The sequence below is a fragment of the Dermacentor andersoni genome, chromosome 10 (genome assembly GCF_023375885.2).
Source record: "Dermacentor andersoni chromosome 10, qqDerAnde1_hic_scaffold, whole genome shotgun sequence".
In the NCBI taxonomy this organism is placed as follows: Eukaryota; Metazoa; Arthropoda; class Arachnida; order Ixodida; family Ixodidae; genus Dermacentor; species Dermacentor andersoni.
The window spans coordinates 39,446,486-39,590,664 of record NC_092823.1 but is presented as its reverse complement, the minus strand read 5'-3'; the positions used below and the strand labels follow the sequence as shown (position 1 = coordinate 39,590,664).

At 46.6% G+C, this 144,179-nt stretch overlaps 3 protein-coding genes and 1 long non-coding RNA gene across 6 annotated transcripts; 3 read left to right on the top strand and 1 right to left on the bottom strand.

The window, feature by feature from the left end:
• The first annotated feature begins 97 nt into the window (after nucleotides 1-97).
• On the top strand, nucleotides 98-1,969 carry LOC126519044 (solute carrier family 22 member 7-like). The gene has a single exon (XM_050168655.1). The coding sequence runs from the start codon at nucleotides 98-100 to the stop codon at nucleotides 1,967-1,969; it is 1,872 nt and encodes a 623-aa protein (XP_050024612.1).
• Nucleotides 1,970-40,617: 38,648 nt separating this feature from the next.
• LOC126519269 (uncharacterized) lies at nucleotides 40,618-97,337 on the bottom strand. Of its 3 annotated transcripts, none has more exons than XM_050168888.3 (21): nucleotides 96,289-97,337; nucleotides 93,914-94,027; nucleotides 80,310-80,378; nucleotides 76,248-76,341; nucleotides 74,852-74,931; nucleotides 71,884-71,987; nucleotides 70,561-70,869; nucleotides 69,479-69,785; nucleotides 68,106-68,178; nucleotides 67,311-67,506; nucleotides 66,357-66,507; nucleotides 65,605-65,970; nucleotides 64,529-64,777; nucleotides 62,573-62,625; nucleotides 60,751-60,993; nucleotides 60,287-60,365; nucleotides 57,327-57,350; nucleotides 51,661-54,622; nucleotides 50,484-50,630; nucleotides 50,026-50,163; nucleotides 40,618-46,639 (listed from the first exon to the last, which is right to left on the bottom strand). In XM_050168888.3, the coding sequence occupies exons 1-21, from the start codon at nucleotides 96,289-96,291 to the stop codon at nucleotides 46,536-46,538; spliced, it is 5,865 nt and encodes a 1,954-aa protein (XP_050024845.1). In that variant the 5' UTR covers nucleotides 96,292-97,337; the 3' UTR covers nucleotides 40,618-46,535. The 3 variants fall into 3 exon arrangements, with proteins under 3 accessions (XP_050024845.1, XP_054921285.1, XP_054921286.1); XM_055065310.2 differs by having other exon boundaries at nucleotides 65,605-65,967; XM_055065311.2 differs by lacking the exons at nucleotides 93,914-94,027; nucleotides 96,289-97,337 and adding an exon at nucleotides 90,233-90,422.
• A 123-nt stretch (nucleotides 97,338-97,460) lies between these two features.
• LOC129381965 (uncharacterized) lies at nucleotides 97,461-100,307 on the top strand. The gene is made up of 3 exons (XR_008610036.2): nucleotides 97,461-97,966; nucleotides 98,779-98,889; nucleotides 99,101-100,307. It is a non-coding gene; the product is annotated as an uncharacterized lncRNA (long non-coding RNA).
• A 2,119-nt stretch (nucleotides 100,308-102,426) lies between these two features.
• On the top strand, nucleotides 102,427-105,672 carry LOC126519303 (DNA repair protein RAD51 homolog 4-like). Its single transcript, XM_050168928.3, has one exon. It carries the CDS (start codon nucleotides 102,502-102,504, stop codon nucleotides 103,483-103,485), a length of 984 nt encoding a protein of 327 aa, XP_050024885.1. The 5' UTR covers nucleotides 102,427-102,501; the 3' UTR covers nucleotides 103,486-105,672.
• The last annotated feature ends 38,507 nt before the right edge of the window (nucleotides 105,673-144,179 follow it).

Genomic DNA, 144,179 nt, shown 5'->3' with positions numbered 1-144,179 from the left:
TTTCTGTCAGTCCGTACAGACAGCTCTCATCTGAAGTCTTCAGGTATAGTTCGTTCAAGCCTTCTGGACCCCAAGTGCCGCACCTTACAACCAGGCCATGGACCTCTTGTTCCCGAAACGACTGGCCGGCGCTGATCTACGAACAAGTGAATCGTTTGACTGCGAAGAAGGCTTCGGCCACGGGCCTTTCCAGAAGAGGACGCTCCTTCTGCTACTTCTGGGAGTCTTTTCGCTTAATAGCCAAACCGCCGTTGTGCCCCTCGTCACCGGTGACGTCGACCATTGGTGCAAGCCGCTCGCCGGCTTCAACATCTCTGCAGCCAATTGGAAGAATATTGCGATACCGACAGAGGCCGACGGACGCTTCAGCCGCTGCCGCGTCTACGAACGCTGCAAGCTCCCCGTTCAACCCAGCAGTTCCAGTGAAGATGGGAAGATTGGCGCTGGACCTGCCGAGGCCGGCTGGTGGTACAGCAGATGCTTCCTAGGCCAGCGTGAGCTCGACGACACCAACGACACACTCGATGCGCCCTGTGAAGAGTGGGACTACGACGTTCGGACGGCCGAGACCAGTGCGGTGAGTTATTGGAACATGGTGTGCCACCGACGTTTGCTGCCGGCAGCCCTTGTCACCCTGCAGAATACCGGTTCTGTCGTTTCGCTTACCCTGCTCGGAGCGTTCGTGGACTACGTCGGCAGGAGAGCCATGCTCGTGGGCTCCGCTGTGGCGACGGTGACCTGCACGCTGTGCACATTGGTGGCGACAAGTTACGCGAGTTACGCTGCGGCACGTTTCTTTAACGGGGGCAGCGCCGCCGCATACACGATTTTCACATTCCTAATCCCATTCGAGGTGATGACACACACGCACAGGCCACAACAGGTCCTGTTCCTGGCGGTTGTCAGTGCGGCGATAGGCGAGATTTGGAAGGCCATCGTCAAATCTGTGGTCGTCGACTGGCGTCTGAAGCAGGTCATCTTCCTCGCTCCGACGGCTTTCCTGCTCCCTGCTTTGTCTGTAGCACGAGAGTCACCCCGCTGGCTTGTCGCAAAAGGAAGGCTGAACGCGGCGGAAGCAGTCATGATGCAGGCTGCCAAGACAAACAACTTCCCGCTTGCTACCACCGCCTGCCTCGTGCGAAAACTCAGGGAACAGGTCGAGAAATGCACGGGTCAGGAAGGCACAGACAGAGACGACTTGATCGACTGTCACTCCCTCCGACGTCGAGCGTTGGCCATGTTCTTTGTCTGCTTCTGCATATCGTTCGTCTATCACGTCAGCGCTTTCACGACGGCACGTTCGGGGGAGTTCTGGATCCCGGGCCTCACGGTGGTCATCACGCTGTTGACGTACGCGGCCATGCACTTCTTGATGACCGGCGTCGCCCTTATTACGGTCCTTACTAGTTGCTTCGTGCTGACAGGCATCATCCAATGCGCGCTGAGTATCGCCGCCGCCGCCGGACTCGGTACCGTCAGCAAGGTCTTGCTCGCGCTATCCAAAGGCACCTCAACTGTGATTTTCGTCCACTGTCACACATACGTGCTCGAGCTGTTCCCGTCGGCCGTGCGGGGAGGCGCTATCTGCTGGGCGTTCGCCAGTGGACGCGTCGCGGCCACGTGCGCGTCCTTGACTTTCATACTGAAGCCGAACGCACACGAAGACGTGCTCTTTGCCGTGACAGGACTGCTCCTCTTCGTCTGTCTGCGTGTCATCCGTGCCCTGCCACGCACAACGGTGGTGGAGGAAGCGAAGATCGTGACTAGGCTAGCTTCGGACTCCACCAGGATTACCGTGGACCACATGAAGCGGACCCTGGTGCGGCAAACTCAAGATAACGCGCTCAAGACTACAAGCGCGGACAGCTCCAAGTCCTCCGGCAGGAAGAGCCGGAAAAGCCGTACCAGGATCATTCCGGGCAGTTCTAAGACATCCCGTGGCTTTTGCACCGACCACATGGAAAAGTGACAAGCAGCACGAAGATTGAGCGCACTCCTTTGGTGGTGTCGAGTTCTCGAACTGTACGAAGCTGCTTCTAATATGCTCGTATCAGGTTCAAATCAACTGTATTAAGCTAGCCTTGCTCTGAAACTAAGCTTCTGGAAACTAGCAGATATTCTCTATTTTTGTATTTTTGATGGACCGGTATGTTTATTACGTATCTTACTCGTTTAATGGCCTGCAATATATAGTTTTGTATTCATAGCCAACGCGCCCACGCTCTCAAAGATGCCGTGTAGACTTCTCCATAATATAAAGCCATGTAGTCTTTTTAAAGAGACCGTCTCTTTCTTTCTCTCTCTCCGTGAGACCAGCACTACAGTTTGTCACTGAATTACAGACGCAGTTGGAAAGTTGCGAGGCAGCACTTAGAGCAGGATCTACCAATTTCTAACACGTGTCTGCAGCATAAACCGCCTTCTTCCCTACGCCTCACCTGTCGTAGTGTAGACTGCTTCGTACTCCGTACTCCAGACTCCCCCTGCCCCCCTGTTCTACAGTCCTTGCTGAGTGCGATTAGCATACTGTTCGTATCTAACTTCTTTCACATACCTGTGAACCAAAAAGTTGACTACTAGCTTGAACCACTGGGTATATGCCAGAATAGAAAACTTGCTGATGGCTGCTGCCTCGCTTAGTAGACAACTTGGGTCACTGGGGATACAATAGTGGCATGCGCGCATGCTTGGCCAATCTTCCAGAATTAGTGCGTCAAGACGACACAAGGAACGTGTAGCATTATACCCTTACAGTAAAGCGATAGCATCCCATCAAAGTCGAGCGCGTCCGCTTAATGGTTGGCCATTCCAACGAAGTTGTAATGACTATTCATTAAGGCAATTCATTCAACGGCTATGTCGCATGTGGCGATGCCGTGCCTTCCACCAGTGCTGGTGGCGGACCGAGTCACTTCTTAAAATGTATCTGTGTGTAGATATGTATCTATACAGAAAAAGTATGCGAAGAAATAGATATAGAACAATTAAAGACAGCTCGTCAATCTACTCAACAAACACTATGCATTTTTGCTAATCACAACTTTCGCTATCGCATTACTTCCATCGTCATAATCAAGATAATCCGTCATAACGGATGAAGATATAGCGATTCAGATGCGTGAATAAAATATATTATCGAAACATATTTATCGTGAATAAAATCAATCAATCAATATTCATCATAGCTTATAAAACATTTAACCAATTACACACCCATCAAAAGATAGACTGCTAGTCGCACTAACGTCGCTACCCTCAGTCCAGTGTTCATCTTGTGATGTTTCTCAGACACTTCTAAACATATTGTAGAAACATTATCGTTCCTCTTTAGGGGGAAAGTGAAGGCTATACTGGCAGGTGGGAGGGAAGGGGGATGGTGTACCCTTAGGATATGGTGCTGGTCTGGGACGCCCTTAATTGCGCGAGGGGCACTCAGGCCAAGGTTGTCCACGAATGCAGCACAGACTGAACTAACGAGTGCATCAGACGCCGCCCTCAACAACAGAGTGACGTCCTCTCTCGTCAACCTGAATTTCGCGCTGTCAGAGCGGTAATCGTTCTCGGTGACGCGGCGGTAGTGTTGTCAGGTTCATCTGAGGACCCGAACACTGGGTGCTTGGAGCTCCTCTCGGGCCAGCCTTTCGAGGTTAAAGGCGCACCGGAGTAACGAAAGGCATAGCAGTAAATAGCGGTGCTATTGGAGTGATCGTGTGATGTCACATTGTAAAAAACGCTGATAAATGTCCTGTACGATCTCCATAAACGCGATTGGTACCAAGTAATCCCCGCAAAAGGTTTTGTACCTGCTCTTTTTCATATGTAGAGGAGTAAACATTTTGCTAGCGTATTATGGTTCGTGCCGGTGTTACAACGGGACATTACGAGCGCTGCCGTTTTTAGGTACGTCTACCGGTATTGCCGTATAATACGTCTACACTTACATATCTCCGCGAGGCCGAAACTCTTCCATTTACGGCAGTCAGTAAATGCACGCCATAAACGCGCGTGCTCCGTTTGCGTTACTTCAAAACTTAAGGCGGACATACTGCGCGCTGTTACCTATTTACTAAAGACCCAGTCTCGTTAGCCGAAGCGAAAGAACGTAGTCCGTTCGGAAATGGTGATCCCGGCACCAAGAACTTGGAAGCTGCTGCTGGCATTTGCTTTGCCTTTTCTCCGCGAGTGACGCCGAAAGAAGAAAAAAAAAACGGCAACGAAGTCGTTGGTACATTTCGTTCCCCCGCTATGAGCTTGCGAGCACGAGACATAGCGACGTCAAAACGCTACAGTGCAAACCGAACGCGTTCGCCAACCGAAAACACACCCGACGGGAAAGCTCGCAAGAAAAAAAAAAGAGTTAAATGCTGGCAAGCTGGCGATTACGACACAGCAGTCAGCGGCGCAATTGAACCGTGCAGGCAGCACGGTCACGCCCAATTTCACGCGTCGCGTGGAGCTATCGGGGGGAGGGGGGGGGGGGCTGCCTAGAAAACGGAGGATGCGACGTACTGGATAAACGGACAACTGAAAATGGCCGACGATGTGTAGCTTTCTCAGAAGAAGGTGCGCCATTATTCCTCTGGTGAAATTTGCGCGATTCTGTAAGTAAAAGACCAGAATATTCAGCGCTTGCATAGGTAGCCGGCAGCCATCTTTTGCCGGAGACAGCGAGAACTGGCCCGAATGAACGGCCGTGCACGATGGCGCTGAACCTGTTCCTCTGGCATGCATAGTGTCAGTGGGCCTATTCGATTTGCCTTCCCCGACCGCATGTGACTGTCTCAGAAGCTGCATATGCGCAAACTTTCATTAGCCTCGTTCACATGAAACCGATGCGAGCGGGTCGAGTCAGGGAGTCGAGTTGACCCATCCCGACCCGACCGATTTGCATGCATTTTGCCAAGCGGGTAGAACGAGTCAACCCACACAGGCGTGTTGAGTGCAGACGGCTCAACGCTCACTCGGCCCGAAACGCTAGCGCTTTCGCGAACCCGATGACCACTTTTTGGTCCAAGTAGCCGACTCGCCGGACTTTATCGGGTTCATACAAACGTCGCCATTGGCTGAAAGCTGAGCCCCCCGGAGTCCTGGGCAGTACGGAACGAGAGATGGAAGAGACCCTATGGTTGAGCGTTGGCTGCATGTCTGCCTTAAGATGAAGCTTTAGCTCGGGTCATCATCCTCATCATCGGCCTGGATAAGCCCACCGCAGGGCAAACTCCCATACTTCTCTAACTACCCCGGTCATGTACAAATTGTGGCCATGTCGTCCCTGCAAACTTCTAAATCTCATCCACCCACCTAACTTTCTGCCGCCCCCTGCTACGCTTCCCTTCCCTTGGAATCCAGTCCGTAACCCTTAATGACCATCGGTTATCTTCCCTCCTCATTACATGTCCTGCCCATGCCCATTTCTTTTGCTTGATTTCAACTAAGATGTCATTAATTCGCGTTTTTTCCCTCACCCATGCTGCTCTTTTCTTATTCCTTAACGTTACACCCTCGTTACACCCTCGTTAGCTCGTTGCGTCGTTCTCAATTTAGGTAGAACCCTTTTTGTAAGCCTCCAGGTTTCTGCCCCGTACGTGAGTACTGGTAAGACACAGCTGTTATACACTTTCTTTAGCTCGGGTGCTCCAATCTGAATACATGTAGAAGGATAATTAGTTTCTCTCGGCAACCACTGCACCAAATTTGACGAGGTTCAAGATACAAAAATTGTGCATGATTGAAAACAAGACCTTGAAAATTGCATGAGTACACGTTATTCAATTCTGCTGAGTTCTCGATACAGCGTTACCTTTATCTTGTAAACATAGTAGCGCATGGCAGTGTTTCTAAAAGTTACTTTACTTCAGGACCTCCTCCTGTTATAGACTGTTATAAATAAAAAAAAATATATTTTGGGGGGAGAGGGAGTTTAAGTCACCCCCATAGTGAGGAAACTACGCATTAATTTTGACCACCTGGTGTTCTTGTACATGTACCCAATGCACGGCACACGGGCATTTTTGCATTTCACCCCCATCGAAATGCAGCTGCCACAGCCGGGATTTGATCCCACAACCTCGGACTTATCAGTGCAATGCCATAGCTGCTAGGTGGCACCATGGCGAGCAAAAGAAAAATGAATGTCTACTATTCGATTCATCAACCAAGGTTAATGTGCTGATTTAATTTATTAATGTACTAATTTTCACTGGTTTCATTTATCAAATGGGTGCAAAGAGTTATTTGAATTACTATTTGCTGCTGAAGTATGAATGCCCCTTTCTTCGCCAGTGAAGCATTGTGCAAATTATATACACTCTTGACTAATTGCAAATCAAGGTTCTAGAGTGAAAAGCCAACGAAAACACAATTTTCGTAGTGGTACTATTTTTGTGAGATTTTGCACACAATCACACCTTGTGTGGCATTTCCAAGCACTGGATATAGCATGCAGTAGCTTTGTTCGCGGCATACCGGAGCATCATTCTCTGACCAGTAAACATTTATTTAAAGAACCCTGTACAATGAGTGATGGTGGACGACATATTAACCATCATATAATTATGTGCTGCCCCAGGCATCTCTAGCAGGTCATTTACAATGTTCTCTTTGCCAGCCGAGCACTATGTGCAATGTATGTACACAGATGAAGTTCAGTTGTTCTGACTCGGATAAATATACACGGATGAACCTGACTTGTTCTCATACAAGTGTTAAAAACTAACTCACAGCCAAGGATAGTTTCCACATTTTTTGCAGAGCTTCTGCCGCTTGCACAGCACTCAGCATCTCCCAAACATCTGCTTCTTCACTATTCAGAGTTGCTGCGTGACAGGATCCTTCATACCTTGGTAGCCATCCAGATGACGCTGTAGCCCATGATGTGAACATGCATTACCTGCACGTTATCAGCAGGATGCAATACCAGTTCTTCCCTGTGCTGTGTAGGGGTCATGTGCAGGTATATGTACATCTGATTGAACTGCCTCATACAGCCTTCAAGAGCTCGCCACATATATTCCTCAAGAAGGTGAGGATCGCGGAAAGCTCACGCACAACTTTTGCAGAGCACACAGCACTCCCTGTCTGACAGGGCTTGTCCTCGCAGTGCTGTTTGGATCCCTCATCGTGTGCCAGTACACGTTTCGATAGCCATTCAGATGACACCAAAAATGTGCTGCGAGTATGCATTACCTGACACATTATTATCAGATGGACATCCCACAGGCTCTCTGTGCCACTCAGGCACTATGACTATGACCATGACTACTGCTCCCTTTACTCTGTCTCATGCAGCGTATGGGAGCTCGCTCGGCCCTTGAGAGCTAACTGAGGGCTGTGGGGAGCTTGTACTTTTCGCAAAACTTCTGCACCGCGCACAGCACCCCGCGTCTGAGGGGCTTGTGCTTGGAGCGCCTTTCAGGGCCATCGTTGCATGCCAAGACCTTCTTGATGGCCATCCTAAACAGCGTGGCGTTAAGTCTTTCCCGCCGCGCTGCCTTGCGGATGGCAGCGAACAGTTCCTCGGCATGGTCCTGGCTCAGGCAACCTGTCAATAGCCGGTCTAGTGGTGGTGGTGATGAGCTCTCAGCCTCCTCACCCAAGAGCAGCCTAGAGCACAGGGACAGCAGACTTTCAATGGTGACCAGGAAGGCCAGGTAAGGCGTTTTCCGGTTGGTGCTCGTGATTGGGTTGCCGTGGATGTTGGTTAGGTTAGAGATGTAAGTCTTGCAGCTTTCAAGGAACGGCTTCCAGACATCGATGTTTTCCCTTTGCAGAGGGGCCCCGTATCCCTGCAAGCAGAGGATGGAAGGATGAGAATCAGTTCACGAATCCGCAGCTATTGTGAAAGCTTTTCTCGGTTTCGACCTATATGATTGTTGTTACGATTACTACAGCCAATGCTCATCATTCATATTCGTGCCAGAGTCATGGCACTATTCACAGACTGGAGATAACCTGTGTCATATGACACACTGCACCCCTGCATATAATGATACTACTCATTATGATCACCAGTTACAACAATTGGTATTGCCCACTTCACTGTGTACAGCAAGCACAGAACACTGGTCCAGGTATAAGTTAAACATTTTTAATGAGATCTTTTAACTTTTTCTCTTTGGTTACTAGTCAGCTGTACTGCACAATGTTTGTGTATATACAGAGTACAGTTTGACAGTGACTATAATGTTCATCATGATAATAGGTATACTGATGTATTTTTGTTTGTATATTGAAAATGTATTACATAAACACTGATACTAGAGGATGCCGTTAATAACAATCACATTTTCAACTTGCTTATCACTGTTATAAATGGACTTTAGTGAGTTCTCATGATGTCACTCTGGGTACATGTTTTGAAATGTTCATCTTCCGCGAAACTATTGCCTTGGCCACGCCTCCACCAACGGCGCAGCCTGATTGGCTGTTTTAGCAAAACTGGAAAATAAAACATGCCATCTAGCAGTTCCGGCTTTTTAACGTCATGGTGTCGATGGGTGCTCTCGACATATATTGAATAAACGAACATATCCTTTGGTGTCTCTTGGTGTTCGGTTGGTGGTGGAGTGTACTAGAGATAAGATAGGTGGTAGTTTATAGTAGCCTTCTCGGTGGCGTCTGACACACATTGTTTTGTGGCGATATTTATTGATTCATTTAAAATAAATCATTTCAGTCTTCCTTTTGCTATTTATTTTACCTAAAGCAGCCGTACCTAACTGCAGTCAGCGCGCAGAACCCGTACTGTGGCCACTACGCTCGAAAACAACACACCCGAACCGCTCTGCACTCGCATGGTACGCTATCTCATGCGATGTGAAGCGTTCGACAGTGCGTGTTGGTAGTGCACGCTGACGTCATGAGTAAGCAGTCGCTTGATCTATTGAATGTGACTATTGCGGCAGCGAAACTATCGCGTAAGGCGAACATTTCAGAATGCAGTCCCTGTTCTCCCTTTCTCTAATAAAAGTTTATTGCACCACACAGCGACGTGTGCTCTCAGAAAAAAAGACAGCCCTGTCCAATCGCTCTGCATTGTGGTCAAGAGGCACAATAGCCAGCATAAGCAATTATCCCCTCTTTGTCTTTTCTTGTCTTTGCCTTTTCTTTCTTGACAGAGGTGTATGCTGCCCATCTTAGATGTCTTACATGCCAACCACAGGGACTTGAAGATCACCACCTTCTTTAATGTAGCCAAATCCTTTCTTTTAGGGAGGACACAACATTTCATAGCCAATTATAGTATGTGACAAAGACAAGAAAGACAAATAATCACTGCAGTGCTCAAACGCCATTATGGTGGTTGAGTTCCTCCAGGAAGTGGAGGCCATGATGAGTGAGAACTTAATCATAAGAACCTAAAATTTAGAACCGAAAATTAAAACCTTCAAAAAAAAGCTAATTATGACCATTGTGGGGCAGCTTCAAGTGGCAGAGTCAACAACCAAGCTTTCTGTGCACAATGTCACTAGGTGACTTCGCTAATAATAGATTTGCTTAATCCTACAGATCCCGTACTACCCAAGAGTGGCTGGCTGTGAACTTCTGCGGCCACATCACCCTTAATGTGGAAGCCTAGTTCCACTATAAACCTGCTGCGCTGCCATGCATAGGGAGGCGTAACTGAAATGGAGACTAACAAACAGCCATCTTATGCTAAAGACTTGCCATGGGCTGCTATTGTAGAACCACCACCCAAAACAGGCATGCACTATCCGATTCGAGCATGCAGCCATTATCGAAGCCAAATTTAGTTGTCAATAGAGGCTAAATATGGTGCACCCTGTGTATGAGCTTATTAAGAAGCCTAGCAAATGGTACTTAATGTAGACACAACACACAGGGCTCATCAATGGTGATGAGACAAGGGTAAGTCACCATCACCACAGCCACATCACAAACAGCTCTGATGGCCTGCAGGTGCACTTCTTAGACTGCTGTGACTGGACACGATGCATGGGTGAGTGTACTTGTTTACTATTTACAAGTATGCTGCGAACTTAAGGGCACCAACCTGGTGGTAATCAAATACAGTAATGGTAGAAGCAAACACAAGTTCTTTTTTTTTGTTTTTCAAAAACAAAGCAATACCCATCTGTAATAAAAGTACACGAACACATTATGATAACAACGTAGAACACACACAAAACTGTATTTGGCGCGCCGACACAGCTTGCTCAAATGCTGTGATTGCATCAGATAAGAAAGACACTGGAAGGCAAAGCATTCCAGTCTTGAATTGTACATGGAAAGAATGAATACTTAAACATGTTTGTGCAAGATGAATAGGGCGATAAGTTGTAAGAATAAAGGCGATGGGATGCATGTGCTGAAAATGGCTGAACATAATCAAGGTGTCTACCAAGTTCATGTTTCCAAATTCTCTGAGTGACACAGAACTTGTTTTCTTTCAACACAGGTTGACACCAAATCGCCCAAAGCTGTCACTCTCTAGTAAGCATGTTAATAAATTAAAAAAATTACTTAATCCAGTTTGAATAGTAAGGAGTAGCGTCTATTTTAATCAAAAAGAAAACAGAAGGGCGGGGTTATTAAAATGCACAATGAATAAAATATCTTCCAAAAATATGGTAACAACCGATTGCAAATCGAGCCGAATTGTCTGAAATACAAATAAAAAGCGGACGCATACAGAAGCAAATATTTTCGAATATGAGCTATTTCTATTAACTGATAGCAAGCTCATTGGTACGAGGTCTGAACTTTGTCAGAAGTGAGATTCAACAGTTGGTAACTCAACCTCAACTGTCCCTGACATACTATCAGTCCACGCACAACGCCTCAGTGTTGCATTTCATTGCTTTAAAGAGTTTATTTTGGTTTGGATGAGAGACACCTGCATCTCGGCATCAGCCAAAACTGTTTTTTGAGCTCAAGCTCCTTCAAAGAAGCAGTGGCATGCTTCCTTTCCCATTCATTCCTCAATGTGCGGGTCGTTTCTGTTCTCATCCTCCTTCCACCGCTCATTCGCCCCACGGACCATTTGAAGCATTCTCTTGGTCAGTTGTACAGTCAACGTCTGATATTTCGGACTCCCTAGGGGCCACGAAAACATTCGAAAAATCGGACAGTTCTAAAAATGAATGCATGTATTTTACTGCCCTTAAGGGCTCAAATCCCCACAGGCCCATCTGAAAAAGCTCTGATGGCCTGCCAGTACACGTAATAGGCATATCGGTGCTCGTATTGTGACAGATGGGGGTGCACGCGTGTATAATTAAGGAATACATACCGTGCCCCGTCACAATTGCCCCTTCCCACGCTTGTTAGGCTTCACCACACTACTTGCGCGTAAGCTTCACCGCGTGGCATTGCTGTAGGAAAGCGAAGCTGACTTTCGGGAACCGGTATTACACAACTTGCCGTGCTTTCCGAGCTTCGGAGCCAATTGTGAGGACCACAAAGGCGGAGTCAGTGTCACTGCTCACAGCGCCGAACTCTCTAAATGAAAAACACGGCACAGAATGGCAAGAAGCTTAATAATGAACGTCGAAGCCGCTAGGTGTTGCGTTGCCGCGGTGGTGGCTACGGCTGCCAGCGAATCTGCATGCGAGAGCGCCGGTTCTAGGCGGCAAGGTAATCAAAATGACTGCAGTGGTGGCGGCTTTGATTAATGCTGTTTCGGACTTGCGGTCACGGCAAAATGTCCGGAAAATCGAACGGCGAAGGGTTCTCGAGTCCGACGTTCTTGTAAACTGACTCTATGGGGTACGTGGTGGTGCCGCGAAGCTGTCCGAATAATCGGCCGTCCGGAAAGTCGGTCGTTGACTGTACACTGGCAACACCTCCGGCAGACGACACGGCGTCAAAGAGGATTCGTTACGATTCCTCTCTATTACTCGAGCCAGCATTACCGCGACCTTAGTTCCTTTTCTACAAAATTACTGCTCATTTTCCCTGACAGAAGTACAAATTCCCTAAGTTTTCCCTGAGTATTTCCAGACTATTCAAAATCCCTGAGAACCCCTGGTTTTCTCTGTTGGCAGACACCCTGAACAAAGTTCTGCGTTTAACGACACAATGACCCTACCACACCCATTGGGTACAATTAAAAAACATACTAGGTCCCGTGACAGAGCACTATACCAAGCAGCAGTTCGCCATTTCTATTGTTCGTAAGTTTCACTGCTCCACCATTAGTTTTTCCCACTATCAATATGCTTCACCGGAAAGCCCTGTGTAGCCTTCACCGCGTTACACAACTATATTGCGGTGAAGCTACTACCATCATGGATGGCATATAAAACCCTTAACACGGAATAATGAATCCACACACCTGGGTGGCTGCGGTCGACCTGAGCATCTCAGTGAGCTGGTGGAAGGTCTTGATGAAGCGGATGGTCGCCTCGCAGCCGCGGAACTGTGGCATTTGCAGTGCACGGCCGCAGAACTCGATGCCGTTGGCGAAGTTCATTCCCAGCACGGGCTCTGACAGGCTGACACGCATGAGCAGCGCATCCCAGTCTACATTCGTGAACCGGTGGCCCGTCGGGTAGATGAATGCCTGCGCGCGGTGCAGCTCCATCACATAGTTCCACCGAATCTCGGACGCTGTGCTGTCGCAAATACGGTGAAGGAGCGCTAGTGACGTCTTCACCAGTGCCTGCATCTGACGCGCATCAAAGACAACGTGCACCCTCGTTTCGGGGCACTCCGGGTGCGGGAACCACGGCCGCATGCTCTCGGGGCTCGGATTGGCGCCCAGCTCGCGCAGGAGGCCCGCGTTGAATGTGGGGCCCCCGAACGTTACAGCCACAACATCTGCACGTGCGTCATGCAGCTTGGAGATGCAGAGGCGCAGCAGGCCCGCCATGTCTCGGTCTGAAAGGTCATCGATGAAGAAGTAGGCGCACGGCGCTTTCCAGTCCAGCTCGAGCGAGACAACTACGAAGACGAGGACATTGCGGGCAGCTGGCAGGCTGTCATCCTCGACGGCCGTGCCGAAGTCGATGTAGCCGCGCACACTGCGGCCGTCGTGCGAGATCTCCTTGCGAATCGACATGTCGTCCACGACCAGAGTGCACATAACTCGGCCGCTCACGCTCGCAGTCGCCTTGTCCCGGATGTTCTCGTACACGGCGCCAGGGAAGCCAGGCCCGCAGGTCGTGTTGCTCATCCAGGCCCGGGCCACCGGCACAGCCGGTATGGCCACGTCGTACAGCTTCTGGACGTCCTCGTAGGCCTCCAGCGAGAAGCAGAGCAGCGTCAGCGCAAGACTGCGCAGCGCACGCGGGTACCCGATGGTCTTCACCACCGCCGCCTTGGTACTGGACGCTCGGTAGTCCCTGAGGATGCGCTCCATTTCTTCTTGAGACGTGGATGAGCACACCTTTTCCAGAAGGTTGGTCAGGAGAGGCGTCAGCTTCCCCGACTCGATGAGGCCATTGACGATGTCCTGGAGAGAGTCGATCGGTTTCCGCATGACGAGGCTGCTGGGAGACGGCGGCCTCTTAACTTTAACGTCAGGCATGACTTGAAAGGACTCATGAGGCCGCTTTTTCTTTCTGACGTACGATCGACAGGGTGCTTCCTCGGGCTCATCTGGATCTGAATTATCCAGGAACAGCTTGGGCCTGTCAAGGTAGGACCTCTGGGGAACACCCTAAAAAATGAGAAATGTTCATGTGACACAGGCTGGAGTGGTGCAACTGTGATCAACGCTTTTCTCCTTGTCTAAATGACTACTACACTTGTCATATTACCTTGTTTCAATGCAATTGCATTTTATCAACTTCTTGCACAGCCATGCAGAAAGCAAAGGTTTTTTCAGTCCCATGTGGAGACTCAAAGAATACTGTTAACGATGAAAGTGTTACAAGGTGGTGAAGTCGCTCGAGAAGCAAGTTGCATAATTGTTGAGTTTGCCTGACAGCATAGCCGGAAACGTGCAATGCCACAGCAAACTCTGAATCAAAGTTAAAGTGCAACATATCTAAGTGTAGGCCAGGGCTGGTGGTCCAAACAGATAACTTGCACTGACGCCACCACAGAGCCATGTTGGTTGCATTTTTAGCACGGTAAAAATTGGAACCTTAATCCAACCTGCTTGTGCCATCATTTTACAGCCTGCAACGTGAAACCAAGGATTGGTGTTCCCATTAACAGGATGTGGTAGTCGAAAGGCCTTTGCCCTTCTGAAAAACCAGGACCCAGGTAATGCACAGTTGGCTCGTTTGCCAGAAAGGTCTTGCTAGTTTGCTGCTGCAGTTATGCTCTTCATTAAAGCTTGCAGTTGAGAAAAAGTCTTGGCAGTGACAACAGCTTTGTGCATACTTTACACTTAAGAAAGGACACACAAGTCAAGCTTGCATAAGCAAGGCCTACGAAGTGCGTCTCAAGCATCTCCTCACCAGAAGGACCACTATTAGAATTTTCATAGTTTTCGGCAAACAGCATAGGGGTCAGTCCTTATATTATTGCATTATATTATGCAGCGCACGCTGCAAAAGGCCTGTATATTATTGCTAACGATGCTTTCGGCACACAGAGGTTCTATTAAAATTTCAGGCGAGGCCACCAATAGTGCTCATAAATTCAAATGCAAATAATTCCAGAAATACTACAATGCATTATTCCATTTCCAGTTTCACCTGCATTAATAACAGTGGGTTACTTCAGACTCTAAAACGTACACTTGGGACTGCTCCAGGCTCATAAATGGGATACCGAGCGATTACATGTCACACTTCCTTGTAGTAATTACATGAAAAGGCATTCATCAGTGTTTGCACTTCAATTTATGGGTGCTCTACTTGTACAAAATGGCAAATATTGTGGGTTGATATGGATGCAAGGTTAGGAAAGCATGAAGGGACAAAGATGAAAGAACGTGGGACAAGGGCTTATAAGTTATCAATTGAAAGGGATTTTTTAGAGACTGACATACATACATATTATAATCTTTCGTCTATGCCACTAGCAAGCTAGTCTTCTTGCTATATATATATAGGGGGTTTCTTCAAAGTTCAGTATGCAGGACCCGACGTTTTCGTTTTTGGCTGGTGGACCAGCCTTCGTCAGAGTACAGTAACATGTAGTAATACGTAGTAAGGTATGTAATACGTAGTAATACGCATAGTAACGTCAGAGTACTCTGACGAAGGCTAGTCTACCAGCCGAAAACATTTAGTAAGTCTTCCAAAATGTTCGTCTCTTTCCTGCATGCATATATATATATATATATATTAGTCGTTAAACCTTTGATGGTCAATGCCATATATTTACAATACTCCTCGTATGTTTGAAAAAATGTGCCTATTCTTTAACTCTTTGTTGCTCAGCAAGTGCTGCTACCCTGTGTGGGCACAAGAAATATTTTTATTTGCTTTGTAGCCTCTTATTTTTAATTTTACAGCTTCTTTACACTGATGTTTCAGTGACCGCTCGCACAAGGCACGAGGCAGTTAATTTTGTTTTCATCTTGCTGGCTGTTTCCATTCGTTGTGCTCCTAAAAAACTGATGTCTATCTGGTTTCTAATCTCTCGAAGGGTCACCACTATATGCTCGCCTGTCTGTCGCTTGCAGGGATGTGATTACATCTGTTCACACGTGGGTGCTGGTATATACAAACGATGGCGCTGTACAGCAAACAATGCTGCCATGCCTGCATTTCTTTTCTCAATACTTGGCTTGCAAAAGCTGACTGCCCATTGTGGGCGACAGAATGGAGGATTACTGAATGTTTGTGACTCGTTTGGTTTTTCTGATGGGCGCACAACCATCGAGTTTCCTTGCGTTTGCTCGCATACATGGTTCGATGATGTGAAGACGCAGAGCAACGTGCTGATTGCTTTGCAGTTTCCCCAATGCAGACTATTACCCAAGTGCCGAATCAGAACATATATATATTTCACTGCATGTACTTTTTAACGTTATTGATAGCACTTATGGAAGCCCATCTGTATTCATGAATAAATAATGCATGTTTACATATGCAAAATATTATTGTCACTTTATGGTCACTCTAAAAACATTTAACTACATTTTTTTCCGAAATAGGTCAGTCTGAAGATTTTCAATCTGCAATAAAAACGTTCGACCCTGAGTGGTCACAATTGGCGAAAAAAAAAAGACCTTCAAGGGGTTAATGAATGAACAAGTAGATTATTTATTGACAGGGTGGCTCGTATAAGTAGGGAAGGCGATGGCAGGAGCATGAAGAACATAAATAAATAAGAATATTTTAAAAAATAATAGTGTATAAAGGTGGGAGTTACAAAATATGATGAAGTGGTGGGAGGGGAGAACCGGCAATGCAGTACCAAATCATGCATATTATTTCATTCTGTACTGTGAACTCGTAGAGTGCTACAAGACATTCGCAGGTTTCTACTTGCGGAGTTGTCCACTTGTCCAGCATCGGTGTCGTGCCTGCATACTTTTGGCGGCTGCTATGAAATGCAGGACGTTCCCACGGTAAAAGCCGAATTTCAGGCCTCGCTGTTTGTCTCACACGAGGGGCCGCCAAGTACAACCTCGGGGGATTGGATCATTGTTACCATTTTCTCGCTCGCTGTTTTTTCTTTTTTTGTCTGTGTGCCCGCCAATGTGCAATAACGTCCAGCATAAGGGCAAAGCCAGTGTGGGTTTTTGTATTAGCACTTGGCAGCCCCTTGGCAAGCCTGAAGGTAGAGCATGGCCATTACTGGGGATGCTGTCCTTCATGTACTTGCGCAGCTCGTGTCGCTTGGTGTGGAAGATGGAAGCTGTGGGTTCCATCTCTGGTGGTGAAGAAGGAGGTGCCGCATACGTAGGGAGGCTGCAGGTGGTCAATAGTGTCTCGCATGCTGCCCGGTGAGCCCTTTTGTTACCAGGGATCTAATTTACTCGTTTTGGATTCTTTTGATGATGGGCGCCTCGTTCACGAAGATCGACTTGTTCCCGTGTGTGAATCGCCAGCTGACCGTCAGTAAAAATATCCAATCGAGGAGACGGTGGTGGTCTGTCATGAGTGAGCCGGCAAGCTTCTAAGGATGGAGAAGGATGGGAGAGGGAGAAGGATGTCGGCAAGCTTCGTGTAAAGCAAGCAAGGCTGCTGGACATAGGATTTTCTGGTGCAAGCCACTGAAAAGTATGTGGCAAGATGCTTGTGGCGATCTCGCCTCAGTGTTTCTTCTAGATTTCTCAAGCTGACAGGCTGCTACGACAGCCTTCTTGCAATTTTTAAGAGGCCACTTTTGGGGCCACCAAAGCAATGCCTCGGTGGTGCTCACATATTGCTTGGCACTCGTGACCCCTCTGTGTAGTTGTTATAGCAGTACCATATTTTAATGCCAACAGCCACGGCTGGCTACATGCGATCGGAGCACCCAGGAAGCAGTTAAACGAATGAACAGAATCAGCAGCTGGGTGGAGGAAGGTGGTGGGGAGGGGCACTGACCTCCCACATCAGCCCTGTCATCCCCCTATTTTGATTTTTTAATGCAACCTGGTTATAACAATTATCGGTTATAATGAAATTTTCATGGCAATTGAATATTGTTATAAGTGGGTTCTACTGTATAACTATTTGGATGCATCCCTTCAGGCGTATAAATTTTAAATGTGCCATCTTCTAGAAATGTCTTGCACTAAATAAAACCCTTTCAGTTCATAGTAAGTGCTGTCCTGTGCTCCTCTGTCCTCTTTGCCCTGTTGCATTTTCTAGACCATGCACTTGTGTGTCAACTAGCATGCACTAAATTAATTAGATTAGCTACACTATTATGATTAAAACCAAACTAGAATACGCAGCCATTGTGTGGGACCTGCATACTGACGACAGTATTAACGAAATTGAATGAATACAGAGAAAAGCCCCGTGATTGATTTGCTTTAAATGCTTATCCCATGCCATTAACCCAAAGAAATCTGACACCATTGAGTCGCTATCATTATGCAAAAAATATCTCACCTACTGAACTTGTAGTAATGTGTCAGGCACCTCCTGACACATGACCATGAACTTTCCATTCCAGTCAGATGTCGGGAAGCACCTTACATGCGTGTGCTTACATTTGCTGGTTATTTGGTTTAGTAGCACCAGCTTTCGGGAACTTTTTAACTAATAGGTGCACTTCGCAATTTCTCCAGATGAGAGCCCCATTACTTTTGTTCCTTCCTCCATGCTTGAACAAATTTTTGCGCAATTTGTGACATGAAGCACCGACTGGACGGTGGTGTTTTCTGCACGTGTGCTTTATGGACGAAATTAATTTAAGTGCAGTGAATCAGAAGATCATTTTAGTGACGTGGATGAATATAGTTCACCTTCGGATAGTCAGCAAACGTTCTTGCATGAGAGCACATGAAAAAAAAAAAGCAACAATGAGAACTCTACAAACTTGCAGCGCAAATCCTGGCCTCCACCCAGGAGAGTGCTTCAAACACTACCACACAGTGCTCAAGTACTGCTAAGAGCCTCAAGACTAACAGCATTTTTGGAAGTAAATTACCCAACATGCATTTCTTTATTGAGCACTTTTCTTACGTAGCGTCAAATGCATGAAATGACTCCCGAGTGGAACAACCACAATACATATAGTACATAGTTAAGAGCAAACTTAAGACAACACTACACAAGAAACAGGGGTAATTGGCAGATTGCTAGGAGAGGCATTCGTCCTGCAGTGGATGTAAAAATATGATGACGATGATGATGATGATGATGATGATGATGCAAGAAACCCTTTGGTCAACAACAATACTTGGATTACACAAGCCATCATCCTAGACAATGTAAATGGGGTACATTTAAGGGAAAAGCCACTACACCGCATATGCATAGAAGAAAATTTCAAGGAAACATTGAAAGGACTGTACATAGGAACATTGAAAGGAGCATTGAAAGGCAGTAGGTCCTGACCGATTTTATTATTCTATGCTTGGACACCTGTCCCAAGTATCCGTAGACGCACTCTGTAAATTTTTCAACAAAGTGTATGAATCTAGAATTATGCTAAAAAGTTGAAAAACCCAATAGTCTTGCCTTTTTTAAAAACACGTAAATCCCCCACATCCCCAAGCAGCTTTCGACCTATTGCCCTGAGAAACTGTTTGCCGAAATCATACGAAAGTGTTGTAAATGCAAGAGTAACACTCATGCTTGATATACGGAACTTCATTGATTTTCATCAGTGTGGGTATAAAAAAGGGTGTTTAACGACGGACCACCTCATCTGACTTGAACCCGAAATATGTGAAGCATTCTTATACAAACAGCATTGCCTGGCAGTGCTCATCAATCTAGAAAAAGCGTGTGACACAACTTGAAAATTTGGAATCTTATGTGATCTCACTGCGTTAGGAATCCGTGGCAAAATGCTAAACTGTCTTGCTGATGTTATGTCCAACAGAACATTCCAAATACGTCTAGGCACTGTGCTCTTGCGCATATTTATCCAGGAAAATGGCTTGCCACAACGTTGCGTACTTAGCACAATACCCTTTATAGTAAAAATGAACTCTATTAACAAAGTCATTCCCCCCTCTGTTATGCACTCCACATACGTGATCATCTGCAAATACCGTGCCGCGCCTCTAACTTACCAACATGAGAAAGGCAGCTCCAGATAACAATAAATAAACTAATGGAGTCGGCTGAGTAAAATGGCTTCCGTTTCTCTACTCAAAAAACTGTTACAGTGCTATTCTCACAAAAACAAGGTTTGTACTTAGACCTGGTTTTAAAATTGAATGATGTCGCGCTGCCGGTAAAACAAGAATTTCTTGCGAGTAACCTTGACAAAAAACTAAACTTCCTAGCCCACATTAAAACACTAAAGATTAAGGCAAATAAAGCAGTGAATATTGTTACGGGGATGTGGCGAGTATATAAAAACTATATTTACAATATATATACAGGATGAGTCAGAATAGCTAAAATGGCTGACCACCACCAACACGCAGCAGCCAGTGTCTCCGATCTTCTTCTTCCTCTCTCTTCTCTCATCTTCCGTAACAGGACCCCCGGGTGGCGAAGCGCCATCTCGGCGCATAGCAGGCGAAGAATTGCGAGCTAAGTATGGCTTCAGCCACGAAAGGTGCACGACGTTGACAGGCGTCTGACTTGAGGATGCATCAAAGTGTAACGGCGACATCACGCAATTGACATTGTTAACTTGGCGTAGGACTTCATAAGGCCCTGTGTGGCGAGAGAGAAGCTTCTGAGAGGCCAACCCGACGATATGGTGACCAGAGAAGCACCGAAGCACCTAGTGGGAACTTAACATCAAGATGGCAACGGTCGTAACGCTCTTTTTGTAAATGCTGTGAGGCTAATAAACGAGATTGGGCACTTGACGTGCCATGCGAGCCTGATCGATGACTTCACGAGCGTACTCAGTTGCAATACGTGGCACAGAAGGGAGGATAGTGTCAAACGGCAGGGTGAGGTCGCGACCATACAAGAGATAAAAGGGTGAATATCCTGCAGTGTCATGGTGGGACGAGTTATACGCGAACATCACATAAGCCAGCGTGGCGTCCCAGTCGCAGTGATCGTTGGAGACGTACATCGACAGCAGCACTGTGATTGTTCGGTTGAGACCTTCCTTAAGACCGTTCATTTGTGGGTGGTAGGCGGTGGACAGCTTGCGCTCAGTCGCACAAGAGCGGAGGAGGTTGTTGACAACTTGAGACAAGAACGAGTGGCCACGGTCCGTAAGTAACTGTCGAGGTGCATCGTGCCGGAGATTCATGTCGTGAAGGAGAAAATCGGTGACGTCAGTTGTGCAACTAGTCGGCAACGCCTTTGTTATCGCGTAGCGTGTCGTGCAATCAGTAGCGACGGCGATTCACTTGTTCCCTCTAGTCGTCGTCAGAAAAGGGCCAAGCAGGTCAAGGCCTATGCAAAAGAACGGTTCAGAAGGAACTTTAATGGGATGGAGTTGTCCGACAGGTGCCAAGGAAGGTTTTCTCCGGCGCTGACACAATTCGCAAGTTGCTATATAACAACTCACAGAGCGGTAGAGACCCGGCCAGAAGAACCAGCGTTGTACGTGGTCCTATGTATGCAAAACTCCAAGGTGTCCTGCCGTCAGTGCATCGTGAAGCTGTTCGAGAATGACGGGTCGCAGATGACGAGGAAGGACAAGCAGAAACTCAGGGCCGTCAGGGTAGATATTGCAGTGGTAAAGGATGCCGTCGTGCAGCACGAACATGCGGCACGTGCCGCCAGATTGCACTCCGGCAATGATGGACTGTGAGGATGCGTTGCATTGTTGTTCAGCGCGCTTGTCGGTCATGTCAGTCAAAGCCATCACGCAGGTCACCGGATCATGCGCAAAAGGATCGGGAGGATCCACGGGGTGACGCGAGAAGCAGTCAGCATGCTTGTGGAGGCATCCAGTCTTGTAATGGACATTAAATGAAAATTCCTGGAGCCGCAAAGCCCAGCAACCAAGCCGTCCAGTCGAGTCCCGTAGGGAAGACAGCCAGCAGAGTGCGTGGTGGTCTGTGACGACCAAAAACGTGCGGCCGTACAAATATGGCCGGAACTTGACGACAGCACAAACTAAAGCCAAGCACTCCCGCTCGGTGATGGAGTAATTTCTATCGGCAGGTGAGGGCAGGTGACAGCAGGCGGCTGGCGTAAGCTATCACACACTCGGCACCATTCTGGTGTTAGGCGAGAACAGCGCCGATGCCATAGCCACTTGTGTGAGTGTGGACTTCGGTCGGTGCAAACAGATCAAAGTGGGCAAGTATGGGAGGAGTGGTCAGAAACCCGATGAGAGCGGCGAATGCGTGAGTCTGCTCCGGGCCCCATGAGAATGGCGTGTTCTTCTTTAGAAGATCTGTAAAAGGCTGAGCAACGTCGGCGTAGTTTTTGACGAAACGGCAAAAGTAAGGACACAGGCCGACAAAGCAGTGCACGTCAGCGGCAGAACGTCGCACAGGGAAACTGCATAGAGGGCGAACTTTTTCCGGATCTGGTTGGACACCGGATGCGTCAACAAAGTGTCCCAACACGGTGATCTGACGGCGCCCGAATTGACACTTCATGGAGTTCAGTTGAAGGGCGGCTTTTCGGAAGACCGCGAGAATTGCAGCGAGTCGGGTAAGGTGGTTGCCGAACGTGAGAGAAAAAACAATACCGTTGTCAAGGCAACAAAGACAGGCGCTCCATTTGTAGCCCTGCAGAAGAGAGTCCATCATACATTCAAACATCGTAGGAGCATTGCATAGGCGAAGGGGCATGACTATGAAGTGATATCAGCCATCCGGCGTGATGAAGGCCTTCTTCTCGCGGTCCGTTTCATCAACTGAAATCTGCCAGTAGCTGGATGAAAGATTGATGGACGAGAAGTAGTTAGCTCCGTGCAGGCAGTCCAAGGCGTCATCAATGTGTGGTAGTGGGTAGACGTCTTTTCGTGTGATCTTGTTTAAGTGGCGATAATCGACGCAGGAACGCCAGGTACCATGTTTCTTTTTCCCAAGGACAAACAGGCGAAGCCCAAGGGCTGGCTGATGGCTCGATGACCCCTTTGCGGAGCATTTTGTCCACTTCTGATTGGATGACTCGACGTTCAGCATGCGATACACGATAGGGACGTCGACGAATAGTATTCGTATCTCCAGTGTTTCTACGGTGGTGAACAACAGATGTTTGGCCTAATGGCCTGTCGCCGAAATCAAAGATGTCACTGTACGATTCAAGCAGGAGTCATATGTCCATGACCTGTACAGAGGTGAGGTCAGGTGCAATCATTTTCATAAAGTCATCCGTTAAAGAACCAGGGCTGTCAGCTGCAATTGGCGCTAATAAGCCACTCTCGGCATTCAGACTCTCAATGTCAAATTCCCAAACACTAGAAATGTTGGCTAAGAACATGCCGACCGAAAGCACTTGAGGGCACAGGCTGAAATTAAGGAGCAGCAGAACGATGTCGTTATTAGTAACCGTGACCAACGTATGCAGAACAGCAACATTCCAGTTCAAAAGCACGTCAATGATGGGTGAAGCACATATTCATCGTGAGGAACCTGTGGCTGGGCGGTCAAAGTGAAATAAGTAACTGCCTCGGGTAACAGAGGCACATCTTGAAGCGAGCACAAGCGCGGTGGGGCAGTACTCGGAGCATCGGCGAGTTGAGGCAGTTCTAACTGAAGAACGCCAGTCACGTAGTAGATGAGAGCAGAATGAGTGGATAAAAAGTCCAGCCCAAGGATAATGTCGTGAGGGCAGTGGTTGATCACAGCAAAGAGAACAGAAGTAGGGCGGCCGGCTATAATTAAACGCGCAGTACACATTTCAAAAACAACCAGCATGCCCCCATCCGCCACATGAAGCACTCGGGCAGCTGCTGGGGTGAGGACCTTCTTTAAACGTCTACGTAGGCTAGCACTCATAACAGATACGCAGGCTCCAGTGTCGACGAGTGCTTAGACAGGTACGCCGTCTATTTTGACGTCAATTACACTTCTCCTTGTGGGCACAGAGAGAGGATTTGCTGCAGTAGTCGGCAATGCAGCAGCACCTCCGAGGGGCTGCATTTCCTAGTTTTCCGAAAGGGTGCGGACAAAAGCTACAGGGGACAAAAGGCGACATGGCTGCGGCAAACGGGAAGATGGGTGACGTGTTTGCGGTGAACGAGACTGTTGTCTGTGCGGCGATAGTGAGTGGCTGTACAACGTGTCCCGAGCAGAGTTGGTGGTGCTGTTAGACTCGGCCGTAGACGAAACATTGTGGTTATTTCCATCAAAACAGCTCAGGTTGGTCGGCGTGCAAGGTGTTGAGGGCCATGAGTTGCGACAGTATTGGGCGACATGACCAATACGGCGACAGGTGAAACATATCTGCTGGTCGTCCACAGTTCTCCACTCAGTCGGGTTGCGATAACGTGGAGAGAAGATTCGGGGTGCAGCGAAAATAGTAGAAGGGCGTTCGTTAGCTCTGGGATTGGCGAAAGCACACACAGACTGTAAACCAATGTTTTCAAGTTCCTGACGAATGCTGGCTTGTACGAGGGGAACTGAAAATGTGGTAACATCAGGGCTACACAAACAGAAAGCTGCGGGTGCCATCTCATCCAGTTCACGTCTAACGATTCGCACCACGTCCTCTGATGGCGATGCATGCTGCTGTGCAGGTTGATCTGCACACGTCAACGTTGAGGCAGTATTGGGAAGTCTGGCGAATGGTTGCAAGACATGTCGGCTTTTGGCCTGCTCGAATTGTCGGCCCTCTTTAATGATTTGCATCAACTGTAGAGCAGCTCTTGCACATGAGCAGATTAAATGCGTCGTCAGCAATGCCCTTAAGCACATGCCCGACCTTCTCAGCTTCTGTCATTTTGTGATCGGCTTTACGACAAAGTGCCAGCACATTCTGGATGTACGAGACATAGGACTCTATGGAGGATTGGGCACAGGAGGCCAGTTCCTGCTTTGTGGCAATTTTACGGCCGGCTGGTTTGCTAAACTATGTCAATTTGTACAAAATGTCATCTGGGTAACGCGGTTATAGCGCATTTCAACCTTACACTAATATCCCAAAAATGGAGCAAATATCCAGCAAAGGCATTTATATAATACAGTAATACCTCGTTAAACCGTTCCTTGCTTACACAGTATATTCGATTTAAAAGTAGTAAAGTCAATTCCCCGACTCAGCGGCCATTGAACATAATGTATTTTGTATCCGCATAAACCGTAACAGCTTATTGCGTACGCATCGGTTAAAACGTAGCATTTCCACTTTTCGTCGCGCAAACACGGCGGTGCGTCGTATCCACCGGGCGGTCCGGCAGAACAACAAGCCTCAGAGATCGCCACAACGGCCTCCAAGCGCCCTGTGCGTTTGCACGTGAAGCCGCATCAACATCAACATCATTTCGACGCTGTGCCAGAGAGCGTTGTGGCGTCGTGCAAGCAACGACTCGCGTCATGCCGAAGCTCGGATAAAAAAGATGCCAGGTGCTCAGCATAGAAGAAAAAAATTGGAGGACGCTTGAGCTTAGCCTTCAAGAGTGAAACGCGACAGCGTTCCCGTCGACCCGCCAAGGGGTGTAAGACAATGCGCTATGGCGCAGCGATCACTAACGAGGCGCCCCGCATCGAACTTTGAACCCACCAATCACGTGGTGAGCGTCGAGCAACGCAGCGTTCGGCGCAGCAACGAAACGTGCGCCTGAGCAAGCAGAACGAACCAAAGAACTCGGTGTCTCGGAGGGGGAAACGATCTACGCCAGCCAAACGTCGTGATCGGCACGGGCAGAGAGATATATAGATAGTGATCTAAAGAAAGGAAGGACGCTTGATTCTGCAACCCGTGAGAGAGCACGGCGAAGCGTCGTCAGGGGAGAGGGAGTCGGGGCCGCGACGCGCCTCGCACTGGTCCCCACACAGCCCCAATGCGCATGTGGCGCATTGGGCCACCTGTCGGGGCAGCACCGTACATTGAGAGGAGCGGATCTTCTGTGTTTGCCGCAAGATGGCTCTGCGTGTGCGGAAAGCGCAGAAGAAATGTAGCGGAAACGTACTTCGTTACTCGTGTAACTGCAACTTCTGTAAGTTAGATGCTCATAATTACTGATATACACCGCAATATAACTTTCTACGGCACGTTTCTAAGACAACACCGCATTCACTACAGGCGCTTTTGTACCGCCTTGAAGCATCAAACTTGTGGCTGAGTGGTAGCGTCTCCGCCTCACACTCCGGAGACCCTGGTTCGATTCCCACACAGCCCATGTTGCAAGTTCTTTTTATTTATGAGTTGCCTGCCAGGATTTTTCGCTCACGGCCAAAGCCGCGGACGCCGACACCGGCTTTCTGCGACACGAGCTCCTTAACGCTGTCACGTTAAAATTAGACATCGTCCGTGCTATCGAACGTGACACGAAGTCTGCGCTGGCCCGCGACATGGATCTGCTGTTGACTACGGTGTGTGGCATTTGGAATGCGAAGTTGCTCGGCAGCGTTGCTGCGACCGCGAAGAGATGTCGGCTACGAGGTTCAACTTTTCGCCATCGTTGCCTCTGTTGTTGCCGAAGTGTCGACTAGCGACAGTGATGAGGACGACACGGAAAGCGACAGCACAGGCGATTCAGGCCCGACAGTGGCAGAAACTGCGCGTTACGTCAGCCTCGTGAATGCAATCGTCGCAACGAGAACAGGGGCGCGATAACGTAACTATTCCAAACGAGAAGTTTTCCGCACTCCGGCACCCGGCAATGAAAAAGGCTCCCCGGGACTTATGCAGCACTAGTGAGCGCGTGCACGGAGAATACGTAACGCCAACGAGGAATCTGCCGTGCGAGTGTTAGCCGAGAGGAGGGCTGGCTGAAAAGCTGGCATGCAGCTTGAGTAAGTTTGAGGCTGATGTCGTCGTGCTAGGCCGCCGCGGCATCAAACGAAAATAACACTTATGTCGCGCGAAGTGAATAAATACTGCATGTTTTTTTCCCCTTTCATCGCACTCTCTCCGAGTTCCGTTTTCGACAGGTAAGTGGGCGATCTCATGCTATTTCGGTTAAACAGTACTACCGTTTAGTACGTAGTTTTTCCGAGCTCCGGCCGGCTACGGTTTAACGAGGTTTCACTGTATCTTTTCAACGTAATAAAAGAGAACTTTTGATGGTACCATCAACATTATTTTCACGTAAACTAGAGCAACCTCAACCTCTATTGGAGGTCTCGAATGTCCAACTGATACATCTAATGTACCTCTAGGCAACGTTCGTGGTTTATGGGGCTCCTGAGCTTGGGCAATATTCTTAGAAAATACGATCCCATTCTTACTAGCAACACAAGACTAAAATAAAATTCAGTGGAGACTTAGTGCTACGTGTGAGAGAAATGCGTTAGCATTACATCGCACCTTTTTGAGGTCCCGGATCTATGATTCAAACCACATTCACCACATTTCAAAGTGCTGTTCAGGAGCTAACTCGACATGCGTCCTGCCTCTTCGAAGAGCGAAGTGTAACAATATTGCCATGCATATAAATCTATTACATGATGTATTTACAAGGCATACATAAACAGCAGCTGAGAATCCGGAGAGGCTGTTGCCATTTCGTCGTCTTCACTGTCGATAGGGTCGTAAGTGTGAGCAAACCCAAGGTGTCTGGCAGTTTGAGTGCCTTGAAGCTCCTGAAGCACGGCTGAGCGGAGGTGGTGAGGAACGACAAGGAGAAGCGGAGGACCATCAGAATGAAAACGGCATCGGTACAATATCCCGTCATTCAGGACGAACCACTGTAACGATGGATCAGTAGGAGCAGATTCAATTCGGTCAATGAGGAGGGAGTTTATGTCCATCAGCTGTGCAGCACAGCATCACAGTTGCGCGCTGCTTCTCGTAGCCCATAGAGCGCACCTTCACCTCCTTGGAAGCCTTTTCATTCAAGGTGTATGCCACTGGCATATCAAAATACACAGCCGTCTGGCTGGCGTTGCCGATCTTCCCAAGGTTGTAGCCTGCCGCTTCTCTTTTTTGCAGCACGTAGTGCTGAAAAGCTATCAGCTTTTCCTCAAAATCGCTTGGCAGCTTCTGGCTGATTAAAGTACGACGTCGGAGGCTGAAGCCAAAGCTCTTCATGAATTTCTGAAGCCAGCCCCGGCTGGCTTTGAAATCCTTTGGCGTTAGGTCTCGCTCCCTCGAAAGTTCCCTAGCTTTCACTGGAGCACCTCTGTTGTCACTGGAAGGGCAGCTGCTCTCTGCGTCCTAACAAAGTCGGCCAAAACTGTCTCCACTTCATGGTGACAGCCTTTCTTTGGTCCACTAAATGCTATCCTCGTTGCGGCGCAAGCAAAAAGCTGCTGTCGTTGTCGCCTCGAACAACGGGCGTATTTTTCGTCGACCCCGAAGTCCCGCCCGGCTTGAAGGTTCGACAATGCCTCTGCGGCTATCACAACTTTTCGCTTTAAAGTGGCACTGCAGTGGCATCTCCTGCTTCGTGCCATCGCGATAACACCATGCCGCACGCCGATACGGCCGACACGACACAGGTTAAAATGGCGACCTCGCTTGTGTACGGTTGGCTACTGGCACGGCTAGTAGCGGCTGCGATACTGACTTTTCTAGATGGTGCTAGCTATGCACCTTATTTAGCAGTTACAATGAATAACTGGCGCGTTTTTTAAAATCCTGGAATTTAAGCCGACCCTAGAGTTCAGAATATGATTATTTGAAAAAAGCTATCGGCCTAGATTCGAATAAATACGGTAAATTAACAGAACTGAAAATGAATGAAAAAACAACTTGCCACAGGTGGGGAATGATCTCACGTCTTCGCATTAGGCGTGCAATGCTCTAACCAAATGAGCTATTCGGCGCCATTTTCCCATCCACTTTCGAGCGTATTTATGCGGTGCTACTAGAACTAACCCTGGGAGCGTTAGCTAGCGCCACCACTCACAAACCTTGGCGGCGGATGTGGGACATTCTTTCTGCCGCAGGCGTCACTAGTATGTGATCTTCCTGGGTGAAGGCGACTGGTCAATAAACCCACACATGCTACCTGAAGACATCAATGTTGCCGGATTCGAGATATATGTTATACCTCTACCCGGTAAAAGGCTTCCCAAACTTCACACACATACACTTTATTCCACTTTGACACTCCTAATGCTCATGCATTAAAAGAAGGCAATTACCTCAAAATGTACGTCAGGGAGCAGGTAGTGCACCGTGGTCTTTCGACTGCCTCGCGGAAGCCTTGGTACTCGTTCTCTTGCAGTTCCATTTGTGGAAGACTCCTGTTAATTGAGAAAAAGAACAGTATGGCACTCACTTAAAGAAGTACGGGCACGTATCTTTCTGATGTGGAAACCGTACCCACGCTTCTTGCACGATAAGGGATACCACTTAGCGAGGCTTAAAGTTGGAAAACACTTTAAGGTGATACTAAAGATAAAAAATGAATTCGCCTGTAGTAAACTATCATTCTACTGTTCCAAGAATGGCACTCTCACCATGGGGAAGAGGCTTGGCGAGTGAGAAAAGACACAAGAAGGAAAGACACGTGATTATGCCGCCGGGACATTCCTGCACCGACTCACGATGACCCCCAGATACTCTGTTCAAAAGGAGCGAGAAACTGAACGTGGCAGGTTTCAGGAGCTTTTACTGAGGCAATGTATCTAAATATATGAAAAAACTTCCAAAACCGTGACACCACACTGACGCACCCAACTGGATTTTTGTTGCGATATTCAAAAAAAAAATTTGACCTTCATTTTCTTTTCTAATAAAGAACCTATTATTGTGAAATTAAGGATATTAGAATGTTCAAAAACACTTCATCAGCCTCAAGCATTTTGTGTTGCCCTTTAATGCCCTTTAAGGTATCATTTGATGCTAAAGCTAGTCTCTCAAACACTGACGTTATCCTGACATTGGGAACACTGGTGGATCCGGGAAGGAAAGGGGCTGGGGGATTTACTAGGGTTTAGAGGGTTCGTACCTTCATTTAATGGAAAGAACTGACAAGTCTGGAGTGTCATGATTACTGCTTCTTAAAACAAATTAAGAAATATGCATTAAACAGAGGGAATAGCTTGTTGAAGAGAAAGGGAAATAACCAAAGACATTTGAGAAGCCCCTACTTAGGATCTATAGCTGAAGCCTAAATTCGGCAAACAGAAGCAAACACACACCCATAAATATAGCATAAACTTTGCAAATTACACCCACAAATAAATGACGTGCACATCTAATGACTAAAATCAACCCAATCAACAGAACACTGAGCGTGCCAGTAAGTGCAATCCGAAAGCAAAGGGTGGGAGTACTGTACTCCATTAACCATTTCTTGGTACCATTATGTCAAGCTGAGCCAACTCCGATTGCATGAAAAGCTCATAAATGTTCTCATTAGGCAACAAATGAACCAATTCGGATGACGTTTTCTGCTTTTAAGAAAAAAATATACGAAGACACTATGCACTTCTTACGAGATGTAATGCAAACGCGTTAATGTTCAATTTACCGCCACTAAGCAATCCTTCGACTTTTGCGCTGCGGGTAATGTACCGTAGCGGTACGCGCTGCCTGAGCCAGCAAGCAGCAGCAGCCTGTGGTGCCAACGCTGCATGCCACCTAGGTCCAGCGCGACGAGAGACCAAGGAAGCAGCAGTGGCCACCAAGGCGGGCAGGCACGCATAGCAGCTAAGCCCAGTGGCAGGGAGAGAGAGAGAGAGATACAGATTGCGCACCAGCTTCCGAGAGCGAGGGTGATGTGGCGTTGCAGCAATGCCCTCCCCCCTCACCCAACACTTGGTGCGCTACCGCAGCGGCAGGTGTTCCCTTTCGCCTGCTCTGCTCTGTTGAGGTGTGCCTGTGACGTGGTGTCACAGTCAATTTAGGTGCCATTTCGCTTCTTCATATGCAACCGGCTTTTGAGCGCTAAAAGCAGGATTTCAATTGTGGGCTGTGGGGATTCATTGTCAATTGCAAAAGAGCAAACAGCCCCAGTGAGACCGTGCAGCAGGGAGACAAAGAAAGGACAGTGTAGCGCCGGCTGAGCCCAGCCACCCACGTCTTCAGTGATGCGACTTCCCCACAGGGCTTAGAATGTTTTTGTCCAAATCGCCGAAAATCAGTAAATTAAAGACAAGCTTTAAAGCATCCCCCGTAACTCAGCACCAAAAACAGATATAATTCTATAAATGGTATTACAGTGTTGAGAGTGGACAAGCATATGTAGTTTACAGCTCGTGTGAAATCATTATTGTTTACCCGAAATCACATGCATAGTATGTGCTCAGACCATGCAATATCTTGAATATGATGATGTATGGGGTTTTACGCCGCCAGGGCCAAGTATGGCCAAAGAGTGCAAGGCTAGTGTTAAAGGGGCCCTGAACCACCCCTCTTGCTTGGTGAAATAACATAGTCCGTGGGTAGCATATGCTGCTGTGAACAGCTCAGCCATGTGTTGCTGTCGTACTTGGTGCCTTGAGCGCGCAAGCAGATCGCCAAGTCACCTTTCTGTCAAATGCTTTCTTTTCAACAGAAGGCCCTGTCCTCACTCTCTCCTGGACGTTTTATTTCATCATTCCCTTAGATGGCTGTGAATGGCCAATAGCTGACATCAAGCTGCAGTCTGTTACATGGCGTAGATACCACGGCCACCGCAGGGTGCCGCCACGAGTACACTGGCTAAGTGCACTGTGGCTCGCTGGGGGCAACCGCATTTGGCTTATGTTTTGTGCGTCGTAGTCACCAAAGGTGGAAGTTGTGGCATCTGTAACCACCGTAGGTATCAATTTCTCCGATTCAAGGCAACTGGGGCAAAAATATTATGTCCTTTCCCAGAATTTTCAAGAACCAAGTGATTCCCTGAAAATCTCAGGTCTTCTCCGATGGTAGACACCCTTGTTTTAGGCCTACCAAGCAGCCTCCCACTGTAAGAGACAGATATAGCTTAATATCCCTATTAAGCGTCCCACCAAAGTGATAAAGGGAAAATAAAAATGACTGGCCTCTCCATCGTCTCTTGGTCCTGGCACATCGACCGTCGGCGTGGCCTGCCACCGCAGCACCTTCTCCCCATTCTTGTCGCTGAACCAGCGCAAGTCGAAGTGGTCGTTGCAGACACGGTCCTCTATGGTTGGGATCCAGTCCTCCCGCTGCAGCTGGATGAGCCATTTCTTCAGGATCACTGGCCGCGAGATAGGGAACCTACGACATCGGGCGAGGTGACACCAGGTGGAAAGGGGGAAAAGTTTATTAAATTCGCAACCACTAAGTGCACCTGCAACACCTGTATTAAAGTAACAATGGGTGCCAAGGGAAGAGAAGTGCAGTCAACAATGGCAGAGAAATTATATGTGGTGTGATGAAATGAGGAAGGTTTGCAGGCCTAGGCGGGAATCAGCCGACACATTACAGGGGGCAATCAAAGATTGCTGAAAGGGGCCTTCATACTGCATTGGTTACAAGTTAGACTGCTACAGCTGATGAAGTGCATTCTAGGTGCTAGACTGGGAAGGACTGAATGTAAGGTTCAACGAGAAATGCTTTGAAGATCTAGGGTTAGCCAATTGTGTTCTGTTCGGCAATGTTAGAGGTGGCTTACAAAGAATAACTGAAAAATGTGAACAAGCAGAATGTTAAGGGTAGGTCTGAAGAAAAACATGTAGAAAAATCAAGCCTAACATCCTGCCAAGGAAACAAGATCTTGCATGTAAGCGTCTTGAAGCATACTATGAGGTGTACATACATAGCAAGTTGTCAGAGTAGTAGGGAGGTTTGAATAGTGACATTTCCTATTTGAACTGAATAGGAATATTAAAGAAAAGCAACCCGAATATTGGATTGAATGTTTTATTTCTATAGGCCCCTTCGCTGTTTACAAACATAGGCCCTGGATGGCTTCCGGTTTTGATCCCTGACAAGCCCGCTAAATGTTGGGAGCAAGAAAGGTATTGGCGGCAATGTCAAGTAGCAGGAGCTAGTGAAAATGCAAGCCCGCAGATTTTCAACACTTTCCCTCTGTACATAACGACAATTTTATAAGTCAAGGTTGCCGTAAATTATACGAAAAATTTTATGTATCAGTCCTGAGGCGTAATGCGCATGTCTTTTATTGCAAAACTTAAAAACAGACTTTCTGCACAGTGAAACGACTTAACGCACTTTGTGTTCCGATGCAGTAGACTGATAAGGTGCATGACCTGAAGTTTCTTGGGGCTGCACACTCGCGGCTGTTATCGCACAAGATAAACCGTCTATACACAGTGAAATATAAAGTTTGCGTGGAATCTTCTTGGTAAAGAAAGGGGCTTATTGAGATTTATACATGGCTTACTTACAGGCATACTTACAGGCATACTTAAATGCATGTACTAATGCCGTTCCCAAACAACTGGACGTTCGGTCGAGTGAGGAGCTTGTAAACGAGAAGCAACAGTTTTCAGTTATCTGAAGCGACATTAATATGAGGTAATGAAGAAGCAAGGGAGAAGCACATCACTGGATTCACTTCGAGTATTCAGCTCGTTCAAGGAGAGAAGTGAAGTAACGCATCACATCAAATTCTTATGGAGGGATGGAAACATGGTGCGGATGGTCGAGTAGTGATTGAGCTGCTTTCTCTAAGTTGAGGCAACAAATTCACATATAGTCTACCTAGAAGAGAGGAATTCACGCTGAATTGCTGAAAAGATAATCTACCCTGTGCGTTAATTCGCTCAGGAACTGGCGTCTCTGCAAACTGCACTTTCCCTGCAGCAGGATCATTCAGAACAGTCCTCGCTTCCATCGTTATCTCATCCTTTGAGACTCCAATTAGTGCTGTTACGCCTAAGACATTTGAAAGAAAGGAATATTCAACAATTTCATATAATGGATTCTCGACCTGAATATGAATCATAGTAATGACCATTGGATTTGCATTCGAAATTTCAAATATGCTCACAACCCTGCACAAGAGGTACAAATGAGCTGAGGTGCATATGGTCAGCACTATCAAGTCACAAACTACAGCTTAGCCGATGCTAGGGTTGTTGCTCGGGCTAGCTTTGTAAATTATAAGTCTTAAACAGCGCAAAAGGACAGGATTCAAAGCAACCACACGAGAACACTGATGTGTGCTTGCTTCTCGTCCTGTCCTGTGTGCTGTCTAAGACAGTTAACTGATGCCCTCATTAGACAATGATATGCACTTCTGGGTGCCAGAAACAGCTGTGAAATTACAGGTGCTTTTCTAAGCACACCGAATTTTATCACCTATTGCTTCCAGCACCATAGCCTCCTCTATTTTTCTGTGCCTGCTCAAAGGCTGCTGAAGCGCCGTCTGAAGGCAACGCCCCTTTGCCGAATTTTTCCGCGGGGCGGCGCTGCCAGCCCTGGGGAAGGCACGTGCGGGTGTGCGGGCTGCGGCGATCAGTCGGCGCATTGTTTGCGTTGTGTTTATGCAGCGTTTCGCGTGTGCCAAGAGCTATGGCATACTGCTGTGTACCGGGATGCAAATCAGACGCGAAGCGGAAAGTGCCAGGAATTTCATTCCATGAAATTCCTAGTGACGACTTAAGAGTGAAGTGGCTGCAAGTGATATCCAGAAAGGACTGGGTGCCGAATACCACATCACGCTATTCGGTCGTTTGCAGCAAACATTTCCTCCCTGACGACTACAAGGAAGGATGCAAGACTAGGAAGCTTAAAAGAGGTGCGGCACCGAGTGGAGTTTATGGATATGATGCACAGTTGGTTCCTGCTGATGGATGTGAGCAATTGTGCACAACACATTCATCAAAAACTGCCAGATAGCAGGCAGTATGACAGTGCTGAAGATGCATGTCTAAACTGGCTAATGACGTCGTTGTTAAGTTACCTTGAAAACATGCGACGTCATTGCCAAGCAAAACAGTTCCTTAGCAAGGAAACTTATCAAGGTCTTGTTATGACAACAACATCAAATGTGGAGTGCGTCAAGCACCTCCTTGCTGTTGAAGGCTTCAAATTCGTTGTGACAAGAAAATTCTCATCGGACCCAATTGAATCGTTCTTTGGATGGTTAAGGCGATCTGCTGGGAGCAACGATCAGACAGATGCTCGAGCAGTCCTCTCTGGTGTGGAGAAGGTCTTGAAGACTGGCTTAGTTTCAGCTTCTCTAAACAGCAATATTGTTGACACTTCAAACCATTCACTTGGACCACTGAGTAGCGAGCCTGCAGTGACCCAGCATGTGGATTTATTTCCACAAGAGATAAGAAGGCTTCTTGGTGATCTCCTCAAGAACCCAAAAAGCTTGCTGCCTACACCAGACACTGCGGCACTCTCCATGTTAGGAGGCTACTTGGCCCGTGTTGTGCAAGAGAAGTTGGACTGCAGCTCCTGCAGTGCTCTTCTCACACGGCCTTGCTCATCTGCGCCCAGCGACAGCCTGATACGACATCAGGACAGGGGAGGGCTTTTTTATCCATCTGCCGAGTTCGTCTATGTGATTTACACACTGCGAAAGTACATTGAAGTGATACTAGACAAAAGGAGGTTTCTGGCAAAGCCCTTTCAAGCTGCAGTCTCAACTGCCGTGGATGTCCTTGCAGAACACGGGGCATTAAAATGTGCACGTGCACGCAGTGACCACCACAAAGAACTTTTGAAACTTGTTTGTGCAAAGTTCTTCAGACCAGTATTCACGAACTATGCCTTGTCTGTGACAGACAGGAGGGACATAGTCAAGCCACTTACATCCAAGCCGCTTTCTAGGAAGTTGCTGAAGCTGTGACATGTGTTTACCCTTATGACTTTTCTTGCTTGTGACAGCTAAGTTCTTGCATGTCGACTAGATGTGCCTTGCCTTTTGGTTCCGTTGCATCATTACCAGGCAAAAGTCGGTAGTAAACACACAGATAAGGAACGCTTTCAGAGTAGCCTGCAAAAAACATCTTCGAACATGAGATGGTGTTCACAGGCAGACTCTTGTGCCATTGAGAAATACTCTCATATAATGTTTGTTAATGAGGTAACCTAAGGTTTCTAATGTTAGTGTGTTTTTATAGGGAACTAGCGAAATGAATAGCATCGCCGGTGATGAAGTCGACAAACTAAATGTTCACCTTGGAATCGCTGCTCACAATTTTCTTGGTAATCCAACTCCCCATTTACGTATACAAATTCCGTCGCGATCCTTCATGTCCCAACTGCCCTGCCCTTTATGCCAACCTATTCTGCCCTCTTGCTCTGTAATGGGGTTTCTTTCCCACCTCCTCCCGTACTGGCTGGACTGGCTTGGAGCTGAAAGTGAACGGCGCCTGCTCGTGCAGAAGGCCATCGACATCCTAGGCGCCTAATGTTTCGTGCCTGAATAAAGTCTTATACTACTACTACTCATTTACGTACGCTTGCATATGTATGAAAACAATATATAGGTAGCCAACATCGTGGCCATTTTCCCAAATTATGCATGTTCTGAGAAAAATGGAAGCTGCGCTGTAACAAAGCGCAACGTTCTCTACGCTACGTATTACTGCTGCGTCGTCTGCTCAACCCAGGGCTGCGGGCGCCACCTGGGAGCGGCTTCGCGTACTTGCGCGAACGGCGCTTGGCAACGGCCCCAGCTGCCATTGACCAGGCACAGAAAAATAAAGGAGGCTATGCCAGCACCCTCTGTCTCGTATCAGCACCCCAGGTGCAAGTGGATACCACTTATCCGTGACATTTCATGATGTCATACTTGGACGCCGTAAATGTGTCCAATTTTCCTAGAGAAATAACTTACGCTACATCTTCGAACTTACACTTCAACTATTTGTAAAAGAGTGTTGCTGTTGGCCATTATGCGCATCTTTTGCCTCGAGGAGGGTGGCAGCGAATTATTTCGAGAATCCCTGTGCAGCTTTGGATGCCTACATTCATTGTGGGTGATCTTAATTGCAAAAGGACAGTGCAGCCTCTACAACCACGATTTTCTCTGCAACTACATAATTTGTTGGCCTAAAACAAATGTGGTTTCTAGATGGGTAATTAGACATTTTATATTGCCTCACTGTTTGCTTTTAATATTTGAGCTGAGGAGTAAGAACGACTACAGCCGCTGACAACCTGAAAGTGCTATGGCCAGTTCAACTAAAGAGAATCTGTATAATTGAGCAAGCCGCTCACGCCGAATTACAAACTGCAGCTACATGCGCAAATTGCCGTTCTTCAAGGATTGCCCGATGGCCGTACAATACGCCCATATGCAAAGTTTTATTTGGGAAGTCACGAATGTATCGAAACCCAGTTGAAGCATGACACCACAACGCTTTCTGCGAATGACGACCAGCGTTCCCACAGTGAAACAAAGTTAGTTTGGTTTTGTCTGAAACGTGAACGGTATGGCGCATCAAATTTAAACCAAGCTTGCCGTAAAGAGGCGCGACCACGTGCTGGAAAGTGCTATCCTATCATGGGCTTTAATAATGCTCAAAAATAAAACGCTGCTGAGGTATCGGTGCTCTAAACGCGACAGAAGCGAAACCCACATACAAGATAAACCATACCGATTTGGTGGACCAGGCAGCGTTGTGATCGTGTATTTTGGCCGCTTCTTAAAAGTTGCCTGGAAGTCGAAAAGCTCGGCGACGTAACCTACCTAACGTCTCTCGGGAAAACGTATACGGTGGAACAGTCGCAACGCTACGCTATTTGTAGGGGCGCTCTCACGCGACAACTACCGTTTGCGCCACTCACCGATGAAACACCATGCCACAGCCTTCTACGTCTACGTTGTTGCATGTCGGTACGCTGCACTTGACGCCGTCCTCCAACATGGTTTCGAAAGAGAAAATGCGCGCTCGGCGCCGAAAAACTCATCGCGCATCAGCAGCAGCCGCTCCCAGATTGACAGACGCCATGTTCCGTCGGCGGTCGAGAAAGGCAAGCAGCCGTTTCGTACGCTGAGAATGCGCCGAGTTGCTCACATTTGCTACCACGAACAGAGTTGTAGCTGTACGTTTAGCGCGAAGCGTGAAATTTCCAGCAAGAAGCTAGTTGTCGTGTTGCGCCATAGATATTTATTTTGTCACAGTCAACCGATGTCTCGTATGGTAACACCAGAGTCCCAACTCCGGTAACACATAGACGAAAGTTTTTAAAAACTCTTGGAGGAAGCCATACGTAGTGGGACATTCCGCATTACTTTTGAGCACTCGGGATACCTTAACGCGCACCCAAAACACGGCACACTAGCGTTTAACGGCACACTAACGGGTAATCGGAGAGACCCACTGCAACGGGTCAGCCTGACATTTCCTTAGGGGCGTTTACGTGAATCCGTCAGAAACGGATCGAGTCCGCGCTGGTCGTGCTTAGATTTGCCTGTCGTGCTTATGTAAACGCAAGCCGGTCGAGTTGAGCAAGCGTAGCTGAGCTAACGTTATCTAGGTGCGCTTGGCAAAGCCAGCGCGACCCATTTGGAGCGCACATATAAATGCGAACGGGTCATCCATCCGCGATTTACTGGACGAATTATCTTTATCCAACCTCGACGGCGACGCAGACGGTCGTAATAATCCCGATCCGTCAAGTACGACGTTAGGTCGAAAATTTTGATGTTATGAGCGTTTGCACCTTTAGGTAAAAGGCGCGAAAACGACGACACAGACACCGAAAAAGTAAGGTACTAGTTAATCTAAACGGCGTCGAGTCGGGCTACCTGATCCCGTCTTCGGATTCGGCCCGCTTACGTCGGAATATACACGTGATCCCTATTACAAAGCTACAGAAAACTCACAGCAACGGCAGCGCTGGGTCGCGAAACGCACCCCCTTCAGTGCTTGGGTGCCAGAGCATTAGCGGCTAGGCAAAGCCACGTGATGCAACGGTACTTACCAGCTGTTAGCGCATAGTTCACGCGTGAACTGTTGTGGCTGTGTAAGCCTTTGAACATCTTTCGATGCAAACTATCCTCCTTCAGGCGCTGCATGCACAACTGTGCACGACAAGCTAATGCCTCAAAACCAGAATCACGTACCAGTGAAAATAGGCGTTTAAAAGATCTTGCATGCCCTTAGGGATTTCCTGATTGGACCCATGCTAAAAATACTAACATGTGCAATGTGCACTTGAGAAAAGGGTAGGAACACAAAAAGTTAGCTGGTCTGTAGTTAATATGCATGTACAGCAACTCTAATATTAAGCTGGTCCACGGTCACTTGGAGATACGACTTGCAGTGGGCACTGATTCGCTGCATGCTTGCACAAAACCGCTGGAATCGTACAACGTACTTTAAGTAATGCTAAATTTAGTGTTCATTCGAGAATACATCCGCATGTCACAGAGTGTAGTCGTGCAGCGAGTTTTCTCGTTTTAGATGATAATGTGTCCGTGTAGCTTCCTTGATGTCGACGGAAGAGGAACTTTGCTTTTTGGATGCCACATGAGTGCAGTCAGCATGTTCAACTGGCGCATTTGTGAGAAAGATGACAAGGGTTTAAATAAATCAGTTGAAAGTATAAGCTACGTAGTGCGTACTTTCAACTGGACGAAAGGAAAAGATGAAAGAAAGGACAATTGAATGTCGTGTAACTGTCCTTTCTTACAGCCTTGTCTCTTAGGCACATTTAAGTACATGGAAGCGATCTTGTGGGCGACAGCGAAAAGCGACGCGATGGACATGGCTGTCACGTTTGGTCGTCACCTACAAGTAGAACCCCATGTGAGCGAAGCCTCCCTGGTGTTGCCGGTATGATGGCTGCAAGTACGCGCTGAAACTGCCGTGAGGCGTGATTTATTAATTTATAACTGAAGTGTTCTACTGTAAAGAGCAACATGAAATATTTTTCAAGGTCTTGCAGTAGGTTCCTATCCTTGCACGTATCAAAATTTAGTAATTTGCTCTTTCCATGCAACATTTGGTAGTACTTGCCCAAAGTAAAAACCAGCTCCAGCTTTGCGCTATTGGCTATAATCGCTCATAGCACCTCTGGGCGACGAGCAACAAATTCTAGATTTCCAGAACCTCCCCATCAGTTCGCGTGACAGCCTGTTTCGGCGCTCGGCGCTGTCGCAAAAGAAATTGCTCTCCTCCGCTCCCATAGGATGGACACAGAAATTCACCGAATGCAAATAACGCAAGTCAACAAGGTTTTGTAGGATATAGGATAAAAAAAAGCATCACAGCTTCTGCAAAGCATGACCCTGAACACTATTTCTTGCACTTGTTTACCTTTAATCATTAGCAAAAAGTGCTGAGCACAAAGTAAACAATGGATCGCCCAACCATCTTTGTTTTTGTTGATGTATAGTATGGTTATGTATAGTATGTAGTATAGCTAATGTATACTGCCTATAACGAGTATAGTTCAACCTCAATATAAGGAACATTAATATAATGAAATTCCCGATACAGCGAAATATTTACATTTTCATAACTTCTTGTCCATAGAACACCATGTATCTAGAACCTCAATATAACCAAGTGTGTTCACACACAATTACAATTTGATATTTACATTTTGATATTCAGGTCAGTAAATTGCCGATTTTACCGAATTCAGTATGTTTTGATTCCGTTATAATTACGCAAGCAGCTCTGTGACATTTCATATTTGTACGAATGATTTCGCTTGTTTAGACGGAATGTTTATGCCTGAAGGGAGACTGTTGTTAGTGTGAATCACTTGTAAAAGCTACCAGAAAGAAAACAAGAGCTTTGGGCAGCCAGATAACAAAACCCCAGATTTCTCTCCAGGATTCTTGCCAGAGAAATAAAAAATTCTGCAAGGAACTTCTATTAAAAAATAACACCCCATTTTCGCCCCACTGAACTTAAGAAAATACAAGACCCGAAAAAGAAAACCTTAGTATACTGCACATGAAATAGTCACTTATGTCTCCACACCTGTAGTATTTAGAGTTCAGGTGTGGAGACATTTGTTGACCCAACCAAGGTTGCAGAAAACTTCAAATTCCTAATCTGTTCTGCTGCTGTGTGCTTTCAATAACGCTGAAAATGTTAGAAATGTGTTACAACAAAATCGACAGGCAAAATTAATTGCCTGAAGGGGATACAAATGAAGCTAAACGTTTCAGTACTGCTCCAACAGATTTTTGCAACACTAGTTTGTGTAAATTCACACGCTTCCATATGCGTGCAATGTGCTTTTAGCACGCACTGCACCCTCCTTTGAATATACTTCTTGAACAAAGTATTCAAACGAAATAAGATTGAGCCACAAATACGAGTAGGATAAACATTTATTTTACCGGCTTATACTATGCGGGTGGATATCATTCTTTCATGGGTAGACAAACACACAGCATGGCTACAGTAATAATTACATCTAAAAACTCATGCGAATGTGCCATCATAATGTGGGGAACTGTACAAGCACTTTCTCACGCTGGAACATAAGCGTGGACTTTCTTACACAATGCACACAAAGATTCGGCAGGAAAACATAAATAAAAGAAATGGTGACGTTGCCTGTACCAATGCGACTGCAGTGTCGATACAAATTTGCTGACAGCGATAAAAAAAGATGCAGACACGCAGTTGTCATGCACGCGTAGCGTAGAGTCACTTTGCGTTGACCACGGCATGCACGCTTTGCAGCATCGGCGACATTGCAGTGACGTTTCTTTTCCACGCAGACCGCGCAAGGGGGAACGCAAATCACCACTGTCCTTTTGCAGCACTCCCAACGTCATTGCACCATGTCTTTTTACATCAACGTTATGTACAGGAACAAAAAAAAAAACGAAGGAGACACACCAGAGTCTTAAATACACGTCTCTCTGTCCTCGACGTTTCTGAGCTGTCCGGCACGCACCACCGAGAATTCCGGACAAGCGACAAACAGGTGTCCGTCGATCACCGCACGAGCAACGGTGTCCCACACCGACATCCGGTTGTGGCGGTTACTCCTGGTAGACATCTCTTGCAACCGCAAGTATAAACGTTCGGGGAAAGCAGACGCTCCTCGGTAGATGAGTACGCAAATGCGTGCGCGCACACACAGACAGAAAGCATGGCCTCCAACGAAAACAACATGCACTTGTCTCCCTTCGGATGTTTAGATGCGCTTTGGCCGATCTTTGGGCGTAGCACGCGGCAGAGGCTTCATAGGGTTTGACGGAATTGCAAAATCCTCTGCGTTCACAGGCTTTACATACGCCTGTGAGGAACATAACAGCTTTCATACATCCTTGAAGAAAAGGGTCTCCTCGAATGAACAAATAACTTAACATGAAACCATCAGTATAACAAGAAAGAAGGGGGCGAAAGGAAATTGTTACCACTACGATAGATATGAACGTCTTACATAATAATCACGATTATGGTTTCAAAACAAACAGAAGCGAGAAGGGGAACCTCGTCAACTGTAAATGTAACAATGACCAAGGCTATATGTACAGCCACAGAGATGTCGCTATAATGCGACACAGTGTAAAACATGTAAAAAGGTCATAAATAAATAATAAAAAAAAAAGAGTCCACTAAAAACTTGTAGCCTTCTCCCTCCATTTGTTGCATCATCATCGACTCGATCCAGTTATTGCCTATTTCTTTCTTCTTTTTTTAAATGTTACGGAGTCCTGTACTGCTCAGGCTGGCCAATGCATGATCCTTCAACGAAGACATGGACAGGCCTGATCCACTTGGTCCCGCTACCGCAGGATGGACTACTGGCATAGTTAGGTCATTTGCGTCATGGAGCGAGAATAAACTTTGCTCCAACAAGCTCAGCTTCAGTATGCATTTGGCATTGCCATCCGTTGAACGGTTGACCCCTCGCAGGTGCCTCGATGCAAAAAGTCAAGGACGAGACAAGAAATGCTTCTGGGAGACACACCAAACAAGTTTCTCCTGCTACTTGACTTAAAAGAAAAGTCTTAATCCCGTTTCAATTATGCTTGCCAATTGAGGTGAAGTGACAAGGTTGCCTGGCTCAACGGTTTTGGAGCAACACAAGTTGACAGCATATGGCAAGCTATGCAGTTCGTAGGTTGTCTTTGAAGCAAACAATCTATTATTTAATATTTCCTGCAGGGCGACCTTCGAGGGCATTAATATGAACTTGACTGAAAAACGGCATTACTTGAGCGTATGGAAGAAGTCTGTAAGCATGAAACACTTGCCGCAGTTGTAAAAACATTTCTTTCGTGTCGTGACAACTTAACATACATGACAAAGCTATGAAACGTGTGCCTACAGAAATGAACTGAAGTTACATAGTGTCCCGCAACCAGGGACACTGGCCATCAGTGCCTGGTGCGTACGGAATACGCAACAGAAGGTGAGTGTTGGGGAAAGACGTCGCTAGCATAACCATTGTTATGGTAACAAATGCCGAAATGCGAAAGGAAGCCATGGCACGTTGAACGAGAGTCAGTGTTAACAATTTCTCGAAACCCTAAATACCACTCATGCTAAACAGGATGCACCAGAAGTGACGTGGTAAGGAAAAGAGCATGTAATTTAAGCTAGACATTCAAACTGTGTAACCTGGCATTGCTGAAGCACGAAAGCTTGCCAATTAGCTAGCTGCACAATGCTCACAACTGACCGTAGTTAGTCACTGATGCCGACATACAAGTTAGGCCTAGATTCAGAAGAATGGAGTCGCCCTGAACCCCTCAGCAACACTGTCTCATTTCAAGTACACAGGACAATTCCTTGACTTGGAATATTGCAAATCTCTCTAAACGTACACGCAGCATTAAAGAAAAGCAAAGTTGCATCCCAATCTGGATGTGTCAGCACATGGCATTGCCTGTGACAATAAATGCCATCCAAACTGCAACACAGATCGCAGAGCAATCAGCTGAAAGCGGAAGACGACGATGGCAGCTCAAGATAACGTCTTTCCATGACATATATAGCAGAGCGCAATTTTAGCGAATGGCAGTAAAGTGCATCCTTTGTTGGGAATCAACATGACAGATTTGCATTTGGACAAGAGCAGCACAGTGGAGCGTCACAGGTTGCCAGGCTTCGTGGTTGAAAACGTGAAAGTGCGTTACAGCTTACGCTTTAAGAAAATGTCTGACCAATAAGAAACTCAACAACACTGTAATGTTTCTTCTCCTCCGTCGAAAAAAGTGGTTCGAAAGTTGCTGGCGACTCTGCAGAATCTCCAGACCATCATGCCTTTTCTCACTTATAACCAATGACGAGATAGCAAGAGGGTGCTCTATATTAGAAAAAGAAAGAATAGTGTACAACCTCAAGGCAAGTTTCACATGTGACATTATGCAATAAAGAAAAAAAAAAAATCGGGACTGCACTTTTGCGAGTATCCAAATAGTTTTTCTAACACGTTATTAAAAGCCACAAATCACAGCTGTGCTTTACCTATGCAGTATTTCCTTCACGATTCTCAATATCATCTATATAGGCATCAAAAAGCACATTTTTCTTCGTTTTTTTACAGTTAATGCCTGAACGTGGTCACCAATACAGGTTCACATGAACGCAGGTATAGACACATGAACACAAGTTCGATATGTGACACACATATTGTGTTGACCGAACGAAAAAAATAAAAAGGTAAACGTGGCTGACAAAACTGGTGATCTGTCAGCACTCTCTTTGATCAGAACTTCCGCATGTCGAAAAATAGATACTTTTCCACAAAGAAACAAGATTAAATATCATATCTGCACAAACCAAGTGAACACAATTTGAGGGAGAACTTTTTCTTGGCCCAGAGAGCAGAAAAATGAATAATAAAAAAACAGTATAAGTTAGGAGCTTGTGAATATAAAAGAAATTGTGAATGATGAATCGAATATTGTCCTATTGGATTTGGCCTTCAAATCGAATAACCAGCATCCGTAAATGCTAATATTTTCTGAATAATCTTCTAATACTTCAAGTTGTCAACAACACCAGAACACACAAATTGGAGCAGAAATACTTTAAATTGCATCACTGTGGCCACATAGACATAAAACATAAGGAGTTGCATAGCGGAGAGCGTTACGTTGCTCGGGGAGCCAGATCTTACTGGCTAAGAAGTGATCATACGCAGTCTCTAAAAGCCCTCCATAATGTGAACGAGCTGGTTATTTCTCTTTTCCTAATGCTCCCATTTATGGGTCTTAATAAACAATGCTTCATAATGCACAATGTAATCAGAAAGGCTCATCAAAATTACGAATATTAGGACGTCAACCTCGCTCTATGTCGCAGCTGAATATATCTGTTCGTTATTTGGAAACTACGGTATTTCAATGGCATTTCATATTCAATTAGATTTGCTTGCGACACTATTCAATTCATATTCAATTCAGTCTGAAAAAGTACAATTCGCACGCACCTAGCACAAATATAACGCAAAGCACAATCACAGGCTTCGAGCGTACGATTGTCGCACCCCCTTGCCCCCTCTCCGTACACCACTCCCGCAATGTGCGTATTCTCCTGACACTGGCAGCAGACCGACTTCACTGCACGGCCCAGCCTGGTGGTACAGAACATTGCGCAATGAAGGATGAAACAAATTAATTTGAGGCAAAAAGAAACAAGAACATTGTTTTCAGAGCATCACTCTCGGCACAACACCAGGCACTTTTTTGTCAAGCTGATAATTTCGCAAAAGATATCATAATAATAACGTTCTATTTTTGTTGGTAGAGTACCAAGTGACATAGATGAAAATGGTACGTTACACGCACGGTGTTGCCACGGCGGTCTATGGCACCTGACACCTTGAAGAGTGTAGCAAGTAAGCACAAATTGTGGCCCTTCTTGGAATTCGCAAACCTTCAAATCACATCGCAAGCAGGCAAGGCACAATCTCTGCACAATCGGATATTTGTGACCGTCTCTGACCAAGACATCAACGCACCAGTCACAACCTGTACCTGTCATCATGCTGACATAAAAGCCTGAACTGCAACAACATATGGGTCGCTTTTCTGCACTGCGTACCGAGTGAGGGCACGGAACTTGGCAACAACTCTGGATGGCAGAGCCAAGACGAGCCAAGACAAAAATCAAGAAGCAGTAGCAGAAAGTTGCGCAGGCGTCTCAATAATATCATGTTACCAGGTGTGAAAGGCAATCGGAAATGTAGCCGTTTGTTGATCCTTCTTGGTCCCGAGTGACTCACGAGTAACAACTTTCCCGGCAGCCTTGATACGGTCGCTCTTGCTCGATTTGCACTGAAGAAAAACATTTGCCACAGCCAAGTTCAGTAGAATCACTAGCGAGTACCCCTGGAATATGCACACCTCTCAGGGTCCAAATTGCGACGTGGCACCATTTTGCACAGTTTGCTTCGATGAAGTTCACGGTCACAAGAGAACGGCAGTGCGATCCCGAACATTGCAAGTCATGCTCTGCACACGCAACCACAGCTAAATGCTCTCCGCGATTCTGATACAACACAAATGGGCCACCATGCGCCCATAATCTGATACTGTCAAATCTCATAGGCGCATTCCTTACCAAAATACCTTCGTTACATCCGAAATTTGCTAAAAACGCATATCTGTAAAACGCTGATATTGGCAAGAAAATTCTAATTTATTTCATAACATCTGTGCTCTTTGTGTCAAGGTCTGACTGTAATTAGATTGTGGTAGATCATATAGTTTATAGGCTTACAAGATTAAATACATTTCTTTTCGCAACAAACAAAATCAACAGCACACTTCACAACCTGCAAGAAAAACTAGCTCCTTTTCGACTGTGAGCAGCCCCGTCTCAACCGAGAGCGCAAGATCTAGGATCTCCGTCCCAGGTGTTGAGCCTGTGGCGGATACAGTATGGTGCCGGGCACTCCTGATGTTGCGATTGCTAGGTACACAAATTCAGAGCTCTGCACGCAACCGGAGCGCTTAAGACAAATGGGGGACAATGCAAACAGCTTCGAAAACAACTATACATACAAGCACAGGACACACCGGGAGCGGTCGCGAGACATGTGGGCAGACCGAAGAAGAAGCAGAGAGGGTTTGTTGACGATGGCTGATGACGAGGGGCGGCACACTGTCGCCCCTCACAAATGGCGCTGGCGAAGGTGGCAGTGGGTATCGCGATGAGCACTGCCGGGACTCCGTCCTCCGCACTGGATGGCAGTTGCGGAGGACGGAGGAGGAGAATGTGAAGAAGCGATGGGGGAAACGATGAGTGCCGGGTCGTGCTGTTACGAACAGTGCACTTCGACGGGCCGCGGCGAGGTCGGGGGAGAAGAACAGGCCCCTGGCTGGGAGACGATGACAGCGGAGATACTCGGCAGCACAGGCGCGCCTGCAAGAAGGCGCACACCCATCAAGCGCTTCCTGCTTCCTGCCTGCCTCAAGTTCATGACGCAATCAGTGATACAGTCAACACCCGTAACAAAGTTGCCCAGCATGAGCGCCAGGCTTTGGGCAGGAGAGGGCAATAAAATGTAACAACGGAAATATCAACAAATGACATAATAAATAGTTCCAGTACAGCAGTTACACAGCAGTAAAAGCAAACACTCCTCATTAACAAAGAGCCTACTTATCACTTATAACATAAAACTAGACAAAAAAGAAACATTTAATATGCACATGAACATCCGTTTGAGAAAATTACTCGGGCCTGCGCCCGAATAGGTAGTGACGCACTTGACATGAAACAAACACGAAAAGGCTTCTCTTATATGCAATACCGTATTTACTCGCATAATAGGCGCACTCGCATAATAGGCGCACCCCCAGTTTGGTCGCGGAAAATTTGATTTTTTTATTTCCCACATAATAGGCGCACCCCGAACTTGGCACTGTGGTCAGTACCGCATTTACACTATTGCAAGCCGACGCCCTCCTGCCCCCTCCATCTCGGGTGAAAAAAAGAAACGCAAGCACATTTCACAACCCAAGCTTATCAACGCATTTGCTGGACTACTAGTCTCATTAGTGTTGCTGCCGTCGCAGCTGCTGAGGGCCCACAGCACATAGAACATCGCGAAAACTAGCTCTTCCATTAACTACCGACACCCCCCTCCCCGAACCGCCGCGTAGCCAGCGAGCACGAGGACTTAACGCGTCCGTAAAAAGAAAAAAAGACGCATCAACGAGCGAAAAATAATTCTTCCATCAACTATCGATAACACCCCCCTCCTCTCCAAACCGCCGCGCGGATATAAGCTTTTCGCTACCTTCGCTTAGGCAGCTCGGAAAGCTGGGCGACTCTCGGAGGCCGGGCGACTCGACACAAGCGACAGTGCCATCGCCATCAATGCTCTACACATGCCGACACAGGCAAAGAAAAGACAAATCGCCGCATCTCGCCATTTTGCAAACGGCGTGCAGTTCGTGTGGTCGCGTGTTCCGCTATGGGCAAGTACGGCAGCTACACGGCTGCATTCAAACTGAAAGCTGTGCAGTATGCACTCGAGCATGGGAACCGTGCTGCAAGCAGGCATTTCAGTGTCGGAGAGACAAGCATTCGCTACTGGCGAGGTCAGCAAGAAAAACTTCAGGCCACAAAGAAGTCGCGACGGGCCTTCCGCGGTGCAAAGTCGGGGAAGTATCCGCAAGTGGAAGATCAACTAGTTCAACACATACGGGGCCTTCGACAGGACGGTTGTGCAGTGTCTCTCGACATAGTACAGACGGAGGCACGCAGAATTGCCCGAGCGCAGGGCATCGAAGCGAAAGACTTCAAAGCAAGCTCCGGATGGACAACGCGCTTCATGCGACGCCACGGACTTACCTTGAGGAGGCGCACAACGTTGTGCCAGCGCTTGCCCTCAGCATACGAGGACAAGGTACTCGATTTCCACCGTTTCGTCATACGGCTCCGGCAGGAAAAAAACTTCATTTTGTCACAAATAGGTAATGCAGATCAGACTCCTCTCTGTTTCGACATGCCAAGAAATACAACAGTAGAGGAAAAAGGTGCACGGAGTGTGCTTATCCGAACATCTGGCGCTGAAAAACAAAGGTGTACTGTCATGTTGGCAGTGACTGCGGATGGACGCAAACTGCCGCCTTATGTTATTTTTAAGAGAAAGACGCTCCCAAAGGGAAATTTCCCTCGAGACATACACGTGAGGGTCCAAGAGAAAGGTTGGATGTCCGCGGAATTGATGGTGGACTGGGTCAAGACAGTCTGGGGCCGGCGGCCGGGCGGCCTGTTGTATCCGGCCATGCTCGTTTTAGACAGTTTTCGCGGGCACCTTGTAGAACGTGTCCGAGAGAAGTTGTCAGAGGTGCGTACGGATATTGCCGTGATTCCGGGAGGCCTCACTTCCGTGCTGCAACCTTTGGACGTTTCCCTAAATAAACCTTTTAAGGACAACGTTCGAGGGCTTTACACCAATTGGATGGCTGGAGGACAGCGTCAACTAACCCCCGGTGGCAAAATTAAGAGGCCGCCTATGGAAATGCTATGCGAATGGATCGTGGAAGCTTGGCGGGAGATCTCGGATGACGTCGTCAGGAAAAGTTTCAAGAAGACTGGGATCTCCAATGCACTGGATGCAAGCGAAGACGACATGCTGTGGAGCTCAGACAAGGAAGACGAGTCTCCACCCGGCGGTGATGAGGATGTTCTCTCGGACTCGGACTCTGAATAGTCTTAATAAATTTTACGTGTGTGTTCAGTCAACGTCTCTCGCCTGTTCATTAAAAGGTAAGTAGGTAGCTTTTATTTTCCCTTTTATGCTGGATTTATTGGTGAACTATGTGAGAGTAGCCATATTCCTGACATATGTTAAAATTTAAAGCGCGGGAATGCGAGTTGAAAAAATTTCGTAAATTTTACCCCGCGTAATAGGCGCACCCCGAACTTCGCGCCGGATTTTCTGAAAAAATAGTGCGCCTATTATGCGAGTAAATACGGTATTCGTTATACAGTTAAACCTCAATATAACGAATTCAATAAGAAATTGGCAATTTAATTTCTTATATCCGAGGTCGAGCTTTTTTGCAATTAAGTACAGTCTATGATGGATGTTTTTTTTTAACATATTTTTTTAACTCTGCGGTGTAGTGCAGTGCACGACTTATTAGGTGCATTCGCAAGTAGCCGCAAGTAATTCAACCATTTGACCATCTGTGCCTGCAGCAGTTTCCATTTATTGCTTCAGTATTCCCTCACGGTGGCAGTGAAATTTCGTTATACTGAAGCTGTCTATAAGCACACTTCGTTATACTGAAGTTTAATACACATAGTGCTCTATAGATAAGAAGTTGTAAGAAGTTACATACTGTGTTATATTGGGAATTCTGTTATACTGAAGTTCGTTATATTGAGGTTTAACTGTTTTCAGAATGCTGCCCATCTACCTGTGAAACACACTGGATTAGCTGATTAACTTATTACAATTTTTTCCCTCGATAAGTTTAGGAGTTCCCACTATGTTGCTCACAGTCTTGTTTCTTAGTTCAGAGTGTAATTTTATTGCAACTACCTTCTTTCAAGTCTACTTTAAATTAGGCTCTCACTCACGGCTTCTCTTTTCCACGCATCTAGAAGTTCATTCACTTCCTTTAAATTTCCATCTTTCAAGCTTGCTGTTTTTACCGCCTTAGCACATTGCCAGTTTAACTGTCATACAGCGAATGTTTAAAGACCCCGGTCCCTGCTTTTAAAAAGTTGATGGGGGGCATTGCAGATGAGCCCCTTTCTCGAGATGCTTTTTTTTAACTTCAACTCACTCGATTCTTTTTTCTTGGCACGCTTGCGCCGCCGGTCTATGACGGCCACTTCGGCTTTCAGCTGCATGTAGACCTTACGGAGCTCTGTCAACCGGTCCTGGAGGACAGCTATCCGCTTTTCGGCGTCCATGTTGCCGTCTGCAAGTTGAACACACAATGGAAGCACACTTCACTTTTTGGGGGGCAACTGCAGCCATGATGCACGAGTGCGACACTTCAATTTTACAGCTGCTGCGACATGCACCGACATACAAAGGAAACACTGAAGAAAAGAAAATGCAAAATAAACTGAGAGGTTCCCAAACTTTCTGTCCTCCACCCCAGGTTATCTTTGACTATGAACAGTTCTTCAGCATGCACTCCAACCTAAGTGAAAAAGACAGAGAGAGAGAGAGAGAGAGAGAAAGTAAAAGAAAACAGGAAAAGCCTATCCAGGAGAAGTCGGGACCTCTACGTACCCAGAGGCAGGTCAAAGTTGAACTTGGACGGCCGGTGGAAGCTGCCCATGTGCATACTGCCGGGCATCATGGCTGTGCATGTGGTTGCTGTGGACGTTGGTGTGCAGGAGCGACTGTCACACGTCGACGACATTGGCAACGACGACTCTGCAACAGCGAATAAGAGCAGCGCGCGGTTTGCGAGGCGCTCCGAGTCTGACCAGAAGCAGACAAGTGCCGCAGCTGCACTTTCGCGTGTCCATGCAATGAAGATCACTGTATGACTGCTCACCGAAAACAATTAAATAAAATTGACAGCATAGCGGGATTTGTGGCGCACTCTTAAATTAAAAATTAAATTCTGGGGTTTTATGTGCCAGAGGGATGACCTGATTATGAGCCACGCCGTATTAGGGGAATCTGGACGCATGAGCCCACGTCTCGAAAGCAATCTGCGAAAGGGGCAGGGTGCAGCTTGTGTCAAGACCTTCGCGAGCGCTGTGTTCTTGTAGCCTCATTCGCGTTGAAGTGACAGGCAGCGTGAAGGTACAGTCGTTCGCTGCTGCGGGCTTTATCTTGAAAGCCTTACGGTCGTCTTACGGACGGACAAACAGACGGAGGGACATTTTTCTCGTTGGGTAAGCATAGAAATGCTTATACATTAAAAAGAAAATGTGCTTCTGCACGGTTACTTATCGAATTGGATTGGATTGGGTTCGACGGCGACTGTGAATTCGCGCCCTTACTGGCAGCTTCTTCGCGATACCGGAAGCGAATCGCGAAGGCCATGCTTTTGTGCGCTGCAATCGGCAATGGCTGTATGAGCACGAACTACATCATACTGGCCATGTTTAAACGTCACTATCGCTGGCGGCTGTCATCCGGGTGTCGCAACTCAAGAATCGAACGTCTGCACACGAGATTTTGGCAACTTTGTGCCTGTGCGTGTAGAACAAGAAAGCAAATAGTACGCACTAACCATTCTTAAGCAGTCAGCCAATACATTAGGTTTAATGGGGGCTGGGTGGGGGAACCTTCGCGACTACGATAAAGCCGCAATTAAACATTAAGGTGGTATGTATTAACGAGGTTTGACTGTAAACTGGACCCAGTCCATTGTGAAAAAGCCCGCATTCTGCATGCCTTTCCCAAAGTGGACAGCTGTTCACTGCACTGTAAAAAGATTTACCCCACTCACCTCTCCGTGATGCCCGGTGCGTCTTCCCTTTCGAGTCCCTGCGCACAGCAGAGAGAAGTGCCTTGCGTGCTGCTTTTCTCGCCCGCTTTCCATGTCTAAGGAGCTGTTCATCGTCGTGTGAAGGTGGCCGCTTCGTCCCCGCCAGCATTTTGTGCCGCTCCGCCGAAGAGGCACTGTCCGTCTCCCTCGACGACGATGAGTCCTCGCCGCCTTCTTTGAAGCCAACCGCTCCGTCTGCAGAACCCCGGCTGTTCTCCGAGTCTGCTGACATAGTGCTCTCACCGTCGATGCCATGAAAGTTGTCACCATCTCGTCGTGGTGAACCTGCGAGTGATGAAGAGGGCGAGTCGTTCTCAGCGCCGCCACTGTCATCTGGAGTTGTTGGGGGTGTATTGTCCAGAACGGCCGCCGATGGATCTCCGCTCGACGGTCCTGCCAAGGCTGCCTCGGCAACAGATGTGAAGATGTCCATTTTTGAAGGGCCTTGCTGCTGCTGCTGTTGCAGCTGCGGCGGTTGCTGTGCCTGTTGCTGCGGTGGTTGATGATGTGAGGAATGTGGATGATGCATGTGCTGATGATGCTGGTGATGGTGATGGTGGTGGTGATGATGGTGATGATGACCGTGAGCATGGTGATGCTGAGGCTGCTGCGATGCTTCGTCGTCACCCTCACGCGTGGGACTTGCCGGAACCTTCTCTTCACACAGCAAGAAGAGAGAGTCGGCCGACTCAGCCTGAGACTCTGTCGCCGCCGCTGCCGTCGCCTTCATCTCCACTTCCTGACCGCACACTTCGGCCAGAGTTGACAGGTAGTCATGGTGGAACGGTGGCGAGGGGCGCGCAACGGCCTTGCGCTTCTCACGTTTTATCTTGCCCGCAAATGTCCTCTCAACGTCTCCTGTGTCATCAGAATCTTCGTATGAAGCGCCACTCATCAGCTTCTTTCGCTTGCCCTTCTTGCCGGCTTCTGGATGGTCTTTGCTGGCCTTACGGATCTTGCGCTTCGCCTTCTTCATGCCTAAATCGGTCGGTTCCTCGCTGCCATCCGCATTCTTCAATTTTTTCCGTTTCTTCACCACTCGCTGCTCCCCATCACTAACTTTTCGGCACTTCTTCAAGCGGGGAGCCTTGGCCGTTGTGCCATCTGGCAGCAACTGACCTTTCATCTTCTTACGGCCTTTGAGCTTCACCTCAGCTCCGAATTTCGTCTTTGTCCCCTTAAACTTCTTCCGCTTAACCGTCCGCTTCGCTGCGGGTTCACTGCCTTCGGCGGGGCCTACCTCAACCTCTGCAGCTGACACGACCGTCTCACCACATACTGGCGGGAATTCCACAGGCTCCCCAATGCCCTTCATGCCTTCCTCTTCGATATGGAGGACGTTGGAGTTGCTGCCGTCGTCGCTGAGCGAGAGGGCCACTTTGTAGAAGTCTTGCGTGGACGCAGACTCTGACTCTTCCTTGACAAATTCGATGCGGTCCACAACACTCGCCGGCGGCTCCCTGTCAGCACTCCCCACGGGGCTAATCGGCTCGGCGTTGTCGTCATCCTCCTCCTCTTCTTCCTTGGGCAGCTCTTCATCTTCCTCATCCTCGTCCTTGCAGACGTCAAACTCTGAGGCAGGGAGCGAGTGCTCTGGCGCGAGCAGGGCGTCCCTCTCTGGACCCTCCTTGGCAACTAGCGAAGGGGGTAGAAGAAGCACGTCACTGATGCTTTCTGCCGCAAGCTCCTCCTCCTCCTCAATGTTGTCCTCGTTCTCGATGGCCGGTGGTGAGGGTGGAATTTCGACCTCCGGTTTGTCCTCAGCCTCCTCCCCCTCTTCATCCTTCTCTTCACGGACGTCCTCCTTGTTTGACAACTCTTCGCGTTTCAGCCAATCAATGTGCTTCACTGCCTCTGGCTCTGGTGCTGGTGGGAAAATAGTGATCACGCGCGTCGCAGTGATGGTAGGAGGCCTACTTGTCTCGACGGGGGGAATGACCTCGGGATGTTCGATTTCCTTCAGCTCCTCCTCGGCAACTTCACTTTTCTCTTCAACAATGGTGCACTCGTTCTCTTGTTTCAAAGAAACAGCTGCAGCGGCCACCACTTCGGGCTCAGTGGGTGGCTGTTCTTCGTCGTCGGCAACGTCTTCCGCTTTCTCGTCCTCAAAGATCACCAGGCTGCCTTCTTCCAGCAAGCTGTCCTCTTCATCGGCAACCGCAGTGTCGAGAACTTCCTCGACCTCCGCCACTTTTGTGGCTTCCTCGTCGATGTGCATCGTCATCTCACCTTCACTCTCCTCGTCGCCCCCTTCTACGGCGGCATTCTCTTGCGCGTCCTCTTTGCTCTGAGCTCGTGCAGCTGCGACGAATGCAGCCAGACTTGTGGCCGAGCCCTCGTCGATGTCCGTGTCCTCGTCGTCACACTCCATCTTCTCCTCCGCTTCCTCTGGAGGCTCCTCCTTCATCACAACCTCATGATCCAAGATGTCCGGCTTTGGCTCTGGGCTTGGCAACGGAGCATCTTCGCTGGAGTCGGTGGCCATTGCTGACATAGTCTTTTCCGTCTCCTCCGACGGTTCACCTGGTTCAATTTTGATCGAGATGTGGCTCTTCAGAGAGACATCGTCGTCATCGTCGGCCGAGCCTTCGTCGTCGTCATCCGGACCAGGTGGCGAGTGCGTTCCAGACTTCCGCCGGCTCCGACGCAGCGGTTCCGAGCCGCTGGTGGACAGCTGATCGGAGGCCAGGACTCGCTCTGACCGCGAGGCCCGCGTGGACACAGCGTTTGGTGAGGGCTTCCCAGGGGGTGGAGTCGCGGACAGGGCCCTGCTACGGTTGGACGAAACACTGGGTGGACGACCTCTGCGCACCGTTTTCTTGCCAGAAGACGGAGACTCAGATGAGCCGGGGGCATTGTTCGGTGTGCTTGGAGCTGGAGATTGTTGGTTGCCGTTAGGGCCAGACTGCGCCTTCTGCTGTGACTGGAAGTAAAGAAAGAAGCACATAAAGTACGAGGTAACTGAGTATCAGTATTCTTTTTTTTCTGTTCCAGACGCAGCGTGGCAGATCATTCATAAGTACACTTTTAAACTGCTTCAGATGCGAATTCACAAGAAATTGCAATGCACATTTACCAAGTGAAAGTTTCACTACCGCATGCATTAGTGGCTTACGCAAAAGTTTGTTGCTTTCAACCAACTTCTATAGATGCCCGAATCAGCAACAATCCCAATAAGAAGTTGTCATCTGTAAAACACCTACACCTAAAGCAAAAGCCAAACTCCTGCTCGCACTTCAAAGCCAATTTCATAAAAGGGGCTCATTTCGCAAAGCGGGCGGGCGGCCAGGCTTAAGGGGAGACGTGGGTCCCAAAACTAACTTTGTTAATCTTAGTGTGAACGGGATGATATTTAACAGTATTGTTGAGCTTTTTCTGCTGATTGCAAATATCTAATTAGATTTTGTATATCTTCATTAGAACAAATGATGCAACGTTTTTAATACAGAAATTCAATCAATTTCTTACGAGACTTTTCAAAAACTTAACTTTGTCAAAAGGAAAAACAAAGTATACGGCCAGAACGCCAGAGAGTAGCTCTAGCCAGTGATGCTATTTTTATTGTTCTCAGTGCAATTATAATGCAAAAATACCAGATGTAAACATAATTTCAATATTTTTGCTAATTTTCATTTGTATTTAGTGGCAATTAAAGTTTAGCCGGCAACGTTAGAAATAAATAAATAGCATCACCGGCTAGATCCATTCGACACAAATATATTGATACCAAACATTTTGCTGGTACTTAGAAAGAACATATGAAGATCCCCCGTAAGGCAGTGTGCGGTGTCCAAAAAAATGAAGCTGAGAAAAACAAGTTTGAACTTTCAGTTCACTATAACTTTTAATGGACTAACAATATGGCAATATAAATTGCACCACCATGTAGCCCTGTCTTTCAGCAACAAGTTCATGACATATATATGGCCATGTTGCAAAAATAACATTGAGATATTGGTTGCAAAATCATGCATAGTCATTGAAAGCAATGCCAGAAAGCTAGCACCACGAGCTTCACATTCCTATTTTAGTTCCTTGTTGTACAGAAGGCACACAAATGGCATCCCTATGCAAATAAAGTTGCGCAGAGTTCATGGCCACAATAAAATATGTCCTTTCCTCAAAGTTTATGGCTACAACAAAAAATTTGGATCAAATCCCAGTGGTGGTCGCCATATTTCAATGGAGCTGAAATGCAAAAAAGTTCCTTTGCTTGTGTTGTGGCGCTTTCCAAGTGGTCAAAATTGGTCCAGGATCATATCACGGTTTTGGAACGTAAAATCCCAGAACTCAAATTAAAAAAAAAAAAAATTATCTTTTGCACACTCTCACAATTGTGCATTCAGCAAAAGGTCACACCTATACCTATAAAAGCCCAGGACTGTAGGCAGAGTCTGTTGGTGGCATGTGCCTCTTTGCAAGCTTGTTTATCAAAGCATTTCTGTTTTTGTGATCCTTGTTGGACATGTGAAGCCTCCGACGATCCTTTCGCGCATGCCACACGTGGAGCACTCCAGCACAAGCTTGGCACAGAGCCCGTACTCCTTGGCGGGGTCCTTCGAAAGCATCAGCGTTTTCTTGGCGCACACGGGACACGGCATAAGTCCAAAAAAGTCTTGCACCACGGATAAATCCACGATCGCAAGTTCCGTTCCGCTGTCGCTGACGTCCTCTTTCGTGTCAACACCCAGCAGCTCAAACTTTCGCTCCATTGCAGACTGCGACGCCAGGCGCGTTTTCGCCTTATCGGCGATCGCTGCGCGCTTGCTTCTTTCTTCGGTCGTGAAGAAAACGGTATCTACGCGGTCAGCGCCAACACGCGAGGCGTGGGTGGACGAAGTGTTGATGCTAGACGTACTGGGTTGCAGCTCGGAACTCGATCCGGCAGAATCTTCAGGCAGACCAGCAGCCGGCAACTCCGGGTACACGACAGCATCCGTCTTCTGTCGCGCATTCCACGGCCGCCTTCGCGCCTTGCCGAACGCTTGACGCGTAGTAGTCTTCATGCGACGGTCTCCTCCAGCCTTTCGGGCAGCGAAAAAGACACTTTATCGAACGTTGTCGAGAAGCGAGCGGCCGAACATTCACAGCGGCGCGATGAAACCACACAAACACGCAGCGCGCACGAGAGCGACCAGCCTGTCGGGAACGCGGGAATCGGCACTCAAACGGCGCCGGACCAATAGGAGCGAGGCGCTCGGGGGGCGTGCGTGCTTTGGCCAATCAGCGGCATGGGCGCATCCTTCAGAAATGACGCGATAGCGTCGGTTCCTCCTCACCTACGCCATATTGAACCGGCGCAAAATACGCACAAACAAAGCAGCTTCCAAACAAGCTCAAAATGGCGCCCGCCGGCCAACGCGTTCGCAAATGACGACGGCGCGAAGTTCGAACATTTTTGGAGATATTTTGCTAATTCCGCGGCCACCCTGGCCCGTATAAGTGTTTGTTTTTATTATTTTCCGATTAAATTTAGGTTTTAGATTTCGCGGAGGGATTCTTGAATGTATAAACTTAGCGAAAACGCACTTTTCCGAAAATCGACTTTTTTGCGATTTTTTGACATTTCAAGACCCGCGTCTCCCCTTAAAGCTTGATGTAACACAAACAACGTGAGATGAACTTACCGAAGCGTCTGCCTGCTGCTTCTCCTGAAAGCAATAGAAAATGCCACATTATAGGGCGCGTATACACAAGGTCACAATAGTGCATTTAAACCCAGACAAACTTCAAACGGGATCACATATTACTCTAAGTTTACAACACCAATTTCATGTAAAGGGCAAGCTGTCGCAGGATCCAAGCGGGTCATTTGCTTGGGTATCATAATTTCAAGTGACAGCAACACAAAATTAGCGATGGTTGCACCTAGGACCTACGACATGTTCACCAACATGACCCAGTTAAAGGGGCCCTAAAGTACCTTTTACCTAAGTCCAGAAATGCATTTGAAGTTAAATTAGACTATTTCAGAAGCACTTTGCCGCAATAAAATACTTCGATGTGTTCCGCTGAAGCGGTGTTATCGGCAATCAAAGGTCACGTATGATCCCATTCGCGGTGCTTCCACTCCTTGTTTGGACGCCTTGCACTGCGAAGGCTACGACTCAGTGAGCGTGCCCACAACGCCCCGCCCACTGAACGTCACCGTGGCACGCAGTTCAAAATTTCATTCTGGATGTTCACACAGGCGCCACTGCTTCAGATTTCGGCGCCTACGTCGCGCCAATGCAGTTGTCCTCGGCGGGCCGCAGTGCATTCGGCCAGCGGACTCGTCGCAGAACTCTGTGGCACCCTCGGCATCTATGCTACGTAGCAGAGCGCAGCTACACGAACCTGTAGGGTGCTTGCGCAGTGTGTGTGCACGACAGGGCTTCAGTGCGCGCTCGCACTCATGTGCTCCATTCTGGCCGTGGTACGCGGTGCAAATCACGTTTGCCCTGCATAAGCTTGACCGATGGATAGTAGTGCCAATTTGGAATAGGAAGCGAAGTCTGCCATGGCGTCTAACCAGCAGCGCGAGCACGCACTGGCAAGTGTGCATGCGGTCTGACCTCATCTTTCGCGTGGTTCGAGGCTAGTTCAGTGTTCAAAACTAGTTGAAACCAGCGAGACACAATGGCTACGACACCGGTAAGAAGGGCGGCCAAATTTGAATTCCTATGCAGACAGTAGTTGGCTTCTTCTGGAAGTACGCAATTAATTGAAATTTGAAAGCAAATTCTTGCTTACATCAGCCTGTTTATTAGACTGCGCCAATAAATATACATGGTAGCAGTAGGAAGAAGTGCACTTATGCAAACACCCTTCTTGACTGATGTCAGCTGTTCGCAAATAGCAGCCACATATATTTACTCACATTATGTCATATTTACTCATATTACTCACATAATGTCATAATGTCATACTCGCATAATGTCATATTTCCTCGCATAATGATCGCACTTTGTCAAAAAAAATTGACGCAAATTCAGGGGTGCGATCATTACGTAGGTTAAATTTCCCGCGAAAAGAAAACTTTTTTTCCATCCCGCGTTTGCTGCGGGATGACAACGGGTCAACAAATAGGCGGCTGCCACTGTAACAGTGCGGGACACCAAAACAAAAATGGCGATCAGCAGAGCAAGCCAAACGCGCCGAACGCGATTTTTTTTTCTTCTCGCGAGTATATTACACGCATTGAAACAGTTTCTTCCATATCAGTAATGAATAATATCGTCAATATCGGCTAGTTTGTGGCAATAACGTAGCCATGTCCATTTTGAGGGGACAGAAACAAAGATGGGTGCGCTTAGCTGCCAGTGACTGAAACCCATGGCGGTGCCGGCACGCTGCGGAAACTGCGGCAATGGTCTTCACCACTATCTTAATATGGCACGTTTCCGCTATGGGTGGGCGAATATCTTAGCTGTGCTACAAGTGTCGTCGTATGAACAGGGTACACTTCTAAGATATCAGTGTAAATGTGGCTACTATCGTTGCCGCTCGCGATTTGTGGCGTGCCCACGAGTGCAGACGAGAAGAATCGAAAAGCGCCTTTTTTACTGTTGTTGTTGACCACAACCGTTATAAAGCCTACAAATAATAAAGCCAAGGCAAGTTTGGTTGTAGATTTTTTTTTTTCATGGAAGTGCAGCAAGTGATGAAAGGAATGAAATAGAGAATCTGCTTAAGAATGTTTGGCGCGTGCAGACCGCTTGGTTTGTCTTGAAGAGTCGTTCGCGTAGCATTCGACAGATGGTAAGCACGATCATCATTAGCTAGACTTGGCACACGACATATCACTGTGGCAAGTTCGGGGTGCGATCATTACATGGGAAAGGAAAAAAAAATTGAATTTTGACGACAAAATTCAGGGGTGCAATCACTACGCGAGTGCGATCATTATGCGAGTAAATGCGGTATATTACAAAATAAAGTGTCCAGAAAGGAGGAGCAGCCTCCTGTTGAAAAAAAGAAAGCTGACTCCGTGCTCCGCTTGCGAGATCCACGCACCACCCATGACAGCAAAATTTGGCTGAGATGTTCATACTCTGTATGCGATCCGCAGACTGTGTTTTTCCCCAAGCCTGTGGGGTGGTTCAGGACGCCTTTAAATGCATTTATACATCCAGAATGACCAGTGTGTGTATGGGTCTGCCTGACGAGCACACACTTCCAGTGTGTCAAGTGCGGTGCCTTTTATACAGACATTTTAAAAGTGGAAGAAAAATAAAGCATGGGGGGTGGGGCTTAAGAAAACGGGTGCCTGACCTCCTTTACATAAAGCTGCATACCATTTCTGCCACTGTCAAAGAATGAAATGCATAGACAAACACACAGCGTGCAACTAGACACGGACAGGACAAGTGCGATCACCCAGGTGAGTTTAACAAATGCTTCACAACAGGATACATAATCCAGTGTAACTTGCAGCCTGCTTGTGCAGACAGGAGACAGTGCGCTTGATTGAGCAATTAATTGTGTTCACAAGGATGCATCAAACAACCCACAAAAGATGTCTTAATCGATTATACACTGGTAACAATAACCCAATGAAACCTATGAAGTAAAAAGAAAACTGTTGCAATCGAGAGTCCGGGCTCACCTTCTGCAGGCGTTTCCTTCTCGATGTTTTATCCGTGACGTTCTCCACAATGCGATTTTTCCTGACCCACTCATCGTACCTGAAATGGGCAAGATTTGTGAAACGTATGAGTATACTCATTTTCAGTTTGGGTAACAAAGACGCCTTTAACCTTTAAGCAGGTCTACTGCTCCCACATTGGCACAATATAAGCATTCAATGTGCTCTCTGTCTACGATAAGTGCCGATGTAGGCACAAAATTATGCATGCCTTGCTCGTGAATAAAAAATGCAACTTGCAAGGGCGTTTTAGGCTTTTCCAATTTGATGAAATTCCCTCCATTTTTCGAATACCATAATTCTCAGGTGCTACTGACTGCACTAAATCAAGGTTTAGCTGCCCATTAACCAGGAATCCAAATGCGCCACTGTTCCAACCCTACAGAAAAACTGGAGGGCTTCGAGAAAAAGCTGTCGACCCTTGCCTCATGTTCCAGCCCGTGTAGTGGACGTAGAACTTCTTCTCGCTACACTCTTCCTCAATGCGTAGCACCTTTGCCTCGTAGATCTTGAGCTGCCGGCCGCGCCCGTACTTGACCTTGACCCGGTCGCCCACGTCGATGCTCATGTCCAGGGAACACCTGCGCGAGGGCTCCCCACTCTCTGGCCGGGGAAGCGGCTCCGGCTTTGTTTCTGGCTCAACTGGAGCCGCTGAACTGCTGTTTGTCCTGCAACCAGAAGACGAAGCAGCAGCCAGACACCCTTGAGGGTGCATTCCAACACCTGCTGTAGACTGCTAGACCCCAAAGTGAAAGGCAGCCATCTTATGTTTCATTTCAACACTGACGAAGCTGGCAAACAGGACAGCTTCGTGAAGACAGCATTGAAGATGGCATTGAAATGAAGCATGACGACCAAATTTCGTACTTCCGTTTGTTATCTCTGATAATTTCTTACATCCGTGTTCATGATATCTGACTGCATTCAATGTGACACTTGGCATATTTTTCTTCTAGATTAGAGTTGAAATCTACTCTTCAGTGTTTGCCCGTTCTTAGTTACTAGACTAACCAGGAGAAAGGTCTTTGTCAAGCAGCACAAGATTGTTGTTATTCAATTCAACACGCTTTGTTCCTTTTGCAAGTACCATTCCTAAGGGCAATGTTTCGCGAGATATGAGATTTCGATGATAATCAAATACAGTAAGTCCCACCAATACCGTATTTACTTGACTGTAATGCGCACTGGTTTCTGTGACAAAAAAAAATAAAAACACGCCCTAGATTGGAACGCGCACCCGGTTGCCGTGACATAAAGAAAGAAAATTCCTTTACAGTACCACACACCTCATTCTTTCATACAGGAATACAATTTTCTCTGATTTGGAAAAAACAAAAGATTTACTCCCAATGCGTTAAATAAAAAAAAAAGTTGCAGTTTCGCTCGAAAGGCGAAGCATCGTTTATGATAGCAAATTAGTAGACAGCTGTATATGAAAAGTAAGAATAGTATTTTAATCGGCCGTGTAAACTTTTAAACATTCACTTACTAACTAAATAACAAGCATGGTGCCTGGTGTACACAAGCAAATGCAAACACGTCTAACTCAACGACTGTGGAAACTCTTTTTAAACGCTGGAGTGAGGAAGTGCGGTAGCAGGAGGGAGGGAATTGACCTCTGTGCGGCCTCTTGCTTCAACACGAACTAAGCGACGAGAATGCAGGGCGTATCACTTAGGTGCGTAGACTCTTTTGTCTCCGTCGCAGATCGCCGCGCCGTAGGTAGCAGCCGCCGGTGTAGAACGCCCCTCCTGTTTGCGCCAGTCCCGCACGCAAGTTTCGGGAACTCCGAGCGCCCTTGATGCGGCCCGATTTCCGTCCGTCTCCACACACGTGATCGCTATCCTTTTAATTGCGGCATCGTGATGAACTCGCCATGTCTTTGCAGTCGGCACTTCCATGCTCATAGAGCAAACGTAGAAAAACGGGAAGACGGACGGCGCACTAACCTAAGCCGAAGGAAGCAATGCTTAAGAACACATACTACAGCACACGGAGGAAGCTACGGCAGCTAGGCTCGAAGCGCGTACGAGGCGGCCATTTTGAAATGCCGATGGCGATATGGTAACGCAGATTTAGGGTGGTACTCGATTCTGGCGCGCACACAATTCTTGGACCCGTTCTATTGGAAAAAGAAGTGTGCTTTAGATTTGAGTAAATACGGTATTTACCCAATCGCATGCGTGCATGCCGACTTGTGTCAACCAAATGACTGATGGCAAAGAGTGAAAATTCAAAGCTACGTACTTGTCTTCAACCTTCTCCTTCTCAGCTGGCTCTTCTGTCTTGTTCTTTTTGGGCTGAAAAGTAAGGGTGCTACGATTGACACAATTCAAACATAATAATAATAATAAAGGGAGAATGAGACACCCACCCAAACGTAACAAATTGCTACAATGGAAACCCATACGGGTTCCTCGAAAGAAAAAGCGTCGCAGTTGAAGAAAAAAATTAGTCCTGGTCGGGGACTCAAACCCGAGGACACCACCTTTTCAGGGCAGCCACTCTACCATCTGAGCTAACCAGGCGGCTAGCAGATGGCAAGGTGAAGTCGAATTTATCAATAACTCGAAGCAAAAGCAAGAGTTTGAAGTAATAGTTCTATGGAAAACCGCAAGGCGGAGAGAAGTAATTATTAACCCTTTGAAGGTTTTCGCCGTACATGTACGGCGGCGGTTTTCTGTCCCGCAAGGTCTTTGCCGTACGGGTACGGTTCTGACCCTCCGTTTGAAATTTCGCGCCATAATGACGATGAGCGCTCATCGGGAGGTGCTGCCACCTCTTAGCACTTACAAGATGCGTTTGAAATTGGTGCTACCTTCTTGGGGAGATAAACAGAGCTGATTGCTAGCTTCAGCGCGTCGCTCAGACTGCGGCAACGCCCCTTTGGCGGTTTCGGTTTCGCCGCGTGATCGCAACGGAGGCGCGCGAAACGTCATTTTTTTCTTTGTCGGCACTCTCTTGCAGGGCGGTGGAAGTTGATTTCTATCTTGATTGGCGCTGCTCTAAGCTTGCTTATAGCGCCGTTCGCGAGGTATTCCCGCTCTCAGTGGCAACGCGCTTTCGCGGTTTCGGTTCCGCCGCGTGATCGCAACGGAGGCGCGCGAAACGTTGTTTTTCTCTTTGTCGGCACGCTCTCGCAGGGGCGGCGGAAGTTGATTTCTATCTTGATTGGCACTTCTCTTAGCTTGGTTATCACCACTTGCTTATCAGCGCCGTTCGCGAGGTATTCTCGCTCTCCGCGGCAACGCGCTTACGCGAGAGGCTGCCTCAGACCTCTGCCCAAGGCAGCCGCACGCAGAGATGGCATGTGTGCGCCAACACAACTCCTCGCTTCAAGAGAACAGACACGCATTTTAGGTGTGCAGACTGCGATAAGGCGCTGTGCGTAGACCCGTGTTACAAGGAGTACCACGCTCGGAAATACTATTGAACATTTTGCAGTTCTGAGTGGTGCCGACACCAAAATACTGTTCCTAATTATTTTTGACTATTTATTCCCGACTTAATACATTTTGGACATTCAAGATCCGCAAAAAAGTAATTTGACCACCTGGGAAAGTTTTTTTCAAAATAATTCGACCCTCAAAGGGTTAAAGGGAAAATACTTATGTTATCGTTATCTGTTATCGAACGCTTATCTTTATTAATTACTTCTCTCTACTTTGCGGGTTTCCGCAGAACTATTACCTCATAATAATAGTAATAATATTAATAAAGATAATAACCCCACTGGGTCTGCGTGTTAAAGCTACAGAGTCACAGAATAGGTGCTTTACAGAACAATCATGTGCAATCCGGCGCAGACACACACAATCCTGCATTTAATTAATTTTTTTTCCCCCTACAAATGGTAATATGAATTTTGTGAGGTACAACAATGGCACAATATCACTAGGACAATACAATACCAACTACTGGGCAAGACGTACAGTATGGCCCACTGTTACAGGAAGCCTCCCGATTGGTATTTGCACACCAATTGCAGCTGTACTATAGCACGAAGGCACACAAACTATATTTGAATCCACAAAGGCCAGTTTAATGTGCCCTGCCAGTTGCTCTTTCTTCTAACTTGCTGAAGTACAGCTGCCCAGCGATACTTGGAAATGTTAGAAGAATCGGCAGCCCGACAGAACAAAACGAACAAGTGAAACAGGGACAAAGAGCAAACGGCCATCTCGCTACTGCGAAAGTCCATACCTGCCGCTTCGGTGTGGTCGCTGGAGTGGTCTCCGTGTCTTTGGACTTGGAGGCTCGCGACTTCTCCACTGGGGTTGGCGTTGCTGCAGCTGCCGCCGCTGCCGCCGCTGGCTCCTTCGCGGAGTCCGTCTCGGCGCTCTCGACACTCTCACACTTACGTTGCGGCGGCGGAGGCACCGACGATGACTTGGCCTCCCGCTTTTCTGGGCTGTCATGCTTCTCGCGGCGGGCATCTTCCCTTGTTCGGACCTGTTTCGGAGTCGTGGCCAAGCAGAGAAAAGAGAAAAAACAACATTCCGGAGCTTTCTACGGGATCTGCAACCGTTCTTGAGGGAAAAAGAGGGGCGAAATTCAAAGTTTCAAAGGAACACAAAAGGAGGAAATAAGTGGAACTGCCTTAGTAAATTACCCAATTACCCTTTTAACAGCACCAAAACAAGCCACTCTTATCACAAAGAACAAGCTTGACGAGCAACAAAAGATGTCAATACTAGGGGTGGGCGAATACAGCATAGTACATTTCGCATCAAATATCGAATTGAATCAAGAAAGAAAGCGAAATATCAAATGCAATATCAGAAAACTTATCCCGGAGTTTAACGTTTCCATATTTCTTGCAATAAAATAGTGCTGCAGATGGTCAGGCGTCTACTAGCATTACATGACAAGAATGTTGCAAGCTATCAGTAACTTGGGTACACTAGGAATCAAGATGTACAGTATGGTATACTCTTATTAAAGGGAATACCAAATTAGTATACCGGCAGTGATTATAGCTCAATTCTACATCACTTCAGAGCCTTTGCCACCTGTCAAAGGCTCTGAAGTTAAGGCCATGGCAAATTCGTGCAAGGCACCCCCCTTATAATTTCTACATTTCTTTTAAAACCGTTAATTCCCCCTACACCTTCCTTTGCTTCATTGTTTGTTGGCTTCACGAGGTTGTGCCTCAAAAAAAAAAAATCCCTCGACCCCCATCCTTTTCATTCATTGCTCCATATGTTACACTAGCTGCCTCAACTCCACTTTTTGTTTTATTACCAGGCAAATTCAAGTTTCCTAGGCAGCACACCTACCTTAGTGTCATCCTGGCTCACAGTGGCTGCCGCCACTGCTGCTGCTGCTGCTGCTGTTGCTGCTGCTACTGCTGCTGCTGCCGCCGCAGCCGCAGCAGTCGGCTTGGCAGCCGAAGCCGGAGACGGGGCCGACGCTGTACCATTACCACCACTGCTGCTCTCTTCGTCCTGTTTGACCCTGGACGTTCGTGATGGTCTCGGCTTCTCTGGAGGCGGCTCCTCTTTGACCACAACAGGGGGAGTTGCGGCCGCTGCTGCTGCTGACTTGTCCTTGGCCTTCTTGTCCTCGTCTTTGTCCTTGTCTTTTTCCTTGTCCTTGTCTTTGTCCTTGTCTTCCTCTTTGGCTTTCTCTTCCTTCTTCTTCTGCTACAGATGAAGGGAGACAGCACAAGAAAAGCCCGTAGTGAAACTTGGTGCAGCACTGCGATCAGTACATTCGACGCATACACTGCACGCACTACGGGTTTATGGTGACGTGCACCATTGGTCCAAACAAACGGACTTCAATACTTCTCGTGGCAATCGTGGCTACCTTTTTGTTCTTGGAAAAATGGTCCGTTGACAATGTTCAGCCAAAGCACTCAAAACCAACATGGCGTCAAAACGGCGTCAACGCAAAAGAGCAATCATTCCCTTTGCTGCATCGATTTCCCTCCAATTTGGCCCGTCGATTTGCGGAAAAGTGAATATGTCTGTGCCACCAACACTGTGCAAGCCGGACATGCACAATGGGAAGGACATGCAATCGTTACCTCTTTGTCCTTGCGAGCAAAGAGGGCCAGTCCCCGGTCCTGGTTGCGGGTCATGATGCGGTCCGACCGGTGACGCACCCTCCCTGACCGCGGGTTCGACACCATCGTGCAACCGAGCTTGCGGTAGAAGTCTTCAAAGCTCTGCAGGTACCTTCACGAGAACAGGGGGGAAAAAACATTTGTCAATGCTGTAGAAGGATGGTGAGGAAGGCTACCTCGTTGCAATTCGTTGTGGATACATTGAAGTGCAAAAAGAGACATCAACACATCGACGGCAACAGGACGAGCTCGTTGCACTTAAAGTGCTTGAGATATAAGCCCGGCAGTACACAAAAAGCAGACGTTCAAGCTAAGCTGCGCGACTGTCACAGTTAACACAACAGTGGAAACAAAATGGGGATGACACGAACACAGTCAACAAAGTAGTATTAGCACTCGTGATGAGCGGTACAAGAGGGGCAAGACGAGAACGGAGACGAAGGCTTGGCGCCATGTCGTCGTCTTCTCTGCTTCGTCTTACATGCCCCGTTGCTGCTGCTCATCCCGTAATGCCACACCAACTGGCCTACCAGTCTGTCCTTTCGCAGCACTAGTCGTTTATTATATTCATTAGGAAAACAAAAAAGGGCAAAAGTAAAACCGGTTGTGGATGTTTTGCCTGAACTGTCCCTTGGAAAAGGAAAAGAAACAAGCTAACAGAAGTAATGAAGTGAATGGATAGGAAAGTTACGCTTTCTGCTAATCTAACAGACCACTAGTTATCTGCTCTATGTACTCAACGAACTGTGTTACTCCCCTTCCTTTTCTTGACTTTAAGCAGGCTAGGCCCGTTTGCTTCCTCACCTACACAGCCGTCATTCTTACCCCTAAACGTTACACCCGTAATCTTCCGTTTCATTGTGCATCGCGCTGAAACGCCCCGCACACACCGCCCGAGAAGCAGGTGAGCCTCACTTCTTGTAGGCGCCCCGGAGCAGGTGCGCGTTGGACTGGTTGGCGGGGGAAGGCAGCCCAAGCCGGGTGTAGACCGTCTTCCACTGGTTGTGGTTGGTCACGCGGTTGCATCCGCCCAGCTTGCTGACCACCCGGAACAGCCGGTACAGGTTCAGGTCGCGGCCAGCCATTGCGGGACCCTTGTTGATGGGCGTCCCTGCAGTTCACAGTGCGCAGTGATGTCACAAGCGTTCTAAGCGTGTGTGTACAGCAAAAAGTAGGGGTGTGTGAATACCGAACAGTAGATATTCAGAATCGAATATCAAGTACCACAACGTTCACAACAAATATCGCAACAAATATGGTCCTAGCATTGCATGACAAGAACATAGCAAGTAGCAATCTATCAGAAACCTAGGTACACGGAAATGTAGACATGCGGTACAGTCTAATTTTATTCAAGGGAACAACAAATTACTATTCCAGCACTGATTACAACTCGGCTCCGGTATAAGAAGGTACCAATTTTTTTCCCCCTCTGAAACTGAAACGTGTGCTGGGCTCTGCCCTAACTTGTTACCAGACGTTTCAAAGTGCCACAAAGAAAACAGCTGACTGGACACGCGTCTAGCAGTCTGCTTTCTGACCAATTCCTTTTTCCCACTTAGACAAACAACCAAAGGCGTGACATGAAACCCAATGACATGCCACTAGACACACTTGAAAGAAAAGTAAAAAAAAACATCGCTGCAACTTACTGTTGCCAGACTCGCCTAAATGAGAGCCCTGAAAAGCATCAAGGGAAAGCCAACTTACCACGTTCGTCCATGAACTTGTACAGCTGTGCCACAAACCGGTCTTTTTCCTCACTAGGCTCGTCGTCGGACACCTGCGCCAAACGGCAACCATACAATCAGCGCCCTGTAGCGATTCCTTTCACTCGATTCTATTCCGTATCACCCACCCCTTGTCACCGACCAAACTTGGCGATGACGCAGGCAAAGCACCGTTGAGCCCACCAACACAGTGCAAAAAAGTAAGAGAATAGACTCTTTTTCACGTATGGAAGGTTAGCTCTCCCGTGAAGCAGTTTCATCTAGCTGGTGGTGGCGTTTTTTTCAATCAGCATGTAACAACACAGCTTGTGTTAGTCTTTTGACATGAGAAACATAGGAGCGACTCTAGAGACGAACAGCAGACAAACCCCAGCATGCAAAGCTAGTACTTAATCTTTCATTGAATCACGTCCGGTGCTGCCATAAGTTGGGCGAACGTGCACTACGGAGAAGCCCCCATGCAAATCTGGGGTTACGGAGAGTTATAGCATTTTCGTCTCCTCAATGCCCAAGCAACCAATCATCTGCGAATTCTCGGACACATTACCATTCAAGGTCACAATGAAATGACATAGCTACGGTTTTGGTGAATAACCAAAACTAATTTTCTATTACCCTTGAGTATCTTTTGTTTACAAAAGCGTAATACAAGGCAGGCACCCAAAGCAACTTTAATCTCCCTACCTGCAGGAACGTATACTGCAAAATATTAAATACATCCACTGGTGCTAAAATCTTCACTCGAAATTAAACTTGCATGCAACTTTAAATTCTCTTGCAAAGTTAACTTTTTTTTTAAAGATCAGTTATGCAGCAACTGAACTTGTATTCCGAATGCTATGTCTATGTCCTTTGTACCCTATTTCTAGCAGTTTCTAGTATCGAATGTATATGGAACTTTGTAATTTTTTTTGTATGTTTGACATTGTCTCGTTAGTCATTTCTATTTTTTTTTTTGCTACTCATATATCCAGATTTCTTGATTGTGATTTGCATTTTCTCTGTTTAAAAAGATACGCTGTTGTGTTTGTACACATGTATGGCGTAATTTATTCACGGCACCTCTGCTTTTAAACCACATTACATAAACTCGTGTATTAGACAAGGACCGATAACTAGCCACATTAGCTTATGGTCCAAATATCTCTGTAAACATTCTGTAAACCAACTCCAATTTCATTTGATTTCAATTGGGAAAAGAGCGCACTGTAATAGAATTGTCACATCATCTCTGACGTGCAGTGTCTCCCCTTCTGAACAATTGCGCTTAGTTTCAGAAAGTCAAGCATGCTCAGTCAAGCATGCTCAGTCAAGCATGCTCAAAGTTGGGAGACAGAAAAGCACGGCACTCACGTCCGACTGTGAGTCGTGGCCATCATCGTCAGCCGTGGAGGCCGAGTTGCTGCCGCTGCCCGCATCGTTGGCAGCGGGAGCGGGCGACGCCGATCCAGCGGTGGCCCGGGAAGGTGTTGGTGGAGTCGACGGAACGGCGGAGCCGCTGGAAAGGAGCAGCGCGCTGCCCTGCCAACCCGTGGGCAGCTCGCCTCGGTCGAGGAAAGTGAGCGCCCGCTCCACGGCTAGGCGCAGGGGGTTGGTCTCAGCCCGTGCGGAAGCGTCGTCTCGCGAGAACTCGCGCAGATCTCGCTTGTTTACCTGTAAGCTGTATTGGGGAAACAAATGTAAGCGTTTCTAAGAACTCCCAGGTCCATGACAAAGCAATTTCAAAGACAAAGGCACTTGATGCTTTGGAACAAAACATAATCAACAGCAAACTTTATTTTATTGCCCATAAATGAGAAAACGTTAACAATCAAACTGCCAACCGTGACAAAGCTTGGTGACCAGATCGATTTGGCTAGACTTTTGGATTGTGCCCACTTCATGGGCAGATGACAAAACGACCCCTGCTACGCTTAGCCGAAAATGACACTGAAACAGCTTTAAGCACTTCACGAATCTTAAGTGCATTCAAGGCCTTGAAAACGGCACTTCAAAGGTTTTGAATGCTTACCCAGAGCCTGAGCACATCTCGTACAGATCTTGAGAACGTCACACCAATCATCAACAAAGCAGACAAACACCGTTTGCATCTGAGGTGGGTGCATACAGACGGGAAGTTTCAGCATCACTTAATTCGTAGTCAGAAAGCGACAAGAGGACACCACTGATTGACATCAGAAATGTACTCAATCCTTGCCAACTTATATATGCGTCCAAGTGCTAAAAAAAAATTACTCTACGCATGCAAAATGCTTTATGAGGCTCATGCACACAACAGAAAATGAAGCAAAAACAACGAAATACGACGTGTCGCAGTTCCCAATCTCCTAGATTTTGAGGACTTTCGAGGAAATGCCACACGGAGGCCATCAGTTTAGGACAGCGCCTCGCAATTCACCAGCACACGTGCGAAGAAACGGACACTGGCCACTTACAACTTGGCATCCCTGAATGACCGGATGACGACGTCGTCCCGAGGCAGGGGGGTGCTGATGCCCTGCCCCGCCGCCCCGGTTGGGTTCACGACGAGCACCGGAGCCCATGAGTCCCGTTTGCGCTTGTCGCCCGTCTCCAGGATGGCCACCCGGCCGATGCGCCACTCCGAGGACGGGGTGGTGGCCCTCGAACCCCCTCCCGCGGAGGCGCTACTCCCCCTCGACCCCGAAGTGGGCGTGGCCCGGCGCGGCGGCGTTGGGGCCGGCGGAGGGGTGGGGGCTGACTCTTCGTCACTGCTGTCTTCTTCCCTGTGCAATCATAATTGTTATTACGATTTAATACTCAACTCGCTCTATTTGATACACGCATTTTCTGCAACAGATTGTGTTTTCTGCAATTTATTTTTCAGACCTATCTGATTAGCATTCTAACCTGATGAGGCATGCAACCCGCTTCAGCCCGTGCCCTTAACATTCGTAAATGGCGACGTCGAACAGAGCTCTTCTTTTTTTTTTTCTATTGTCAAAACTTTCACGTAGCAAACACAAAGGGTATCATTTTTTTTAAAAGGAAAGCCATCAAGTATCAAGCCTATTTATGCACAATGCATGCAGGACAAAGGCCTTTCCCGACAATTTCCGGACCTCTCTGTTATCTCATGCTATGCCCACAAGTTGTCCAGCCTCATCCCTCCTCTTGATTTTCCATGTAGTTGACTACGTTTTCTTTCCCTGAACAGCCATTGTGCTACAGACATCTGGTTTGCTTATTTATTTATTCATCCAATTTATGCATCACATGGCCTGCACAACTCCACTTCGTCTGCTTAACCTAAACCAGAATGTCTGCTTCCTCCATTGCCTCGACATCACGCCTATCATTTTGCATTTGTATGCTACTGCACTGTCCTTGACTTTTATTTTCTTTGCTATGCTCCAAGACTCTGGTTCAAACACAAAGATTTAAGTGCATTCTGAAAATTGCTTCCAGAAAAAGCACTACACTTGCCTGCACGAAAGGGCAAGGCATAGAAAAGGCATCAGAACGTATGGGCCTGCAACCGTATGCACCACATAGGCATTATATTCTAGCTATGCGGAGTGGCAAGAGAAAGACAGAATTCATTAACCACACTGCATCCGACAAGCGATAAATGTCACTCAACCTTGCCGTCCATGCAACTCAATGTCTCCTCAGCATACTGTCACATGCACATTGCAACCAACAACAAAGGACTCTTTTTTTTTTCCCTCAGTTGGCTCGAACAGTTGTTCATTTCTAGATCACCGTGGCAGAGAATAGAAGACCAAAACAAAACTTACATAGTAGCAATGGACAGCATGGATCGGCGCTTTCGCTTGAGCTTGGAGCCCATGACTGGCGTACCGAAGTGCTCAGGGTTGGTGAGGGGAAGCTGGTCCAAAGTCTGCCCAAAATAAATAAATAAATACATAAATAAATAATAATTAAAGAAACCACAGAATAAAATCCCACGCCTTCAAACATCAGCTTTCTTTCCCCTTTCTACGAAGCATACACTGCCAACTTGTCAACTACGAGATTCATAAAAATCCCAGGCAACAACTCTCAGGGGAGGAAGGATGGGAGAGGGGGGGAGTACTCATTTTTCTTTTTAAAGGTTGCTCTGACCCTGCTTCTATTGTGTAGGGGTGCGCGAACTTTCAAACCTTTTGAATAACGAATCGGATACTGTCCTATTCAATTCGGTCCTCGAATCAAATATAGTCATATTTCACTTAGGTACTTGAATAAACAGTATTCGAAAATATACAAACATTTATCAAATACCTTACATCATCGGCTGCACATGAAATTGAAGCAAATATGCGATATTCTTCATCCCATCCACAGTAGGCGTAACATGCTGGAGCATACAGCGTCGCTCAGCCAGCCAGACTTTCCCAGCTGAACACAATCTCTCGCGATAATAGGTTGTTTAGACACGGCCTTCAGCTGTGGGTATAGTTTTGGTGCTATTTATAGATGCAACACCTGTGTCCTCTCTCCGGATTGAACCATAACACACTGCATTGCAACATACTTTATACAATAGTGGCCACCACCTGCCGCCACAATTCTAACTAGAGAAAAGGTTAAATTTCTTTAATCTGCCGTCTAGTCACGATGGCATACAAATATTAATTGGCCCGCAAGGTTGCCCTTACAAATGTTACACGATAATGCGTGACCGCGTATTTTTCTAAGAGTCCGGAGTTTGCGAACAATCTGCTTATTGTTCTTAATGTTCCCTTTGTGCTTTTAATAAAGCATGCTTTGTATGCTGTGTGAAGGAAGGATGTTTCCACTGTTGTAGAGTACCAGGATGTTGCACTTGTTTGATATTAGCAGGAAAAAGGCTGTATATTATTTCCCAATCTATCAGAAAAATGTTCAATGTTCGATTCGCTACTGGCACTATTCAATTCATACTCGATTTGGTCTGAATTACTGCTGTTCGCACACCTCTACTATTGTGGCATACATACACGCTTCATAAATGATTATTTACCTCTGGACAGAGCCCACAAGTAGTAGCACGCATGGAACGCTAGAGACTGACAAGCAACACCTTTGTTTACAGAACTCAGCAACTTTTTCGCCAAATCTGCTGTTGCCAATTTCACCTGCATGAGAAACTCGTCAAACTTACTCCAAGCAAGCACACTCCTCTGGTGTCCTTTCAAAAGAGGAATATTTGCACCAGAATGTTTGCAGACTGCTGAGTGGAACTTTTTCACGAACAGAAGTTATTTTTCTAAAAATGTGACAGAACATTTGCAAGTTCTACGAGCCCATGTTCACGAACTTAACGGAAAATTTGGGACTGTTGGCAGGTATGTTGAACTAATATTCAAGAATCGACAAGCGCTACAGCAAGCAACAGAACAATGATTCTAAGGCAATACTGTACATACAACAAGCATAGATGGCAAATCAGTTTTGCAGAATCTCACAAGGTGCAGAACATGTAATGAAAGGAAAAATTTTCATTCACCTGGATGTAGCACGAAGCTACAGAGGATACCCATACGGGTTTCTCGGTAAGAAAGTTTCGCAGTTGCAGAAAAATTTGTCCTGGACCGGGATTCGAACCCGGGACCAACGCCTTTCCAGGGTGGTCGCTCCACCACCTGAGATAACCGGCAGGCTAGCAGACAGCAGCGCGATTTCCCTTTCGTGACATTTCCCCCAGCTTGAGGGATTCCGCAGAACCAATTATCCATACTCAGTGTTTCTGTGCTTCAAGTTATTTCGCCCTCATACTACCGTCAGCTAGCCTCCAGATGGTAGGGAGACTGCCCCGGAAAGGTGTTGGTCCCCGGTGCGAATCCCAGACCAGGATGAACTTTCCCTCAACTCCGAAGCTTTCTTTCCGGGATACGGGTTTTCTCTGCCTACATTCAGGTGGATGGCAATTTTCCCTTTGATAACAAGCATAGAGGTACCACGCAGAGAGCCACACACGCTGGTCCTGCTAGACAGATGCTGGGCGTGGAATAGATAGCATGTGGAAAGATTGGCAGTTGGCTTGGGGTGGTGGCAATTGTAACAGCATGTGGTAGTGGCACTTTGCTGAAACCTATTCAATGTTTGAGACAACACAGGTTAACTTCCCCTGCCAAAATGGTTGCTTACTGGGCTAGTCGGGCCATGGCAACTCATGTAACAGCGCGAAACATAAGGAAGGGACGGCAATAGAGACCGAGTGAAAGGAACGCTGACTTCTAAGTGTTTATTCTACTGTCGATGCTATGCATATGTATACATTCGTACTTTTTTTCCTTGTCAGCTGCCACTTCGTATGTATAAATATGCACAGCATCGACAGTAGAATGAACAGCTGCAAGTCAGCACTCTTTTCACTCTGTCTCTATCGTTGACCCTTCCTTATGTTTCATGCTGTTACATAAGTTCCTCTGCCAAGTTGCTTAAACATTGGGACAACTGGCGTTTCTACAACTTTGTCCACGTAGGGGACAGGTCTTGTATGATTACCATGACAGCATGCGGTGCCGCATAGAAACACCAATCGCAGTACCATGCAAGTCAACTAGGGTGAGCTCTTAGTTCACCTGTACGGCACTGCCTTGCTTCGGTTTTCTGGCAATGTGAAACAAGCCTGCACACAGACAATGACTGCAGGCTAACAGACTGCGTCACACCGGCAACAGTTTACAAAACAGGCAAAAGACAACACTGCTACAACATAGAAGCAAGCCATGCCACTGCGCTAGACGCAGCAAGACGACTTCAAGCAGGCACACAAACCTCGCTTTCTGCAAAGTGACGGCCGCTCTTGAGACACAAAGAAGTCCGACGCAGCGTCGTCTCGTCTCCATCATCAAACACTGCGAAGCGCGAGAAAAACAGGTCAGAAATTGCACTTACCATATTTACTCAAATATAAGGTAGACCATATATATTTTTTCTAAGGAAATGAGTCCAAAACTTGCCCGTACATTACAATGAGATATGAAAAAGTAATAGCACAGGCATTGGCCTACCTTGGCCTTTTTCAGGCACTGAGTGCACAAGACAAAAGCAATGAAAAAAATAAGGATATTTAACATGTGTTGCATACATCTCGAAACACTTCTGATTCAACCTTGCAATACAAGTTTCCATAATATGTGCAAATCGTTTAAGAAAAGCAAATTGGAAAGTAGTTGGCTGGGTGTTTCCTCTCGGTGTCGGTATGTTGTCGTGTTTTCATTGATTTTACAATGTTTAAGAGCAGGCATATTTTTCAAGTGGCTTGACAGGTGCTTCTCAAGTATGCTAGACATGAAATAGCTGACGTTTTCATATATGAGCTTGCTGTAGAGAGTTCTCGCATAGAGTAGACATTCTGTAAACTTGACAATACTGGCTTGGAAGAAGTAAAAATTCTCAATTCGTTCTGCAGCTATGTGATTTTCACGATTCTGAAAGTGCGAAAAATGTGGCGACACTAAATATTCAATGAACATAATTGGCACCTGTCACCGAGTCAACGCCATCACCATTGTCATCATGATATGGCGAATAAAATGATGGCAACAGAACCATGTTTTCGACAATGACGACAATGTGTAACTTTTGTTACAAAGGTTCCTTCAAGATAACATATTTTTGCATGCTGGGAAGAGAGCTGGAACACAGGTTTTTGCCGTTCCAGACTTCTGCATGTCGTTGGACAGAATAGGGGAGCGTGACATCCCATTCGTGACAGTTGCAAAGCTATTGAAAATGTAGGGATTATAAAATGCAGCAGACCGAAGACTACATATTGTGACTCATCAACAATTAAAAGAGAGCTGTCTGGAGGCCATGTGTGAATACATTCCGGTTTTGTAAAAAACCAAATGTTGCATGCCAAATTTTCTTCTTTTAAAATGATAGGGTTTGTGTTCAATTTGGGTGCACACATTTCTTTGCTTCAAACCCACAAAAAATTACACTCCCTCTGTACAACAACGAACAATTGGCTTGCTTGCCGCAATTAATAACACTTTCAAAGTCGAGAACGGCAAGAGAACGATGGCTGTGAGGAAAAAATAGTTCAAGCTTACATTTAACTATTCCTGGTCATAAACAATAAGTAGAAAAAAAGAGACACAGTCATCGCCTTCTCCTTCCCAAAAGTTCTTTTAACTTTTCGCATTTTACAGGGTCCTTCACTCACCAACAGTGTACTGGCTGTAGTCAAGGAGTTTTCCAATGACAGCCTCAAAGTACTGGTTCCTGTCTGGGTGCTTGGCCTCCACATGGGCACCAACCTGTTCGTTAGAAAATAAATATGTAAACTCGTCAGAGCAATGCCCAAAGGCATGAAAGGATGACCGTGAGCAGTAGTGCAAGCCTGACATACACGAGAAACGTCACTGGGGCTGACAAAAAAGGGGCTTTTGTTAACTTCCTGCAATCTTTTGGAAACCAGAACACTGATTATCAGTCTGGCGTGTATTGCATCATCCATTCACAACTTGCAATGAACAGCTAACTGGCAACACCCACAACCCATGACTGGCGAAACTCCAGCGCTCCAGTGTTACAAAAACACGGCTTTCCTAATTTGTAACGTGCAAGGCACAACATACAATGATGCACTGCTAGAATTTACCGTTGGCAAAAACAGGTGATGTTCAAACTGACAAGCTGTCAGTTGTGCAGAGTTCTAAAGAGCTTGGCTGAACTGTGATCGCTGGTCTAAATTATTTAAAAGCTATAATGAACTCCTTTTACTACAGGATAGCCCGGTCACTCAGGCCTTTTCAAACACGCTTGTGTCAATGCATATTTAGCTTAATGCCCATGGAGCACTGCTACACCTCAATTTCAAATTTGCTCGACTTCAACATTGCTATATTCTCTCATGTTTCATGTATCGACCGCATTTTAATATCGCTAATCCTGATTAAGCTCGATAAGCATGTGCTTGCATGCAAGTTCTTTTTATTCCATGGGGTCAAATGTTTGCGATAAAGCGGAGTAAAGAGCATTGACATAAGCTATCATGACTGTCAGCCGATAGATGCACAAAAAAGTGCTTGCATGTGTGCGGCTTCAACATGTTTGAGCTCTTCGTGTGGTTTCATTCACGGAACTGAATTAACTTGCCCTAGTCAGCGATGGCTAGCCAGAGGCCTCCAGTTAGTTTTCTGTGTCAGTTAAACTCTATGTTCAGAAAACTGACCCTTTTTTCATAGTTGTAAAGCTAGCTTTCCTGCGAGGCTGCTTTACCCAGCAGTTCATGGTGACGCAGTCATTTTTGCAAACAATGTATGCAAGCACAGTTTGCTAATATTATGACGTGAAAAATGTAGAAACACCTCCTGTGATGAAATATTGTTTGCAAGTGATAAAGCCACAGCAAGTGCACTGCAGAGAAGCACGTTTCTTAATTAGGAAAGAAAGGTCCAACTCAACCAATCTTTTCCAACCCGTCAAATGTGAATGCACAATGTTTCACTGAGCTGTCACTAAGCGCGCAAGCATTCCACGTTAGACTGCATGCGGCGGTTCACAATGCAACAGTCGAAGGAAGGAAGACCAAAAGAAAATTGTGCTGCCTGTGCCCAACATAATAAGCTAATTATAATTATTAATTAATAAGCTAATTAAACCAAATAACAAGCTAATTCCAGGCAAAATGCAGCAATGACTTACATGGGAACAGTCTTCTTTGCCTGATGTGATTGGAGCAAAGATTATTTTAGCATCACAGCAAAAACTTTAACTTTGGTAAGTGCGTGAAAAGGAAAGTTGACATACATGTGAAGCCAACTGATTGATCGGGTTTAATGGTCCCCGACAAGACAGCAGCTACGAGAGCTGCCACAGTGGAAGGCTCTAGATTCGCTTTGTCCACTCGAGGCTCTTAAAAGGAGTACCAGCACACATTTTCAAAGCCGTAGAAACTCTACGACATGAATATCCAACGTAAAAGAATGACATTGAGGAAACATGAAGTTTCAAAAAAACACTGATGGCATATTTTGACCGAACGCTACATGTCAGTCTCGACAGGCATGGCATCATCGTCATTATTGTGACGTCACGACAAAAACAAAGCGCACTCTGTTGACACTGTGTAGCAATAAGGCTAAGTGTGACAATGTTACTCATAAAAAAAAAATTTAAGAACAAGAGTGCCATGCACATTCCTTCTGGCTCTGCTTGCGTGTGACAGCCACACCGATCGCAGGAACAAAGCGAGCTATTCTATCGCGACTTCATCACTCATTCATTCCGGGGACACAAAAATCAAAGTGGGTTATAGAAACAAGTGTTATGGTAAATTATTCGGAGCAGTCTGATACTTGCCAGCCTTTTTGTCCTCTTAAGGTTTAGCGGGTTTGGTCCTTCATTCAATCCTGAAGAAATGACAATTGGGAAATGCTGCATGGGTAACTCCTTTAACGCGCACCTAAATCCAGGTGCACTACCGTGGTTGGGAATTACACCCTTAACGGAATGCGCCCACTGCGGCTGGGAATCGAACCCACGACCTTGTGCTCGAGCAACAGAGCGTCATCGCCAATAATCCACGGCGGGCGGCACTTGCAAGCGTGAAGCTACTTCCAATGGCAACAGCCCCCCTTTCATGTACATTATGAACCAGTGCAGGTATTTGCTCGTTCAATTAACAACAAAATTAATGCCGTAAAGAATGCACAATGAGGCAAATAAATCAAAGAAATGCATAGACGCAAAGTAGTAAGCACATTTCAAATGAAAAAGGAAAGAAAGAAATTGCCTTTTTAAATAAAAAAAAAAAGATATTTAAAGGACGCTAAGGAGAAACACTAGATCAGTTTAGGCTATGTGCAAACCGAAACTTCAATGTTTACAGTGGCCGACAAAGTTCTTGTGCAAAATTCAATTTTCATCAATTTCATGGGTGATAGGTTGATTACTAGAACAGAAAGTGAAAGTCAAGCTTTAAAAAAAACAAGCTTCCATGTAATTTTAAAATTAATTTTGTGTCCAAACCCCAGTGCCTGTGTGACATCACAAATTTAAAAGTTTTCTTTCATATTTAGACCATTGTGGCTAAGTAAATGTCATCAAAACTTGATGAGCTCATGGTCCCTTTTAGAGTACTATGTAGTCATTCTTTAGTGACAGAAAATTAACTGGGCCCAAGCAGACATCCCCAGAATCGATGACGCGACAACTTGCAACAGATCGTTGCCACTGCGTATTCATTTTCGGGCCTTTGTTGACATACCAAACTTCCTTTCATGGTAAGAATGGCTTGTTTTCTTTTGGTATTGTAGAATGGTAATTTACTGATACAGCCCAAATTATTTCTCTCTTTATTGTCCCTCAAAATCAACATGCCCTCCACAAATGGGACAATGCATATTCGAAGACAAAGGAGTTGGTGCCGACGCACCATCCAGAAGATAGGAGAAGGCAATCTGCTGGCATCGGCCAATCATGGCAGCTCCTAGGTTCAGTATTGTTCTCTGCCTTGCCATTTGGCGGAGTTGCTGAAACCTATAACCTTTGACTGCCAATGTCTTGGTCCATTGTTCAAATCTTCGAAGGGCACCGCAAATTTTTCAATTTTTCTATAAGCTACTCGCAACGTTCCTAGATGAGAAGAAAATGTCCAGAAGAATAAATATGATATGGAGCGCATATGGCAGGGATTGCCAAGTGATGACTGGCAGCATGCCGCTATCCTTGACGAGGGATGTGTCATTGCATTCTACAGGTACTAAACTATAGTTCAGAAACTTTGAGGTTACCATGCAATGAGGGAAGAACAACAGGTGTAACACTGAGAGACAGAAAGACAAAGAGGGCAGTCAACAGTTTAGACAAATTAGGAGGAAGAAATGGAGCTGGTTGAGCAGGACATGTAATGCGTAGGGCACATAACCAATGGCTTATTAGAGCTACAGATTAAGTGCCAAGGGAAGGGAAGTGTAGTTGGGAACAGCAAAGAAAGAACTATAGTTGGTGTGATGAAATCAGGAAATTCGCAAGCATAGGATGGGGTCAGCTGTTGCAAGCAGGGAAGATTGGACATTGCTGGTAGAGGTCTTCGTCATGCAGTGGACAAAAACAGGCTGAGGATGGAACTTTTCACAAAAGGACTACAAAATTCCTGCGACGGTTACTACAGAACATTGAAGTAACTAGACGGAGCAAGCTCACAAGAACCATCGCTGTAAAAAAAAGAAAAAAAAAAGAAAAAGAAAGAAATAAAAACCATTCTAGCAGCAAAGCTCACCCGCAAAGTGTTTCCCTTGATGTGGTCGTCAGGGATGACGTGAGTGCCAAGGTTGTTCTTGAAGGTAACCTGCATCAGGAATTAAAGAGAGAAAAAAAGAGAGGTGCTTAGAAACAACCCAAACAGATTTCATGACCTCAGAAGTAAAGAAAACAGTTGAGGAAAACACAAGATCAGGCTGGAGTGAAGATCATCCTTTTGGGACCAAATTCGACGTATCCAATTAGAAACTTAGAAGTCATGTTTGCTACAAAAATGTTTGTCTAACTAGTCACATCTAATTGTAGTGACTATATGTGACATAAAGGAAGTTGCTGTAGAGCCCAAATATGGTTATGGCTGCCAGTCCTCGAATTTTAATATGCCTTCCGGCATGCCAAACCTTGGCTCCTGTCACATGCAGCTTACCGCATTTTCGCATGTACAACCCACACTGAAAATCCATAAAAATTGAAGGGTGATGCCGCGGAGGTGGCGGAGGTGGCGGTGGAGGGGGGTGCCTTCAGGTGCAGCTTCACAACAACATGATCTGCACCCAATTGCAGATAAGTGCAAACTCACTCTACACTGCTATAAGGACCTACCCTATTCTGCAGACAGCCATAATGAAAGTGATAATAGAATATAATCTGCTTAGCATTACCATTTTTCTGTTACTAGTACTGACTGCTATGACTGGCACATGCACAAGCTACCGGAATCTTGGTATTTGCTGCAACCATCTGGCAAGTTTACCGAAGTGGCACGTACACAACTATCCAAAACAAACAAAAAGATCCCCTGCACCTCGAACTGGTACAAGAAAATTATAGAGCAAGCACCACTAATTGCTATGGTACCATCTGGTAGGTAGAAATTCAAACATTTCCAAGGTTCAGTGGCATCCTGCCTTAGGCCTAGCCACATCAAAACAAATAGCTCATATCAATAATGACTAAACAATGGTAATACTTCAGTCATCAGTGAGACTAGACTAAGGGGAGGCTGATTTTGATATTCATTTCTTATTGCTTCAATAGGAAGCAGTTAGCAAGAGCAAATTAGGTACGAAGCAGGAACACTGCGCAATGCCGTGCCAAGTAATCACATCAACTGGAGGAGGCCACCCCAGAAAACTTGCTGGGTGGTTCCTGCAAATACAGAGGGCCAAGTACTCCGCACATGGGCAGTCGGTAACAGTGTGGTTGCAACACTACATCAAAACACCCTAATATACAAGTCCTGTTGCAAGCAATACATGAGGGCGAATCAGAGTCCCTATATATATATATATATATTTCTTTTTTTTTGCCAAATTACGGCTGTAAATGCGAAGTGAACAAATTCATTCTCAGCGGTGGACTGTTCATGGACTAGCCCAGACTTATCTGCTGGTAGCTCTGCAGCATTGTGCTGCTGTCAGTTGTAGACAGCGGTTGTGCTTCACACGTCCACTGTGTATGAGCAACCAAGAGCCGAATTCTAAAACGTTCGCCTTCTGCAAAAGTCACATTCAATAAACCAAGCGACTGCTTACCCGTGACGTCAGCGTGCACTACCAACGCGCTCTCGAACGCTTCACATCGTACGAGAGATCGCACCTGGCGAGTGCAGAGCGACTCGGGTGTGTTGTTTTCGGGTGTAGTGGCAGCAGTACGGGTTGTGCGTACTGACTACGTTTGGTTACAGCCTCTTTAGGTAAAATAAATTGAATAAGGAAGTGTGAAATTTTTATATGAATCAACAAATATCGCCGTGAAACAACGCGTGTACGACGCCACCAAAAAGGCTACTATAAACTACTACCTATCATATCTCTACTACACTCCACCACCAACCCAACCCCAAGAGACGTCAAAAGACATCATTTATTCAATATATGTCGAGAGCACCCATCGACACCATGACGTTAAAATGATGCAGGCCGGAGCTACTAGATGGCACTGTTTATTTTCTGGTTTTGCTAAAATTGCCAATCAGCGCGCGCCGTTGGCAGAGGCGTGGCCAGGGCGATAGTTTCGCGGAAGGTGAACGTTTCAGAATACGGGCCCAAGTGTGATTCGTGTTCTATGAAGCAAGGAATGAATGCCCATCAAAATCCACAGGGGAATGCAGCCCACGTGTGAGGAAAGGTGTTTTGCTCTGACAAGTCCACTGAAGTAGTTCCTGGCAGGACAGCGATTCACGTCCCACGATAAAGCCAAGACAGCCGTCTGACAGTGGTTGCACAATCAGCCGGATGAATTCTACCACAGGGGCATCTCAAATTTAGTGCTACGATGGGACAAATGTCTGAACCGGTATGGGGACTACATAGAAAAATACTGTAAGGTACATAGAATAGTACATATATGTACTATGTACTACATATATGTACATATATGTACAGTTTGTGATTACATTGGAGCACCTATATATCGACCCTACATATAACAAATTAATGTGTAGCATGAACAATTATGAAATCCCCTTGAAAATTTTGACATTTTTATTTTATATATATCCACTTTTTCGTGATCCCCTTCAGTTTCAATACATCCAGGTTTGACTGTACCTGTATGTGCCTTATTTTGGCTAAAATAGGGGCAAGGACTTTGATTCGCCCTCAGAGTTAATGTACAGGCCTTCATCATTGAAGGAAAGGGGTGGACAGAATACTGACTACTGCAACTTAACAGTAATTTCTGAAGTAAAATAAAAGGAAAACTGGAATGATCTGTCTCCTGCGCTCTGTAGTTCGTGCCCAAATATGTGCTCACTTGCTATGCACAGTCCTTCCTCCTCATGGTTGCCAAGTACCAGAGCCAGAAACATAGCAACGAATCCTCTAAATGTAGCCAAACCAGGGGCCATACTCTCAATTCATCACAATTTTTGCATGATGCAGCATGGTATGATGGTTACCGGGAGTGATAGGCATAGTTCGCTTCCTAAAGAATTGATTATCGAAAGTGATATCCTTAAAGTTTAAATCCAGAATGTGGCCCCAGGTACTCAATGACAAATCCAGCAAGTAAGTGACTAAATGCTCTTAGGGCGCTGGTACTTCGCAAGCGTTCTGAGAATTCAAGGTATAATTCCCCATATGCCAAGCAATCGAGAATGTTACATATTGGCAATGTCAAGTTGGAATCACAAACTGCAGTCTGGTTGTCTAATGCAGTGCACAAGGTTATTTCTAGGGTGCTTGTAGTGACAGCTGCGCTAAGTTGCTTCTGCAAACACCCTAACAATTTTATGTGCTGCTGGCTACATGCACAAATTATACATACAGATCTCTTTCCTTTCTCTTTATTTAGGGGGGGTGTGGGCAAGGTTATTATAATGGTACCAAACTAAAGAACAATGATAAAAAAAGCCATGTTTCACCTGAAAAGAAACAAAACCAGGTTATAGCTAAAAAGGGTATGAATGCGAGCTTGTTGGTATGAGTCCACCGGTGAAAGAACAGCGCGAAATAAACACAGACAAGGGAGGAACACAGTACAAGTGCTGCGTTTCGATAGATTATAGTATTTTTCCCTGAAGAAATCGAGAAATTTAGCTGGTTGTTTTTGGTTCTGCCCGACAAGGAGCCATAGTTTCTAAGAAATAGCGTATCCTCCGTTTGAAAGAAAGACAAGTGTCGTATAGAAATCTAGTATTTCGCACAAGTAACTTCTCTTCAATGTAGGAACAGGAGTTACATAGGCACCTTCTTGCACGACATATTTTTATCTTTATTCTTAAGCTATAGAACAGTCAAAAGATGAACAGAGGAGAGATATAACACACAAGACTGGGCCAACAACTGTTAACGTGCGACTGATGACAGTTGTTAGTCCAGTCATTGTGTATGTCCCATCTCACCTCTGTTTGTCTTTTGACTGGTTTAAATCTCAAGGATATATACCAACTGACCCAGATCGCAACTCTTCGGCGGTCTATCTCTATAGTCATGCAAATCTTGACATATGTGCTTAGCTGGCATAAATGTTCGTAATACATATTCGCTGAAACCACAGTATACAAAGGAAACTCTGGCACTGGTTCTTCGATGTACAAACTACAATACCACTTTCTGCTGAACCTGTGTCGTTTGGGTGATTGGAGCTCTCTGAAAAACAAACGAGTTTTACTTTTTTCTCTTTCTCACCGGCGCACATTTATATTGTTACAAACTGTTAATTGTGCTTTACAGAGTTGAACCAGAACTGATCTCAGCACAATGCAATAAAGAGAAGGCCATCAATTTCTTTCCGGCATCCTGGTGTGGGTTGTACACGCGAAAATACAGTGTTTTCCAATAATACCGTATTTTTGCGATTCTAAGCACCCCCCCTCAAGTTTCGCGAAAAAACTGGGAAAAAAATTTTGCATGCGAATCTAAGCACCCCCCTATTTGTTAGGAAGAGCACGCAGCCAAGGCCGCCAAGTGCGTTTGCTCGCTCTGTCATCGAGCCGGAGCCGTCGGAGTTCCGAGGTGGAACGGCGTCGGCGGCGCAATTTTGCTGCACAGCCGGACTGCAGAGCCGCGCGCGGACTCGTAAGCGGCAGTGATAGTGACTGAGCATCCGACAAAAGCGGTGGGTTCACTGTCTTCACCGATTTTTCTTTTGGATGTTTGCAAAATGAAATGCCATTTCTCGCACCCATCTCGTCGTGATGTCGCAGCGAAAAGAGGGAGGGGGGGGGTCATTCTAGATTTTTCGAATCTAAGCACCCCCCCTCACTTTGGGCATCGCGATCATGAAAAAAAGGGGGAGCTTAGAATCGAGTAAATACGGTAATAAAATAAGAGTCCTCAATCACCCAGTTTAACTAAGTGTTTTCCTGCGGTGCCTCCTTCGCGCCGAGGCAAGGATAGATCTGACGCTAGATATAGGTGTTCCAACGGCGGTGCGAGACCTGAAATTGCCCGGTCGAGAGAAGGTCAGCACGAGCGCAGCCGCAATCACGTGGTTCGCTCGTGCAGGCGGCCGCGATTCCGTTCCGGTGGGAGTGGCATCCACACACGGGTGGTGCAGGGGTTCACAGAAGCTGGCGGCAGCTGGGAGCAGGGTTGTGGGCAAGCCAAACGGCAAAGGTGGCGTTGGCGCTGTCAAGCCCGCGGCGGTCGCAATCCGTGCCACATGTTGCCCCACCCGCGGTTCGCCAGAGCGCGGTGGCGCCACTTTCGGTTGCGCCGGCGGACTGCGCAGTCCTGCCGCTCTAGAGGCAGTCTGCAATTCGACATTGCAGGTGTTTTGCCTTTCCATTCGCTGCAAGCAGTACGGTGCACAGGACGCTTTCTGGTGGAGCACAAGCAGCAATCGAGGCAGTTCAACATCTCACTGATATACTGGAACAACATCTTACTGGAATAATGGAAGCCCCATTCCATGACAATTGTATCCCGTCGAACTCCACTGTTTACATAAATTATGATTTGCGACTTAGTTTTGCATACGTATATATTTGCGCATACGTATATATTTGCGGTAATTTTGAATGTCTAGCACAATGCATGGGTGGGCTAGTTGGTGCGAATCCATAATTACTTTGTTTAGCGCAAGACAACGGACACAAGAAAGACGGCAGGACAAGGCCTTGTCCTGTCGTCTTTCATGTGTCTGTTGTTTTGCGCTAAAGAAAGGAATAATTTAAATGTCTAGTTTTGTTGTCTACTTGTTATTGTCCAGAAAGGAAATTGCAGCGGAGCCATGCAAGGTTGTAATCCTAGTCCCATAATTTAAATGCGACATTCATTAACACTGTAAGTGACGATGCAGATGGTGACAATTTTATATCTCATGCGTCTTTTTAGATTTTATATGAAATTACTCCTTTGAGCTATATTTGCTCTATTTCTGTTTCTTTTGGTGCATTGCTTTTTATCGTTATGCGCCAAACTGCACGGCAAGTGTACTTTTTTTGGAAACAGTATAGTAAATAACGGCAGCAAGCACACCTATGACAAAGGGCAGAAAGCATGCATTAGTGAAAGAATCATTTCAAAACGTCAGCCCAGCACACTACCTGAAGAAACCTTGGAGATCTTTCATCTATTCGGAATGATTCTATTCTGAAGCAATTCCAGCCATTATTTAAAAAAGAAAGAAACATGTCAGGAAAGCAGCAGCTTTAGATATCTGTAGCCCTTCTTTAACCATGTACGTATAAGGTAGCCCAATCGTCATGGAAACAATAACTTTAGGCAAGCAAAAAAAAAAATCTAGACTGAAAGCAACACAGCACTGGAATGCACTAATAGCCACTCTCAAATGATCATGGTAGCCCACATAGGCACTGGGACAGGATCATCACTACCGACATCCTGAGACAATGTGTTCAACTACAAGAAAGTTCAGAACATTATTCTCTTGCATGGAAAAATAAAATGATTGTCATAACAGCAACGAAACAGCCATTCGACTTCTTGCCGCAGGCAAAAATCGGAGTTGACACAGCGATCAAGCACTCTTGGCGCTATATCATACATACATTTCTACACCAGATATAGTCTCAATTTTAACTAACATAGTCAATAAATATTGTCGAACTAGCTTCGTGTACATCAATGAGGCATTCAGGATAAATATTAGAGCGCTAGTTTCACTATATTTAATGGAATGGCTTCCCCTGTGCACATGTGGTGCTTGCTATAAAGTTGTTTTACAATTTAGACTTGCAGCAGGCATTGCATGTTCGGCGCACTTCAAACGAGCAAGAAGGAAAAAGCTTGCAGAACTACAGAATGTCAACAAGACCATGCCCTAGGACGTGTATGACTAAACCGGAGTTTCAGTAAAGATGACCAAGGTTCCTTTACTTCTTACATGTAACCATGCCACGAAACATGCAAGTGCTGATTAAACTATAACCACAAGAACGGCAACATGGATGGCAACAGAATGTGCTTTCTCTATTTTCTTGCACACAAGACAATGATGACTCGCTGCTTGCAGTCCAATTACAAAAGCACATTCTAACAACAACTTATTTCACATGTCAAGCAAGCAGCATCAAGTTGCTTTCGACGCTTCTTGTGTTTGACGCTCTACATTATTAGCGAAGTGGTTAGTCTAGGGTTTGGACATACTACCATTTGCAATTGTTGTGGAATCATTTGATAAATGCAGACAATCAAATGTGCTATACCCGCCGTGGTTGCTCAGTGGCTATGGTGTTGGGCTGCTGAGCACGAGGTCGCGGGATCGAATCCCAGCCCCGGCGGCCGCATTTCGATGGAGGCGAAATGCGAAAACACCCGTGTACTTAGATTTAGGTGCATGTTAAAGAACCCCAGGTGGTCGAAATTTCCGGAGTCCTCCACTACGACGTGCCTCGTAATCAGAAAGTGGTTTTGGCATGTAAAACCCCCAAATTTTTTAATTGTGCTATGGACCATACCAAGAACGACATGTTGTGGCTCGTAAAGGGCCCCCTCACCAGACCCCAAAGCGAATTTTGGTTATACACTGGAAGTTGTTAAGCGCCTTCTAGGGAGCGTTCTGCCGCAAAAACTTTTCAAGTCGGCTCATTAATAGCCGAGATACAAATATCTCTGTGCCATGATTTCAGGAGGCAAGCTCCACTGCATAGCGAGACACTCTCTCCACTCGCCCGGTCTAGCCTCCGCAAGCAAAATTCCTTCCCTGCGTTCTCTCATACAGGACCTCGAGGATCGTGCGACGCATACGTGACGGGCCCCGCCTTCATTTTTTTTCTCCACGCTTCTTTTTCTTTTCCGCACTTAGCTTTTTCACTGACAGCATTGCACGCGAGCTGTTGTCATCGTCTCGTTTGGCGCGACGAACGATTTTGCCTGCTGTGCACAAGGACGCATGACTAGGGGGCATATTTCAGTGCTACAGGAATACCGAGGCAGAATAAGCGTATTGCAGAGCATGATCAGGCGCTGGAACACAGTAGAAAATGGCATAGTTTCGGTACCTGCGCACATGACTGCACGACCATGGGAAAAAGCAGATGAAGCGGAAGTACGACTCTCTTGCTTCAATGCGAAGTAAAACAAAAAACACGCAGACATTTCTCTAAACTTCAATTTGTCAATTCAAGCAATGTTTCCTTGAATAATTCTTGAAGTCACAGGTCACCACGAGCGACGTCGCACTATGGGCACGAGTACGTAGGCGCAGATGATGATGAAGCAACATTTACTGGGCCCGAAATTAATCGGTGGTGCACGCAGGCACCAGACGGGGTGGTTCCCTAGTTACGGGACCCATATGTTTCCAGCAGCTCCTGGCCCCTGTCCGTCAGTGCGAGCTGAATCGGTAGGGTGGGGCTGGATAACAAGGTCTCCCATCGCTCAAGGGGTTGGGGATTAGGGGTGTTGGTGGGAATAGGAGGAGGGGGGTCTTGAGTTCTATGCACTCTGCCAAGACGTGCGGCAGGGTGCCCTTTTCTCTTCTGCAAAAAGGACAGAGCATATCGTATTCCGCAGGGTACATGTGGTTCATCAGCATGGGATGCGCAAGCTATCTCGCCTGCGCTCGACGCAGGAGACACGAGTATATGTCACCGTCCGGCTTGGAGCGTGGTCGCTGTGAGGGAAAGGGAAAACGGCATTTGGATTTACGTTTTAGACCCTTCTGCAGTGCGCAGCGATGTAATTCTTGGCAAACACAATCGTTAGAGCGCACTCTATGCTATGCGCTTGTCAGCTCAAAATTGCCAGACCTGGTGAGGGGCCCTTTAATAGACAGCTATACAGTGCTGTCCATAGTAATGACGATGGACATGAGGTAAATAAATTTCCATTCCATTCAGGTATTCGCTGATTTCGTCTTTTCCTTAATGACAGAATCAGAGGCATGGCACACTTTCATTGCTAAAATATTGGTTGCGTGTTCACTTTATACTTTGTTTAGTAGCTCCAATGTGACCTCTAGGTTAGTTTTCCGCTTTGAACCCATAAAAATTGTGTGCCCATTCGATTTGGGAGCATTGTGGAATCGGAGCAAGTACTGATTATGAATCAGCGGCACGTTTCGGCACTTCTTCTGCCTCTTGTTTAATTCGACTCATTTCATTGGTCCTGTCAAGGCTGAATTAACAAGAGTCGACTGTATTACAAGATATATTAGACTGGAACAGACAACAACTACATGTGATAAAGAATGTACAACTGAACATCATCAAGCTTTTCTCTTTTTTTTGATCCGGCATCCTCTAGAGAGAGCTCTGTGCCACGCTGGTATGAAGAATACCATGCAGCAGCAGAAATGGCACAAACAGAAAAGACCACACAGTTGCCGTACATTGGAACAACGGCCGGAGAGAAATGAAACAAAAGCGCAAAAAGAGGGAATGAAGAACCGACGGCATCGCTGGGCATTGGCTATATCCGTGGCTATGGCCGTTTTGTTGACTTCAGAGATGACGACGGTTTTGGTTTCAGTTCTACTACCGAGGCAGCATACACTGGCCATAGCACAGCAAAGACTTCCATGCCTTTTTTCAGTGGCAAGGCCAATCTGCAAGTAGAGGCCTGCAACTCGTGACAACCTCCTGCAAAAAGCTGCTCGTACATTCAGAATCTCTGCCGTCGTCTGCATGTTCGCGTATTAGGATGTCAGAAAAAGCAAGGTGCCTAGCAGAAGTAATATATTTAAGGGCATGGATGGATAGTGATAATAACTATCTTCAAAATTAAGTCACAGAAGCGCTACACGCTTCTCAGTCAGAATGTTTGGCAACCATGGCCACAGTACCTATAGAACAATACGTTACTGAGAAATGCAGATCAGGAAAATTTGCCACAGCTGATTGTACAAGCATACGAAGTTGAGGGACAATCAACAAATATGTTGGAATCAGCTAGATTATCAAAGAGTGAAACTTATGAAAGGGTTTGTCTTAACTCTCTGAAACATGCACAGTACGAATGACGGCTTTCTCAAAACAAAATTATCACACGTCGCTACATTAGAAGGAACTATGCATGACAAACATTTTACCTTCTTTTTAAGCCACAGTCTTCCGTCTCCAGTCATGGGCTGAGATAATGTAAAGCTATTCCTATCTGTTGTTATTCCAAATCTGCCATAAGCCCGAGATGATTGGTAAAAACGGTTTGGACGGCGTCCAAATGGGCGCGGTGCCTGCCCATCTGGGCTTGGTTCGAGTCATTTTGAGCTATCACGGAAGGCTAATGGCGAACTTGGAATAAAAACACATTGGGATAGTTTCACGCTATCTCAGCCATACTCCGCATTGCTATATACTCCGCATTGCTACAGCCCCACAAAAATGAAGACTGCGTTGTCTAGTAACGCAACTGCTATTTAACCTAGTTTAAACAACTGCATTCTGGCGCCTTTACAGGTATAACAGGCTCGTTCTGAAACTATGTTCTTTGTCGTTACCATGGCGTTCTTTTAAGGGATGAAATGAAAGAGCAAAAGCAAGGCACTAGCAGTTGCACCCCCTTTCGACTGTCTGTTACATTTACAATCGGTCACTGAGGTCAGTCAATTTCATAAACTACAGTAATACCCACTTGGCTTTCCAAGCCCGTGACACGTGAAGGCTATGGTCCAAGAATGTTTGTATCTGAAAATGGTCTCCAATCTAGCCGGCTTAACACACGCTGAAAAAAAAGTCATGTTCATGCAGAGAGAAAACCACTGATTCATCAGTCCTTCATTCGTATATGAAGAGCATGGTGCTCAAAAATCAAAGATACAGCAGGTGCCGTGCAAGGACCAGCTAAGAGTCTATGTCGCTTCCAAAAACCTTTACGCACCTACTCCTTTTCAAAGGAGTGAAACGTTAGGTAATCTCCTCTGTGATCCACAGGATGCTGTCACTGCTACATTTAATCTAACTTTCATCACACTCTTTATTCTCCCCTCCTCGACAATGTCCAACAGGCCTTCCACGGGACTCCCATCCTCGCCCATATTATGTCCAGTGCAGAATGAAGGTGATCTCCAATTACCCCAGTCCTCTGTCAGCTGACTACACTCTATGCCTGCAAACTCGCCAGTCCCATCATACCACCTAATCCTCTGCCAGCCCCATTCTGCAGCTCCAATATAACACTGGTTAAATGCTCCGCACATTAGATGACCTTCCTGAAAACAACTAATCCACTTCACGATGCCATAAAAACCAATAAATTGCTGAACTGGTCCATGCCACGGCAAAATATCGAATCATCATCCATCTGCCTTTCCCAAAATGCACCAAGGAACTTCCCAAACCCCCCAAAAGTCCCACCAACCCACCATGTGTAAATGAAGCTGCTGCACTTTAAAGACACGAAGCCAACAGACAATGAAGCCAGGCAAAGCATAGGGGAAAATGTCCAGTTAGTTTTCCCTACACTTTTCTTGGCTCCATCGCCTATTGGGTTTATGTAGCTGTAATTATTAAAAAATTGCAGTTTCACTCATCAGACGAAGCAATGACGCAATAGTTGACAAGACAAAGTGCAGTAAGCCTTCATGCAGTGTTTGTTGGAGTGAACATTCGCAGGTGCGTGCGAGCAATCTCCTTTCGAGAAGCAAAATAAGTGCGAGTGGTATCCATTTGTGGAAGTTGCGCCTTCCGGTGGCGAAGTGCAAGGACCTGGCTTTATCTTCCTCCTCTTAGCTATCCATACCTGGCCACTTCTCTCTACTAAAGCAACCCTTCTTACTGCTGGATTTGTTCGGCGTTTTTCAAATTTATACCTGGCGACCCCATAAGAAGCCTCACACTATCCTTGAAAAGAAAAAAGACGACGACGTTAAGTGCCTTCCATTAAACATGAGGAAGAAGCCAAGCACTAGCAGACGACTGATGAAGTCGAAGCAGACAAGAGTGAGAGAAAGTGCAGGATGTGATCTGCTTGTTGGGGAAAGAGGGCTAGTCCTTTCTTTTTGTTCTTGTTCTTGAACATGAAAATGATACTCGTCGATCCTTTGACAGCCGCCGCATTGACAGTTTTCACTGGTGACCCACACATCAACGATTTGTTGCTGCTGTTGCACCTCTGCAACATGCTGCAGCACCTGGCTTCTCGGTTTAGCATCGCCATCGTGATCAACAAAGACTTCTTGGCCGGGGAAGCTGGTGTTATGAAAGCTGCCCTGGGTCGCTACGGGGAGGATGTGCCGTCCGTTTCCCGGGAGCTGAATCTGCTTAGCGATACATCACTGTCGTTATATGTGGAAGGCCCCACAGAGGACCACCTTTGCAACTGGGAAGGTGACGTGCCAGAAAACAAAGACGGCACAGATGCCAGCTCTGTCCAATACACAGATGCTAAGCGAGCATTAGCCAATCCTGGCAGCTGCTGGCATGATCACGCCCTCCAGGATCAGTATTGCCCACTGTTGTACCATCGGCAGGATCCTGGACTGCCAATCCGTTGGTCGTCAGCTCGAATCTTCATGGCCCATGAAGAATTTTTTATTTCTTAGGAATTTCCTGACAGAGGATTTAGGGATTCCGGCGCTGGATGGTGGCAGACATCAAAATAATTAGGGGAGTGAACACGTAATAGCTCCCAGTGTAAAAATTAACCCCCTCAGTTTCCACTTCTTCTGCTGCACTAGGGAAACTGAGAACATAGGTTCAGATCACATATGTACTGCTTTGACAGTGTGGCACACCCTTTTATAGGTACAACGGAGATGACAAGTGCTGCATAAAAACATCTTGGATACCAGTGGCAAGCGTTTAAGAAGCATTCCCACTGCTGGTCACTCCCGGGGATTATTCGCACCTGACAGGCAAACTTTTTCTCTTTACGAACCAAGACGTCACGCTAATTCTTTCACTCAAGAGGTAACACCCACTGAGGTTTAGTCAGCTATAACTCACACCATCAGATTGAACTATGCAATACAGCGCCTGAGCTGAGGGGGTCAGAAAATCAAATTTTCACACATTAATTCAGCTTTCGGACCAGTTCCTGATACAACGCTTGTGCCTGTGCATGTCTCACATACATACATTTGGTGAGGACACTTAAAAACCACCTGCAAAGGGTCCTTCTCGTATCCTCAAAACTTAAAGGTCTCATTATGGGCAGCCAAGGCATTATCGCAACAAATGAAGTAGGGTACTGGTTTGGACGATTTGGTAATATTCCACGACTGTAGACTTCTGTGCACAGCCTAGAAAAGAAAGACTGGAGACTCGACAAACACAAACTTTCAACTACATTTTACTTGTGTCAGTGTGGCTTCAATAGGGTTGTGAACTAAAGGAGCTGGATTTTCCATGGCAAGATCCCATGCTAAAAACTAGCATTTCTAAGCAACCATTGAGCATAGATAGGTCCTTCGGTCCATGCTGCCTGTGTTACCGTTCTTATATTCCACTTGTCTATTTGAATATGCCTTGTTTTCGTGTTCTCACCAACCGTATGTGCGTCACATATCGGCTATGTATAAAGCTTCCTCCTGTTCCCCAATAAAATGCAGTGAGAAGTTCGCATACAGTCTGTCAACTCTCCTGCATTCGTTTCCTAGTTTGGGCGCAAAAGCCTACCGTCATGAAACATGCAAGGTTAACAGGCCGCAACCAACGTCAGCCAAACATCAAATGATGGCCATAAATGCAGCTTCACAAAACTTGCCGTCTTCAGCAAGGCGGTGTCGAGCAAAGTACAGAGCTACAAGCATTGAAGAAAGTTGTAGACTCACCCGGCATTTGACCATGCGGTTCACTTTTTTTATTTTCGCCTCGCAAAAGGCACCACGGTACTTCGCACTCACATCCGTACCGACCGTCAGGTATAAAGGCTCATCTGATGAAGCCTGAAACACAAGATAAACAAAAACATTGGAAATATTTTACACTCTTGAAATTCTAATACCTAGTCGGAGTAATCCGACACACGAGAATTTTCACGTCTGTTTATATAAGGTATGTGGGTTCAGGGAGGTCAAGAATTGGGACGGCTGGCAACTGATCATCTAGAATAAGAAGTGGGGCGGCAGCACACAACATTTGAATTTGGCTGTCGATAGGGCTGTGAAGTTACAAACTGCTTCTTTACACTAAGTCTTTTCCTTATCAACGTGGCACTGCAGTATATAGCTCCCAAAAAGGTCTTTAGACCTTCATAATACAGAAATGTAGCCATTTGCATATGCTTGGGTTGGCACGAAGTTACTGGTTCCTGGCTTAGCTTTTCGAGCCCTGAACCAGAGCTCCCAACTTTGTTCTCAACACTTGCAGAATCTCAGGCATAATAGAATGTGAGCAGATCAACATGAACCGTGGCAAATGTTGATGATGATGATGAAAAACTTTATCCCTCTTTAAAGGGTTGTTACTGTCTTCAACAGCCAGGTGCAAGTTTGTGATAAAACGGGAGGCTTATTTAGGCAGCGCCTCGACAATTCTACATTTGTTACTACTTGCCAGGAATTGGCGAGTTCTCTTTTATCTTGCGGGCACAGAGATAATGAGAGAAACCCTTTATGGTGCTGCTGCACAAAAAAGAAAATGGTGATGCCATTTCGATAGTCTTGAAATCACGTGTCATATGTTTCTAGTCAAAGTTGCTAAACATTTGTGTTTAGACAATGTGAAAAACCTTTTTCAGCACATGAGAACTTCGCAGAACAATGGTGCAGTCAGCGCCTAAGCCATACCACATGAGGCAAGTGTGCGGATGTGTTACGTTTTCTTGCTTGACAGTACTGGCGCCCACGTAAGCAGCTTCGCTATGCATCATTGCATATGAGCATCATGCATTTTCATGCCGTCCTCTTTACCACTGTGATGCATTGATTCAGCAATGGCACTTGCATGCACTTATAGATACTGAGCTGTGCTGTGTACTGAAACAAGGCACCGAGCTAGGAAATACGATCACACACATAGTCCGACCGTCTTTCCTAGCTGTGTGTTGTTAGGCTATACAGCGCAAATTCACTTCTGTAATGAACCAGCGTCGCATACCCTATCTTTTAGGTTTGGGTAAGTGAATGAACTTGGGAGAACCGACGAACGATAAGCTGGGAATTCATCACTAAGACACGAGTGTACTGCTGACGAAAAAAAAAAAGTCAAAGCGTTGCGGCTCCAACCTTTATCTCGAGCTGCGAGGTGATCCGAAACGGCCATTACACCCAAAGTCAAAGACCCCCCTCCCCGCTTGCAGGTTCACGTAAGCGAACAGCGAAGGTCAAAACTGGGAACCAAAAACTTGACCCACTTTCTGACGTAGCCAGTAGCAATGGCAACACGTGCGGTAGCAGCGAAATTCCATCTGCCACGACGAGCTTGAGGCGTCAGCAGGGAAGCCTATGTAGCGTCGTATCGCCGGTGCTCGAAACAGCTGTGAGCTTTTTGTTCTAAGAAGTGTGACAACACCACACCGCCATCCTAATAAGGTATTTGACAGCTGTTTGAAGGGCCCCTTGAAACGTCGAAGCCAGCCGATCAACCATGCACAAAGAGACTCGAAAAATTAACGCGCTCCCGAGTTCTGGAACGAGGAAACAAAAGCCACCGCGCATCCTCAAAGCAGCACCGCTACGGCTGCTCTGCCAGGGATGATGGCTCCGTCGCGGACTCGGTTCGCCATCCTCGACGCCAAACCGCTGACGGTTGACTGCACTCAAGGACGAGTGTAGTTCGTCTGCCACGGGTACAAAATCCCCCAGAAACTCGGGCGTCTTTCGACTTCAGATGCACCTTTCGTTCAGCTGGCAAGTCAGCGGCATGACCTAGAAAAATAAAAGCTATAGCATCCGCCGTGCTTCTCTTGCTGTTTTTTTGCCCCCTCCAAACTCCGCGGCTGCTGGCATCTCGGCGTCGTCGGCCCTCGACATCTTTGTGCAGCTGATCGGCTGAGACATACGTAGCGCCGACGTGCGCACACGCACCGCGGCACGAACGTGCCGAGTACGTGTAGCCAGGAGCCGGACAAGCGCTAGCGAGTACGATCGGCATCGGCGATTGCAGACACCGTTAGGCCTAGGTGGCTCGTAGTATACAGCACGGAGGCAGGTACACACACACAGACACATACGGCTTCACAGCGCAAAGCAAACGTTTCACGTACCATTTCCGACTTGTCACGCTCGCGGGCGTCGACGACGCCCGCTGAATCGGCCCCTGATCCGAGTTGAGCTCGTAAGCAGCGAAAAATTTACACGAAATTAACTCGAAATATCCCCGCACCACAACTTACGGCTGCTCATAGCATCGGGAGAAGCACCGCTGCGCTCTCGCTCGCATCAACAACTTGTCACCATGGCCTTATTCGTGATTGGCCCGCTTGGGGTCACATGACCATCCCAGCCGCACGGGTATGTGTTTGTGTGGCCGCCGCCGCCGCTCCGTGCGTGCGTTTTGTGAAGGCGCGCCGAGCGCTGGCTGCGAGCGGTTGGCACGGTGCATACATCATCCCACATTTGCAAGTAGACATTGCCTGCCACACAGTTTGCAGTGATCACGTATTGCAAACGTTAGGGAGAAGCCCCTTTTGTGTCGTGTCGTGACTGTCTCCATAGGAAAACCCTGCTGGAATAACTATTCATTTCCTCTTTTGATGCGATACTTTCAAGCAAAATGCAAATTATGAACGAGTGTATGCGTGGCAAAACCCAGAGGAACGTTTTATTATGACGGTGCTAAGTCACAAAAGCCCAAATACTTTCGTGAAAGCAACAAGAGAGGGAGGTAGTTTGGTTATTTTTCTTTTTTTTTTCCAGCTGATCCACAGCTGACGCCAGGTACGTGAAGTGGCGACACAGCACACGTGACAAATCCGGCAACGCTAAAAACAAAGTAAACTATTTTATTTTGTATACTGTGTAAATTAAAATTGCTTTTTTTTGTAACATTACAAGCTTGGAAATACTAACTTACAGGATTCCTGCTTTTCTCAATCGCGTTTTAATGTCACCAAGCAAAGACGAGTCGACGCCTAGCGGCATAAAAAATGTAGCAAATGTGGCTTTGTCACTTTATTAGTCTCAGAAGTACTCAAACAGTAAGGCATTGCTGCACAAATTATATCAGCATTAAGAGCATTATGTTATGTTTGCACAGCGCATTTTTAGGTAAATACGCCATATGTCTATGTCATTTGCTTTGAGCCAGCGGAAGTGGCTCAAAGCGGAAGTGCCGCCACAAGTTTACGAATCGCAATCGATCGAGCGTAGGAGTAGGTGCGAGCAGGGCCCGCACACTCTCAAGTTCAACAAATGGCCACAGAGGGCGAAAAAATCGACCGCGCGGCGCTGCTAAAGAAACAGGCATAGTACACCAATTAAAAAGGTTCCCCCGTTGAGCACATTATCTCCCGCTAGAGGCGCCGTAGTAAGCGCAATTTTAACCTACAAACTTTCTTCAACAGTAAACGAAGCGTTGTTATTGCATGATAAAGACTACAAAATTATAATTTCTAATTTTACATTGTACTTTTCATTACCAACTTTGTTGTTTTTTGTCATTTTAAACGCAAAATAGCGTTCAGCATCATCGACCTCCCACGTGACCTCTGGCCTGAATTTAAAATTTTTACCGGTATGTTCGCGTGCGCGGCAGGTACGGATTCCTTGGTTCGTACATTGGTTGGTTATTTTGTGCTAACACCAGTTTACTGCGCGTCGATGTCTCGCGTTATTTAATTTGGGGTGTAAGCCTGAAAGCTAGGTTTCAGTCGTGAGCCATGTGGAACACGTCTGCATCGAAATGGGAGCCGGGTCCTGCTGCAACTGGGGACAGCAATACCGGTGAGTCGTTTAACATCACTGCTTCAATCGCTATGTAATTTATTCGTCTCGTTAACTTAACGAACTAGATGCTGCATTACATAAGGGCAGTCAGGACCCTCCGTTGCTGTTTCTGAAATAAACTTTCAGTTGCGAGGCCATCATTATACACACATTCACGAAAGAGAAGCGATATCGGAACGCGCGTCACATTTTTCATCTCGTTGTAGCCGTAGCCATAAGTGACTGAGTTGCCTTATCAATATATTTTTTTTTTCGAGTCCGCCGGCAACATCTTTCGTTCACAGAACCGAATAACCTTTTGATAAACTGAAGCTAAAGTACTGAATTTAATGTATTAAACAGTTGCACACATGATAATTCACCCATATTTCGTACCTGTTAGTTCCAAATGTTCTTGCTGTTCAGTTTGGCTTACCTCAGGACATCTATTTTTGCAGTAGTGAAGCGGTGCATCACGTTCATGCACAAAAAGAATGCATCATTTCTAATAGCTTCATGTCTTTCATCTATTTGCTTGTGAAATCAGCAGTGTGATCTCTTCTAGTGTATAAACAAGCGCACAAATGTACTTATTTGCGATCTTAATAATACTTAAGCTGTTGACATGCATTGTAGTTACACAGACATCAATTTTACGGAGAGTAACCATATTTATTTACCATGCTGCTTAAGCACCCTACAACAAACAGTACATTTGCATGTGTTCTGTAGTCACAAACCATTGCAATGTATATGTCGCACCTTTACGCATTTTATATTGCAAAACTGTGCTTATTCAATTTCTGATGCAGTCAAAATTTCTGTTCCAGACATGCAGTAATGAGGATGGCACCAGTATAAAGCAACACACTCCATGCACAAACAGAAGCTGCTGCCTGCTACAACAAGGTCATTGTGTGGACTTTGGCTGCTACTACAAGGTAAACAACACCTGTTTCAGAAATAAATATGCTTGATACATGCTGTATTGGCTTGCTAGTCTTGAGATACATGTCAGTTGTTTGTAGCAGATGATATGAGCATTTGTTCATGTTTACAGTTCAGCATAATTAGTTCAAACATAAAAGAAAACACTACATGAGTTTGGATAATCTCTGCTGTATCTCATGTGCCATTGTTCTGCCCCAACAGAGTCTGTGCCAAGTACATCTTGGTCATCACGGGAGCCCCCATCTACACCAACAGGAAGGGGCTGGAGCTGAATTCGCAAGACCACAAACAAAGAAGCCATTCCAGAATTATTTGGATGAGATATCAAGTCTACGGACGACTGTTTCAAGAGTGAAAAGAGCCTACGCCATCATTCCACCAGCACGGATATTGGCCAAGTCATCCAGGTACCTCAACAACAAAAATTATTTGTCTTCAGATGTACCTGCAACCTCTGAACAAGCACAGATGACGCTGGCTAAGAGTGTTCTGTCAGCTTGCCCTTCCTTAGTGAGCTTCCTGGCCTTGCCAGTTCTTGCCAAGTATAATTTTGTTTCAATTAATGCAAGCTTTTTCATTCCACACTTTTGTTAGAGATCATTCCTATTCCTCATACAAACAATAAAGGTCAACCGATTCTTTGCTCATACTTAATGCCAGTCACTGTCTAGTAGCATAACATATGTGTAGCAGTTCTTTCTAGTGTATGTTGCCATGTGCAATTCCTCTCCTGAAATAGCTGATGCAGCATTGGCGTGTGTCTTGCATTAACCTTTACACTGTGTGCTATGTAGCATTTAACTTTTGTTAATGTTTTTGGCTTTCAATGCTTGCAAGGTAGAGTGGCTTCTTTCTTGAATGCAAGCTTTCTCATTCCCATATTGAATTCCTAGTCTCATTCAGGATTGCTATTCTTGCTCGACAGCTTGTGTTTTTGTGCAAACTACATTGAAGTGATTGATTGCAGAATCTGGTTTCGGCGCTGTCCGACTTGGTACTTGTCACCGTTTTACGTTTCTCATATGTGGGAGCCTGGTCAGTTGCATTGGGAAACAGTCTCTCGAGGCAAGCACCTGCTCCTACAGTCCGCACAGTGACATAGACTGCGAATTTACACGCACACCGTGGTTGGTGCTCCCCGTTCCATCCTTTCCTGCTGCTGCCGTGTGCAAATTTTGCTTGTGGTCTTCCTCGGCCATGATTTGGCGTCAACGGAGACTCTCATACATAATTACATGGTTCTAAGTGTATGAAGTTGATATCCACATGTGTGGAAAGGCCTGCAAAAGTGACTGCAAAATAGTGATGCTCACAAAACCAACCATGCCCATATATAGAGAATGTGGGGTACCAAGTGTGAGTTACACATTAGTGGCATGCAAAAGAAAAAAAGAAACATGCAGGTTGGAAAGGCGGGTAACGCTAAAATGCCGGGCACTCCATGTCGCTGTTGGCTGTGGTAGCAGATGCTTGCGTCACCCGATTGCTTCGCAATGCAAGCTGCTCATATTCAACGCCAACTGTCGGTGCAATGGGACACACTGTCCAATCTGCTTGCGCTGCTGGTTGTTGCTTGTTACCAGACTGCAGTGTGCAACGAAGGCAAGCACTATGCCTACAGTCGGACGGTTGAATGTGCCGCAAGCAACCCGTGTGCGTGTATGCTCACTGTTGTCATGTAGATCGTAGCCAATGCATAGTGCCAATGTATAGATTGAGCATTATGTTAGAGTATGCTGAAGTGATTGATTGCATAATCTTGTTTCAATGTTGTCCCACTTGGTCATGGTTGCCGTGTTACATTTCTGGGATGTGGCAGCCTGTTCAGTTGTATTGGCCAATGGCCTCTCGAGGTAAAGCACCTGCTCCTGCAGTCCACACAGTGACACAAACTCCCTGTTTACATGTAGTGTGATTGGCGCTCCCTGTTTGTCCTTTCCTGCTGCAGCCGTGGGTAAAGCGTGCTTGTGGCCTTCTTTGGCCATGATTTGGCGTAAACAGAGACTATCATACATGATTACATGGTTTGAAGTGTATGAAGTTGATATCCACATGGGTGGAAAGGCCTGTAAAAGTGGCTGCGAAATGGCGATTCCCACAAAACAGACCACATCCATATTGAGAGCAGGTGGGGCACCAAGTGTGAGCAACACATTAGTGGCCACCGAAAGAACAAAAAGAAACGCGCATGTAGGAAAGGAGGTAACACTAGGATGCCGGGTAGTTCATGTCGCTGTGTTGGCTATGGCAGCAGGTGCCTGCGTCACCCGATTGATTCGCAGTACAAGTTACGGTGACTGTCAGTGTAAACAGGTGGGGCACTGACCAATCTGCTTGTGCTGCTGGTTGTCACTCGTTACTAGACCACCATGTGCGACGTAGGCAAGCACTGTGCCTGAAGTCGGATAGCTGAATAAGCTGTATGCAATTTGTAGTGCGTGAATGCCCACTGTTGTCATATGGATCTTAGCCAATGTACAGTGTATTGTCTGAACCTCATGCGGTGACTGAATGCAGAGTCTAATTTGATAATGGTCGCCGTGTTATGTTTCTTCGATGTGGCGACCTGGTTAGCTGCATGGGCAACAGCCTCCCGAGGTAACCATCTGCTCCTGCACTCCACACAGCGACAAAGACTCCCAATTTACATGCACCGTAATTGGTGCTCTCCCCATTCGACATTTCTTGCTGCAGCCGCCGGCAAATTATGCTTGTGGGCCTTCATCGGCCGTGATGTGGCGTGATCGGAGACAGCACACGTTATTACATGGTCCAAAGTTGATAGCCACATAGGTAGAAAGGCCTGCAAAAGTGGCTGCAAAATGGTGATGCCCACATTGAGAATGTGGGGCACCAACTATGAGTTACACATTAGCGGCCCCCGAAAGAACAAAAAGAAACGTGCAGGTTGGAAAGGCGGGAACGCTAAAATGCCGTTTAGTCCATGTCGCTGTGTTGGTTGCGGCAGCAGATGCCTTGCGTCACCCGATTGCTTCGCAATGTAAGTTACGGCGACTGTTAATGAAAACAGGTGGTGCACTGCCCAATTTGCTTGCGCTACTGATTGTCGCTCGTTACCAGATCGCCATGTGCGGCGACGAAAGTGAGCAGTTTACGAGCTCGCGTTAATGGTTTCAGCGCATCTCGACATGCAAATTTTATTTCTGATCTTGTACGAGAAGGTGCACTGCTTTTTCTTCTGCCAATAAAGTCGCACGTCCTGTTCACTCACTTGTGGCTTGTTTGTATGGGCGTCAGTAGAGGCTCTTTAGTCTCCTGGCCATTAAAACGCGGCAGCTGAGGCATGCCGCAAAGCCAGCGAGGCGAGCACGGCGCGTACCCAGCGTACGGCACCGGTATAAAGCGGCCATATTGAATATTATACTAAAAAAAAAGACATTTCCGCTTCCTGATTAAGTATCGCCATCTGTCGGGCCCCCCGCTAAGTTCCATGCGCTGCCGCTTCTTATTTTCGAACCACTGTGGAAGGTACAGTTTCCCTTCTCTAAAGTTGTTCTTTATTCTATGGTGCGAGTTTCAAGTTCGAGTTCTGCTGCGCGTCGACGTGGACCCGGCGCTTGTAAACGACCCGTCGTGTCAGCATGACGATACTGCGCGTCGGGCTCTGCCCGGAGTTGACAGCGCCGATCGTCGAAAAGCTGCGCGCCTCCGGTGTGAGGACCGTCCTCGAATACCTGTCGTCCGAACGCGAAACTCTTGCCGAGCGCACCGGGCTCGCCTACGGGGACGTGATTCGATTGCGCCGCTCACTGCAAGCGATCTACGCGCCTAAGCTGCGCACGGGAGTCGAACTCTACGAGCAGCTACTGGAGACCACGGCCATCTTCACCACGGGAAGCGGGAACGTGGACGAGGCCATAGGCGGCGGAGTCTACACCGGGCGCATCACCGAAATCGTTGGCGCCGGTAACAGCGGCAAGACGCAGCTGTGCCACAGCCTCGCCGCCAATCTCGTCGTCGCCAGTCACTTCGGCGCGCTCTACGTGGACGCACTGAGCTGTTTCTCACCCGAGAGACTGCGCCAGATTGTGTCTTGCAGAGTAGCCGGTGACGTCAAAACTGAAACTGTCCTTTCCAAGGTAAGGCACGTCGCCGTCTGCGACTTGCTGGAGATGGTTCAGGTCGTGGACCAAGTGCGCGACTCGCTCTGCTCTGCGGGAAAAAAGGACGAGACTTTCTTGTCGAACGTGAAAATGATACTCGTCGATTCCTTGACGGCCGCCGCCTCTCCGGTCTTGACCGGCAACCAGTACGTCGGCGGTTTGTCGCTGTTGTCGCACCTCTGCAACGCGCTGCAGTACCTGGCGGCTCGGTTTAGGATCGCCGTCGTGATCACCAACGACTTCGTGGCTGGGGAAGGCGTCGTCATGAAACCTGCCCTGGGTCGGTACTGGGAGGACGTGCCGTCCGTTTCCCTCGAGCTGAATCTGCTCGGTGATCTGTTTGACTGCGGCGAAACGCGTGAACTGAGAGTCGTGAAAAGCCCCGACGCCAGCGCTCTGGGCAGAGTCGTGAGGTTTAGAATTGTGCCCAAGGGAATCACAACTGTGGTTGCGAACTCCTGAGTGCGTTGCGACGATCGATTTGTCCACTAATTAAGCTAGCCCATAATAATAATAATAAAGATAGCCCGGTCCCACCGTTAAGCAGCGTTTTTGTCAAGAGCTGCCAGACATAAAGCTCGCTTTGCACACGCACCATGCGTCAGTCCTGTGTCAAACCACTTTGGGGCTGCAGGCTGGTCAGAAACAGACGCATGTCCCTGGCGTGTTCGCTGGGCTCGTGCCATGAATTGGCTTCGCATGCTTGTTCGTATAACTGGATACAGGTCTCTGGGCTTGAGATCTCCCCATCGCAATGTGTAGGGCTTCAACATCTCAGTGTAGGGTCTTTGCTGGACTTGCATGAGACAGCAATAAGATTCTCCAAAAGTGGCTTCTGTCGCAGAGTGTGCTGCTGCTGTTACTGGCGGAGCATTTTTGAAGGAGGCATAAGTCCATGAAAAAGTCATTGTTTGGCGAAGCCCCTGCCAAAGTCTGCACAAGCTACTCCATGAAGTGTGCTTGAGGTTTTTCAGTCACACTAGCCGATGTTTGAAGGTCAAGCTCCAGCGTCTTCCCAGCCTACTGAGCGACGAATTCACGAAGTGAACTTGGTTGAGCTTGGAACTGCGGCATATTCTCAGCCAATGGCAAAGCATCACCTGCGCATTATGTGCCACGAAAGCACTGCTGATGTTCTTGTGGGCCACAAGCCTTAATGAAACTTTGTAAATATCTCTATAGTGTATATGTGTGTGCATGTGACTGTATGTGCTTTTAAATGTTCATCACTTTATATATAATAATAATCACCCACTACCTGGAGCAGCATATCAGGCAAACAGCCAGGCTAACATCTTCAGCATGTCATTAAAGCTAGTCTCTCTCTCTTCCTCTTGCAAAGTGAAAATTAGGGATGCTGATGATGATGATGTTAGTGTCATTGGAACATACCCACTCAAGGGGAGGGGTCAAGAGTCAGGCAGGCTTTAGCCATGTGTCAATAGAATAAATCTAAAAATCAATAATTTTGATGAATAAATTAAAGCAAATAAAATGATCCAGTAAATAGTCATTCTAAAAGAACACAGAAAAAGAAAGAAAAAAATATATATACGTTTATAAAAGACAATGAGGGAAGAATTAAATAATACGACTAACAATGAAATCAGTTAGATTCAACAGTGAATTTCTCGCTGGTGATGCATACATCCCTGTGTGAGCCTCCAAGCACAGATGCTCTGAAAGACTGCAGCACTGGAGAGTTCAATGATGAGCCGAGCTGTCACATTGCAATGTCCTTTTTGTCAGGGAGAAGAAATGCATTGAGGCAAATCACACTTGATGTCTTCATCCACCTTACACAGAAAAATATGGCTGAATGCCCGAACTTCGGTATGTACAGGGTGTCCCAGCTATCATCCATTGCGTTAAAAAAAGAAAGGAAAAACCGGTTCATTCTATGCAAAGACAACTATGTCCACAGTGTCCATAGTTGAGTAGAGTAGCCACCAGTAATTTTGTTGGCGTCATTCAATTAACAAATTAATTGCAATCAACTATTTTTTATTTGCTACCCCGAATGCTGTGGTGTCAACGAAGATAGATAAAGAATTCTATTGAGGTCCTGAAGAAATCCACCCCTGCTTTATAGGGGGAGGATCGTGGCCACTCCCACATAGGGCGGAGAGGCCTAGCCTCACCGCCGCATCGCAGGCCTTCTGGACAGCCTTGAGTTCATGTAGTAGGGCCGGGCTCTTGAATTTGTAAGAAATTGAAAGAAACCTGAAGATGGGGGGGGGGGGGGGGGGGGCATGTGACTAACCGTCTGCCTGCATCAAAAAGTAGTGCCATCAAACAAGCTATAGTGGCAGAGCTGGTGCTTTATCTGGCACGCCCCGCCCTCGACAGCGCGCTACCTTGGTGTAGATAAGGAAAGAGTGCCGATAATTGGTTGTTGATGCGTCATGGAAAGACTGCGCGAAAGATCTCCCTGTAACAATATATTTGTTATCGCCATAAAGTAAACCCCCATAGAGCAACCCTTGAATTTGTATTCTTTCAAGCGATACCTTTGTAAGCATCCCTCAGCATATCATGTCATGTAGCAACGCACACTTACCCACATATATTTACATACTCCGTATTTACATATGTACATGTTTAGTGTTTTTCACAATGGTTTTCATTAAATGTCAATACTGTCTTTGATTTATTTCTTCTGGCTGATCTGATGCTGGTTTCAGCATTTTTGACTCAACAGTTGTGCGTGCTAGGCTCCCTGGAATCTGGCACTTCATGAATACCAAGCTATCCTACCGGCATTTACCTTTCTTTTAATACGTTAAAATTAGGAGTGCCAAAGCGGAAAAGAATTACGGCAGAACACGATGGCTGCTGGTGGTAATGCAATTAGCCTTTGAGCAATGTAGCAACCCACTGTATTCCGAAGTCACGTTTATTTAACATCTGTAGTAGCCATTGTGAGACTTCTTTTGGCTTTGTATACGTGCGATATACTCCGGTATCATTGCACTTTGCTACAGTACTCGCTTATCAAGGTTGTTTATGAGCATATGGCGATGTGACGACGACTGTACGACGCCGACACGTCACTGATATGAAGCGTGAAGTGACGACGATGGAATGATGAAGAAATGCCGTCAGTGGAACAACGAAGGCAGTATGATGATGGCATGAGAATGAGATGGTGGTACCTAAATGATGATAATATGACGATAGCGGGACAGAAATGACATGAAGACAATAGAATCACGACAAGTGTATAGCAATGATGGCATGACGACGACGGTGTGACGTAGCTGGAATGACGACAATGGCACATGACGATGAGTATAACGACAACGGATGCATAATAGTGACTGACGACAAGGCAATGATGAGAATGTCATGACGATAAAGTGATGACGTTACTGAAGTGTTAACGCTGACAGCGTGACAACAAGGCATGATGGTAATATAGTATGGCAAAGACATCATGAAGCGACACAATGACGAGAGTCGGATGGCGAAGCTAGAATGACCACGCTAAGACGATTGCGATGGCATTACGACAGTGGTATGACAACAAATGCATGATGACAATGCAATTATGACGATGGCTTGACAACGGTATGATGACTGTACCGCGAAGCCTGTGTGACGATGATGGCCTGACGATAGCCGGATGGTAGAGCTAAAGTGAAGATGATGGAACAACTACTATGGTATCATGATGGCAGTGTGACAACAAATGATTGACAACTGTGTGACGACAAAGGTGTGAGGACCACGACATGGCGAAAGTCGGATGACAAAGCTGGAATGACGACGACGCAACAGCCACTACGGCATCATGACCACGAGCGCATACCTAATGGCCCAAGTCAATAGAGAACGTCTGTCACTAAGCCGGCATAGAAGGTGCGACTACGACGGCATGGCGAGAGTCTGATCACGAAGCTAGAATGACGATGATGGAACGACCACGAAGACGTAAGATCATGAGCACATACATAGTGGCCCGAGCTGGTAGGCAACTTCGGCTACTGGGTCGGCATAAAAGGTTCGATAGATAAGTACGAGGCAAATCGGAAAGTCAGTGCCCCTATTTTTTTTTATTAGGCAAAATAAGGTGCATACAGGTGATTACAAATACACATACTACCTTCTACATACCTTAGCATAGTTTTCCACACAGTCCCCACAGCGGTTCAGACATTTGTCCCATTGCAGCACTAAATTTGAGATGCTCCTGTGGTAGTCAGCAACGCACATGGCCTCCCCGAACGCTCATTGTCGTGCAAGCTCCCACAGCCCTTTCGCGAACTCACAACACCACCACCTCACACTTCTCAAAGTGAGACACCTTTCCCCATACGTGGGCTGCACTTCCCTGTGGATTTTGATGGTTCTTCGTCCTTTGCTCCATAGAAAACGAATCACATTTCCTTGCTCGTATGCCCTGGACATGTGAAGCACAACCGCTGTCTTCAACAACTGACAGCAGCGCTGTGCTGTGGAAGTAGCGGCAGGTAAGGCCAGGCCAGTCCAAGAAAGGTCCACCGCTGGGAATGGATGTGCTGTCTTCGTACCATAATTTGGTTAAAAAAATAGGGGCAATGACTTTGCAATTCACCCTCGTAGATATGTATATATATATATTGTTACAGGGACGTAGAAGTATAGAAAGACTATAGTTATAATATATATACAGCTTGAGTCAGAGTAGTCAAGATGGCTGACCACCAACAACACATAATAGCCAGCATCTCCGATCATCTTCCTCTGTCTTCTTTCATCCTTCCGTAACAGGACCCTCGGGTGTTGAAGCACCGTCTTGGTGCACGGTAGGCGAAGAATTGCGAGCGAAGTATAGCTTCAGCCGCAAAACGCGCATGACGTCAACAGGCGTCTGTCTTGAGGATGCGTCAAACTGTAGCGACGAAATCTTGTAATTTATGTCATTAGCTTGACATAGGACTGCATAAGGCCCTGTGTAACAAGAGAGAAGCTTCAGGGAGAGGTCAACTCGACGACATGGTGACCAAAGGAGCACCCAAGCAGCTGATGCAAACTTAACATCGCGATGGTACCGGTCATAATGCTCTTTTGGTATATGCTGCAAGGCTAATAAACGAGATCGGCTGAGTGCGATCGATGACTTCACGGGCGTAATCAGTTGCAACACGTGGCACAGGAGGGATGATGGTGTCAAACGGCAATGTGGAGTCGCGACGATACAAGAGATAAAAGGCTGAATATCCTGCAGTGTCATGTTGGCACAAGTTATACGCGAACGTCACATAGGCCAGCGTGGCGTCCCAGTAGCGGTTATCGTTGGAGCCGTACATCGACAGCATCTCTGTGATTGTTTGGTTGAGAGGTTCCATAAGACCATTCATTTGTGGGTGGTAGGCAGTGGACAGCTTGTGCTCAGTGGCACAAGAGCACAGGAGGTCGTCGACAACTCGAGATGAGAATGAGCAGCCGCGGTCTGTATGTGACTGTCGAGGTGCACCATGGCGGAGAATGACGTCGTGGAGAGAAAATCGGCAAGGTATGTTGTGCAACTAGTCGGCAACGCCTTTGTTATCGCGTAACATGCCACGTAATCAGTAGCGATGGCAATGCACTTATTCCCTGTAGTCATCGTCGGAAAAGGGCCAAGCAGGTCAAGGCCTACGCTAAAGAACGGTTCAGAGAGAACTTCAATTGAATGGAGTTGTTCGACAGGTGGCAGGGGAGGTTTCTTCTGGCGCTTACACAATTCGCAAGTTGAGACATAACGACATATCATATCAGACATATCATGCACAGCAGGATCAGGGGGATCCACGGGGTGACGAGAGAGGCAGTCGGCGTCCTTGTGGAGGCGTCCAGTCTTGTAATTGACAATAAACGAAAATTCCTGGAGCTGCAAAGCCCAACGACCAAGCCATCCTGTCGAGTCCCGAAGAGCAGACACCCAGCAGAGTGCGAGGTGGTCTGTAACGATCAAAAACATTCGGCTGTACAAATATGGCCGGAACATGGCGACAGGCCAAACGAAAGCCAAGAACTCCCGCTCGGTGATGGAGTAATTTCTCTCGGCAGGTGACAGCAGGCGGCTGGCGTAAGCTATGGTGCACTCGGTACCATTCTGTTGTTAGGCGAGAACATCGCCAATGCCATGGCCACTTGTGTCAGTGTGGACTTCGGTCGGTGCAGATGGATCAAAGTGGACAAGTATGGGAGGGGTGGTCAGAAATCTGATGACAGCAGCAAACGCGTGAGCCTGCTCTGGGCCCCATGAGAATGGCGTGTTCTTCTTTAGAAGGTCTGTCAAAGGCCCAGCAACGTCAGTGAAGTTTTTGACGAAAGGATGAAAGTAAGAACACAGGCCGACGAAGCAGCGCACACAGAAGCAGAACATGTCACAGGGAAACTGCGTATGGCACAAGCTTTGTCCGGATCTGGTCGGACACTGCATGCATCAACGAGGTGTGCCAACATGGTCATCTGACGGCGTCTGAATTGACACTTCATGGAGTTCATTTGGAGGCCAGCTTTTTGGAAGACTGCAAAAAATGGCAGCGAGCCGAGTAAGGTGGCTGCCGAACATGGGAGAAAAAACAATAATGTCGTCAAGGTAACAAAGACAGGTGGTCCATTTGTAGCCTAGCAGAAGAGAGTTCATCATTTGTTCAAATGTCGCAGGAGCATTGCATAGGCCAAAGGGCATGACTTTGAACTGGTATAAGCCATCCGGCGTGATGAAGGCCTTCTTCTCGCGGTCAATTTCATCAACTGAAATCTGCCTGTAGCAGGATCGAAGATCGATGGACGAGAAGTACTTAGCTCCTTGCAAGCAGTCCAAGGCGTCATCGATGCGTGGTAGTGGGTAGACGTCTTTTCACGTGATGTTGTTTAAGTGGCGATATTCAACGCAAAAACGCGAGGTACCATCTTTCTTTTTCACAAGGACAACATGCGAAGCCCAACGGCAGGCTTATGGCTCGATGACCTCTTTGCGGAGCATTTTGTCCACTTCTGATTGGATAACTCGACGTTCAGCATGCCATACACGATAGGGACGCCGACGAATAGGATTCGTGGCTCCAGTGTATATGTGGTGGTGAACACAGATGTTTGGCCTAAAGGCCTGTCGCCGAAATCAAAGATCTCACGGTACGTTTCGAGGAGGAGACGTATGTCCATGGCCTGTGCGGAGGTGAGGGCAGGTGTAATTATCTTTGCGAAGTCATCCATTAGTGAAGCAGAGCTGCGAGCTGCAATTGGCGCTAAGAAACCACTCTTGGCATTCGGACTTTCAATTTCAAATTCGGAAGTATTAGAAACCCTGGTCAAGAACATGCCGGCTGGATTTCACTTAAGGACACAAGCTGAAATTCAGAAGCGGAAGAACGACGCCGTTATTAGTAATCGTCACGAGTGTACGCGGAAGAGCAAGGTTCCGGTTCAAAAGCACGTCGATGATGGGACGAAGGACATGTTCACCATCAGGAATTTGTGGCTGTGCGATCAAAGCGACATAAGTGACGGCCTCGGGTGACGGACGCACATCATGGAGTGAGCACAAGTGCAGTGGGGCGGCGGTCGGAGCATTGGCGAGTTGAGGCAGTTCTAACTGAAGAACGCCGATTGCGCAGTCGATGTGAGCAGAATGAGGGGATAACATGTCCAGTCCAAGGTCCACGCCGTGAGGGCAGTTGTCGATCACAGCAAAGAGAACAGAAGTAGGGCAGCCTGCTATACTTAAACGCATAGTACACATTCCAAGAACAACCAGCACACTGCCGTCGGCCACACGAAGCACTCGGGCAGCTGCTGTGGCGAGGAGCTTCTTTAAACCTCTACGTAGGCTAGCACTCATCACAGACACGTGGGCTCCAGTGTCGACCAGTGCTTGTACAGGTACGCCGTCTATTTTAACGTCTATTACACTTCTCCTTGTGGGCACAGACAGAGGATTTGCTGCAGTAGTGGGCAATGCAGCACCACCTCCGAGGGCTGCTTTTCTTAGTTTTCCGAAAGGGTGCGGCCAAAAGCCAACCAGGGACGAAAGGCGACGGGCCTGCAGCGAACGGGAAGATGGACGACGTGTTTGCGGTGAACGAGATGGTGACCATGGAGAAATGTGAAGTTTGCGCATAGCCCGTTTTGTGAAAAAAAAATTAAGCTTAGACACATTTGTCAATGCGTCAGCATTCGAACGCTCATGGGAACGAAAACCCGACGGCGTCCGTCGATTACCTCGTGGTGTAGGAAAGGAGGAAAGCGTGCAGAGGAGGAGGGAAGTGTGTGGCGTCACAAATGAAGAGTGAAAGAGGAGTAAAGGGTGTGTGAAGGGAGAGGGTAGTGTGGCGCTATATTTTAGGATCCAATAGGAATACAGGTGGCGCGTGACGTCGCGCTTCAGGCGCTCACAGCTGGCAGACCGCTAGGGAAGAGGAGGGAATCGCGCCGTGGCGCACTGCGGACGACTTGGCAGATTGCATGCAGCGTTTGATAGGTTCAGAATGCCCTGTGAAGGTGCGTGTTTGGGTATAAAGAAATACATTTTCGGGTTTAACGTGCCATAATAGCGATCTGATTATGAGGCATGCCGAAGCGGGGGACTGTAGAAATGTTTTGACCACCCGGGTTTCTTCAACAAAAAAGGAAATTCTCAGACCTGCACCGTTACTTGCTATTGAACTTTTTCAGCAGGAATCTGTATTTAGGATCCTCGAACGCCCTAGCCACTGAGCTATCACGAAAGCAAAACATTAAATCAGTTTAGACAGATGAAGCTTTCTTTTGAAAACTCTACTTTCGCTAATTTCGAAACAATAGGTTGATTATTTGAAAACAAAAATCAAAGTTTAAATTTCTTTGAATTTCGCACCGAATCACCATCGCCGGTACGTTATGGTGACGTCACTCATTTCAATGTATCTTTTTTCTATTTAGGCAGCCTTGGTTCAAAAAGAGTTCGCGAAACTAGCCATGTTCAGTGGCGGGCTCCTTTAGTACACAATGTAGCCGATCTTTTACTGCTAAAGCATTGACTAGGCCCTAGAAGATGCTGCCAGAAATCCATGCCGTCACAGCTTGCGAGCCGGTGCGGGAAATTCATCCTGTCTTTTGTTATTGCGCTTTTTTCTGGCTTACCAAGCGTCTTATCGTGGTAAGAGTGGTGTTTTTGATATTGTAGAAGGGTAATTTACTGATACAGAATAAATCAGTTTCCTCTTTAGTGTCCCTTTAATTAACGTTGCTAGTTGGTAACTTGTTAGGTGTGTACGATAGATTATAATTGTGAATCGAATGGAATACGAATGTTCTAAAGAAATGACCTTCGTATATGAAATCGAACATCGAATATTTGCTCACACCTTAACACAGTGAAATACAGAGTTTGTGTGGAGCCCGTGTAGTAAAGAAAGATGAAGCTTATGTACATTATTCAACATATGAATCTAATGCTATTTGCAAATTAATGTCCGCTAAATTGAGAAGATTTTAAATGAGAGAGAGTTGCACCCAATTATGTGGTGCACCCTTACTCTAGAGAACCGTACGTGACCAGATGCACCTAGAATGTTGTGTTCCTTGAAGCAGTGACATGCGACCCTACAGCACCACAGACTGCATTAAAATGGTGCAATTATGGTACGACAGGGGCTAAACAATAATTTGGTTTGCGTCAATCGAGACAACAAATTCGCATACAGGATGCTAAGAGCGAAGCATTGTATTTGAATGATCGTACATTCCTGAAAAGAAGCTATCTGCCTTGCGAGTTCGCTCAAAAACTAGTACAAAGAAAGGAACCATAGCCATTGAGCAACAGCGGCGGGCTTCGAATATTTGCACGCCCCTAATAATACCTTTTTTTTTTTTGTGTGTGTGTGTGTGTGTGCGCGCCAGTCAAACTGCGAGAGTGGTGGCGTCTGTGTATGTATTTTTGAGGTGAAGGAAGACACCATGCTGCGGCGGACGAAGGCGACATTGTGTGCATCGCAATGAAAAAACTAATTACACTTAGGAATATGGCGGTGTTCGTTGTAAGAACCTGCTGCTGTCGGAATTAATTATTTCAGAGCCAAATGTATCACTGAAGTTCAAAGTTTCTTTTTGTATTTTATCTAATGTTCGTTCAAACTCACGTGGTCTTAAACTGGCCCAGCAGCCACGACTCAAATCGAAAGCAAAACTTCGACAAAAAGTCCGTAGTCAACAAAGCAGTGTTGACTGAAGAACAAATAGGGGCTGCCAAAAGTTTTTACATAAGCTTTTCAGCACAGGACGGCATAAGCACTCATGAGTTGACACTCTTGAGTAAATTCACTTACACTCACAAAACTCACGAGTGGACCCGAGTGAATGCCACTCAGGATGAGTAGATGGAATGTGAAGGTGAATGAGTGTCTGTGAGCAGTGGCGTATCCAGGGGGTGTCACACCAGGCACATGACCCCCTCTTCCCCCATAAAAAAAAATGGCGGCCCTAAAGAAATTTCTGGCCACGCCACTGTCGGTGAGCGTGAGTGAGCAATGAGCGTCAACGAGTGCTGCTGAGTGCCAGTCGGTGAGAGCAGGAAAAAAAAGAAATATTCAATTATTAGGTTTTACGTGCCAAAACCACGACATGATCATGAGGCACGCCGAAGAGGCGGGCTCCGGAAATTCGGACCACCTGGGGTTCTTTAGCATGCACCTAAATCTAAGCACACGAACGTGATTGCTCATGTGTGTGAGCACGAATGAATGCGTATCCTGAAAAAAAAAAAAAAATGGCGAGCGAGGGCTAGTGTGTGCCCACCTAGTCTGTCGATACGTGTTTTTCCAGCATCCATCTACTTTTGGGCTCGAAAGCTTCTTTTGAAATGAATACGACCTGGCGCCGACCACGGAGCACTCCAGACTCACTCTTCTCACACTGGATGGCGACACCTGGTGCTGAGACTGCACGGCGAGAACACGAGGAAAATGTGATTGCCACTGACACGCCTTTTGTTAACTCCAGTAAAGTTCGCTGTAAAGTACTACAGCAGGAGTATACACAAAAACGAGATACACGTATTAAAATGATACAGCGCCTTCGGTTTCAACTCGTATATTTCTTTTTTGAAGTCTACTGTATTTTATCGTTTTCATTTCACGACAGAATTTCGGACGATTATTCAACTTGAATCGTAGGAAGCCTGAGAAGACGGACAGTACCGCACGACGAGCGTTAGAAAGCAATACGTGTAACGTTATGAGACAGGAAGATAGCAGTATCGATCAATGAGCGAGCAAGTGTAGTTGATATTTTAATTGAAATGGCGCGACGTAGAGTAGATGGGGCAGCTGGTACGTTAATACGTGGAGCAGATAGCGGGTTGCGTATCAAAATAGCAGATCGGGTGCCAAGGGAATGGAAGCTCAGTCCAGGACGGTTGAGTATTAGGTCATGTGATCGTTAGGGAACATGCAGGCTTATTGAATCGAGCACGCTGACTCAAGACAAGAGAGGTAAAATGAAGGGCGCGACAATGGTGACGTCACGACGACGAAATGACAACGCACGGACGATTAGAGAACGAAGATCGTGGAACGGTGACGACGGCATGAAAGCGAAGCAAATGATCATAACGGAATGAAGGCGATGAAATGACGACGACGGAACGAGTGATGTGATTGGTTGCGCCTCACAGGTGGGGGCGAGCACCAAGCGGTGCGTTGTTATCAAGCTGCGACCTCGGTTGCTTCTTGCTCGCAGGACGGTGACCTGCAAACGGTCACGTGACCCACACGTGCCTAAACACACGTGCCGATTGCGCTCTTCAGCTGTTCAGTTTCGCTTTTCTCTGTGAAATTGGATGGAGTGCTGATCGGTCATGATTTCCTCAGATCAAGCATTCCATCGTGATAGATCGCACGACGGTATTGCGTAAACAGCTATAGTCAGTATAATTACAATATTCATTTGTTTAATTACTCCATCGAGCCATCTTGAAACGTGCGACTCTGCGGTAAGAGCAATCAAGAGGAAATGATTTAAATACCTCCCGTACCTTTTCCTATCTTTGAGGAATTTCGGACGCAGTTCGTGAAACGCCCGGTCCATGAACAATTCCGCGCCAAGTCCGTATACTATGCCCGTGTTTTTTAAATGTTGCTAGGGACATGCCTTAATAATACGATGCCGTGCAATGTTGTTTTCTCGTATTGTTCCGTGTAGCCTTTTCCTGCGCCTGCGGTTGTCCCGGAATGCTGCGGGACACATCATTTCAGGAAAACCACTTTCGCGTGCTCTCGAGCCACTCCTTTTCGGTTTCATGCAAGGCGCTTTAAACGAAAACGTGCTTTTTTAGCTTTCTCGGTTCCGTTGAACCCTAAGCGCAGTTTGGAGAGAAAATGTGTCGACTATAATACAGGAAATTTATTGAGGCGATAAAAAAGTACGTAAAGTTTACGCGCGTAATAACGATTAGGCTGAAGAAACGGCAATGATCAGAAGCGCTTTGCTGGGAAGTTCAAGAACAGTACAATTTATTTATTTATTTATTTATTTATACACCATAAAGGCCCATTCGGGCATTACATTGGAGGGGAATCAGTTACAGTAACAGACGTGCAAAAAAAAAAAAAGAAAGAGAAAATTGGGTGTTTAAGAACTTGGGAGACGCTTAAGCTTGACATTTAAGGGTAGAACGCGATAGCGTTAAAGGGTCACTGACTGCTTCTCACGCTTCCTGGCAACTGCAGCTTATGCAATCGTAATCTTTACCTGGAAGCACTTGCGGCAAACGCTATGCACGAAGGCGGGCTTTCTGGTTCTTTTTTTTTCTCCCCAGATTAGCGCGCTTCGTCTGGAAGGTGCGTCTGCGGTGGCTGCTGTGAATCGCGCCCACACGTCACCCACGCGCTGCCTCTCGCGACCTCCCGATTAGCGATGCATTCGCCCCACACTTCGCTCCGTTTGAAATCAACGCGCCGCACGAGACAGATTTTCCGCGCCAGCTAATATATCGCGAAATGAAAACATGTATAGAGATGCGCTCAAATTTCGCATTAGGGAGTATCGTAATCGTCTCGTTATTATTATTATTTGTTTCGATACCTGCCAACATATGAACTTTAAGATTCGCCCAACATAGCGGACATGACAATTGGGGATGAGGGGGGGGGGGGGTGTATAGCATGCGTTTGATAAAGCTCGCATAAAGCCACACCTTATCAGCGATACATATAATCGCGCTTTAGATCAACACGTTATCTTCAGAGTACAACGACTTTTTCAGAGACGTTGGTGCTGCTGATTTCGCCTGCTTAAAGGGAAGCTGAAACACTTTTCGAAAAAAATGAGTTCTCAGCGGCATTCTACAGTTTTGAGTCCCCTGAACACGAATATCTGGTTCAAAAAGGGCGGAAACAAACGCAAGCGGCTGTTTTTCCAAGAAAACGCGCACCAGCGCCTCAGGGCATCGCGCGAACGCCGCTGTTGCCCGTGATTGGTCGGGGCCGCTGTGACGTCGTTGGCGGTAGTCGCCGGTCGGCGCCGCCGCATGTCTCCGTTCCAGAGCGTAGCACCATTCCTTTCTCTCTGGTAGCACGCGGTTCTGCTGTTCTGGCTTCATAGCTGAGTTGCAAGATGGAACGTTCTCGCTGTCTCCGACAGCTTGTATTGTCCCCGTACATGTTTGAACCCACAGCCGATACGGAAAACGATGGCGGCAACAGAGTCAACGACGATATTGAGTGTGCCAACAGCGAGAGCGATGTGTGCACCTTCTCGCGCGCTGGAAATCTTAGCTGGTACGCATGTTTTTTTGTTTTTTTTTTTTTTCATGTAGCTGCACGTTGCAATGACGGGAGAAAAAATGCGCTAAGGTGTCACTGGGAACATGCTGCTGGAAGAATGCCGAAGCACTAACTTCTCATTAGATTTACACGGGTGCAATTCCGCGATGTCAAGCACCTTGCCGCTGCTTGTCTAAAGTCCCGTGGTTTTTTCAGCGTTGATACACGATCGCGAACATAAGTGCCGCGTTTCAAAGCGCGCACATGCAGTGCTGTGAGGTACAGTCATGGAAGTTGCTTATCATACACATCCAGAGATGACCAGAGGTATTATATGTGCAATATTCATACTATGGTTCGACGACTTTGCGAGTGTGGCTCGATCAAGAATCGGTATGCGTGCTCCATGCTAGTGTTGACATAAAGATATTAGGCAGTTTTAGCACCGCCGTGTGGTAAACACGATAACTGAACCGTACGTCGAATGTCACTAGGCAAGCCTACACTCCATTTGATACCTCAGGTGCATCGCTGTGGAAGCTACGCTCGAAGTCCTGTCACTGCGCGCGTTTCCGTCTATGCTTCGCAGCGTGCCAGCGGCGTTTGCTCGCGCGAGCATGCACGTGAAGCTGCCGCGACGGGCTGCAATTAAAAAATACCGAAAAGAATTTTTTTTAAAAGAACGTGTTAGCAGCCGTATAAGTACACGGATGGTTTCTATGGGTAAATTCTTCTTTTTTTTTCATTCCGAACTGAGCTTATATATGGAAAGCTTTCTGAAAAATCGGGTCAAGAAACACCGAACTTTTTCTAAGTGCGAACGCAGCCACTGCAAGAAGTATCTCAAGCCTGCACAGCGTTGCACCTATGAAACGGAGTATAGCAACGCTAGCAACAACGCGTTTTCGCATTTGTCGTAAGGCTATCCGGCTACGCTAAAACTGTGTTACCAGACGTTAATGGCTGCAAATGTTCGTATTTCTCCAGTGCATCAATGTGGGCCTAATCACGCTTTCATTAAACTAGGTGCACCTGCATGTGCGTATGTGCGTATTGATGGAAGATGAAGAGAACTGCTTGCGCTGCCAGGAGGTACAAGAGATTAGAAAAAAACAGAAGCGCACGCAGTGCGTAACAAGTTCTAGACAATTCAGGACTGTGTGCCTCAGCAGGGCAGTACTGGAAGTGGCACTTGCCCAGAAAGGAGTCGAACCGGCTGGACAAGGCAAGAAGTTTACACACAGGTGTGAAAATGATATGGCCAATGGAAAAAGAGTGATGCAAAAGCAATTTTTTTTTACAGGCAGTTGAGGTATGCAGCATACCGCCAGTTTGTCTGGCTAGTATGGAAAAAGTTGGGAAAGAAGAACCGTCGAATTCTGCCAAGCTGTGTACTTGAAGTTGTTCGGGCTTCAGTCGCGCCGATTTAATTGGAATACCGATTGCCCGCATCGTTGTCAAGCTCCGATGATAGTCACTGTCGCGGAAATGGTCCGAGCACAGCGCAGTTGATTTCGTCGGCACGAACTTATCTCTCCTCACCGCACGTACCCACTGCGCTGCAAGCTTCTTTTCCTTTGGGAATTTGTGAAACACCACATCGTCTCGCCCGCCTGTGTTCGCGCAGCCGAATGCTGCACAGAACGAGGGCATGTTGGGCGCCCTTGGCTGTAGGCACTCACGCAGCACAGAAGGAAAGAACAGTTTACGAAAATTGCAAAACAAACGTGAGCAGCGGCGGCGGCAGATCTCTCGTAGCGTCGTTCAGTAAAGCGCAGGACGGAAAGACGCATGCCAGCACATGTCAGCACGCCGGTCCGCAGCTCGGTTGGCTCGGTCTCCGCCCATGACGTCACTCTCGCCGGTTCTCTCCTCTGCCAACGTCCTCACCCGGCGCTCCGGGAAGCGATGGGGGCGTGTCCGCGCGGGTGATTTAGAAAGCGATTTCCGCCCGTTATATTAACAAAACGAAAAAAAAAATTTCAGAACCGTAAATTATTAGGTCTGTTCTTCCCAATCCCAGCAATTCATAGAAATTGAAAACCGTTTCAGCTTCCCTTTAAGCAATTGTCCTGTACAAACTTATCGATGCACGTACACCCTTGCACACTTTCACTATCAGAGTACTTCCAACGGCATGGGGCTACGCCACCGTTGGCGCATAGCGTCAGGGATCGACAAGGGAAGCTTGTTTTCGGACATACATTATATTTCATAAAACTTTAAGCAACATTCGTAAAATCGTAACAGGTAAAAGATGGAGGCGCAGTGACTCCGCCTTCAACGCGGACGTGGAAGTTTGAGCCCGGTGATATCCCTGAAGGGCTTCTGCGTCTGATTCGCTTCCTTCTTGGTCGCCCCAAGGTCAGGGGAAAGAATGTCCCCCTTCAAATTGCCCAAACCCGCCCCGTCGGTGTCCAACTGTTTGCCTTGAATAACCGCAGTTGGAGATAGCTCTGACGAGTGCGTAGGCTCGTTTACCGATGTCGCGTTCTCCGCGAGCGACTGGTTTCGAGGAGTAAACAGCCGATCACAACACCGCCTTTGTACGTTCCGTCTACGCAATCTCTTTTTTTTGTTAATGTATCCCAATCACGCTCCTCTTCAATCGTGATTATGCCGCCATTGTCATGCCGCCGTCATTGCGTCGTCGTCAGACAATCGCTGTCATGCATCTGCTGTCACACCGTTGTGGCCGTACCATCGTTGCTCTATGGAGCTTCGTCACCGGTTGTCATATTGTCGTCGTCATGCGATTGTGGTCACGCGCTCGTCGTGTATTACATTGTCCTCATGGCGCCGCCGTCCCGCTGTCATCTTCATACTGTCGTCATCATTTCAGAATCGTCATCTCATTATGGAAATGCCATCGTTGTCATACCGACGTTGTCATGCCGTAATGCTCATGGGTGAGCAAGATGCTTTGCTGGGCTAGTTGATATGTGGCACGCATTCTGTAACTCTAATGGTTCGCCGGTTATCTGCCCTACGCATTACATTACGTTACATTTAGAACGCAGCTTTTAGGCGCCCGTTTCTGCTTTAAACGTCGGCACCGGCGTACCTCGACGGCGTCGGCGTAACCGAGCCAACGAGCAGAGCGATGGATCAAATAGCGAACGCGGAGTGTAGCGGGGGATGAAAAGGCATCTCGTCCCCGCGAGAGCTCGATCCCTTTGCTCTCGTCCCCGTGGGAGCGAAGCAAGCGCAAGGAGGAAAGCGGGGGAGGAGGCTACGGTGAAAGCATGAGGCGGAAAGCGGCGGAGGAGCAGAGGGGAGATGGCGTGCGCATGCGCTGAGCTGCACGCGGCCATGGCTAAAGCCCCTCTATACACGTTTCCACCGACCAGGTTAAGTACCGCTATACTTTCGCGTCGCTCGAGAGGCTTTAATTGCACGAGCTGCGGTTGAAACTGTGAATGCGATTCCTTCCAAGAACCACCGCCTACTGTAACCAGCGATCTGCTCGTGTTCGCTGCTTCGCGTCAACCTGCAACGCGTTGTGGCACGAGCGACAACGTAAAGTGGAATGTAGTGCCTGGGCGCTTGGAGACCACTGCCGTTTTTCGTGCATATGGAAAACAGCGACCGCGAACTACTACTTCAGCGGAATACAACAGCTTGTCCCCCTTGCATTCTTCTTATGGTGACTGCCACAGCTCTGCTAAGCACGCGCGGGCGTCTCACCATCGTCTAACAGCAGTCAAAGCGGAATTTCCCGCATCGCAACTCCAGGAAGCGGAAACACCAGAACCGGGCATTTTTCAACCGGAAATGCCGGAACCGGAAATACTGGAACCGGATTTGGTGTGAGGGGAAAGGCGGCGCACAACAAAGGTTGTCGCTACTTAAGAGGGTTGCAATGTGGGCTTGTTGGTAATGCATCTTCAAGGGGAGTATGGTAGCGCGATTCAAAGACGGGACAAGAGAAGACACAAAGGGACACACACAGCGCTGTGTGTGTCCCTTTGTGTCTTCTCTTGTCCCGTCTTTGAATCGCGCTACCATACTCCCCTTGAAGCTACTTAAGAAAGCGGCGGTGGCGCGTGGATGCAGGGGTTTTAGCCATGGCATCCGCAGCTGCGTGGGCGTTCTCATCTGCGCTTCCGCAGGGGGGCCAGGGTGCCATGAGGTGGGAAGGGCTACGCTCGTTCGCGGCGTCAGCTATGCTGAGGTCAGCCCGTGGTACGAGCGTGTATGACGGGGATCACTTCTCCTGCAAGGGGCGATGGCGAGTGGCTATGAGTAAGGCTCGACGCGCCACTGCCTTGGGTCTTGTCGGCGCTGACACCAGTGACACGATTCCCCCACGACGCAGTATCCGTCTCGTCGTTGGTGGAACGAAAGCGGGAGAAGAAGAGCTAATTTTGAAAAAACATAGAGACAAGGAAACTAACATTGGGAGTATTCCTTGATTTCTCAAAGATTTCGACAGAATTAACCATGGAACACTATTAGAAAAATTGGACTGTTATGGCACACGCGGAATATTTTTTATATTTAATAAGAAGTTACATAACCAACAGAAAGCAATGCTCGTATAAATAAATAGAAATTATATTCGTTTAAACTTATTAAGCTGGGTGTGCCTCAAGGTGGCATATTGGAAGCACTGTTATTTATCATTTATATAAATGACATTGTGAATATTGATGATTCGATTAACTATATTATTTACGCCGATGACACCAGTTTATCCTTCCCAGGAACTAAGGAGGATGAACTCATGAATTTCGCAAATGAAATACTTGGCAAAATATATAACTGGGCGGTAAAAAGCTATCTCAGTTAAATTGCTCCAAGACAAAAGCGGTCCTCTTTAAGTGAAGTCCACGCCTTGGGATCTCACCCAGTGCATCACACTCAATGACACGAAAATAGAAATTTCCGCTAGAGCAAAAAATTTAGGTGTTATCTTTCAGGAACTGATGCTATGGGACCACCACACCGATTACTTACGAAATAACCTTAGTAAAGCGTTAGGTATGTTGCGCAGATGCCAGAGGCTACTACCAATACCACATAAACTTATATACAATATATTTCATTAACTCTCTCAAGGTTACATCAGCAACAAAGGAGAGAGGACGCAAGGCAAAAAGCTGCGTTGTTGCAGCTTGAGAGCCACCCTGCGCCCTCTGCCGCGGTGCATAGCCCAGCAGCTGATCACAACAGCAGTGGAAAAGCGCACTCACAAACACAAAAGAAATACAGCCACAAAAATATCTACATCTGACATTTGCGTGAAGTTTCGGCTCTACTATCACATGGACTTTATTAGACAAAAACTACTCCACATATTCTACGCACAGGAAACTCATTTACAAACGACCGAGATACAATGCAAGTAAAATGAAGGTACATGAAGCTATATGTATGTTCTAATCACGAACTATATCCATTCAAACATGGGAATAAGTTCGGCTAATTTATGCCGTGAAGTCTCTTCAAGTATGATGTTGTTCTTTTGCAGAATATTGAGATAATGTGATAAATTATATGTCATTGACTGCTTACCGTATGTTGTGTGGCAGAAAGGTACACTCCATGGCATTTTGTTCCGCGTATTGTAGGATAGAATCGAACGAGTCAGGTTGAGACTTTATAAAAAGAACTCATTCTTAGTGGAAACAGCGTTTTTATACATAGAGATCAACTTGAATGGGAATAACTCTGATATTGTCATGATATTAAACCTTGCAATAAAATATTGTTGGAAGTCAGCGCTGTGTATGTCGTCTCTCGCAGTCCTTGTCCTTCGCGCTGTACGTTATTTTTGATCATGTATTACCAACTAGCTCAAGCAACCACCCTTGTTCTCAAGCTTTTTTGTTAACCTCCAAGTTTCTGCGCCATATTATAGCACTGGCACAGTGCATTCATTGTACACTCTTCTTTTCGACGACAGTGGTAACCTCCCGGTCAGGACTTGGTAATGCCTTCCGCCTGCGCTCCAACCTATCTTTTTTAAAACTTTTCTGTAAGGTTCCTCCTCATGACCAGGGTCACCTGTGAGTATAGGTATCGGAGCGTATTTCTTTTAGATAAAAGATTAACTTATTTGTGCTTTTGTTTTTCGCGTGTGCCTGCCGATCCTAACCAACTGAGGATCGCGCCTTTGTGACCGCTGAAGGTAAGAGCAAGCTCTCGTGGTATAGGTGAAGGCAAATGTTCTTGAGTGCCGACGTCAGATTGAAGTCAAGGGCACGCCATTAGACGTAATCACCACTCCTAAATAAAGAAGATGGTTCGACTCACGTGTTGCGGACCGGCAAACGTCATAAGACGTCAACAGCAGACACTTCTCGCACACGTGGGTTCCTGCGCTCCTCAAGCGCTCAGTTCCACTTTTCTAGCTGGAAAAAGCGAGAAACTATCTCATGCTGCAGCAGTTAGGAGAATAAGGACTCTTTGCGCATTTTGAAAACTGATACAAGGTCACCTCGTGAGCAGCTACAAACTTTACACTATCACTAGCCCCGCGAGACTGTGGTAAATTATTATATTAATTGGTGTGTTTAACTAATTAGCGCAGAAATTAGAACACATAACGTGTTTTCTGACATCAGCCTTTCTCAATAATCCGGTTTCTAAAAAACAATTTTTTTTATCCTGAGTCTCTTGAAGGGGCGGGGCAAGACGACGAAGACGGAAGGCAGGAACACACAGGACAGCGCTGTCCTCTGGGTTCCTGCCTTCTGTCTTCGTCGTCTTGCGCCGCCCCTTCAAGATGTTCGAACAGCACCAACTCGCCCAAATGTCGATCCTTAACCTGAGTCCTCTAGTTCTAGGAATTTCCGCCCGTCTTCGCAAAAACATCCGGTATGTTCACAGTCTTTGCGCGCTTTGCGGTTGTTGCTTGAGGGACTGCGTGCTGCCGAGCCGTGCGTCCTTTAAGGCTTCAGGAATCCCACTTCCTCTTCTTTACAAACACACACTCTCTGCGCTTTCGTTCTAAAAGGCTTACATCGAAGAATTCAATGGCAGGCACCATTACTGTATTATATGAAAGGCAGGTCGCCGCTTCTTCGCGTGGAGAGTGCTCGAGTCTAAGTGGGTATAATATTTAATGGCGTTGTCACAAAGAAAAAGAAATGAAAACTAAGCTAACGAGCCGTTATGGTTTCCAGTAAATAGAGAGACAGAACGTCTCTAAAGCGCTAAGTCAATAAAAGTAAAAAAAAATCACCGTAAAGAAGATTTCGAGACGTATTTTTAAAGCATCGGGAGCGCTGTGTGAGCATGCACTAATAGGGCCGGTCAGAAAGCTCATTCGACACCGAGGGCACCCTGATTGTGTCGACGGGCTATCGAATAACGAGGTGCTGCATTTTCAGCCGTGACCTGAGAAGCTATTAGACCGAAAAAAGAACAAAAAAAAACGAGCAAGGAAGGAAACAAGACGAAATAAAGAGACCGAAGCGCTGTTTGGACGAAGGACGGTTGGGATAACATATATATAAATAGGTGCTTGATAAGCACTTTCCAAACAGCGCCGATAGGGCGCGCTGCGCGGGGTGTTGCCACGTGGCCAATCAGAATGCGGCTGCCTTCGGACCAAGGCCTCGCTGTCTGGCCTTGTCTGGAGCTAATTAAGGCACTAAGAGCTAACGAAGTCTTCGTTTCACTGTTTGTGCGCTGCGAGGACACTGGATGGTCTCAGGTGTACCATAGTCGTGTTGAACACGTCATCGAGAGGAAGTGGGACAGCTCCGTCTGGTGCAAATATATAGGGCACTCGCCACGGTTGCTCCGGTCGCTGTGGCATTCTGCTGCTGATTAAAAGGAGGCTGGTCGGATTCGCGGCGACGACAACTACATCCGTAAAAAACAAAACAAAAAGCGAGTGCGAATAAAGAGCTGCAACCGCCATCAGGGGGCACACACACATGCTCCCGCGGACGCGACGTCATGGGCCTAAGTGGTGACGCATCGCTAAGCACTATAAATACCTGCATGATTACATAGACGCAGGAAAGACCTACTCAGATGTCTGTAGCAATATCATCTGAAGATGAAGTGGAAGTGGAATGCAGCTATAATGAAACACAGATCAATTTGGGTCTGTACCGATAAGTACGAGGTGGTGCGAATAGTGGCATATACCAGCGCTGAAGTTCGCGAATTCCATTCTGTACTGGAAATCGGAGATCTTGTCGGGCTTTGGAAGTCAACCAAGGCACGGTGGGCTGATTGGCATTGGGGGCTTACGGTAAATCCATGAGTGAGGCAGTGTAGGGAGACATGGGTTCAGCCTTTCTTGAAGTAAAAGAATTTGGCAATGTCTGCTGTTTGCACTCTAATCCATTTTTTTTTACAATTCTGTAAATTTCCTTCGCATGACCAAGGTCCCCTGGGAGGATGGGTATCGGGGCCTTTTTGTTTTAGACAAAAAGGTTTGCTTATTAGTACTTTATTTTTCACGTGTGCGTGCTGATCCTAACCAAGTCATGATCGCGCTTTTGTGACCGTTTAAAGTAACATCAAGCTCACCTGTGATAGGTGGAGAAAATTGTTCTGGAATCTAGACGTCAGAGTTAAGCCGAGGGCACGATATGAGGCCTAATTACCACTTATAAATAAGGAAGCTGGTTCGACTTATGTGGCGCGGACCGAGAAACGCCGTATGACGTCAATAGCTGACGTTTCTTGTACACGTGGTTTTCTGCGCTCCTCAAGCACTCAGTTCAAGCTTCCTAGCGAAATGAAAGCGAGAAACTGTCTCGTGCTGCAGCAGTTCGGAGGACTCCTTGCGTGATTTGAAAACTGGTACAAGATCACCTCGTGAGTAGCTACAAACTTTATACTATCACTAGTACGTGACTGCGATAATTAATTAGATTAATTGGTATATTTGCCCAATTAGCGGACAAGATTAGAACACATAGCGTGTTTTCTAACATCCGCCTTTCTCAATAATCCCGTTATTAAAAAACAACACGTTTATATTCAGTCCTCTATTTCTGGGAATTTCTGCCAGTCTTCGCAAAAACATCCGGTATGTTCACCGTCGTTGCGCGTTTTTACGTTTGTTGCTTGAGGGACTGCGTGGGGCCGAGGCGTGTGTCTTTAGGAGCGCGGGAGTGTCACCTCTTCGTCTTTACAAACACGCTCTCTCTCAGCGCTTTCGTTCGAAAAGGGTTACATGGGAGAATTCAATGGCAGGCCCCATTACCGCCTTACATGAAAGGCAGGTCGCCGCTTATTCGCGTGGAGAGTTTTCGAGCCTAAGGGGGTATATCCGTAACAAGCCGTTCCGGGCTTCCAGTAAACAGAGATACAAAATGTCTCTCAGGTGTCCAGCAGTCAATAAAGGTACAGCAAATTTCCATACAGTAAGCTCTGCAGCGACACGCATCTTTTCAAGCCTCTGGATCGCCGTGTGAACATGCACCAACAGGGCCGGTCAGAAAGCTCGTTCGACACCGAAGGCGCTGTGATTGTGCCGAAGGGCCATCGAATAACAAGGTGCCGGAATTTTCACCCGTCACCTGAGAAGCTTCTACACCGAAAACACACACACGCAAAATAAGCGAGAAAAGAAACAACGCGAAATAAAGAGACCAAAGCGCTGCTTGGACGAAGGACGGAAGGAATACCATATGTATAAATAAGTGCTCGAGGAGCGCTTTCCAAACACCGCCGAGAGGGAGCGCTGCGCGGGATGCCGCCACGTGGCCAATCAGAATGCGGCTCCTTTGGTGCCAAGGCCTCGCTGTCTGGCCTTGTAGCGTAGAGGCTTATTTAGACCGGGAGCTAATTAACGTGCTAGGAGCTAATGAAGTCCTCGTTTCACTGTTTGTGCGCTGCCGAGGACGCTGACTGCTCTCAGGTGTACGGTCGTCGTGTTGAAGACGTCTTAGACAGGAAGTGGGACAGCTCCGCCCGGTGCAAATACAGGGCGCTCGCCACGGTCGCTCCGGTTGGCATTCTGCTGCTTATTAAGAGGTCGTGGATTGGATTCGCGGCTACGAGAACTACATTCGTAAAAAATATATATTTAGTGCGAGGAAAGAGCTGCAACCGCCATCAGGGGGCACACAACAGGTACCTGCTCCTGTAGACGCGACGCTGGGCCTAACCGGTGGTGCAACACTAAGCACTATAGATACCTGCATGATTACATAGACACAGGAAAGACCTACTCAGACATCCATATGTATATCACCTGAGGATGAAGTAGAAGAGAAATGCAGCTGTAATGAAACGTAGGTCCATTTGGGTCTACACCGATAAGTACGAGGTGGTGCGAATAATGGTGCCTGCGTTGAAGCTAGCGAAAACCATTTGAGTGGGTCCGCGATATTTATACGGTCCCACGCACGCCAGGTTCATTTTCTAACAGGTGGTGGCCGGACACATTCTGCAGAGTCACCAAGATGCGGCTAAAAAGTAACAGCTATTTTATTAATATTACTTGATCGTAAGCAACGAAGTTTCCTTTCTTACGGTGGGCCAGGGAGAACATCTCATACGTTTATCGTCTCTGCCACTCACTTACCAGTGTTCCTCACGTAAAAATTTCTCGCATCCTGTATGCTTCTCTGCAAACACCCGCATCAGGGGCTGCACGTAGCTGGGTTAACTGGACAAATTCAATTTGACCGATACGCCTTTTCGATTCACCCTCACTTTCCCAACTAGTTTCACCATTGGTTCCGCCCGTGCCGCAGGTGGTATACGTGGGCCACTCATCGCGTTGTTTCGGGCAAATTTTAGCGTTGTGGAAGTTCTCCCTTCACAGTTCCTTCGTATTACTGTGCCCTGCTTGGAGCCTAAGACACCACCTTCCGTTTACGTTACAATCTCTGCCTCTTATTTATTTTTTTCTCTCTTTTTGTATTTTTCTCCGCTGCGCATTACCGCTCGTGCCGTTCTGCACCTTCTTCGTGTCGCCAGAATCTTCGTTGTCGCACTGCAACTGCTCCTTGCAGGCGGGATCTGTGACGTGGTAGGCTGGGCCCGTGACGTCAGCTTTGCTGCACAGGAGAGGCTGGCTTCTCGGAGTTCTAGGGCCAGTGTGCTTTCGCCTGTCTTTTGATCTGCTTTCGCGGCGTGACACATGTGGGCAATATTTCGCGGACACGTTCGTAACAGCGTCATACACTCTTGTTCCACCCGCAAGCGGGCTTGTTCCTCAGCAGTTTCCCCAACCGTGTCGGTAGCCTTCACGCAGGAATTAGTTCGGACGGGCGGGGGCGGACGAGAAGAATGTATATCGTTAGAAGCCCCTCGTTCCGCTCGCATTATCGATCGCGCGTTGCTAAAACGAGCTAAATATAGTCTGATATGCGTTGCGGTGGCCAATACCTTTCAAGTCATCCTCTCTACGTATATATCTCGGCTACACTAAGCTACGCTGTCTCAGCGCTATAATTTGGAACAGCGGCGTTCCATTATGGAGCAACAAGTAAGCCGGAGCGCGGGACAAAACTTACCCCGACGTACTTTTCCCTGCTGCTAGCTGCCCACGCGTTCATGCTATGTTCTGGATATAAATAACTGACGCCGCGGTGCAGAATGTTGAAACCGCCTGGAGTGCGCGACTCCATCCCACGCAAAATCCCCCGAAAGATAGCCTCTTTTTAGTGGAGCCGGGAACTATAGCTGCCTATGCATGGTCCCACTTATTGATTAGTGCTTCTGTATATAGTGCATAGTCAGACGCGGCTGTTGTTATGCTCCGTTCAACCACGGAGCACTCTCGATTGCGCCCGTGTACAGGAATTAGAAGTTTAGGCAGAGAGCTCTTACTGCCGTTCCCATCAGGCCTGCTATCATCGGCGTATGATACGAGGTCTGCGCTATAACCAGTTCAGGAATGCATACTGGGGATACGGGCATAATGGATAATAGATGCACTCACCGCACGTGTGCGGCATCGAATATGCATATCTTTGATTCGCGCTATGCAAAAAAGTTCTCGTCGCCAAAATAAGACGTACCGCGAAAGTGCGAAGCGCCCTCTAACCTGAGCGCATTGGGGAAGAAAAAAAAGTAAGGCACACGACGTCAAAGTAGAAAGTGTCGACATAGGGGCAAGGGAAGTAGTGCGCTCTGCAAGTATACGTAATATAGTTGCCATAGCAACATGCACACTGTAGCAAGCATTAGAAATAATGCGCTCGAAACTGTCCAAAACCTCTTGTTATGCGCTGCAATTATATTACGTGACTACTTAAATTGTCTTGTCGCTATGAATATTTTGAGAGGCCTCGTGACTTTATCGTTCTACTGGAATGAACAAACTTGAACAAGCGATGCTTCTGGAGCCATGGGTATCCTTTGAAAGGTGAGCCAGACGTATCTGAAAAAAAGAGAGGAAAAACTATAGGAGAAAAAAAAAAGGAACTGTGTTGGGCTCGTAATTAGACCATAATAGTTTGACTGCTAATTTATGTTTCACCGGAAAGGCAAAGTGCAGCATGGGGACAGGAAAAATAAATTTGTGAGTGCTCAAAACATGACGGCCATGACGACACATGCAATTAAGAATGAACGAGGGATTTATTCGTCCCAGCCGATTAGGGAATGGACCCCAGACGAAAAGCTACAAAAATTAGCTTGGTGTCGTATGGTGCGCAGAAAACAAATGCAGGCATATATTATGCAGGGTTGGCACGCATTCACAATTAATGTCAGCAGGCAATGGCGAAATAGCCTTTCAAGAGGACACCAGATTAAACATGAATTATTGGGGAATTAAAGAATCTCAAACAAAATTGTTGATAAGAAAAAGGCAAACAACTCGGAAGAACTTCAGTTTGGCCTAGTTGGTGTTTACTGCACATCATATTGACCGCTAATAAAGACGGGGACAGCGGAAGAGAACACACGCACACACACACACACACACACGCACGCACACATGCACACACGCACGCACATACACACACGCACACGCACGCACGCACACACACACACACACGCACACGCACACACAAAAATAGTATCTTAATATAAAATAATAATAAAAATGAATAAAATAATAAAATAATAATAAAACGCTGTTCGGCTATATTGTTCTTGTTGCCTATTCCTAATACGTTTATAGAATTTTTATCATCCCCCTATGTAATACCCTCGTTGTGAGGGCCTTTAGGGGTTTCTTGAAATAAAAAAAAATACCGCCCGTGTCCTATTTGTCTTCAGCTGTCCCCGTCTTTATTAGCTGTCAATATGATATGCAGGAAACAAATCACGTCTTAGAAAACAGTATTCTTTGATACTTTTAATGAAATATAGCTGAAAGGAAGCCGAAGACAAGGTATAAGCAACACGGAAGACATGACACTTATTTAACGTTGAAGGCAATAAACATTTTAGGCTCTACTGACAATAGTTTGTTCTTACACGCGGAATTATTCATATATTTGTTTGTCTTGTTATTTTCGCAGAAATGCATTGATGTACATGTGTAACCTGACAGAGAGCCTTAAGATGTTTGGAGACACCAGGCAAAGAAATATCTGAGGAAATGTAACAATCTGTATTAAAAAAGAAGGTCCACACGGCTCGTGAACATGGTATTCATGGAAAAGGTTTCTCGTATGACAACTGTAACCAACGTCAGCTATGAGTCTTGTTGCTGCTTATTGCAGAACTACAGAAACGTATTAATGTGGTTTTAGACGTGGTTGACCGCACCAGGTGACAATAATTGCGATGAGATAGGAATATTAAAAATGAAATATAAATTGCGGGGTTTTACGTGCCAAACCACTTCCTGATTATGAGGCACGCCGTAGTGGAGGACTCCGGAAATTTCGACCACCTGGTATTCTTTAACGCGCACCTAAATCTAGGTACACGGGTGTTTTCGCATTTCGCCCCCATCGAAATGCGGCCGCCATGGGCGGGATTCGACCCCGCAGTCTCGTGCTCAGCAGCCCAACACCATAGCCACTGAGCAACCACGGCGGGTTCGGAATATCGCATGGTAGGTGTCGAGTTTAGGCTTAGGTTGAAGTCCATGGCTACATTTGGACAATAATATCGCATCCGGCACTTCCTTCACTTTGAGAGAGCCGTCGCCGACGACTTAGTGTTGCTTAATTAAATTTCTTAGGGCAACTCTGGCGCTGATGATGATCATTACGCGGGTTTCTCTAATGTTCATGCTAGTGACTTCGAGGTGGTGGTGAGGTGAAACGTGACACGTATTTATCCCAGACAACCAGTGTACACAGTTGCCTAGGGAATCAAACGTTCTGGTGGCGTTATTTATTATCCCTCACCTTTCAATATTTCCAAGCAGGTAGTGTTTTCTAAATAGAGCAAGGCAGTTAGTTTCTGCCAACACCCGTAAAAAATTGCGAACTGTTGCAATTATGGCAATGTAAGCCAATATTTGGTCGGGAATGGTCAGTTAGACGAGCTCGTAAGAGAGACCAAACGACACGATCGACGCCTGACAACAGTTGCTAGGTGGCGCTCGTGTGACTGCGTCTCCCTTACGTCGGCGTCTAATTATCGCGCTGGAATTTTAACACGAATGCGTATCAACTCCATCAACTTGCCCCCTTTTTAAAGCTTACGCATACGCACAGCTCTTAAACCGCTTTTACAGCCGTATGCTCACTCGTCGCAGCGGCTGAAAAGGCGTTGCGGCGTTGTTGTACAGGTCGTGGCTTCGATTGCCTCGGGAACCGCATTCTGCCGTGGTCGAAAGGTAGAACCAGCACTCTTGCACTTGGACATAAAACGTGAACGATAAAGAACCGCACGTTACCCGAGTTAATATGAAGCCTTCCACCGTAGGGTCACCCGCAGGCAGTACCGTATCTTCGGGACCAGTTAAAATGTTCATAAGGTAAGGTCATAATGAACCGATATATGGAAGATGAAAAACCACGAAGCAAGACGCAGTGACATGCGTTCACAGGTGTTAGCATATGTCGGTGTCTCGCGTGCGCCGTTCTTCGTGGTCGTTTAATAGCACCGCCTTACGTCTTTACTTTAGCATTCAGACACACGTGATGTTAAGCGCACGAATATTCTCGTTAGATGACCCCTGAACAGGTTTGAACGAAATTTGTTGCATTTAGGAGAAAGAGATAAATTATACGGAATGTGGGAAACGGAATTATCAATTAGGACCTATGATTTCTTATTGTTTTTTTTTGTTTTTACAAAGGCTGTCGGAAATTGGTGTTTTAAATGTCGAAGCACAAAGTTATCAAATCCGCAACTATGCAGCAAAAGCAAGTACCGCAGTTCTGTGAACTGCATCTCCTCGACAATCTAAAGCAGGCGATTTCGATATATCAGTTTACGTGAGAGAGAGAAAGAGAGAGAGAAATAGAGATAAATGAGATGCGAAAAGCGGAGAAGTTAACATGAGGACAAACATACAGCGTTCTACGAGGGTTTGATACGAGGTATACTTACGGGCAGTGTATAATACATAAAATTTGTCCGTATGAATGTCTGAATAGGTGAACTCTACAGTACTTTGATATCTCTATATGTTGCTGAGTCAGACAGCTGAAAGCTTGATGCTTTGGTTTCCGTAAATTTCCGGAATCTTAACAGTTTTTGTACAAAATTGGTGCTCTAAATAAAAAATCTGCTTCTTTAGCAGGTAGATCTATTACTCTTTTTTTGGAATGCAACAAACCACCAGAGGACACCAAGCAAAACTATTTATCACTTTCTACCACATTTAATTTGCTCTGCTGCTTTTCCCCCACTCTCAAACAAAATTACACCCTTTGGGTCGCATCTTGCCACACGACAATAATCGTCGTCCGTCTTGTCCGCATTTCCTTTCTTTAACGCTGCAAGCCCGGTACTTCCAAGTCACGAACGGCACGCGCGTTGTCAGCATTACAGAGCATTCTCGGCAGGAAAGTAGCGAGCGCAGCGTTTTTAAGAAAGGAAACGCAAGCAAGGCAGATGACGATTATCATTGTGCGGCAAGATGCGATCCAAACGGTGTACATTTGTATAAGAGTGCAGCACAACATAGCCAGCTGGTGGTTAAAGTGGCTAACCACCCTTTCTTTCCCTCGCTTTTGTTTCCTCCCTGCACTTGGGTTAAAGCTTCCTCTTAAACAAAAGAAAAAAAAGGAAAACCACTATGTTCTGCTGCATTAATAAGAGTTATGACTTGTTCTTATGAGGTACACCGGTCGTTCTTCGGTATAACAATTAAGGTGCGAGCCGCCGCGGCATAATTATTTGCCCACTACTTCTTTGGTGTCTTCTAATAATGATAACAATAAATGAAGAAAACGAAACAAAAAGAATGAATCTCCGCGCCGTTACCCAAAGCCCGCCCAGTTATAAGGACAACACTTGTGTTTGCGGCAATCGAAATGTATGCTGCTCGGGGCGCGTGTTACGGAAGCTGCAGCCCCGGTCTCAGCGCTCCCTCGTCAGGCGGCCACTTGCGCAAGCGGGGCGCTATAACTCGGCTTTCGTAAGAGCACGCCGCAAGCGCCGGTGGTCGGGATCCACAGGGGCTACAGCTCCTTGTCGAAAGCGGGCTCTTGCAGACTTGGCTCCAGGCGACGTGCTATGCCCAACGCTGCCCTGCAGAAAGCTGATACCTTACACGCGCCGAGACAACAACAAATCGCGGGGTGGATTTCGCGAGGCAAATTCACGGTCCGTCGTTCGTAATAGCCATCACGCGGAGAGCCGAAGCCTTTAATAACATTGTTTTTTTGCAGATCCCGCTGTTACCACTGCGACTGCAATTGCAACGCTGCCGTCATGTGTTCCGGTAACCTGAAGCCACGGTCGGGAGCCGCGCTTGAAAAGCAATTTTAGTTGCAATCTCGAGATGTACTTTGCATTAAAAGGATTAAAAGTCGGGCTAGCTGATGCGAATTTAGGTTATATATTACTGGGCGAAGAAGAACGGCGACAAGGAGAAGGAAAGACAAGGCACCTGGAGATTCTGCATGTAGATCTGTGCAACACACGCAGATTAAATCAGATGCGTGTTCTCCGCGGTGGTTGCGTGCATCCTCCCTTGTCCCACGTTTTTCTCCTCGTGCAGTAATATAAGATGAATTAAACTTAGCATTTCGAATGGTTAAAAAGCCACGTGCCCGACTCCTCTTTTATGCGTCATGTGTTGTCTCCGTGTTGTGTAACCAAGAAAGCGTCAACTTGCGATGGTAAGTTTGAATAAATTTTTGCACAGGCTCATGTCACCTTGGCTGGAGCGATTTGTGTGCCGTACGTCAGATTACGCGAAAAATGACAATAACAACGAAAGAAGGTGTAAAAAAGGCTCGAAATGTGCATAGAAGTCCCGGAGGTAATGGCCGTCACTCGCCGAGTACATTCTACGAGTACATGGCACCACAATAACACGCTGCAACAAACACTAAGGCGCGTAGATTAACGGCCTTTTGCAAACGCTAGTTCACCAATGTGTACCCGAAGAGATTATTGATGAGCAGGGCTCCCTATGCCAGTGACACCGTAGGCAAAAGATGCCTCAACTTACCATCGGAAGGCTTTTTGAGTCGCAGTTTTATGCAAAAAGCGTTCAGATTTGTCTTAATGCGATTAGAATTGATGACTGCCTACTTCAAGCATTCTGAATCTATCTATCTATCTATCTATCTATCTATCTATCTATCTATCTATCTATCTATCTATCTATCTATCTATCTATCTATCTATCTATCTATCTATCTATCTATCTATCTATCTATCTATCTATCTATCTATCTATCTATCTATCTATCTATCTATCTGTCTGTCTGTCTGTCTGTCTGTCTGTCTATCTGTCTGTCTGTCTGTCTGTCTGTCTGTCTGTCTGTCTGTCTGTCTGTCTGTCTGTCTGTCTGTCTGTCTGTCTGTCTGTCTGTCTGTCTGTCTGTCTGTCTGTCTGTCTGTCTATCTATCTATCTATCTATCTGTCTGTCTGTCTGTCTGTCTGTCTGTCTGTCTGTCTGTCTGTCTGTCTGTCTGTCTGTCTGTCTGTCTGTCTGTCTGTCTGTCTGTCTGTCTGTCTGTCTGTCTGCCTGTCTGTCTGTCTGTCTGTCTGTCTGTCTGTCTGTCTGTCTGTCTGTCTGTCTGTCTGTCTATCTATCTATCTATCTATCTATCTATCTATCTATCTATCTATCTATCTATCTATCTATCTATCTATCTATCTATCTATCTATCTATGGCCACTAGGAACGGGCTCGTGGTCATGATGCTGGCATGGCCGTTCGTGATCTGACCTCTCGTCCCGACGTCGTCGTTAGGAGGCCGTCGTCGTCGCGCATTTGTTGTCACGCGATCGACGTCACACAGCCGTGTGGCTTTCTTTGTCACAGAGCCGTCGTGATGCCGTCGTGGTCGTTCCATAGTCGTCACTACAATCTAGTCATCCGACCCTCATTACGCCGTAGTCATCATGCCATTGTTGTCATACGAGGTTCTTGATGGAGTCTTCATCTCACCATTGCCGTCATACGCTCGTCGTAATGCGCGTGTCTTCGTACCATTGTCATACCGTTGTCGTCCTTGTGTTGTCATACGGTCATCATCATGCATTCGTTCTCATACCCTAGTTGCCATGCCATCGCGGTAACTCCGTCGTCTTTGTTCTAGATTCATCATCCGACTGTCGTCGTGCCGTCATCGTCATATCATCTTGTCATACTGTCTTAGTCATGTCGTCGGGGCCATGCCATCGTCGCACATTCGTCATGTTTCCCGTTGTCCTCATGTCGTCATCAACCCTCTATCATCGTTATATCATCGTAATCACTTAAGGATCATCTCATGGTCGTCATGCCTTCGCGGTCATACCACCTTAGTAGTTTCATCCACGTCATTGCTGCTTTGCCATTACATTGTTGCCACCGCGTCGGCGTCGTACAGTGTTCGTCATGCCGCCATGCCGCCATGCTCATGGGCGACCTTGGCAAGCGAATGCCGTAGCAATATTGAACGAAACCAGTGTATGTTGTATATACCGAAGCAACGGATGTCTCAAAATGACTTAAGTAAACGTGACTTCCGAAATACAGTGTTTTGATACATTTCTCGAATGCTAATCGCATTACCATCGACAGTCATGTAGATGCGGTAATCTCGTTTTTTTTTTCTTGCTGTCCTGCAATTATATGGGGACCTCGCGTTTCCCCTGTATGTTAATGCAAGGGGAAGGGCACCAACGTCATGGTGATGAAAACAATCGAATCATCTACATCAATGTTTAAACTTAGTGAGGAATTCCCTAAATTAAACGAGTGCTCAGGCACCTTAGCAACTTCCACTTTCAGCAGCATTAACCACTTTTGTGCCGTAAACAAACAGTAAGGTGTCGTGCTAAAATTTACCAAGGAACTCTTTCAGTGCCTCGCTCCCGCTTTTTCCCGAGTGGAATATGGGCCTCCATTTGCCATTATATTCTAAAGACGTACTGAGAAGCTTATTATTCAGCCATCTGGATGCATCGCTGCTGCTTTTCTAGGCAAAGCAAAAACGTTGATACCGTTTTAGAAAACCGGCGCTTGTCTTCCCTTTTTAATCTTCCGATGGTTGATTTGTCACTGCATGAATGTCATTTAAAGCTATAGCTGTGAGATCAATAAGTGTGACATTTAGAAACATTTAGAACACAATACAATTCCGAGCAAGTCTTCATCATCACTTAATGACTTTTCGCTAAATGTTGAGTGTATTTGACCGTCATTTGGTGACTCGTCCAATAAAAGTTACCAACACTGCCCGAAGCATACCTTGAGCGTGCTATGCGTACCACTCGTTAGCATTTTGTCTCCTGACAATCTTCGCTTTGGCAGTTATTTTATGCAAAAGGCACACGTACATCTGTCTGTAAGTGGCTTATGGACTTACGACGTCGTACATTTGATCAGCTGTAATTTTAACTTTGATTTTTATATACAGATCACGTTTGGCCAAAATCTGTGAATGGCAAAAGCAGTCTACTTAAGACTTGCACAGTTTGTGCAGTCTGCCCTAAACCATCCACACTACTGCCGCCCGGTGGCTATGACGTCATAGCCACGTCATTCTTGTGAGCACAAAAACGCGGGCCCAGTTTTCGGCGGCAGCAGTCGCTTTTCTGTGAGGCCGGTATGCTCAACTATTGTTTGCACAAACTCTGGCGTATCTGAAGAACCCCAGGTGGGCAAAATGAATTGGCGGCCCTCCACTTTATACACTATTAGGAAAAAGGTCGCGTTAGCTGCTAACTAAAAGCTAAAGAACGCAGACTTCTGCAGGAACATGGAAGTTTGAAGGTGTGAACAGTAGTGGAACAACGGATGTCGTTGAAGCCAAGGGACTTCTATTCGCCCCGAGGAAGACAAATCCACTTGTCGATAAGTGCGTTCCATGTTCGTACTACTGTTAATAACTAAAGCCTAGTAACGGCTTGTTAGAAAGTTTACTAAGATCTTACCAAACTAAGTTAGTATAAAGACGCAGGTAGCTAAATTTACTACACATGCTTAAAAGAAACAGAAAAAAAAACTAAAGACAAACGAGAACGGTACTGTTTGGCAGTTTAGTAATTATTTTACCACCATCAAATAAAGGCACCTGAAGGTCATGCCTTCCAATAGCATCTTGATTCGCTTAATTGCGCTGCACAAAAACGCACAAACGATAAAGGGAGAGCAAAGCGTCGCACAATAGAATGATCAGTACACCCTACACTATACTCATACAAATGTGCCCTTTGTAACGACTACGCCTCCCTATATCACACCACATGGGCGTGCCCCAACGTCAAGGCAGCCCCGCAAATACCCAACCCCACACCCGAGCAGTGGGAGGCCGTGCTGACTAGTTCGGACCCTCGCAACCAGCAGCAACTGGTGCGGCGGGCCCGGGAGACAGCAAGAGCCGCAGAAGCCCTGGACTAAGGGCGCCTCCAGCACAAGCAGAAAGACACCTGCTTGTCCTTTCCTTTTTTTAAAATAAATGTTTTTCCTCCTCCTCCTACGCGACACGCCTTTAGAGACTGCATTACGTTCAAAACTCTCTGCTGCGCTAGTCGGGACATAGTTCAAGTGTAAGAAAGGCTCGACAAAAAAAATAGACTGATATGAAGGACGGGATCTCAAGGACGGGAAATGGGGCCTGATGAAGGCCCGTTTAGAGCGACATGCGTTAATTTATGGCCTGGTAAACTCTCATTTTTGTAATGTTGGAGTCAATAACTATAATAAATCCCTGCAAGCTGACTTTAAAAAAAATTGTTTCAGTCTTACGCGTGAAAATGCATGCCTTATAAAAACTTTAATTTTTTTTTACCTGTATATAAGGGGAGATGGGTGCCTATGGTGTGCCGGCTACGAGGGAGTGCCGATAAGTATTGATCGTTATGCAGAAAACTATATTAGCGAGGTAGCTACAAATTGGAGAGTGCATTGACCAATTTATCTCTGATAAATGTTGCAAAAGTCAGCTAAATGGCAGCACCTCCAGAAATTTTTTGTCTGGAAGAGCATAAGACCATGAACATTGAAGTATCCTGTTTAACAGAAATATGCAAGTACATCTATGATGAATTGCCGCAAGCTTCGCGCGCCAGTGCCCCTTTATATGCTTTCGTTAAACGGTAGGTTTTCTGTCTTAAAACTGGCCACTTCGGCGTTGAAAATGAGAAGCATCTGTACCTGCAAATACGGAAGTAAATCACGACATAATCATCCATTACCGCCGATTATTCGCCAAACATATTTCTACGTATATGGGAATCTCATGTGAGAGGGTTGGGGCCATTAACCACGGAGACTTGGAAATGAGAAACCTTGCTGCAAAGTGAATTCCAATACATTTGACAACTAACCAAAGAGGAAGCTTCCGGAGACATCGACACCAGTTTTGGAATATTTGACAAAGGTAGAGTCAGATTTCGTGGACAAACTGTTAACTGGTGATACGACAGGGATCTAGTGTCGTGATGTCGAGACAAATTAGAGCTCTAAGAAATTTAGGCATGATGGTTCTCCTAGCCTAAAGAAGTTCCATATGCAAAGGTCGGTGCAGAAGTAAATGACAGCAGTTCATTTTTTTTATTAAGAAGGAATTTCTGCTGGTGGACTATCTCAAGCAGAATTCACCCGTTAAGGCAGGATATTGCTGTGCTTTATTGACGAAGTTGAAGCAAAACATCAGTGAAATACGTCGAAGAAAGCTCTTCAAATGTGTGATATTTCGGCGTGACAATGTGCCGTCGCACCCTGTAGGTGAAACAGTGGGAAAACGGACCTCCTTACAGGATTTCGAGCGATCATCTCCCGTATCCACCCTACTTATGACTATATTTTATCCTAATTTCAAAAGCACCTTAAGGGACAACTAGTTGGGAGTGTTCCGAAGGCAACTAATGCTGCAATCGAGTGGTTATACCAGTCGACGGAAGAATTTTACTGGCCCAGACTTAAGAAGCTACCGGACAAATGTCGCAAACGTATTGACTGCCTTAGGAAATATGTAGAATAGTGCGGCGATGACAACCGCCTAGCTAGATTTCCTGCCTGTGCGAGGCTCAATGCTATCAAAGCCCCCTCCTACTCTTCTTATCTGACATGATAATTGTGCTCGCAATGGTCATAAGAGAAACAACGATTACAAGATAAGAAAACACACGGCAGCTTCACGTCTAAAGTTCGTGTACACAAAATATAAATGTTGGCACAAAATAAACGTTAACAAAACATACATGTTGTCAGTGCTTACAAACGAGGTCTCTCTCGAGTGCTACATTCTATAAGCACGAAGCTCGCCTACACGGACAGAAGAGCCACATAAACAAGAACACACAAGGAAACATGTGAGCCAGAATATGCGTTATTTCAAAAGGACGGTAACAACAATCCGAGCAAGAAGACTAACGAAAAGAACACATACATGTAAAGCTATTGATCCATGTTAATCTAGCTCAGTATAAACCGTGGCACAAAGAGAAGACGCCGACACCACAAACGCTGGTCACGTTAATAAAGATTTCAGAAACAAACTATAGCCTGTAAAAGAACATTACTGTTAAAATTTGTCCTGTTTATAAGCACAACGGGCCACTTATAAGGCGTACGCATCAAGTTCTTGGGCTCCAGGCACAACGTGAAACAGACAAAAGGTCGGCTACATGATTAAGGACAAACAAAGGTCACATAAATACAGGTATGGTGAGATCACACGTGTAAACGCACTTGATGTCGAATCACGTAAGTACAGGTAATGTTTGTCCTACGGGAGTCTTGCTATTCGTCGTGTTAATCTTTATGTTTGTGTTCAGCATTCATTTATCCTTGACTAAGAATAATCCCGACCAGACAAGCTTTTATCGAACCCTTGACTACATGATAATTCACTATAGCTCACGCAATTGAGGACCTTACTGGATTTGCTGTGTGCGCTGAAACAAACACAACGAGCCAAATACTTGCGAAATCTAAAATACGCTCCACTGACTGTGTAGTGTTCGAAGATCTTGTAGCTTAGGATAAACAGCAAGCCATCTTCGTTTTTTTTTTCAGCTACAACATAAAGTGTCAGCGAGTTTTGCAAGCCATGGATGATTTTATGCAAGGGAAATCGGAGCAGGCATATGTTTACCAAGAATGCTGATGATCGCTCTCTTGCAGCTGACTTGCTCACGCTGGAAAAAAGGAGTCATTACCTTACGTCACTGCCCCGCGCCCGACTCTTCTCAAAAACAAGATTTGAAAAGAAAAGCAGAACACCGGCAGGTGCTACGGTTCCGAACGCGGCTGCTGTCGAGTGGCCCCATGTGGAGATAGAAAAAAAGAAAGAGCAAGGGCTAGTGTTACGGGTGCGATAGATGAGAGGTATAAAGGACGGGTACGCGCAACCAGCAGAAGACCCTGGCCGCACTTCCCGATGTCTAATTGAGCTGTTATATATGTGACCATCACCTTGCATAATAGATCGCAGTTATTTCGCATTAACAGGAGGCCTCGACGTTATACTCATGTGAAACAGGCATGGTTACATTAAACGAACGGGACATTAAGTTTGCTAATGCCATTATTTGCGAAGCCGGTGACACGCCTGCAGGTTACACAAATTTTCGTCGCACAAGCTTCATGCTCAAACTACTGTGCAGCTAATAGCTTCATTGTGTCCTCCTCTGTTTCTCTCTTTCGTCATTTGTGCACATTTCTCTACATTTCTGCACGAGTTAAGTTTGCGTAACCCTTAACAATACTTACTGTCATCGAAAGCCGTGACGGCGATACACGCGTTCGATGCTGAGAGTTATATCGCTTCTTTCGAAAAAGAAGCGCTGTTTACGTGCTAGCAGTGCAAGCAATGTCGCCACAACGTATTAACCGACCTATTTCAAGAACCCAGCAGCGTTGTGCTTTGAATTTGACCCAAGCTTGCCAATAGCTGTCGAGTCTTAAACCGAAGCGATTAAATGAAGACAGCACCTGTTGTCGTGAAGTTGTCAAGCTTGGCATTATGCACTCTCCTGTGATTTACAATGCTCCGACAAACATTCATTTGCGCATCCATTCAAAAGTGATGTCGTTACAAATTTGGTAAATTAGGTCGCCGCGTTTAACGCCCCCAACCTGCACAACGTATTGTGAGGGACGCAGTAGCGCCGGGCTCCAGAATAAGCTTAACCACCTGGTTTCCATTAACGTGCACCCAATGCGTGGTGCACTAGCACCTTTTGCATTATACGCCCAATGGAATGCGGCCTCCGCGCCTGGAATCGAAACCCGCGACCCCGAATCTCAGCTACCCAACCCCACAGGTTCAATTCTTTCGTCGAGTTCATCTCGCCAGACGACGAACAGAGACGTCAGAAACGAGAGTACGGACCTGACACTATGATCAGTTGCCTCCTCAAACTCGCGAAGTACAGGTCTTTAGTGGGATTAGGGTCTAATATAATCAAATTTACCAGTGTTGCACGGACAAAATAGCGGTGGGGGCTTGGACAACAGGTGTTCAGTGGTATTGCGTTGGCAGATGCGAAACGGCTGCGGCCGGAAGCCGTCACGTGACTGACGTAGCGCGACGCCAGTTTTACCCCAGCCGTTGCCAGAACGGTTGATACACGATCCTGCTTATATAGACAAGGCGTTCCTGTTCTTTTTATCTACGCCCCTGTTCACCCAATTTCAAGAGCGGTATAGGAAGGTAATTAATATTTTTACTGCGTTTTCCGGCATTCGTCGATGTACAAGAGGCGGTGAAAAAAAAAAAAAACTTGTTCTGTTCCTGACTGCACGCAATGTAAGCATAAGCAGCGTGACCTTCAAAACCACCGCCGAAAGGGACGAAGCGATATTTCAAGTGCAAGCAGGGCCGCAAGGACAAGAACGGAGTAAAAGAAAAAGAAAAAGAAAAAAAACCCGGATTACTTCGTCGGTACTTGCTATGCTCTATTGCCCCTGTTATACCAATATTTTGCTTTCCTTGTATTATATTTTTGGTACAGAAACCAGTTACTGAACTCCGAAAGTTTATAGGAACATTAGGCACAGCCGGGACCGGTAAATTACCCTTTCGTATTACTAAGCAAAGGGTGCAGAAACCAGCGATGACGATTGTCAGTACAGGCGAATTAGCTGTACGCTGCTGGAAAGCTATTCACTTTGCTAAAGGAATGATGCGCTTGAACAAGTGTTGGTCGCGAGGAGGGCATACAATCGCGCTGCCTGTCGCTAGCGCCTGAGTGATAGGTCAACTGCGGTCCCCTGCCGGAGTACCTGCTTCAGCGCCGTCGCATGCTTCATTTTTCTTTGACAATGCCGCAGACCTTCGGTTGGTCGTCGAAGTTCTACGCAGCAGCGCTTGTTCTTTGTTCCGATATTAAGGCTTTACACGCTGTGTGAGAATGTCCTGTGTTTCTCCGCGCCGATGTTAGTCAGAATTTTCTCTACACGCGCTATCACTGAAGCAGATAGCATGGTAGCTTCTACAGAAGCTGAAATAAATGAGAATCCTCGGGTTTTACGCGCACCAAAAACTCCGATTTGATTGCCCCCATAGAAATGCCCCCATAGAAATGCAGCCGCCGTGGCCGGGATTTGATCCCGCGACGTCGTGCTTGGCAGCGCAGCACCATAGCCTTGCTAAGCCACCGCGGCGGTTCAACAGAAGCTCTACGGTCGTTGAATACCGGTGATAAATTTAGAAGTGCGCACATACGTGTAGGAAATAACGAGTTGTATTCCCAAGAGTGCAGCAGTCGAATACGCGAAGCGAGATGTAGGGTACTAAAATGCAACCAGTCACGTTAATCTCAATCTTAATCTTAATCACGTGAAGGAATTGTGTCAAAACTGTTCGCCATTTATCTGAAGGTTTTATTTTATTTATTTATTTTTCTTCCTCGCGCATGACGTGTGCATGCTACTGTTCTGTATCGTTCGGCTCAGTCATCAGACCATTGTCTTTATTATCTTCATGCTGCAAGTATGTTTCTCACATAACCTATACTACCATTGTTAATGTCGTTGGATAAATCTCTGTAGTGAATTTAATACGTTTTGTCGACGTTTTCCGCCGCAAAGAGAACTACTGGCATTAAGTTAGTCCAGAAAGGAAGGTACAGATATAAATGCCAGCAATTATCCAATATCTGTCCTCTCCGTGTTTGCCTAAGGTTGCTGAGCACGTGGTTAATAAGCGCCTTTATAAGTTGCTCATAATAGCGTTATTGCAAAGCAGCAGTAGAGAGGGAACGAGCGAGCGAGCGAGAGAGAGAGAGAGAGAGAGATGAATATAGGAAGGCAGGGAGGTTAACCCGTCAAGGGTCTGGTTGGCTACCCTACGCTGGGGGAAGGGAGAAGGGGAAGATAGAGAAGGGAGAGAGGAGGTGTAGATACGTGTGCGGACAGTACGATACTGCTGCTTTCGGCTCAGAAGGTGCTTTCTCAGAACGTCTGGTTTGCGGAAGCAGCAGTATCGTTCTCACTAAATAAAACACCTGAATCTGCTTTGCTAGAATCCAAACAAAAACTGATCGCAAAACACTGAAAGTAAACTAATAATCGTCCGTATATCGGTTTATTTAAAAGAAAGGCATTTGAGTCATTTAAAAATAGTGTGTTATAAAAAAGCGGGACATTACGGAATATGCGGTGTTGTTTCGTTCCCGTTTAAGAGTTTCCTCAGTAACAGTCATCAAGCTACGATTGTCAATAATCATTCGTCTCAGTTGGTCATATCTCAGTTGGTGTACCACAAGGCTTAATATTGGGCTCACTTTTGTTCACTGTGTACATTGTAATACAGTTACCCGCCATGGTTGCTTAGTGGCTATGGTGTTGGGCTGCTAAGCACGAGGCCGCGGGATCGAATCCCTGCCATGGCGGCCGCATTCCCATGGGGGGCGAAATGCGAAAACACCCGTGTGTTAAGGTTTAGGCCCACGTTAAAGAACCCCGGGTGGTCGAAATTTCCGGAGTCCCCCACTACGGCGTGCCTCATAATCAGAAAGTGGTTTTGGCACGTAACACCCCC

Coding starts and splice junctions, on each gene's coding strand:
- LOC126519269 (XM_050168888.3), bottom strand. Junction 67,507..68,105: donor CAAGTTCATGGACGAACGTG/GTAAGTTGGCTT, acceptor TGTGAACTGCAG/GGACGCCCATCAACAAGGGT. Junction 54,623..57,326: donor AGCAGCAGGCAGACGCTTCG/GTAAGTTCATCT, acceptor CTTTACTTCCAG/TCACAGCAGAAGGCGCAGTC.
- LOC126519044 (XM_050168655.1), top strand. CDS start 98: ATGGACCTCTTGTTCCCGAAACGACTGGCCGGCGCTGATCTACGAACA.
- LOC126519303 (XM_050168928.3), top strand. CDS start 102,502: ATGACGATACTGCGCGTCGGGCTCTGCCCGGAGTTGACAGCGCCGATC.